The 133,445-nt window shown below is 40.1% G+C and overlaps 2 protein-coding genes and 1 long non-coding RNA gene across 8 annotated transcripts; 2 read left to right on the top strand and 1 right to left on the bottom strand.

Annotated features, from left to right (window-relative positions):
• Nucleotides 1-5,426: 5,426 nt before the first annotated feature.
• LOC122779181 lies at nt 5,427-7,337 on the bottom strand. Of its 2 annotated transcripts, none has more exons than XR_006361523.1 (3): nt 7,288-7,337; nt 6,436-6,545; nt 5,427-5,801 (listed from the first exon to the last, which is right to left on the bottom strand). It is a non-coding gene; the product is annotated as an uncharacterized LOC122779181 (long non-coding RNA). The 2 variants fall into 2 exon arrangements; XR_006361522.1 differs by having other exon boundaries at nt 5,427-5,850.
• A 14,940-nt stretch (nt 7,338-22,277) lies between these two features.
• On the top strand, nt 22,278-115,414 carry igsf9bb (immunoglobulin superfamily, member 9Bb). Of its 5 annotated transcripts, none has more exons than XM_044042662.1 (21): nt 22,278-22,847; nt 44,407-44,598; nt 53,209-53,355; nt 64,687-64,838; nt 67,414-67,531; nt 75,021-75,162; nt 81,781-81,926; nt 85,847-85,989; nt 86,751-86,891; nt 87,459-87,575; nt 87,935-88,085; nt 89,908-90,031; nt 91,820-91,995; nt 94,143-94,369; nt 95,665-95,749; nt 97,696-97,857; nt 98,955-99,000; nt 101,053-101,139; nt 104,120-105,754; nt 110,762-110,889; nt 112,048-115,414. In XM_044042662.1, exons 1-21 carry the CDS (start codon nt 22,784-22,786, stop codon nt 112,260-112,262), a joined length of 4,398 nt encoding a protein of 1,465 aa, XP_043898597.1. In that variant the 5' UTR covers nt 22,278-22,783; the 3' UTR covers nt 112,263-115,414. The 5 variants fall into 5 exon arrangements, with proteins under 5 accessions (XP_043898597.1, XP_043898598.1, XP_043898602.1 ...); XM_044042663.1 differs by having other exon boundaries at nt 89,908-90,019; XM_044042667.1 differs by lacking the exon at nt 112,048-115,414 and adding an exon at nt 106,825-106,870 and having other exon boundaries at nt 110,762-110,822.
• Nucleotides 115,415-122,609: 7,195 nt separating this feature from the next.
• Nucleotides 122,610-131,943, top strand: cfap58 (cilia and flagella associated protein 58). Its single transcript, XM_044041288.1, has 18 exons — nt 122,610-122,929; nt 124,130-124,399; nt 124,658-124,806; nt 124,902-125,052; nt 125,545-125,739; nt 125,919-126,056; nt 126,794-126,953; nt 127,507-127,589; nt 127,717-127,908; nt 127,998-128,159; nt 128,536-128,682; nt 129,346-129,486; nt 129,566-129,789; nt 129,884-129,992; nt 130,118-130,222; nt 130,626-130,745; nt 131,350-131,474; nt 131,561-131,943. Exons 1-18 carry the CDS (start codon nt 122,924-122,926, stop codon nt 131,670-131,672), a joined length of 2,589 nt encoding a protein of 862 aa, XP_043897223.1. The 5' UTR covers nt 122,610-122,923; the 3' UTR covers nt 131,673-131,943.
• Nucleotides 131,944-133,445: the final 1,502 nt, after the last annotated feature.

Below are 133,445 nucleotides of genomic sequence, written 5' to 3' on the forward strand. Positions count from 1 at the left end.
ATATAAGAAAGGAAACATGTCTTTCCACCAGTGTGAACAATGTGCCCACGATCCCGACACTTAATTTGTATATTTGAGAGCGAAACACTGTGAGACTTGACTATTTTTCTAGCAAAATCCTGTCAGCAAGGCCATGACCCCCTTCCCTTAATCCACTGTTTTCAGCCACTCGCAGCCTCAGTGCCAGACAGCAAACTGTGCCGCTATGCCACCCTCCCTCCTTCCTTCCCTCCCTCTCCAACCCCTCTGAGCTCGATACACGCTCTCCCTTTCCTGCTAAATGCTCAGATGACAGTCCCGGCCCACAGCTGCACACAGCAAACCCAGGGAAAAGAAAGTGATTTAATTGCTCTGTCAGGTCAGTGGAAGCTCATATATATACGCTACCTGTTAGTGTTAAAAAAAACCTGCCCACAGCCATATCACTGGCACTGTGTCCTGGATGAAATGAAAACTGTGGGTGAAAAGGGTCGGTGTAAATTGGCCCTGACAGCAGCAAGAATCATTGAAGAAAAGAGCCAGACTGCTGCTCATTGGCAGCCAGCATTTCACACCGTGTGCTGTAACACCCTCTGGGGTTTTTTGCCTCTCTTTTTTATTCTTCTTTATTTCTCTTGGCCCTATAAAGCCAGGTCAGGACGATGAAGCATGCAGCTAAATATATGCATGAACCATAGGTTTGCTCTTTGTGCTCACTCAGTCGCAGGTTGAGGAACGGGCGTGCAATCATTCCTGTTTACTTTTGGACGCACACGCGTGTGCACACAGCAGGTTGTATTTCAGCAGCCTGTCAATATTACACATCATAACCTCCACACAGACACTATCTACAGATCTATGGATCATTTTGTAGTGACATGCTGCTCTCTGGTGGAGAGTCCGCTCTGTACTTCTGGATTTAGTCAATAGAGACGACCAACTTAAATCTAGATCCGGGGGGGGGGATGACAACCTTTTTGAGACTGAGACTGGAACTGGAGGGGTAAGGAAAAATATAGAGGGCTACTCTATTAACCCTTAGTGCTCAAACGGCACTGACCTGCAGGTGCAGGTGTGTTTATAGGTCACATATTCATGCTTTTTTTGTCTGCTTATGTGTTATTGAGTCAAAGTTATGATTCGTTTTATATCACATGTTTAGTAGTGATACAAAGTAGCAATAATTGTGCAATAAATTACAAAATAGAGTGTCTTTCTTTTCTTTTTGTTCCTAAAAACTAGCCGAGTTTTTTCACAAATTCATTCTGATTTAAAACATTTTGTGTACTTTTTGCTTTATACAGTTGGTGAAAATTATTATTTTTTTCATCATATTGCCTCCATTGTGCTGAAAAAAAGGATGTAAGACACTCTATGTTGCATATTCTTAGCGCCTCTGTGTATACCATGTGTTTAAACATAGTCATGGAAAAAAAAAAAGCAGTCAAAATGCTCTGTATTCTAAGGGTTAAATTGTGAACACGTTAATTTCAGTGCAATTATCACAACCTTTACCAACACTATCCATATTTTTTTACTGAGTGATCTTTCATACATGCAACAAAATGTGCTCAACATCTCCCAGTAAAATCATGCAGTAACATTTTTGTCTTTGTACAGCAAACAAGTTTATCCTGTGAAATTTTAATTTGTCATTTGAAAATTTGAAAAGAAAAATAATCTAGAAACATGAGTGATGTGAAAGTCTTTGTTCTGATGGACACCTGTGAACAATTCAATCAGCCGTTATTAAGTCCCAGACACAACAGGGATTTCCTCCACTTTTGCAGAAAAATGTTTATTTTCTATCATATAATGCTCTGATTTCCCCCACTTCACAAATCATCTCTGATCCACACTTTGCCAGCATTTAAAAAAGACTCAGAGTCTCAAGAGAATCAGCGCTATAGATTCTGAACAGACATAGAAGAGAACCTGACACCTGTTGCTGTACTGTTTGTGTGTGTCATTTATAAATATGATGGTCATCATCATCACACGGTGACTGTGATTTGCTCATTGTGTTTATTTATTCAGCTCGAGTTTTCACGCGTCACACGTCGCATATTCACACTTACAAATATAGTGAGGTTAATGATGACGAGAACTGACATTTCGTGACTCCTCCTCCTCCTTCTTGGTTGGGCTTTTTTGTGGAGAATTTGCTTCACACTTCAAGTTTATGTTCTTGAGTTTACAGTTTCATTTAAGGTTTGTGTACAGTTTTGTTCTTATTCTATTTACTTCACTTTTTATTTTATTTAGCTTTATTTCTATCTTTATTTAAATTAAAACAATAATAGCATCTAAAAAATGTTATTTAAAATAAAGAAAAGAGAAAGTGTTGTTCCTTCATGTCCATTTTAACACATTCTCAGATCTTGTCTTTTCACAATATGGCTTAAATGAACAAAACAATGAGCAACAGCACCTCCCAGTGGTGGCAAACATGAATGACAGCAGAGATTTCAGCTGCATTTATAGCTGCTTGAATGGTTTGAGACTTCACCTTCGATCAGCATCATCAGAGTGCCACTCCTATAACGTCCTACCACTCTTTTCTTCAATTTTTACATGCTGCCTACTGCCCTTATTGTGTGTTCTTTATTGTTATTATAAGTAGTATTACTACTTATCTATTTCTTTTGACTTTTGTTAGTTTGGTATTCGTGTGGACAGTGGACAGCAAAGAAAGAATTACATTGCATGAGAGAAACATGTTTTTCTTACTGTACGCATGACAATAAACACTTTGAATCTTGAATTCCAGAGTTCAAGTCATGATAGAACTAGAATTAGTGTTTTTTGCACACATTAAATTCAACCTCTGTGACCTCCTTTTTACACACACAAGACAGGTACAGGAGCAGTGGAATTTCTTCATCTGGGAGCAATAGGGACTTGGTGCCTTGCCCCCCCCCCAGCACTTATTGACTTGTCCCAGGATTTGAACTGGCAACCTGCAGTTACAAGCCCAATTCCTTTCCTCTCGGCCATGTGTTGCCCACAACTAAAGTGAAGTTCAACACATATAGTGTGGATGCATTAATGTCATAAGCCTAGACCTGCTTTACTTGTGTTTAATTATTCAAATACAGAGTTACATTTGCATTTTTACTGTTTGTGTAGAAAAAAAAAATCATCATCATTGACATTTGACACACACACACACACACACACACAGAAAACCTCTTTGACTCACTTCCATCTAATATGGATTATTTAAATAAATCATCCACAGCACTGTGTTAATCATGAGACTGTCGATAGGAAACTAATGAAAAAAAAATCACTTCCCGAGCTGACTGGGTGAAATATTAATCAAAATGAAGCAGAAAGTTTAGTTTATTCATGTCGTAGGTCACACACAAAAAAATCCCCACAGGAAAGACGAAACCAAAGTCATCGGTGACGAGCAGACATTTCAAATAAAAAATAAATAATTGGTGGATTCACCTGCTCTTCTCATCATTAATTGAACAACTCGGCCGCCGTTAATTACACGCTCACCTCTGCTCCTCTGCAAACCACGTGAGACACACTTTAATGGACTCACTGCGAGAATTAGTGTTTGAACATGTGCACCCTGTGGCAACCGCGTGGCAACTGCAAGCTCTGTCATTTGCACAAATACAGCTTCTACTAGTAACATTATTTAGGGTTTCACTCCATCCCGGTTGTGCTATTGTACAAATGTAAGAGCAGGTCACAGCCTGCGAACCCAGTGTTTCTCAACCCTGGTTGTATACGATAGAGTTTCCCACTCCGACACACCTGATTTAAATGATCAGCTTGTCAACAAGCTCTGCAGAAGCCTGGTAACGACCCACTCATTTGAATCAGGCCTTGGTCGTGTTCAAGACATCTCTGACTACTAGCGTACTGCAAATCATACTTTTTTTTACTTTACTTTTACTTGTTTCAGAGAAACCCCATTTGCACCTTTTATATCGAAAAAAAAAAAACACCACCTAAAAATCTCCTCACGTTGACTCCGGTGATGTGAAGTTGTCTCACACTGGTAGGATCATCAGACCAGTTCCCTCTGAGAACTGTGAATGTGCCCTGCATCATTTGTCACCTTCACACGATCTAAGTGTGCGTAGGTAGTGACGCTGAGAACTCTCGCTGGTCCACAACCTTTACCTCGGTGTCATCACACTGACCAACGCCACCTGGCATCTGTCCTCCCAGTCTCCTCATTCCTACGGGGGCAAAAAAAAGATCCTGAGCGTGTGCTGGAGCCTGGAGCCTGGAGCCTGTTGCAGTCAGCGCCGCCAAAAAACACTTAATTAATTAATATGAGGGTCAGTCCGAGCTCAGCTGGCTTGGTTCTAAACAGCAAGATGCCCACTAAATTATACTCCGCCGTCCAATTATGCAGCAGTAAATTGCGTGAGAATGAATTGTACATTTATTCATGTAGAATAGATTGTGAATAGAGTTTACACTCGTGGTGATTCAGTCATTAACTGACACTAACTGTGTCCTCACCTGAGCTGACACTTGGCAAACATGCCTCCACTTTTTCATTTTGCATGAATTGTACAGACGGAATAATATCACTTCATTAAAAAAATCAATAATGAACACTTACCTGCAGTGCTTATTTAAATATTTGAACTAAATCGTCTTACAACGTTACCTGGTAGAGTGTTCTTACACTGCCACAGACCCAAATGCTGTAAATCCATCCATCCATCTTCTACCGCTTTATCCTCCACATGAGGGTCGCAGGGTCAATCATGGAATAACCTTTACATAGAGTAGAGAGATATTTAAAAGCACTATAGTGTGTTGTATTTATGACTACAAAAAGAAAAATCAACCACAGAACTTTGTAGATCTATTTTAAGTCCTTGTGGAAAAGCTGTTAGATGTTTCCCTGCTCCAACACACCTGATTCAAAGGAATGGCTTGTTACCAGGCTTCTGTAGAGCTTGCTGACAAGCTGACTATTTGAATCAGGTGTGTTTGAGCAGGAAAACATCTCAAACATGCAGGGCAGTAGTTCTCCAAGGACACACTGACCTTAAACAAATGTATTCATCTTCCTGGGAATCATTTGCATCTACTTCGCAAAATTCTAGCGTTATGTCATATACTTGGATTTAAATGATTATGATAATTATACATGTTTTCGTTCTTAAAGCATTTGCAGTCCCTGGTGCTCTTCAGTTTTTCAGAACATCTTAGACAAGTTGGAAACATCTGAGGCAGTCCAGAGGGGTTATTAACTCATCACCCTCTCCAGCGTCTTTAATATTTCATGACGAGTGAATCTAATATCAACAAGTAAAAACATGTTTCAGCCATCAATCAAGGCCTTCACCAGGGCAAGCAAACAAAATCACCATCCTTGGTCTGTTTTATAGTCCAGGTTTTCAATGGCTATTGATATTTATGTTCTGGCTTAAATAAAAACACAGCATAACACAACTAATAAATGACGACATTTAAAAGGTTGGGACTTTAATCATCAGTGTGCAGCATTTTTCTGATGTGGCATCGGCCTTCAGTGAACTTGAATGACTGAGTGTGTTCCTGCTCACTCAGACACAGTGGGGATCTGAACCCGGAGTATCCGATCAGTGACTCACTCGTGTTGTTAGAATGGGAAAGAGCAGATGAGGGACAACAGAAAGGTGGGTGAGTCATCCATGCGATGTGTCCCCCCCATCCCACACACACACACACACGCGAGTCACTGTGTGCGAGGCATGGGTGCGCCTGATGGGAGGCAGCGTCTTGACGATGATGATGATGATGTCTGAAGGACAACAGTGACGGGTCATTCACATGCATCAGGTGTTGGTGGGAGGCTGAGGAACAGACGATGTGAGAGGGAGTGATGCCGTAAGGTGCACGGTGCTGGCCGCACGAGAAAGGTCACCAATGTTAGTCATAATTATTCACAGTAGGAGCCCACACATGGAAATATCAACTGAGTCATGTTTAAGTTTCACAGTGGCTAAAAGTCAGACTGGAGCCTGGGTGTGTGCTCGTCTACTGGAGGTTTTTGGTAGAGTCACTGTACATACGTGAAGTAGAAGGTTTTACTGTATATGTGAGTTTTACATGTGATGTAAGTATAATGCAGTATCTGATATATAATGCAGATTTTATGTTAGCCAGTTCTGATAGTTAATAAAAACAAGCCGCAAAAGAAAACTCCTAAAAAACCTTGCTCATGAATAAACCACTCATTCATTCAGCAGCAAAGCAGAGCAGGATGACAATGAATGAGCAGTTACTTCACCGAGTAGGTGATATAAGAACAGGCCTGAATGAATGGCAGAACAGTCACAGTCATGACTCACAGTGTGTTGGATGTGTAATGGGTCAAGGTGACGTATTTCACCCACCCAGCTCGCAGAGACTCATTAACATCCACTTCAGCTACGGTCATTTGTATGCAGGGGACACAGAGGTGTTCAATAAATCAATGCTACGCACCTGAGATGTTTCTACTGCCTTTGCCGAGTCCAGGTGTCGCGTAGAAGGCCGCTCTTATCACTGAAGTGACTGTCAAACACTTGTCCTTGGCATGTGACCTTCACATCAGGCTCATAAACAAAGTTAAATGATGAGATGTTAAGCTACTGTCAAGATATACAAAATTAACATTTGACCCATTACAGTAAAGATAGTGAATGCAAAGGTTTGGTAACTGTAAAAGTATTATAATATCATATTACTCCAGTGTTATATTATTTACTATAATCAGTCATTCTTTTAATCCAACACTGTGGTCCAAACTTGACAAATCAATTATTAATGGGTTATCTTCCCTGACACTGTCATAATTGAACATAATTCCCAGAGAATTACGGTCACTGGTATGGACGACCATAAATGACATTATAAAATAAAAGAATGAATGAATCAATACAGAAATAAATTAACAAATACTGGAATAAATCAATGTATTATAGACAAAAGACTAAATAAATACATTCATAATTAAATAAATGATATTCATTAAATAATACATGAATACGTTGAAGACATGTATTCATCTATATCATTCATTTTTTATTCTAATGTCCTCTGTGGTCCTCCATACCTCCTGCATACCCCGTACAACACTAACTAGGTTGTGTTCAGGACATCTATGACTACTAGAACACTGGAATTCAACATATTTTTTTACAGTAAATTGTAAAAATCTCAACTTTGAAATGTAATAAAAAACGATATTTCGATTGAAAAGTACTAATGTGGGACATTTAACTTGGAATTTCTCTAAAACTGTACAGTAAAAGTGTCTAATTTCCTGTACACTAGGAAACATAAACTTATACTTACTAGTATTCACTTCATACAGTTGCTCAAAGTCCAGTTGTTGTTGCTCAAACACACCTGAATCAAATCAGAGGTCGTTACCAGGCTTTTGCACAGCTTGTTGATGAGCTGCTCATTAGTATCGGGTGTGTTGGAGCAGGGAAACATGTAGAACATGCAGGACAGTTGGTCTCCAAGGACCAGGATTGGGTTAAAATTCAGCATCAGGTAGTTTGACTATGGAGAAACATGTGTCAGGTATCTTGACCAATTTCCAACAGACCGCGGGCCTCTGAGAGTTGTGGCGTCTTGTTCATGTGTGTGTTCATGTGGCACTTTACATCCTCCTTTTGGAGAGTCCTCTCATGGTTGTATTTTGCTCTGTTGAACACGCAACCACTGCCCCTTTTCCTCCGATTTTTCTCCACTATTGATTTAGTAATTAACATCTTTAACCTCCTTGTTGAATACATTTTAATGAAACAAAATGACCATTCTGTTATGTCGCTTCCCATTCCTCGCCGCTTGCAAACTGAGTTGGATTTTGTTGCAGGATTTGAGCTAAATTTACATTTTACTGTGCCCCCTTTGTGCTCTGTGTTACATTTACAGCACAGCATTAGCGCATTCTTATTCCTGATATGTTCCTGTGAATTTAAGTGGCAATAATATGTGATCTGTCAGGCACAAGTGGATTTAATTTGAACTATTTCAGAGTCTGTTGTTAGTTTCGAGCTGCTGCACAGCCATGGTCCACCCCCACAGGTATTTTTCACCATATACTGCATGATTACAACTTTCTGTGTGGGAGTGCACAGACTGGGCTTTATTCAACTTAACTCTCTCTTTCTTTTTACTGCAGGTAAATGTGTACATACTGTATTTATACCCAGTGTTTGAGGGGTACTGCATTAACTCCTCCACAGCTCGGGTTTATAGGCTGGTAATAAATGTAAAAAAACCCATTTTTTTATTTAGTAAACATAGAAAATAATATAAGAACTTACCTGTGCATTGTGAAAGATTGTAGACTATAACAGACTGTCAAGAGCCTCACTGCCATAATCTTCTTTAAAACAGGGGGAGGCCCCACTGAGAAATGTCCCACTGCAGAGGAGACTTAATGTCTAATGTCTCCCTGCATGCAGTCTAGAATTGCTGGCTTACACCTAAAAAAACAAAAACACAATTCAGTGTTTGGGAAGATTATTTCGCTATTAACCAGCGGTTGTCAACTGGCTTCACTTTTTCACTGCAGCCGCTGTGTTCCGAGAGCACATTAAGCCGATGAGTGAGGTTTCGTGTAATACATCTATGAGCAAATAGGTTTTATTGTAAAAGGAGTCATTATGTTCATTAGTGCATTACAGAGTCAACGGGCCGAGTCGCTTATTCCAGTAATTACAGAGCCTATAAAAAAAATTTATTTGAAGTGAAGATTTTGTCTTTTTCACAACACAGTCTGCAGACGACATATAAAACACGGGATTTTTAATTTTCCTGAAAGTAGAGAGCTTTCATTATTCTTAAATTGGACATATATTGTTTGAAATGTAAAACTGTTGGCCTACATATGACCCTGGAGATGGGGTTCAACTGTTAAGTGCAGGCAATTGTAAACATAATGTGGAATGGAGTCATACAGATATTAACATTTTTGGATTTCAACATGATACAGTCATGTAAATAGTCTGTACAGTGTTTCTATAGAGAGCTTTTCTAGTCTTGGTGACCACTCAAAGCTGCTGCTTCTGTGAGGGGAGAAGCCACGACAGACTGTAAATGACAGCAACGTTGCATGTTGGGATGGAAAAAACATGCAACATACATGCGGGAGGTTCTTATTTCTCCTGACAGGATGTAGACGCAGCATCTATAGGAGCATCGTGAGCGCTATAAGACTGTAGCGGCAGATGGGAACAAGCACTACCTGTCACGCCAAGACCATTGAGTAGTCACGCACGGAGAACCACACAAGTCTCTATTCAGACACTGTGTACTACAGTATATAAAGGCTGATGCACTTGTAGCACAGCTGTTGTTCCTATTGTACATTTACCTTTGTTCATTTTCCACAATGATCAGAAAAGTTGTAGTTGTAAGCCCCAGGGTGACCACCTACACAACTGTGAGGAACAGTGAGAACAAAACATTTGGCACAAACAAAAAGCAAAGGTAACCAGACTGAGTATGTAATCATTCTAAGAGTGAAGGAGCTGGAGCGCTGTGTAGCTCAGCCGGGAGATTGTCCCTGAGGCTGTGGCCTTCTGCAGGATTCAAATAAAGGCAGAATGTCAGAAAAATGTATTTAAATAAAGAGTGAAGGACCTACTCATTCCATAATATAGAGTAGTAGTATAGTGTCATTTGCATCTCGTACAGCAGGGACCAATTTCTTTGTAAGCCGTTGAATATTGGGCCAACACATTGTATCGTCATCAGGCAAAAGTGCCTTAAAACGTCTTAAAATAGCATTTTTGAACCATGCCTACTCTGTGTCATAACATAATAATGTATGGCTTCTGTCAAACTGCTCTCTTAATCATATACAAATCTATTTGTGACTGCGTCTCATTTATTCATCTGTCTTCCTTGCGTGCAGCGCCGCTTTTTCTTGTAATTAATACGTTTTCTGTTTCTGGTTCCTTGAACTTGTCCATGTGCATTAGCTGCCTGAGAGGAAATCAATAAACAATTGCTCACAGACGATGTGATGAAATACTTACACTTTATATAAGATTTTAACAGGCGATTAGAAACAAAGAACATGCTTTTTTTAGTCAAGCACTGTGTGTGTCTTACATGTAGCGTGGGTACAGGCTCCAATGTGCTCAGAATTCTGCAGCATAAATTCTGAAACTGTGCTGCAGCCTGTGGCCGACCTAAACCTTTAATCACAGCTCTGATGTTCTTTCCTTTTTCCAACTAAAAGCCACAGCTACTTCATGCCCGACCCGGCACGTAATGAAGCGCCAATCCCCCACTTCCCACCGATGTTTCCAGTGGGAATGTGAGTGGGTCAACTAAACCAGTGACACCTATACTAGGTCCACAGACTGTTAAGTTCATCTCTCCTTACTCGTAAATATTTTATGATTATTTGAAGCCTAATTACAAAATAGAATATATATATAGATATATCTATCTATCTATCTATCTATCTATCTATCTATCTATCTATATAGATAGATAGATAGATAGATAGATACATATTTATTTTTACACATCCGATAGAACACTTGCAGGCACTTCTTGGCCAGTGACACTTTGGTTATTGCTGGTTCAAGAGGAAAGTGTGAGCCCAAGCAAGCGCCACATCAGTGTATAATTATATCTGAGTAAGAACGAAAATGACATTTGATCAAAGCTCATCAGAGGAAAAGGAACTGCTTTAAAAAACGGCCTTGTTAATGGTGATATTAAAACCCTCAGAATGTCCGTCTGGACTTTTTTGCTTATTTTATCCATAAAAGAGCCAGAAAATGTCCTGTGAGCAAGTGCTTTTTTGTCCATTTTTCCAGAATAACTTCCAGTATCTGGCCGTTATTTACAATTGACTGCATGTTAAAACACTGTTGTAACTAATTAAAATGAAGGAAAAACAAAAGGCTTCTTTAGAAAAACACTGCAGTTGCACATGAACAACAGATTTTGCGTATGGAATTTGAAATTGGAACAGTATAAAACGTATTTACAATAACATTAGTTTGAGTCTTTGTCTCTCAATGAGCAAAAACAGGCCAAAATATGGAAATGATATACAGGTATTCTTCACACTCTCTCCTCTCTGGTGACAAAGACGCTGATTCTCGGGCTTCCCGAAACAGCGCGAGTGAAATGACCATAATAGCCACTCGTTGACCTTGACGTGCAACTTTGCGGCTTTCAGAAACCGCTGGAATTTTTCCAGTACGGCAACAAAACGTTGCATAACTACTGTAATGCAAAGTGCGCTTGCACTAACGTGTCGTCAACTTGTCGTATTGAATATACAGTCTGTACTGTACAATTAAACTCTTCTACCCAACATGAATCCAGTGCTGCATTGAATGTTATATACAGCAGCATAAAAGCCAGATGATTTAGGTAATAACAGAAATGTTCCATGTAATCAGATGTTACACTTTCCTTTATTGAGATATTTAATATTAATGGCGCTGACATTACTTCCTCTCCATGGGCGTAAAACCGTTCACTGCCCTTGTTTAATTTTTACGGTGTAACATTGTATACTGGGCAACCTGATGTGGCCTAAACCCTTCAGACTCTCACACTCTCATTCACAACTCTCTTCATTCTCTATATCTCATTTATCAGCAAAACAGATCTTCAGAAGCCAGTTTTATGTCCATCTCGGGGCATTTGTGAAAACACGCAGCCAGGTGGTTGCGTGTTTCGCCAACTCAAAGGACAAGCTGCAGTGGAGTCCTCGTGGATTAGAAAGGCTTAGTGTGCCAAGATGGATGATAATGATGATGATGATTACTCCGACGACTAATCAACTCATTCCACAAGGAAAACACTCACCCGGGCCCTCATTGGCTCTGATATGTTTGACCTATTTTCTAAGTCTTTTGGCCACGACATGTATAATATGTCACAGCTATAGTTCTTATCAGAATGTGTTAGTCTTTGGACTGTTATATACTGCGTGTATATAGTATGTGTAAAAGCATGAAGGTATGGAAATATGTTTATGTTAAGATTATTGACCATTTCATGCATAGTGGTCACTACAGTGGACAGCCATTCAAGAGCTATTTTCTTGAATATATGTGGGTTCTCATGGTAGAATTGCACACGAGCCACCACATTTTACCGAAGCCAAAAATGCAAAAAGATGCCATGAAAAATAAGTTCAGAAATGTTTTGTCCATGGCCAAAGATGAGTAAAAACACTTAGGAAAGAAACCATGACTTAGGTTAAGTATGGAAATATAATAGAAGATCTTTATATTTAACACTGCCTGCATGATTTAATTTATTTGTGCAACTTCAAGAAAGAACAAATTCCCGATAAGTATAGTAAAGTATAGTAATGGGTTTTTTTTTTGTATAAATTACTGTAGTGTCTCATACAGACTCTCCGTGTTGAGAAGCAGCCATGGACACTGTGGCACAATCATAGTGACACACGGGTACTGAGCTTGTACCCGTGTGTCACTATGATTGTGCCACAGCAGGAGATGAGTTGATGTTCACAAAATATTATTTCGCTCCTTGACCGAGAAAGAAAATCATCACAGTGTTGTTATCAAGCACGATTTACTTGTTAGAGTACAATTGATTATTCCCGCATGCAGCACTCACAGGGAAAACATTATCATTCATTTGTAGCGGCGTTTGTGTCCACCTGATGAATGAAAGTCCATTAGTCTCTCTCTCTCTCTCTCCCTCTCTCTCTCTCTCTCTCTGTCTCTTTTTTTTTTTGCTCAGCGTTTGGTCTCTACAAACTCCTGAGGGAAATAACAGGCTCTTCGGCAGCTAAATGCTCCACTATATTCACCAGCTGCTCTCTAACTGTGTCTGTCTGCTGTTTGATGAGTGGTCTACAGTGGGGTTTTTTAGAGCCTTTCTGTTAAAACAGCTGCACAGCAAAGTCAAACCCAACATAATGTCATATTGTTGCAACTGAACAATGAGTCACAAGGATACTTGACACAAGTCTTGGTATTTTCATCTCTACACATCATTTATATTATTTAAAAGCTGACTGTTGTGACTGTGATCATATCAACATAACCTCTCGATTAGGACTGCAGCAGCTACATATTGGCTTCATTATGTCAGAATTTCCAAAATTCAGGTGATGACTCAAACCAAAATCGAATGTCCTTTGGCCCAACTGCCACCGTTTCTAAGTATCTATGATGTCCGTTTCAGAGGAGTGTGACCTCACTTCACTTTGTCTAATCTGTCAGACACAGCCAGGGCCTTTTCCTCTTGAGTCCGCTCGATTATAACACATACAGAAATATTAAACCTGGTTTAGGGTTAGGTCCTGCTTGATCAGAAACCCTTGGGGGACCAGTGTTAAATCTCAGGCTGTGAAGACCTCTACTGTTCTCATGTTAAACAGCCCTCATGGTGACAGCAGCGTCTATACTGTATAAAATCAGCCGTGCATGAGAATGCGTGTCAATTTATAGTTGCTGTATGTTTATTTTTACTGCTCCTCTGCAAGTGCAAAGAGAGATATAAGGTTCAGTGTGGGCGGCATGTGGTCCCACTGGCTGACAGGAGTGGCTCTTCCATCACGATAACACCTCATACCTTGATTGCACTGCTCTCCGGTGTCAGTCCATTCATTTCTAATGAGACAATCGTGCCTATCACTGTAGAATTAAACACTGAACAAGCATGGCGTTGTAATGAAAGTGTTAACGTGCTCCTGGTATCACTGAGTCGTCATTCACTACTAACTTGCAGTTGTTTTTTTAAAAGGTGATTTTATTTAAGTTTATATGGAAATGATATTACACTGTGAAAACAGCTATTTTACATCATAATGACAAGTTACATAAACCAGGAAGTTGCAGATGCAATAAATTCTTGTAAATCATTTCTTCAAACACATTTTCCAGACTTTCTTTATATGATGCCATCATTTCAATCTTTTTATCTTGTGTTTTATTCTTTCATTTACAACATTTACAAAAAAAGAGAGAAAGCGAGACAAGGAATAATAAAAGTAACTATAGTTATTATTATTTATCAGTGTTGGAGGTTGTTGAATATCCATTTTCCTAAACTTTTCTGGCCAACTACTATTTCCCCCCCACCAGGATTGATATGAACTGTGGCAGCCAATAAATAATACATACGTTAAATACAACTCTTACAATGGGCACGCATAGTAGTTTGAAAGATATGAAAGATGGTTGTGCTCCTGCACACGAACTCCATCCTCCTAATAAATTAATGAGATTTATGAAAAATAAAGTGGCTTTCATAAAGGCACGAAACTGGAAAAGCTATATGAAGATATGCGGATAGAAGTCCGCTCTCCGCGTGACTGGGATCTTTAGTTTTTGGCTTGAAAGCTGTAGCAGAACTGGACAAGATCTTCTCTCTCCTCCCCCCGGTGATCTTTTTTTGAGTTGTACTGAATTTTACATTTTCTGTTTCACATCTCAGGCCGAAATACATCAACAGCACATAAATGAGGTGCCAGGTGAGTCACGCAGATCCAGTCAATGCTCGGGTCAAAATAGATTTATACTCAGCTCTGCAGCTGCAACATGACTGAATGAGGTTTCAGCCTTTTATCAGCTCGACCCTCAACAAAACTGGACTGACAGAGAAGATTTTCTCTGTCGGAATGTGGTCAGGTGTGGAGTTTCCATCAGTAGAGATGTGATTTACCCTTTTCCTCTTGACACTGCCTCCTTCCAGTCCGTCAATTGATAAATAAATCAGTAAATAAAGCCCGTAAAAAGCCATTGTAAGGGGTGACAGAATGTTAGGACCACCAAAATGTCCTCACTTTCCCAAAATGTCCTCGCGACGTATGGTTTATAAGTTTTTTTTTGGTCCTCACAAGATACTCAAACTAGAACACACACACGTTTGCGCAGCATTCAAAGTGAGGACCCTCAAAGACATAATGAATTCCCTAACCTAAACCATCACAACTAAATGCCTAACCCTAACCCTTAATCTAAACCAGGGGTCTGACACCTTTACTATGAAAACCCCTCTCCACCAAAATAAAATTAATCTGGAGCTGCAAAACCCATAAAATTAAGATTATACAGATATACTATTTACGAAATAATGATAGTTTTTTGCATTAAGAGCTACAAAACTGAAGAACTGTTGACATATCAATGCTGTTCATAGCCAACTTTTTATAGTGGAGAAAAAAAAAAGTTCATGCTTCAGAAAACCTGCCCGGCATACAGTAAATATGTGGACAAGACAGGACAGGACTCTAGAGCCGCAGGTTGCACCCCCGACCTAAACCCAATTGTAACCCTAACCCTAAAACCAGGTCTTAACTCTGAAAAAGTCCAGCAAAAAAGTTCTTATCTCTGTTGTTTATGTCAAGAATAAAGCAATACAACCAGTTACAGGTTTGGATGTTTTGATGTAGCTCATTGGTGAAGAATCATAGGTGTTACAAATAACAGTTTTATTCACATCATTCAAGTTTGAAATGAGAATGAGGGTTTGTCGTTGGTACAATGGTTGAAAATTCTCACAGTCAAGTACAAGTGTAAACTAGGTCACCGAATAGTTGCTATGACCACTGTGTTGTTTTGTCTGAAAAGATGCTTCAGGTCATCGATTCAGTTTGTGCATAGTAGAAAATGAACTGTGTGAACAAATTAGGACTCAGGCTTTCCCCGGAGCACAGTTTCTATCTCGGCAGCAAATGCACTAAAAAGCAAATGTATTTATTGTTGTATTCAGTTTTTTAAATTACTGTTTTTATATTCAGTGTTATGAGCGCATTCAATCACAATGTACCCTATTTTCAATATAGACCAAAGAGTATTAGGAAATTGTAAATTCTAATTCCGCAACGCACCCTCTAATAACAAAGACATACTTCTCTCCCCCTTGTCAGACTGTCTGTCTCTCCCATATTTTAAATCATCGTTTCACAGTCAGGGACCGGCCTTAAATTAACTAGATTTTCTTTCATTCCAAAGGGGGGAAAAAAACATTATTATTATCAGAAGAATTATTTATATTTTTCCAGAGTTTGTTTTTTATTCATGCACTGTCTCACAGTCCAGATTAATTGGGCCGAGTTGGCGTCATTAAGTTTCTCACAAGAGATGTCACTCAGAGCCACTTGATTCACAGGAGTGTGAAGGAAAATCTTCTTCACTTTGAAAAGTACAGTATGTGGCGCAGAGCTATGCACGTTTGCCTCTCCCACAGTCCTCTCATTAAGGGGAAGAACAGTCACCTCTTCCCATTTCATTTTCGGAACAAAAAATAAGGATAATGAGTGCACATTACATTCTTCAATACTTCAACTAAAAATAATTAAGGAAATAGTTTGAGATAGTTTGTGAAAATGTGTGCGGAGCCGCTATGGATGTGTTTTTTTTGTTGTTGTTTTAATTATAAACTCTAAAAAAAAAAAGGCAAGTGGAGAATGTCTCTCACTCTTTTTGTCATGATTGTCATGTGGGGTCAATTGTCATGTGCAGTTATCTTTAATAATTCTAATGTGTGACTAAACACATTACACCATTTGAGTGTAAATCAGTGTGCTCTTGCTGACCTGGATATCATATTGTTTGCAGTTACGGCGGTGGTCTGAGAGGGGGAGCCGGGCTGCATGCCAGCAGCTCCCTCAGCTCTCCTGGGTTGAGAAGGCAAAAATATGCATATGTGTGAGACAGAAAAAATAGAGCAGGACTGGTGGAGGCCAACAGACAACCCTAATTGATCCCCTACAACCCAGATTTCTAGTCTATCCCTGTTAGGTGCACCGCCGACCCAGAGGACACAGACTGAGGAATGTGGCGTCCGATTAATTAACGGTGACCAAATGGAGCCTGACTGAAGTCTCATGAATCTACAGGGTGGTAGTGGAGCTCCGTTAGTCAGCGCCTTACTCACTTCACTGCAATAAAATGAAACCTTATTTTGTACATTAAAGCTCCGGTGTACAAATTCTGCTGCCAGCATGTTTGCTCATGCTCAGTGAGGAGCAGCACGGAGTGAGCAGCGCAACAAATCAAAGCCCATAAAGGTGTTTTATGATGAGTTTTTAGTGGATATGATGTAAAAGTTAAAGATGCTGGATCTTAAAACTGAGCTTCTGACACTGAGACACAGGAAGACATCTTCTCCCTTACTGCAGCTTTGTCTCTCTCTCTCACACACACACACAGTAGCTGTCTATCTGCATGAGTCAGGACTATGAGGATTAGGAGGAAACTTTTTCGTGGGTGCATCTTGGCATTTTCAACCGATGAGGCTGACAGTGACATCACATTTCTCCCACTCCTCAGGTGAGCCTGCAGAGCTTTCTGAAAGTGTGAGTCTCTGGTCGTGTTCAGCCGTCTTGCTTAACTAGTGTAGCTGTTACGATTACGGCGGATGTTGCCAGAGACGCAGACAAAACACTCCTATTCTGAGAAACACAGAAAGAGTCATGTGGGGCAGATGGATGATGTGGTCATATCAGTCCCTTTGCAAAAGGCCTGGATCAAACTGAGGCAAGATAGAGACTGGTTCTCAGTGGCTCGCTCTCAGCTTGGGGCCTCAGGACACTGCTGACTTCAATATTCCTCCTGCAAATGTTCTCCTCTCATCTCACCATAAAGGTTTTCTCTGAAATGCCTGGACAGCTATCAGAGGGACTGCCATGAAATTTGATACAGACATTTTACGCTTACATCAGGATGAAGTATAATAACATGGGTCCTCTTCCTTTTTTCTTCTAATGTCATATTAAAATTAAAATTGTCCATAATCATATAGCAGCAAAGGCTAATGGCATTTCATTTCAGTCTCTGTTCTACATTGTGTTTAAACCCAAAGAGGATATATTTTTTTGCCTCACACAGTGGTGGCTGGAATTGTCCATTAATCATCAGCTTGTGACATGAGCAAAATAGTGTTGGCTGTACCTCAGTAACCTATAATAGTATAATAATATATATGTTTACTCTTGTTTGTTCAAATGTCTTCTGAATATACTGTATGTCTAAACTGGTGTCAAACAGAATAAAGTGTAATAGACTGTAATAAAGATCTTCACTTCCTTCATACCCGAATATTACAGTAATGAATGTTGCCATCTTAAAGTGAGAATGTGGTTATGTAAGAGCATGACGACACTAATTTCTTCTTTAACTTGACTTATTTTTGCCAGCATTGACTCATTTCCTGTGCAAGGCTATTATAATGTGCATTCATTTTCCAGCTGTAAGCAAAGCTGGTAACACAGCCATGTAGTGTTAATGCTTGTTGCACAGAAGTCCGACTCCACTCCGACTAAGCGTATACATGCGGGAGTGATCAGACTATGAATCGTATTGTCCAGGTATGTTAGTCCAACTAAGACTAGCTCGATATTAGTCAGACAAATGTGTTCACATGACATTAAGAAAACCAAATTATTGTCTTACTTGGACAGAGATCAGACTTTTAACATGCATGTGAACGCACTGACTGAGAGCTCTACAGCTGTTGTTTTTTTCCTTCCTCTGGCTCATTCGGTTTATGAGGCAATGAGCCCATTTGAGTAATGGGAATTGTTTTTTATGCAACTTTGTAATTTAATTTATATCAAATGAACCTTTTGCACCACAGGGAGGAACAACAGCCAGATTGAAGTGTGCGACCGTGTAGATCACAGAGCCTGATGAGGCTGAATTTGAATGTCTATTTGCACTTCACACAGCGCTCCATGTGTGGCTGAGCATCAGTAAAAAAGGCCTTCAGCAGCATCTGGAGCCGCTGATATGTCTGTCAGAACTGTTGAGGGGAAATGTTGAGGATCCACATGTCACACTCCTGGCTGACGAGTGGAAGTGACTTAGACCTCGCAGGCGTAGTGAGACAGAGGAGAGACAGAGACGGAGTTAGCCCCAGGAAAGACAGCAGACATGGAGACAAAGAGCCGATTCTGCTCCCCGTGGATTCACATGTCTGAAAGGATAGAAGTTATTGCAATAACATTCACAAAGCTTCTTTCCTGCCCAGTTGTTATCTGATCACTTTCTTGCGGTTTTATGTTCTCAGGTTGTTCGTCTTATCCGCACTTACAGTACATACATCCCATTCCTGTGAACACAATATTTATTAATATTGCGCACAATTGATCACTTGAAATCATAGATTAGGTCAAGGTCACGGTGGCCTCACAAACCCCGTTTTTGTCATTCTTCTTTCGTCTTTCACTCCTTTTTTGTTCAAGTTAAGGACGACACCTACACTACACTTTACGGACAAAAGTATTAAATTATTGTTTTATTCATGCGTGCATGGGTATAGTTTTACTTTGTAGTTAATTGCCCCTTTCCTGTTTTACTTTGTAGTTTCTCTTCCCCCGGGTGTTTGCTCAGTTCTACTTCCTGCCCTCTCCTGATTACACCTGCTCCTAATTGTTTCCACCTGTGTCTCGTTTATCAACACTCTTCATTCATAAAAAGTCGGTTCTCGTATGTTCTCCGTCAGCTTCTCTTGTCCTCATCTCTGTGTTCTACCATTGGAACTTGTGTCACTCTGTCGTCAAGATTCAAGATACTGAAGTTTCAGATGCCTTGCATGTAAGTGCTTCAACATTTGACTTTGTAGTGTCGGCTATGTGTTCCTTTTTGTTTCACTCAAACATGCTCAGCTTCCTGATTAGTTTATTATTTTTTTTAATATTATTATTTTTGTTGCAGTTTTTTTTTATTGAAAGGGAGTTCATTTAGTGCCATTCAGTTTTTTTTTGTAAATGTAAAGAAAATGTTAGATACAAACTGAGAAGATGTTGCATTGTGTATCAAACTGAATTCTCTTAAAGTAAGCGGCCACAGATATGAATTGACCAACGTAAAAGGATAAACAGATAAATAAATGTGCTTTGAAAAAATAAAGAGTCGTGACCTTCTGCAATTGCGTTGTTGTAAATCTCAGAACTGCTGTGCTGTGATAATCTGCATTTAGAGTGCAAACGATGAAACGAGAAACTTTATTTAGTGGAGTCTGTGTTTAGCTCATCAATCAGTCGCTAAAGCTAATCAAGAAAATGTCAAAAACTTTCTTACCCCTCATGTTTAATGGAATAAAAATAGAATAGATTGCCTTCATTTTCATTGATAAGTGGTAATAAGAGTAAGAGTAATAGAAAGTGCATGTAAACATTTTATAGAAGGCTCACCTAATACCCTACTAAAACACAACGTTCAAACAACCTCCACCTAAGGTTAGGTGTGCACACTTTAAAATAATATTAGTTATATATAATGAATGTTGTCATACTAACTAATGTATGAAAGTATGAACATTCTGGGAACCTTTAGAGAACATTCTCTAAAGGTTGTATGAAGGTTGTGACAAAGTAACGTTAGGAAGAGTTACTATATCATATGTTCGCTTTGTAAACCCTCCCTCACCAATGTCCCAAAGAGAAAATAAGTGATTTTACACTCGAGTGAGCCTTTGTGACACATGTTTTCACTTGACAGCATGTCTGTAACTGCAGTTAGCACAGTGTGTAAGGGCCTAGTAAGAGCAGTTAACCATAGTTGTATACAGTTTAAAGAGCAAGTGATTAATTATGGGGAAATTGGTTGTTAAGTCTCTTTGTATGGCATACTCACACCTAATGGTGGCGTCTGTCATGTCTATTGTGTGGCTGTAGCAGATTTATTTATATACATGTAGGATGTAGAACAGTGGCATTAGAAACTTCTGATATAAGGTACATTTAGATTTGTGTGTGTATGTGTGTGGAGGAGGGTGTGTAATGAAATGGCAACAAATATAATACAAGTTGAAGAAAAACTGTGGATTTGAATGACAAATGAGGACACAAGCATGTCTGGGACAGAATGACCAGCCTTAAGTTGAAGCGAATTTGTGGGTCATCCTGCGTGAGGCTGTGGGCGGAGCCATTTACAGCCTATGAGCTCCACCACACACATGGAGGTGGAGGATATTTACATTTCTGTTATGAGTCAGTTGGATTTTCTAAACTCTCACTATAGTTGAATCACTGCATCATCAGTGGAGATGTACCGTGTTGAAGGATTAGTCAAGTGTCCTTTTAATAATGACAGGGATTTTTGTTTTTTTGAATCATACCTGGACCACCGTCACTTTATCTAGTCATAGTGAATGAGTGAGTGAGTGAGTGAGTGTCCCCACACAAAGTCCCACGCGTTTCCCCCACACGACTCCAGCGTGGATGACGGTGACACGGTGATGCTGGAGGATCCCTCTCTGTCTTATTGCGCAGGATGATACTGCAGCTCCACTACATGGTCTCACACTCCAACCCACCTTGAAACGGTCCCCCCCAGTGCTGCGTTCAAGTACCCGAAAGAAAAAATGTGAAAATAGTCAAGAGAATTTAGTCTCAAACTCTGATTCTTACAGGACTCTGATGTCATGTCCAAACACAGATCTATAATTACTGATAGTGTTACAAACTTTTCAAACCATATTTTCTTTGTACAGGTCCAAACACCTGTTGGATTGAACTTGGACCAAAATGTGGAAAAAAGGACAAATTAGTGACAATTTTAAAATAGTAAAAACAGGAGAACTTCAGGCAAATAAATGTTGTTTTACTTTTTCACTTATGATAAAACTTATGTTGTAGACTTTTTGTGGATTGTTGGATACTTACATGTCTCCCCCAAGATAAGTATTTCAGATAGGGAGTGCATTTGTTGCATGTAACCAATCCCAGTGTGGTTTTGATTTGCCAACTGTCTGCTGTGGTCAAGTGTAAACGGTAACATCTCATCCTTTAAACATCTTGATGGAACATCCTGTCGTTTTAACACAGAGACGATGTCTTTAAAATGGTTGTTATGAACTTTTTTGGTGGTGTCACCACTGTTTTATATTATAAAATGACGTAACGTGTATATATTCAGGTGATCATCACCTGAATATATACACGTTAAAAAAAAAAAAAAGTTAATATCAACCATTTTATATCATCCACCTTTGTCATATGTTAATAAAAACAGATAAATAAAGTTAAACAAATAATAACAAACTAGTAAGAGCTCAGCACAACACTGGTCTACACAATCAGCATAAACAATGATGAATTGTGATTCATAAAATATAAAGTATTGAGGCTACCGTTGAGTGTCTTTTTCACTTGCAATATAATTATTTATGTTTAACTGTATTTCTATTTTATGTATATATGGTCTATTTCTGAAATATCTTTATATTTCCTTTCATTTGGCTGGATGCATCACTGTAACAATTCAATCAGGATGAACTTCTGATTCTGGAAACTTGACATATGGGCACCATATTTTCATAAATTGTCCATTTAATGAAAAACTATTTTAAAATTGTACATTTTGTGTATCGAGATGTAAATGCTCTTAATAACGACCGCAGTACAGGAGACTTATCTTTCTGTGCGCGGTGAGTGACTACAATGAAATTTGAAGTGAAGATGAACTAAAAGTCCGATTCTTCCTGCAGGTGTTGAACGCACCACCAACGCCGGTTATAACTGACAGCGCAGTGAACCAATCAGCGGCCGCAACTCTTCCGCGTCCGCCACTGAGCCGCGCGCAGGGGCGGGACCCGCGCCGGTCTAAAGGCTCCGGCTTGGTTTCACGGCGTCGTCGTCTACTCTCGTCCCATTGGCGCAGGTGATCCGTCTCAGGATGCGAGAGGAGAGCGGAGGAGAGGGGAAGAGAGAGGGGAAAGCGCCGATGGAAAAGTGTCCAGGGCTCGGCTAACGAGAGAACAGGAGACCGGGCCGCTTCAGCTTGTCCTCCGGCCACTTCGGCGATGAGAGCTTCGCAGAAAGGGGCACTTTGAGATATGATGAGGTTTATTTCTGGCCGGCGATAGTACTATGATTTGGTATGTGGCCACTTTGATAGCAAGTGTATTCAGCACCCGAGGAACGGCCGCTCAAGGTGAGTCGAAGTGCAGAATTTTCTGTCCTCCTCCATCAACTTTCACCTCCTTTTCTTTCTTTTTTTTTTTTTTACTTTATTCTTGTTTTTTTTTCAAATCTTTTTTTCTTTCTTCGCTTGTCTTTTAAATGTAGGTGGTTTTCAAAAAAAATGTCTCACTCTTTGCGTCGTGAAGTTCATCTGTGTGTTCACACCTGAGTGGAGCCGGGTCGGCTGCTGCTGCTGATGATGATGACATCAACGCACCCTTTCCCCCCCTCCCTCAGTGAGCTTTAAACGCGATGGAAATGAATAACTCGGTATATCAAACTTGGTTTTTTACTATATACAGAAGAGGAGGAGGTGTTTTCCTCACTGTGTGCTGCATGATGGAGATGCAGGGCGGTTGTCTCGGGCTGTCTCAGGTTCACATATTGCTGGCAGGGTGTGTGTGTGTGTGTGTGTGTGTGTGTAAGCTGCAGGACATTTTGCAGTGATGGTGGAGGAGGAAGTGCAGGAGATGGTGGTGCAGCTGTGATGAGTGTGTGGTGCGTTGGTGTGGATGTCATTAAAAACGAGCCTCTTCCTGGGGGAGCTGTCCGTGCTGAAGTGCTGCCACGAGGTGCTCCGGCCGCTAGAGGGAGCACCTCCCCGAGCCGGTGCTGCATCAAACTGCATTATGTGAAGCACACCGACTCTGTTTTGTGATCATGTAACTTTGCTCGTGTGAGCTATTTCAGACAAGACATGTTGGCCTTCGTGACGTGGTGACGTCAGAGAGAGGGCGTTATCAGTGAGGTCATCCGTTGAGGAATTAAGGACATAAACTGGTATAAAAGTTAAAATGTTACAAGACTGAGCAAAAAAATTGACTTTCCCGTAATATTTTCTTAATTTTGACGCCAAAATAATAATAAAAAGGCAATCATTGGGGCTGCACAATTCATCGCAGAATCGAAATCTCAATACGATCAAGTGCGATAGAAAGTTTGCAGTGCTGCAGGAGTTGAAAACCAAACAAAAGTAGTAGTTGCATCAATTATGAATTGTATCGCAATTGCAACATCTGCCAAAATCACTTTTCTTTTAAAACTACTGATCAGCCCCAGTATCAATATCTTTCCAATACTTAGTTGGGACAGTGGTTTAAGTCTGAAGATTTGGATCCTGTTAGAATAAATACAAGCCATGCTCAATGATAACACAATTACTCTCTGATCTAAATTCTCAACTTGCGCTGGAGCAACATTGGAGGAAATAGTTTTATTTATAATACAGTTTGTCTCACATGGTCATAAGGAGACATGGTGAGTAAATAAAGCTGTGAACTGAATCCCTCTGCTGCCTCTGCACCCTGCCTCCTTCATTTTCACCACTCATATATAAGAGAGGGGTGAGATGGAGGAAACTGGGACAGTGTTTACTTTGAGCCTCAGCTCCACTGATTAGATGATGAAGAAATGATCTGGTGAGGAAATAAAACGGTGCAGTTCTATCTGAATGAACTTTGGTGACATCCCTCTGATCCGTGACAGTTCGTTACACCTGAGCATCGTCTGCCAGGACAGGACAACGAGACTTGGGGAGATGTATTTAAGTGGCTTTCTCCACCATGGCTTGCACGGCAGGTAACTTGGCAGAAATTAGCATAAACATGTGGATGTCTGAGGTGGAGCAACTGCGGCGGTGCTTATTTGTGCTCCGTTCAGCCTGTCCCTTCAAACAGGTTATGCACATGATCCTCTTCCTGGGCTTCATGGGCCCCCTCAGCACTCATGTGTGCACACAGACGCACAAACACAGACGAACACATCAGCCAACAGCAAGGCATCCTTCTGGCTGAGTGCTGCCGTCTCAAACTGGCAGCTGGCAAATGGCTCGACTTTTTTTACCAGTGAGAACTCTGGACCAAAACCAGACTGTCTCTCTTCCTGTCTGTGCTCCGCTCCTCTCTGGTTTCCTCCCTTCCTTACCTTCTCTCTTCATCATCCCTCCCTCCCGTCTCTTTTCCCATCTGACTCACAACCCCCACCTCTCCTCTCCTCTGCTCTCTTCTCCTCTCTCCCGCTCGGTCATGTCATCCTCCTCTTCTGCACACACAGATGAACTTGGTTCCCTCCAGGTTTCAACTAGCCGCTCTCAGAATGGCTGGGTAGCTGAGGGAGGGGAGCACAGTGGGTTGTGCTAATGGAAGCTCAGGACGCGCTCCACAGCAACCGTCTGTTGCCATCCACAGACACACTTGTTTCCCGTTCATATGCTCCCCCCACACACACAGACACACAACATTCATACTCACGCACACACACACACACGTCAGCACGTAGCCAGCCCCTCATGGAGCACCGTGCCTTTAACCAGGATGTGAACATATGCCCGCTAACAGGCCGTCTGCCCCAGACTTAGTTGGACTAATTATGACCAAGCTGCGAGATAAATGCCACTTGGTTGCTTTATAAATACATGTGACATAATATGCCAAAAGGGCTTAGGACTGAGGTGATATTTGCAGGGTAGTGGAAATGGGAATGTTGGGGAATATAAGCATCTTCATGTTTCAAGCTGTAAAAGTTCACATTCCATGATTTGCTGTGTTGTGATCAGTGAGTGAGAGCAAAGTGAGTTTTCACTGCATGACTAACAACTGAAAGGGGGTCACACGCTACTTGATGATTCACGTGGACTCCCTCAAAACCAGATTTGGTTACAAAAATGCAAGAAAAAGGGAATGATGGGTAAAACCAGGTGTCATGTCTTAGTCTTGTCAGGTCAGCTGCTGTATTCGTTGCAGTGCTGTGTGTGATCTTTGCATTTTATTTTTGTTTTTTTTGTCCACTTCCTGTTCTTCTCTCTGCTGGACTGTTGTTGAAATCTTGTTTGGGTTTTCTGCCAGCTTCAAATTTCCAGCAGGCTGGAAATATGATCAAGCCAGTAGGTGGGTTGTGTGTGTGTGTGTGTGTGTGTGTGTGTGTGTGTGTGTGTGTGTGTGTGTGTGTGTGTGTGTGTATCTCACAAATCCCCCCCCAGAATTGATGTCTTGAAATATGGCATGAAAAAGCAGTGAACATGGCAGATACAGCAGGGGAGGAGTGTCCACTGACCACAACATTCAGCTTCTCCGTGAAAGAAGCAAATAAAACTTCAATCATAGATGGACGCAGCAATGAAATGCCACAATATATCAACATCATCATGAAGGTGGACCCTCCTAACCTTCTGTAATCAGAGTTTTGTGCCACCTACTGCTTTAACTTGGTGAACTAAATTCCAGTATTTGCTCTACAGCAGTTGATGAATACCCTTTAACATTTCTGGAATAATTCAATGTTATTACTTAATGCATACAAGATTTCACACACGGCTAGTGGAGACTGCTGAGCAAGTTGCCATTTGATTGATCTCTCAACTAAAGTAATGGACTGACAAATCTGTAAACTGTGATTTAAGAGTGCGGTTGCTTTTTTCACATCTGAGCTGCTTCAGTAGAATTCTGACGTGGTTTTTCTAGCTTGTTTTGTTTCATGTTGGCTGGTGGGAATGTTGCGACCCCCCGACCTGAGATGTATGCTCTACTTATGCCCCTTAATCAGCTCCTTCAGCCGTGTTAGTGTATTTATAACAGCTCGTTACCAAGTGAAGCTAAACAAGCGGTGAATATCTAGCGTTGGCTGTATTAGTATTATGCAAATTCACAGAGAGGCAACTGCAGCCATTCTACCTACAGTTTGCTGACAGATCTTGGTTCCACGTAAATGTCGAGCACCACCGGATCATTTATGAGTTGAGGGCTGATGTAAATGCTCTGTGCACTCAACTGCTTGTGATCAGAGTTTGTGGTGCAGGAGAGACGCAGACCTTACGTGCGAGTGAGTGTCAATTTCATGGCATGAAGTCAAATCAATCTGTCAAGTGTCACTTTTTAAGGGATCATTAAACTGGGGAATGTATAACCTTTATCTATGCAAGGTTATTGGATACATTTTGTACATTTGTGTGTGTGTGTGTGTGTGTGTGTGAAATGTCCTTAAAGTTATGTAAGAGGTGTGTCCTCTGCTCATTGTTTTAGTCGTTCACTAACTCAGTTTTGATTCAGACTTTGACCCCGCTCACACTGTACGAATGTAAATGGAGATACATAGGTGGTGAAAGTGGAGGACAGCACGAGACAGAGCTGCATGACTGTTATCTGTTGGCAGCTGCAGACGCTCTCAGCTCTGGTGTCCGGTGCTGACAGCGCTGTCAGCATCCTGGCGTCAGAGACACTTCACTGTGTGCTAGGGTTTGAGCAACATGTCAACTTTTACTTTGGCGACACATGACGTTGAAGCACACAAACGTGGTACAATGCTGGTTTGATCTCAGGCTGTATCATTAGTGTCTGAATGTAACCTGAAAGCACCTTAATATCTGCTGTATATTGTTTTGCTCGAGTGGTTACATGCAGCAGGTAACTACTTATTACGCAGTAATTTCATCTTTCAAAATGTTTCTGGTCGTTGAGAATCTGTTACAAACAGCCCATTTAGTTTTATTCATGAGTTGAGGTTATTTGTGTTGATCTGGTCCTCTGATAGGAAGTGTAATGTGTTTGCTCTTGTGCAGGTTCTGGGCTATATTTACATTTGGATGCATTTCTGCTCAGACAGTTTGATCCCTCAGTGCAAACATCACCAAGGTTCTTTGTCTATCTGGCTGAAAATAAAAATTCATCTGGAGCCCTGGGACCCGAGAAAACCTTTAACATTTGTGATTTAGTGTTGACTTCTCCCAAGTCAGAATGTGTATTTTTGGGTAAACTGTGTGTAAATGGAGCTGCCAAGGAGCACTGGAGCCTAATAATTTTATTCCCAGAAACTTTCCTCATGTCTCTGTTTTTTGATGATCCCTACAGTATGATCACTTAATGAGTGCTCTCCCTGTAAGTGGGTGGCTGCCTGGCAAAAACAAAGCTGCTGACCAAGAAAAGGGAGACTCGCGTCTCATTAACAGCATGGATTTAAATCGTGTGGGTGTTCAGCATTTTCTCACAGTGGGTTGCCTGTTCCCCGGACCTCTCTCCAGAATTCTAGAGTTTTATTGATCTGGTGCTGATTTCAGTTGTAGTACTGCACATAAATATACTGCATTAGATTGAAAACCAGTGTCGTCATATCGAATTGGAATGCTGCCAGGCCGCCCCAAAAGTTTTCACTGCCATGCATGAAAGCCTCAGTGAACTTTTGATGTGATTTTTGGCATCATTGGAATCAGGTCTCTCACATTGAGCAACGACAACCTATAAAGTCAACCATTAAAAGGGTTTCTGTCTTCATTTGTTACTGTACAGTAATAACAATGGAGTACAAATCGGAATAATACGCTGTAGTTCTGGGATTTAGGAACTTTGGACATGGCATAGAGTCTAGAAGAAGAGTCAGTGACAATGGCACCAATCTCTCAAGCCATCAATCAAAAGTTTCTATAAAGTTGTACCGAGCCATACATCCCAGTTTTTTAGCACTCTTCTGTTGGGGTACCAAGCACAGTGGTGTGGCTTCTACGGCGATGTTTTTTTGGTGCAGCCTTTTCCCAATTACTGCGACAAATATCTCTTTGTTTACGGTGTCGCGTTCTTCTCCTCGTATGATGTCACAATATTTATGTAGCTGACTCGTATTACCTAAATAGCTACGTAATTTACGTATCCACAGTGGCGAGCTGAACTGCACTGTACTGCTTGATGGAAACGAGGCACAAAACTTCTAGAGCAGAAATACAGAGGCCATAGCACAAATAGCAAGCCATCCATCAGCAATAAGACTTAGATGTCCAGGTTGTAACTTGGGAATAAAAGAACAGAAATCAGCTGCACAATTTCATGACTGGGATGAGACCGGGATGACCAAAGTGATGGAAAGGGCCCAGTGTGCAGAAAGAAAGGATCTGCACATGATCCAAAACATACAAGCTCATCTGTGCAGCAGCTGTGTTGGCCGCTGCAGAACAAATTCAGAAAGTGACAAAACAATTTGCCTGCCAGTTTACAGAGAAATGCCTCCAAAATAATCATGCAGCAAGACGTCAGAACCAAAACACACTGCCAACACAACGAAAGGACATGATCGGATAAAAGAGAAGTGGAACCACCTAAAATGATCAGTAAAAGATTTGAAAACTAAGGCATTCGTGTTGTTGATTAGCCTTTTATAAGTATAGATAGTCCATGACACAATATACATCATACTCTAGCTTAACTTGGCGATACATGTTTTTACTGTTGGCTCATGGACAGTTACTGCTTCACCTACAGGGGAAACCTTCTCTCACTGAGGGAAACAAAAAGTGGCACCAGTGTTGCTTCAGGGCTAATGGCCCAATTCATTAAAGTCTCTGAGCTTGAGATGTCAATCAACCTGGTATTTGGGCCATGTAACAATGACTGGCAGATGAAATCAGACCCCTGAGCTGTCAGCAGCCTCCATTTTGGTTCAGTGCGGTGGCCTGTTGGAGTTGCTCGGCTGGATGAACAGATGGGGGGGGAGAAACTGAGGGGAAGGAGGTGCTTCATGTGGAGAATTTGATTGTTGTAGATCACTGTCAGTTATGCTGTACGTCCAATCTCTCTCAACTTAATTATGAAGCCCATTTAAAACAACACAGTCGACCAAAGTGCTGCACAGTAATAAAGCAAAGCATTTAAGATAAAACGCAAATGGAGCACATCTCGCGTTCAGATAAAACATAAGACGCACTCAGCAATAACGTGCACCGGAGAAGGCACAGTAAATATAACAACAGGAAGTGAGGAAGCCTACCTAATGTGCAGCAGCGGCTCATTCCACAAACTAGGAGCAGTCCACAGTGCTTTGATGTGTTTCTTTTCAGTACATCATGAAGACACAATTTCTTATTTTTTGTAATTAGTTGTTTATTGAACAATGACAAAGTTTTAGCAGCTTTTCAGACACATTCTTAAGAGTCTTTTTCTCCACTATTCACATCTTATAAAACATTTCACAACTATTTTACATGAACAAGGGATATATAGAAGAATATACATGCATAACATGATTATTATTGCTGTTATGTCGGAGTCAACATTCCTCCTTTGAGGAATGTTTCTACTTTATATTCCTTTTCTGAAGTTTGCGATCATCAATAAGGTTGGATAAGAATACCAGGCTGAAGTGACTCACATCTATAGTTGTGTCCTGACAGTATGTCGTAGCTCATGTTTATCTGATACAGTATGTGTCCATGTGACATGAATGAGAACAGACAAATCAGAATGAATCGGAGTGTTTTCTTCCGGCAATGGCAGCACGGCAAAATTAAACATCTACGGAAGAGTATCGTCCTCTCAAGCTAAAGGTCACCCTCTCATTTGCTGCAATAGCTTCCGTTTCTGAATTGAAAATAGTGTATTAACAATTTAAATGAAAAAAACACTGTAGTTGTACATGAACATCAGATTTTGCGTGTTAAATTTGAAATTTGAACAGTGTAAAACATATTTAAAATAACATTTGTTTGAGTCTTTTTTTTGTCTCAATGTCCGAAAAACAAGCCAAAAAGCAGAAACTATGTACAGGCGTTTTCCCAACTCTCTGTTGGGAAATATAGCAAAAATATAGCTGTGAAAACTACACTGACTGGATACAGGTTGAAAATAAAAAACCCAATTAATTAACATCTCATGTTTAAAGGTCTAAGTGTGCATCTGGATTTGTCTTCGCCCTCAGAGGTTTGTCTTAGTGAGGGAGGATGTTTGCTGATGATTTAGTGTTGCCTCTCTGTGTCTCTTCAGTTACCAGTTTGGGTCCACTGGTGTATTTCAGCATAAAGACATTATGTCTTGAGTTGTCTCTCGACTCAAATGAAGATAAACGCTGTATTTTACTAACGACTCTTTTACACGTGACATTTTGCACTGCAGGCGTCGCGGGTTATGTCACCTCACTTTAAAAAAAATACCATTCTCCATTTGACTTTTATCGACGCAATCAAGCTCATGAGAAATTAGGTTTTCCCTAATTAATATCATCAAACTTCAAATCACTAGACACATAAAGTTAAAGGGATTGGGGGCTAAAAAGGAACTTGGGAGATGACTGGGACATCACTGCTGTTTCTACTTTTCAATACTGAGTTCCATAAAAGATGACGTTAATGAGATTCTCAATTGAATACATTTCCATTTCTCAGTTTGCCCTTGGTCTGAAACTGTATATGTGACTAGCGTTTGTGCTCCATATATAATGGACAGGCTGAAACTTTTTAATTGGAGTTGCGGTGTTGAGTTTTATTGCTGAACACGGCGATAATGTCCTGCAGTGCAGGTGACTAGTCTTATTAGCCTTATAGTTCAAACATTACTTTGTAATCAAAATATCAAAGCGTGTAATAGAAGCTTGTGTGTGTTGAGCTACTAAATAATGAAACGCACACAATATGACTGTATGAGTTTTTTTCGCAGCTCTCTGTTGAAAGACTTCTCCATGTGATTTATTCTGTCACTTTGTAATATGAATTTTGAAATGTACTGTTTATTATACACTCTAATCATTTAGCCGTCGTTCACTTCTAGATGTAGTGTTTTGTACTGGCTTTGTCCTCCAAAGAAATACCAGTTTTGTAGTATGAAGTTGTGGGTTTATTAGGTGGAAGATCTGCTAGTAGGGCTTGTAGATCAACAATGCTATGCTTTGAAATATTTGAAGGACTTATGACTGCGTATTTCTGATTTTACCAACAGAGAAAGCTTGTGTACCGCTGGTGGTACACATACCACAGTTTACGAACCATAGATTTAGAGTAATGTAGTAAAGTAAAGTAAAAATTATGATTTTGAAAGGGCAGACTCTTTGTAAAAGATAGCAGATGGTTGTTTCTCCCACTTTGAGTCCATGACAATTCTGCTGCCATCCATGTGATGGTCTGGAGGCTCTCACGAGGCTGAAGGCAAATCCTTCTGCTTTTTACTATTATGACACACTGTGATAAACTTTCTGAAGCAATCCTGAAATTGTTTGGACAGCGGGAAACGCACTCAGCTTCTAGTCCGGGTCTGCAGCGTCACGTTAATCCAAAGTGCTCAAAGGAAAGCCTTCTCTTCTCGGAGTTGACAGCGTATTTCCGATCTCCTGTTCCGAAATCTCAGTGTCCACATTCTAGTGCGTCTTTACTTCTGTGCTTCTCACCCACAGTACCTGGCAGTGTCAGGCAGGGAGTCGGTGTGATGGATGAGTCAACAAAGTGTACTGACTTCACCAAACGGAGCAGTTTGCCTCACTTGCAGTTAGCAGTGTCAAGTTGAAATTGAAATTGCGTGTGGCCCAAATTGACCAAATAATCGTCCTGATTACAGTACAGGTTTGAAATAGTGTCGTTTTTTTTAGTGAGTCTTCCTGCTCACGCACACCTTGGTTACTCTCCCCTGAATATTGTACTCCATTACACTCCCTCCATCCTGCCCAGCCTTCCTGACCTGGCTGGCTTCCTGCCCTGTCTCATTTTACAGCCCAGCCTTCTAATCCAGCACAGTCAGCTTCCTCCACACCAACTTCTCCAGACCCATTAAACATTCATTGGATAAAGACATATGATTCCCTCAGCCGTGCTAGTTTAAATTCATCTCAAGATCTTAAGCTTTTTTACCCTGACGCTGCAAAACCGGAGGAAAAAAGCTATATACATGGTTATAAACGTAAATGCAGTAGACAGACTGATTACATTGGTGTTCAGGGCTTAGTCTGTGAATGCTACATGGTTCACTACTGAGCGTATAGCAGCAGCAGTGTTTTAGGATTTATACGAGCTGCAGTGAATGCCTGCTGTTTTCTGTGTCTGGTCCATGTGACATAAACTTCAGGCGGTGAGCACAGACTCAATGTGGTTAAACATTGTGTTGTAATGTATACTGAACCTATTCAAGAAAATGATATCACAATGCAGATTTATATTGTACGACAGCGTATTAAAAATATTTCCAGAATAAACGCGTAATATTACGAGAATAAACTCCTAATATTAAAAAAGTCATAATATTATGAGAATAAAGTCGTAACATTAAGAAAATAAAGTCGTAGTATTATGAGAATAAAGTCGTATTATTACGAAAATAAAGTCAGAATATTATGATAATAAAGTCGTAACATTAAGAAAATAAAGTCGTAATATTATGAGAATAAAGTCGTAACATTGCAAAAATAAAGTCGTAACATTGCAAAAATAAAGTCGTAACATTATGAGAATAAAGTCGTAATATTACGAGAATAAAATCATTATTACTCAAGCAAAGATGATCAGCTGCAACCTGTGACGAGACGAGAAAAGTAGAGCATTTTGTGAAGTTATATTTTAGTTTGGGCTTCACAAATAAGAAAATACTTAATCTTTTGGCACATCAGCACCACGTTATCATCAGCATCAAGACTTTGAAAAGATTGTGCAAGAAATGGAGTTTGTTTCAAAGAAAGAATCACATACACTTGGAGGAAATCATCTAGTAAAGCAAATATATGGATTTATTTTAGATGATTGCAGAGACAATTGAATAATGTTATGTGTGTGTGGCATCATGATGGTGACTTATCAAAAGGCACCATGGATAATGACATCACTCCGCTGCTCAACCAAAACCTTGTAGTTTTGTAGCAGAGGATTTTACTCAATGGTTTATTGTCAGCTTGTTCACTTGTAACTGCAGCCCAACACCGAGAAATCCACTTCTATTGGAGAAGTTGCACAATCGCGGGTGGAGGACACTTAACACATTGCAAATTAATGACGAAGAACAATGATGACACACTGAACTGGCACTGAAGTGATGCACAATCTCAGATGTATCTTCAGAACTAGTTTACTTTGAGAGGATTGTGATCAAAGGACACCAACCCAAATTAAACTCCATGATAGCCTAGTTAGCAGTTATGTAATGGCAAAGATAGAAAGAAAAATGCACTCAACAGCTCCCACTAGTCATTAGTCATTACTAGACTAAGTCATTATTCTAATTCTACAACTGTAGTGTTTTCTGTTGTGGTAATTACCCGACTTCCAATCCAGCTATCCATTATGTTTAAATTAACTTAATCATTCAAAGTAAATTTTGGTTTCGTTTAATGATGAAGCCTCAAATTAGACTTAGATTTAATCTTTACTAACATAGATTTATACAGGAAAATACAGGAAGTGCCATTTCAGTTTACATTAAATATATGGTGATTACTGTTTGGACTATCAGAGAACAGTGGGTAGGGTTGAACAATTAATCATTTCCAAATCAAAATTTAAAACAATGCAATTACAAATTCACAAAGGCTGCAATTTTTTTTGTTTAATGCCTGATTAGTACCCTCTTGATAGGTTTTTTGATAATAAAAGTGCTGCCAGTACTTCTCTCCAGTGTCTGCTATTAGACTGCCGCATGAAGGCTACTAAATAAATGCTTATCACAAACAAATCACTGTAAACCCACGGTGAGTTTCCACTGTATTGTCCCGAGATTGCAGTGAAAGGTTACAAATTAAGATCGAAGCTCAGTGTTTGACTGCATCTTCCAGACATTCTGAACATTATTGATTTTCACTGTCAAAAGATGGCGAATGTGGTGTATTTATACACATTCAGCGACTGATGTTGAGGGGTGTGATGTGACCACTTTAACCGATCTGTGTTGCCTTAATCATAAATACTATAAATACCTGGCTGCAGTGTTTTTCTGAGACTAACGGCGTCTAGATGCTGCCAGAGTGAGATAGTGTCTATTTCTATCGTTTTAACAAAAAAAACAAAAAAACGACTACTATTTCACACCAGAATGCAAAATTGATGCTGGAAGAGGTGGTGTGTTATCGTGACCTGTTCTCATTTTCTTTAGAGGGAAAAGACGCCGAGGCTTGTAATGCATGCTGCCTGCTGAACAGATGCAGAATGTGTGTGTGTGTGTGTGTGCATCATCCTTGACAAGAATACAGCGGCACATAGTTGGCCTGTAATGATTGATTTACAGAGAAACCATTTCTTGTAGCTGCAAAGGAGGACATTATTATGCTTTTTCACTATTTTCTTTCCATCTAGTTTCTTATATAGTTTATTTGTATGTATGTAAAAGGTCTGCCGTGTTCAAAAAGCCTTTCAGCGTGAAATCCTCTCTAACTTTGAGACAGCATGAGGGTCTGAGCAGGTGCTTTGCGTAGAATTTGAAAAGAGACAATGGATCAATATTCAGTTTGGATCAACTAAATATGTTCCAAATAAAAAGGATCCAAATGTTGCTTTTGTTTCAATCACAGAGTTGTATTCTTGCTCATTTGTGAGCACTCATGGACTCTCGTGTCTGCTGATCCACCCCCCCAGTCATCTGACCTTAATTCCAGCCAGTCAACAAGAGATAAGAAGCTCTGAACACTTCCTTGTCCTCAGACATGACAAAATCAGAGACGAGCAGCCTGAAACGAGTTCAAAAATTGAAGCACCACTTTAGTAAACATCTTAAACTGCCCTCTTAGTAACAGTTTATTTAGAACATTTCCATTCTTGTTGCATACTAATGTAAGAATAGCTCCATAATAATTTTATTTGTGACAATATTTTTTAAAGGTAATGCAGAAGTTGTGTTTTAAAACACCCCTGATCACCTTTACAAAGCATAAGGAGTCACACACTGCCTAACACAACTCAAAAAAGGCCATTATTGACCAATTATAGATAAATCAAATGTGCCTAGATTGACCTTCAGATGAGAAATTGAGATGTGACATTAGGTTTATACCGTATATCTGCATGATATGGTTAGCACTCCTGCCTTTGCAGCAAGAAGACCCAGTCAGAACAAGGGCATTTCTGTATGGAGTTACCATGTTCTCCCCGTGTGTGCGTGGGTTTTCTCCGGGTTCTCCGATTTCCTCCCACAATCGCCCCTTTGTCAGCTGAGATTGGCACCAGCAACCCTCATGTGGAGGATAAAGCGGTAGAAGATGGATGGACTAAAATTACAGTACTGTAGAAATAGCATAAGGTGAGAGGTATTAGTTTAACAACAATATATGATACAGTGTACTATTATGAGCAGTCAGAGTTTATTGTAATATAACAATAAAATGTAATTGCATGAATATAAATATAAATGGTCAGTGCAGTCTGGTATGAGAATATTGGCAAGTTGCCGATCCAATTTGGATTGTGAATGCTTGTGTGCATATGACATAAGAACAAAATAGGAGCCACCTGTTAAAATCATTATAGCACGACTAATCCACATCGTATTTTCAGTTATAAGAAATACATCCAAATGAATAGTGACAAATAACACATTCAAAACACACGCTAGCTCCGGTTAAATGTATGCCATGTCCGTGTGCTGGCACTGACAATTCTGAATTTCACTCTGGTAATTGTTAGGACGCTGACAATCCAGTAAAAGTGAGTGAGTGACTAAGAAGGACATGGGATTATTGAACGGCAAACTGAGTGGTCATTTGGACAGCAGCTGACCTGAAGTCAGTATCAGAGTGACACAAGACGGAGTCACCTTGACCTGTGGCTGTTTGCAATGGCTTTGTATAAAGTACCTTAAAAAGGATACTTGAGTTAAAATACAAGTATCTTACCAGACTATGACTTTGGTCGAGGTTGAAGTCACTTTTTATAATATTACTATGACATTAAGTCTTGACATTATATGACATTTGAATTGTTGTAGAACAGCTGTCTTTCAAGTGGAAGGTTGTGGGTTAAATCCCTGGCTCTGCTTGTCTATATGTGTCCTTGAGCAAGACACATGTTGCAGCATGTGAGTGGGTATGAAAGATGTGTGGCAAAACTGTGGCGTATAAGCAGCTCATCACGACTAGAATAGCGCTATGTAAATACAGACCATTACCAACTCTTCTTCTTCTGGTTTTATTTGGTAGTAACAAGTAACAAAGACAGTTCGAGGAAATGTAGTGGAGTTAAAGTATTTGTACTTTGCTACATTAAAGTTAGTTAGTTTTTATTAATCCCCTTAGGGAAAGTATTCCTCTGCATTTGACCCATCCTTGAATTAGGAGCAGTGGGCTGCCACACTGAGTGGCGCCCGGGGAGCATTGGGGGTTGGGTACCTTGCTCAGGGGTAACACAGCCCTTTTTGGCCGGGTGGGGATTTGAACTGGCAACCCTCTGGTTACAAGTCAAGTTTCCTTTCCACTTGGCCACAGGCTGCCTCAATTACAACACTGATAACATAACATTTTCCAGCTTCTCTTTTCCTCTGTCCACATGCTGCAGGGGGGGCAGCATGTTGGGAAGATCTCTTTTGAATTACAAATGATAAGCAACGCTTGTTTGAGAGAAGGAGCCAGAATTAGGTCAAGTCTTCCACCCTTTGGTGAAGTATTAGTGTTTTAAGCCACCCTGGTGGTTTGGTTACAATGAGGATCGTAGCGCGAGCACTAAAACACAAACGAGCAATTCAATTTCCCCGAGCACACCATCCAAGCAAAGTCTCTTCACTTTGTGGATGTTGTTTTTCGAGTGTTTTGCTCCTAATTTAAACACACCGCTGCTCAGTGTTTTCTCACTCTGCAAGAGTCAGTTGCAGAGTGAATACGCTGTAGATTGCAAGCGTTGCACAATGTGCTTTATTGATCTAAAAGTGTAGTGTAGTTGTTTTTGATCCCGCACTGGAAAAGAAGCTCTTCGTGGCCTATTCTAATGCCTTTTGGTTAGAAAACCATTGATGATGACAGACTTTTCTTTTGTTGTGCTCAGTCATTCAGTCTGTTTCAGCAAAACTTCATTTTAGGATCTTGTTTTTAACTTGTAGTATAGAAGCAAATGCATATTCTTTTCTTTTTTTTACTGTTCTTTTATTTATTGTGTTGCGACTGACTCCGTTCTGTGAACAGTTTTCTTTTGTAGCTTCTGCTTAACTTGGAGCCTGAAGATTTAAATCGGGAGATTTCGGTGGCAGATGGTGGAGTTAAGAAGCAGTGATGGAAAGAAACAGGATGTTATTCATTCCCTGGCACCAGGAGGTTGACATTTGTTGGATGAAATAAAATATAAAGAAACAACAAAAAAAACGCAAAACAATATGACATCTGGCTGACAAAATGCCCCTAAACAGGTAACTTATAGATTTTGAAGAACTGCATTCCTTGCACCACCAGTAGCCCTCTTTGAACTCAAACGGATGAATGAATTTAGGGCTGCAACTAACGATTATTTTGGTAATAGTTAATCTGTCAATTGTTTTCTTGGTTAATCAAGTAGTTGTTGAGTCTAAAAACTGCCAGAGATTGTTGTTAAGTGTTCATGTGACGATGATGTTCTTAAATCTATTGTTCTGTCCAACAAACCAGAATGATGATGATTTATTTTGTTATATGGAGAAAAGAAAAGAGACCAGAGTACATTCATATTTGACCAGATCAGTAGTTGGAGAGCTTGTCAAAAAGATGCTCAAATGTTTTAATCTTTTATCAAAAGAGTTGGAAATTCATTTAGTAATTGATTAGTAATCGATTTGTCATTGCAGCCTCAAAAATACTTTGGAATAATTGAATTAATAGATCTTATTTGGACAAATTAAAAGACATGAAATGCAAAAATAAATCAATGATATACACATATTAAGCTTTTGCATAAGCCCAGCCAGGGACAGGAGTTGCAAACTAGCAAATTGCTGTATTCTCTATGTGCAGATGCACTTTATGTCCACTGTGTCTCACTGAATTGTCTCAGATAAATTAAGATTAGTTAATATATATTTTTTGTTAATTAAAAGACTAACAGTGGGCACCAGGAACAATAGTAACACTGTGATCTGATCAGCCGATTACCGCATGTGTGAAAGAGTCAGTGTGTCACATGTTGTGCTAAACTACTGCTTGTATATCATATGCCTCCAATAGACTGAGCACTCTCTTGGCTTCATTTTCTGCCCAGCAACATTATTATAATGCCTCCATCCATTTCACAGGCCTGGGTGTTTAATGACCACCACAACTTGAGTTGAACTTTCAGAATAAGACACAGGAGGAGTAAGTGCAGGTGCCGGCATGCTCGGCTGTATGATAACGCTCGGGTCTCGCTATTGTCATCAATAATTGATGTATTGTGTGTAAGAAAGAAAAAAAAAATCTCATTTATTTTTCATTTTTTGGTTGGCACTTAGCAGAATGGGTCAGTTGTGGCTGCGAGACGGTGCCAGGAACGATGCAGCCCAGGGAGCCGCTGCGACGGGGACACCGAAGCTCGAGTGTACTCTTGGTTTTAAGTGCCAACACATAGTGTCAGATTAAATGCTAAGCCATGAGTGTGTTGTGCTCCAGTCATATTGTTTATTTATTGCATCGCAAAGAATCTTCATGTGCGGTTTCATTTGTCACCTCATATAAATATGGAGAAGCAGTCGTCTGTGAGGCTGTAAATTGGTGGCGAGTCTGTCTGTGCCGTCAGTGTCTCTCTGTTCTACCCGCATGTGGAATCTCTTCTACTGCTGGAACAGTTGATTCTTTCATTCCACTTTACCTCCAAGCAAATATCACTTGGAAAATCACACTGGACTTTTAATTGCGTCGTACAAGAACACAGTGAGACGAAAAAAAAGAACGTCCTAATCTCACAAATGTAACACTCTGTTCTTCTGAAAAAGAAACGAGGAAAACAAAAGGAGGAAAATGAGTGAGGGGAGAAGAATAGCTGCGTGTTTCCATTTTAGAATTTGAATTCTGAAGTTTTCTTGTCACAAGCTACTTTCGGGAGTCGTCTGTGATCAACTTGTATAAACTGAAGCTCTTTTGTCAAACAGACATTTTCTAACAGAGAACTTTTCAAACCACGCTATCTTTTTATCTCTTTGCAGTCATGGTGTACGTCTTTCTGCTCCACTGCTGTCCCATGGCTAACATGATCAAAGTCTCTTCACTTCTCTATACAACAGCTGCATTGCTGATAACACAGAACACTGCAGATCTTTTTAGATCGTTGTTTTCCCCAACCTTTCATATTTATTTTTTATTCTTTTATCCTTTATTTAGCCAGGAAGTGTCCCGTTGAGATACAAGGTCTCTTCTTCCAGGGAGTCCTGGTCAAGGTAGCAGCATTGATAGTAGAAATAGTTACAGAGATGAGACAATTTCAGATTAAACTCACAACAGAATATAAAAGTTAAAAGGGGACTATTAAAATAGAGTAGAAAGGAAAGATAGAATAAAGTAAACTACAGAAGTATACTGGCCATACCATGATTGTGGTGAGGAAGATGAGGAAAAACAAGTGAATATAAATAACACATACAGTATATACATAATAATAATCATAATACTAAGGAGAAGAATAAATAATTAAGTCAATAATGGATCCCCACTTAGCCACAGTGTAGGCTGCCTCCACACAATGGGAGTCAGCCTACACATTATATAATATATATTACAATTATTCTTACAATTGTATCTTCCAACGACACCTGGTGTTATTTTAACCAGGTCGACCTTTTCAAGAGATTTTGAGAGATTACACTTCAATATTTATTCTATGTGTGCAATAATTCTTGATTTAAGAGACTCGACATATGTATTTGGCGACCCCAAGACAAAAACTACCACCACCCAGTCTCTAGGACCGGGATTATTGAGATAAATGAAACGTAATCTTGCTATTACAAATTTGAAATCCGTCATGGATATTTGATACCCCACCCGCCACCCTACCCCCACATGAAAATCGTTTCATTCAAATAACGCCTGCATTTTCCTGTTGCATTTATCTGTTATTGCCGTACAATCTACTGATTCTGATAGTGAGTTCAATGTAGCGTGATTACACAACGCCTGGCCGAGTCTCCTCCCCTCTTTTTTCCCCTTTGCTTACATCAGTGTGTGTGTGTGTGTGCGTGTGTGTGAGAGAGCAAAAGAGAGAGAGTGTGTGTACACCTCAATGATTTTGCCTTGCAATGGTGCCATCCCCTGGGTCTTTGATTGTCAATGAGCTTAAACCCCTACGGCGGGGAGGAGTAGGTGCTGCTGTGTGTGTGTGTGTGTGTGTCTCTTCTCTGTCTCCCACTCCATCTCATCAGTTATAAACAGTGAAGTCATACCTTCCAAGGGGCTTGTGTGTTTTCTTTCTTTCTTTTTTTTTATCTGCAATGATGTCACCAGCAGCCAATCAACAAGTAGTGCTGCCTGCTTGAGGTAGTGTGTGTGTGTGTGTGTGTGTGTGTGTGTGTGGGTGGGGGGGCACCTCTGGGAAAAGCACACACTTTGCTCTGTTGTTATCTGGTTCTGTCGGCAGCATGAGAGCACACATGCACATCAAATGACATCATCACATCCTGCCTCTGATACACATCACCAATGTTTTATACATATATATATATACAGTATATATATATATATATATACACATATATGTGTGTGTATATATATATATATATATAGTCCGTACACAATCTTTCATATGTGATGTGAGACGCATGCCGTGTGAAAGTTAGATGCATGTATTAATCATGTGCTCACAGATAGTCCATTAGTGTGCATGGTATTTCACAGGGTGACTGCTGCAGTGTTCTGCTGGGTTTGTGTTTGTACACATTTGGGTCTAATCCTAAAATAAACATCTTCTGTTTACCACAGAACCTTCAACAGTTTTTTGTTTTGTTTTGTTTTGTTTTGTTTTGGGTTTTTTTAACAGTGACCTCAGTCCAAGGTGAGCAGAAACTTTTCCTGTCTTTGCTTCAGCCCTCTAAAATGCAGTGAAAAGCTCAGGCTGTTCAATCAGTTAACACTGCTGAGAATTTCCATGTGGCCTTGGAACAGATTTTTCCGTTATTACAGAAATGTAATTTGTTTGTTCTGCTCTACAGAGAGCACATTCTGGTAATTGCAAAATGGAGAAACATCAATTGTTGGGACTGAGTCAGTTTGTCATCTACAACCTTCTGTTGTTGTTGTTTTTGTTGTTGTTGTTGTTGTTGTTCTGTTACTGTTACACACAGCAAATGCTGTTTATCTGCTCTTGTTTTGGCCAATTGAATTTTAACATTACAGACAAGTCAATACAGAAGCATTTCCCTCCATATAATATTAATGAATTACAACAATCATAGTTACTCAATCCATCTTAAAGTTTGATCAGTCTGCTTTGATGCCTTTTAAGTTTGTACATTTCATTTGAAATGATGACGTTAAGTCAACATGTTTTGGCACAACTCAAATTAATCAGGCTTTTTGGAACCAACTGAGCAACCACAGTGAGAGGAAATCTCCACCAGCATTGGACTGGCCCGGATTGAACTGTCCCAGTTGCATTCTCCATGTAATATTTCTGGGAGTTGCCATAGGGATAATATGCAGTACGTGCTCTGCTGTTTATGCTAAACTCGCCGTCATGGAGAGTCATTACACTGAGACTAATTGTGTAGGTCAGCTAAGGGGAACTTGTGCGCACTACTGATGGTCGTTTTACGATCCTCAGCATGGGTCTCTACATAATTCTTTCTGTCAAAGCTGGGTGGATTAAAAACATATTCACTTGGGTGAAGAGATGAATTTAAAGGTCATTGGAATGAAAAGGACTCCAGTCTTTCAGGTCAATCTCTGACAATATTTTACCGAAGCATATTTATACTGTGCTTTGCTCCATAATAAAACAATTCACCAAAAAGGTAGTTGGAGAAATGGATTGAGGCCCGCTGGTTCCTGGTGCACGCAACTTGCACCGCTGTGCCGTCACTAATGAGAAAGGCCGGCTGGCACGAGGCTGTCATCTGTGTTCCTGCCTGGCTTCCTTACAGGCCACAGAGGGACGAGCTGTGAGTACATCTGATTAGCCGCATCGACTGGTAAAATGCTACTACAGCAGGTTTCCGCTCATAAAGCCCATCTACATAGTAATTAGCCTGGGATCGATGTGGCTGTCCGGCAGCTCGCCCACAGATGCAAAGTTTCACCGAGCTGAATGACTGGATTCTTTCAGGGAGAGGTTAAAGGGCCCTACGCTTTTTTAACATCGCCGCATTACTGTCATTCACGTTGCCTTTTTGATGGTTTTGTCTGCCCTCACTCTGTCAGATGAACTTCTACTGAGATCCATCACATTAATATGTCTGCATGTGTTCACTATGTTGTTTGCAACCCATGGGCCAAGGTGCTTTATTGGATTTGTCGCACGCTGTCTTTGCCGTCCTGATCATTGGAAATAGAGCTGCAACTATTGATTATTTTCCTGATTAATTGATTAATCGTTTGGTCCATAAAATATCAGAAAACCTTAAAAAAAATGTCGATCGGTGTTCGTCAAACCTGGAAATTATGATGTTCTCAAATGTCTTGTTTTGTCCACAAACCAAAATGATTAACTTTTAATGATTTCTTACTGTTATCCAGAGCAAAGAAATGAAGAAAATACTCACATTTAAGAAGCTTAGAAAAATCGAAAATCTTGTTTTAATCATGAAAAAAGCTTCAAACCGATTCATCAATTATCAAAATAGTTGTCGATTAACTTAGTAATCGATTAATAATCGATTAATTGTTTCAGCTCTAACGCACAAAAATCTTACTCCCTTGGTGAATTTCTATTGATATCTAAAGATTCTAATCACAGCAATCTCTAATGGGCACGCTGGGGTTTCTGTTTACTCGCGGAATCAGCTTAACAAACACCTAAGCAATTTACTTCAAACTGATGTCACTAATGATGTCACTAATGTGTAAAGAAGCAGGCTTGATGATAAGGGAGGTGAGGGACCGAGATCATTGGGCAGGGGGTGAACAGGTGGTTTCCCCCCATACCTTAAATACTACTATACTCTCAAGTAAGTGAAGTGTAGATCGTGGATACCACACTCACCATCTGTCTGTATATGCAAGACTGCATCCAGCTGCACACTGTAAACGGAAACGGCTAACCTGTCAAAAATTCACCTACACATGATAGATTCAGTAATTTCCAATGTGATTTTCATTTGTCTTACTTGTATTCATTGTGTAGTAAATTTATAACATCATCACATTACACACACTGTATTTTAATGTTACGTTTCTCAAACTGTGGTATGTGTACCTCCAGTGGTACAGGAGTGCCCTCTGGTGGTACTTGAAGGAAATTCAGTAATGCTGTACAATACCAGGGTATGTGATCAGAGTGGAGCTGAGGAATCAGAGTCACCTTATCTCCCGCTCCACCTTAATGTAAAAACCTTAATGTAGAGGCCTTTTTACACCACTGTACTTTAACGTTGGCGATGATGCTACCTCAGGAGCTCAGGATTTTCTCAGGTGGTACTTGGTATCAAAAAGGTTGAGAACCACTGTTCTGATGCAAGACTGATCATTTTAAGATCCGACGTAACATGTGCGTGTGATTTTTTTATTTGACGTAGACAATCAAAAATACAACAACAGCATTCATTCTTTTACTCAGAACTGGCAACTGGACCATCAACTTATTTTGACACATTTAAATGTAACTGTGTGGATTTTTTATGTCAATTTTCTACAACTACAACAAAATCATGTCCCATATGTGTGTTAATTGCTTCACACTGTGTACATCAAGTGTGCAGACTAAACCAGTGATGCACTGAGGCTGACCCATGCATACTGTTCCCCAGGTGCCCACGGAGTGCGAGAGGAGCCCCAGTTTGTGACGGCACGTGCAGGAGAGAACGTCATCCTGGGATGCGACGTGTCCTTCCCCCTAAATGGCCAGCCCTACGTGGTGGAGTGGTTCAAGTATGGAATGCCCATCCCGTTCTTCATCAACTTTCGTTTCTACCCTCCTCACGTGGACCCAGAGTATGCTGGTAAGAATAGTGACCTCTTTTCACAGTCAGTTCAATAAACGTCTCTGCTGCCTCGACTGAGGATTTGGGAAAAGCTTGGGAGAAAACGCCAAGAGGCACCCACCGACACTTCATCATCATAGTCCTAATTTGTGCAGACAGCCGCTATGTGTGTCACAAAGTTGCAGTAGAGGGTCTTTTTCATAGAAGTGCCTCTGTCACTCACTTCAGCAGTTCAGCAGCACTTCCTGCAGCTTGTTTTTGAGCTTTAGATCTGAGAGGCTGAGAAATATCATTAAAATACCTTTAGTGTCTTTGATTCCCACTCTTCAGTCTGCAGTGTGCTTCTTTCTTTATATACATATATACATATATACATATATATACATATATATATATATATAAAATAGTTTGGTGACATCATTGAATAGCAATTGTATCTTATTTAAATAATTGCACTGGAAAAGAAAGATTCTATTGGCCATTGCCCCAGAGACAAATTCAGCTCAGAAATTGGGGAGGTGTTTTCTGACAGCTGAATCATCATCTTCTCAGAGGCTACACACAGATCAGCATCACAATCCGTCTTTAGTGCTTCTTAAGGGCTTTTATTTATGTATTCATTTTTTTTGGTACTTTATTAATCCCTGTAGGGAATTCCCTCTTTGCATTTAATCCATCCTTTAATAGGAACCATCCTAAGATAGGAAGCAGTGGGCAACTACTGAGCAGTGCCCGGGGAGCAGGGGTGTCCTCGATTTTAAGGTCACAATTCGATTCTCAATCTTTTTTTTCTCTCTTTTAGCGCAAATGGGTCTGCCATTTTTGGTCTAGTTTAGTCTAGGATTGTTGGTTTTATGTCATGATACATTTTTTTTATTCCCATTTCAATTACATGGCGTCATAACTGATATAATGTCCATCATTTGTTTGCAATGTACCACACTAAGGCCTAATTGTCAATTGAATGTAACAATAACCAGTCAATTGGAAACTCACTGTAAAAAGAAGCAAAGTCATAGAGAGTCATGTAGCTCTGTGTTACTCTGAAGGTCCAGCAATCGGTTGTTAAGGCCACTAAATCTGACCTCTGACCTCCAAGCAGTAACACCGTTGCAGTAAGATGCGAAATCCAAGGGCTTTTAAAGGACCAAATGAGGACAGAAGAGTCCCCTGTGTTGGTTGTTTTTCGTGGTTGCGTCTACTTCCTTATGATGCACACCGAGATGTCCTGTGCTTTGCGACACGTTCATAACATAACACACCATGTTTTTCTCATGGGTAACGCAAAATATTTACACACCGGTGATTTCCGAGAAGCGGCAGGGGGTTCCAGTTTGGTGGATGTGTTGCCCAAAAGCAGTTTCGATGGTTACTATTAGTTGGCAGCAGCTTCAGGTTGGTGGGAGGGGGTAACGTGTAGTCGTGCCACAATGGCTACAACCACAACACTGTGTTTCTCCTCCTCTGGCATTCATGCAGGACGTCACACTGGGGTCGTTTCGATCAATATTCTACTGTGACACCTCTACCAGGGAGCAATGGATTTTAGGTGTCTTGCTCAGCGGTACCCCAGCCTTTAATGACCTGGTGCTAACTCTTCATTTACAAGCCTTTCCATGTGGCCATGGGCCGCCATGCATACACCTGCACTTTCATATTGTTGAGCTCTGTCTGATAGAGTCTCATCATAAACACAATTTGATACCAGGTGTAAATCAGGTCTCATTAATGCAGTATATGCTCTTCACCCTGCAGTGCCTATTATGACATCCACACAGGATGTCTCTGCTGCTCGTTGTGTATTCATTGCTATTTGTCCAGTTGTAAGACCTTTAAGGGCATCAAAGTTTTCATAAATAAGATTTGTGTTAATCCCACTATCTGACCGTATCTCAGCTAAAGCGGTGAAATTATGCTCACGAGCAAATTAAACCGAGTCTCTTGCTGTTCTTTACATCCCGCTTCACATAATCACATTATAACCACCCCTCATTTGATAAAAGAATTCAAACCAAGTCATTACACCTTCGTCATCGACACCTTTTCCACCTTTTTTCCAGTGTGTGCTTACCAGGGTAGACTGTAATAAATTTGTTGACTAATGAATGTCGACAGCTTTAATGAGATGGCATTTGGTTGCAGCAGCTCCCTCCCCACTCTCGATTATTTGTATGCACAATGTGAAGATTTAGTTTGGAGGTGAGAGAGATTTTCCCGTTGCCTGCTTTTGATTTCTCTTCCTCAGATCATTGAATTCGGTGGTTAGCCCCTGCCTTCTGGAAAACCAAAGTCCTTTTTTTTATGTCATGGCATATTAAATGTGGTTCAGGGCAACATATTTTGGATCATGTAAAGAGTGAAACTGCATTATCCTGCTCAATCTTTGACTATGTTAAAACCAATACATAGAAGCTATAAGAATGTGTCTTATATCCTTTTTTGGGCACAACCTATAGGCAATCTGATAAGAAGAAGTACTCACATTTTTTAAGATATGTCACATTTCAAAGTTTGTGTTGCTCATTTTTATGAACTAAAAATAAAAACGACTTCTAAATATGCAATTTAAAATTAATCATAACTTAACAAAGAAATGAAGATGGCACCTATAAACACACACCCCCAGGATGTCTATATAAGGAGTTATGTATTATTCCCACTGTAATTTAGCAAGGGTGCACCTGCGGCATAGATCCATGCCACGTGAACACTCGGGATTAATCTTGTTGTAAATTGATGTACCATCAAAATAATCTTGAAATCCTATGTCCTAAATCCTGAGCCTCAAAATGTAAGCACAGCAGGAACAGGAGAGAGAGAAATGTTATATACTGTAGACAGACTTTGTAGCTAGCAATTTGGAACGGGTACCAAAAACCCGTTATTAAAATGGCCCGGGAGCTGAATCTTGAAATACTGCCCTTGACATTAACGACGCTGGTAATGGTGTTGGACAAATTAAGTTCACTGTTTGTTTATGATGGATTTTTGCTGTTTCCAGTCCTGAGGATAGATCTGTGTGCTCTGACCAAGTCACAATGGAGAAAGTTCACCAGATTTGACAGTGATGATAGTTGTTTCCTCATGTGCAACAAGGCTTTTGCATGTACAGTTGTTTAATACGAACAATCATATCAAACATTTAGCTAAAGCACATCACATTCAGTTGGAAAACACATGGCGTTAGACAGCACGGTGTTGCTGGGTGTTACTAGATCTCCTCAGTTCATGGTCAGAGCTACTGAAAAACACAAAGACGTCCTGTATATTGGGCCCTCTTTTAGATGTCAAGGGTTAACGAGTCAAGCCGATCACAGTGGCACAGTCTCCTAGATTCCGCCTTGGTCACAAACAACAAGCTGTTGTTTTATGAATCATAGAGGCAGACCAATTATATAAGGACTCCATGAGAAAATGTAAAGCGGAAGTGGTTAGACACACACTGATAGACATGCATAAAGGACACCATAGAACATTTCAAATGAAATGTGGAAATGGAAGAACGACTTCTACTGTTGAATGTCCCCGAGCATCACTGAGGATCTTTTAGCTGGTCCAGAACAATGGTGACATTTGAAAACGACTCGACCTAATGATATTTTCTGAGGGGTTAAAAATCTGCTTTTTTCCTTGGGGCACAGTGACACAGAACAAGTTTAGAACGCTCGCCTCATAAAACAAGTAGAGCCAATTCAGAGGATAAATGAATATTAAATTAAAAAGTGGTCAGAGAGCACATTCTGTAACTCCATTTAAAACTAACAGGAACTATGCTGCAGAGGTGATGGTGATTTATTTTATTTTGAACATGAAACATGTACATAAAATATAAATGACAAAAAAAGGGATTAGATTAATCATTAATCGAAAATTCATCGGATCCCACCCCTTCTCCCTGCACCAATAATTTATATGGATATTTAATTTTATATATACTCAATTAAATATGTTATCATTGTCATTATAGAAGCATATAAACATATCAATATCACCATATACATCAAATCTTGATAATCATTAATAACAATAGTAATATTGATATATCACCATATACACAATAATCCTGATAATCATTAGTCACAATAATAATACTCATAGTACTTATATAATATTGGTAATATCATCATTATCACTATATTATCATTATTATTATTGTTTTTATAATAAGAATTTGAAAATAGTCTACCACCACTAACAACAACAACAACACCAATATAAATGACATAATACCCTCAATATTGTGACATGAAAACCATGTCTTCATACATTGATTTAAATGTGTAAGTATTTGGACATTACTTGTGTTTTATCCCCCAATCCATTCCACAGAATTTCCTCTATGTAGTCCCTTAAATGGATCTTCTCCAGAGTCTGATCCTGCTCCACCATTCCCAGCAGAATTTCGAAAAAAACATAAGCAGCGGGCAACAACAGACAGTCCAGAAGACAACTCTTCCTGGCAGAGGCAACAACAGAATTGGAGCAAGAAGTGCCTTCACCACATCAGTGGCATTGCTTTAGACGTGCCAACCCCACAGCAGAACCAAAGTCCTCTTATGATATCACAGTAAATGCCAGTCATGAGAACTGGAGCTGTGTGACAGTCTGCCATGTGTCCACTGCAGGAACCTGATAGCCGAGAGAAGACGTGGGGTTACACTGACTGAACAAAACAAGGGCAAAGGAACAGCTGGCCTTGTGTTGTAATTACTATAATGAGCAAAAGTCCTGCAAAGTGTTGCCAAGTTTGCTGCCTTATGGTCGTTTGACTGGTTTGAGTATCACTGTGCGGACACACTTCTGTCCGGACAGTTGTGTGGTGTATAATCCAGCTGTGTGCAAGAAGCACTGATGTGGAATAGGATTCCGCACACTCTAGGTTTCCACATCCGGTTGCAGCAGTTTTAAAACACAATCTGTAAAGTCTGGGTTACATACTCATGGCATCATCTCTGCCTGTGTTTTAAAAGGCTGACACAGTGCAACTATCTGTGTCACGGGTTCATTTGTCATGTAACATTAAATCTTACGAGCGTTCATATCTTTACTGCTTTGCCAGGGCATCTTGTTCATAAATTTGTCATTAAACAGCAAATTAAATAAAACAATAAGGGGATGGATGGTGATAAGGATGAAATGGGAGGGGCGTAAAATTTGTACCTTTGTCACAGAGGTTGTATTTTTGCTGTCGTTATTGGCAGAAGACCCAGGCTCGCAACCCGGTGTCTACGTGTGAGTGGGTTTTCTCCCGGTTTCCCCCCCACAGTCGAAAAACTTACATATTTGCAAAATAGGTAAATTGGATACTCTAAATTGAATATACGTGTGAGTGTGAGAGTGGATGGTTATTTGTCTCTCTGTGTCTCTGTGATGGACCTGCGACCTGTCCAGGATGTACTCCGTCTTTCGCACATGTCGGCTGGATTTGGCACCAGCGCCCCTCGTAGCCCTCATGTGGAGGATGAAGTGGTAGAAGATGGATTGAATATCCATCAATCCAACATATTACATACATAATTATATTATGTATATTATGTATGTTAAGTGTATAATCACTATATTGGTGTCTAATCATTGTGAAATTCCCTAAAAAATAAAAATAGACAATAAATAAAAAATCATGTTTATATTTACTTTACCAAAGAGTGTGCTTCATATTTTGTGAATGAAGAAGAACACCATCCTTTCTGGCAAGTGAAGGCCACCGTAGTTCCCAGAGATGCTTGCGAAGAGAGCTGAAGAATTTTCAGTTTGTTACAATCTGCAGTCTCACCAACACGCTGGACCTTTAAACTTCTTTATGTAAAGTTAACAGCAAACATTTGTCAAACAGAGAAACATTTGTGTAAACGTGTTGTATCTCAAAGTGTTTATGCAGTGCATACACATGGTGATATATGGTATATTAAACTTCTGTTACATTCCCATAGAAGAAAATTGCATTGTAGCAATTATAGTCATTGCATCATCACACAGCTGCGTGCATTTGGCATTTACACTGCGTTAAGTGAAGAGAGCGCAGTGCTGGCGTTTGCACTCGAAACAGATTTTGTGTAATAATTGAGCCGAATGTGACCTCAGACATCAAAGAGTATGAAGTTCATGTCAGCGTCTGTCACTGTTATCACTGCTGTGCCTTATTATGATTGTGTTTGACATGGCAGTTTGTATCTCTGTTTCTGAAATGAATATAGATGTAAAGAGAAGACAGGATATAAATAGCATCTTTTTTTTGCATCACGTTTGCCTCATTTATATTCTAACTTTGGATGAAAAGACCCCGCAGTTTGAAGCCAGAAATACTTTGTATCGACTCGAGCGTACCTCGGCTTATCTGGAGTTTAATATATTCCCAATCTGTTATCTTCTCTTTCTCTTTTTTTGAATGTGTTATTATTTTGTTTCCATGCTTATCCTGAAGTGACAGTTTGTCAACGGTTCAGTTGGCAGGATGAATCTCCATTTTGTACTCGTATAAAGAAACAGAGGCAATTTTTACCTGAGGTAATGTTCCCGAAGATTGTACACGAAATACCTGGAAGGTGTTTTGTATGAAAGCTCTCCTGCACTTTGTTTGGATTGTTCAAAATAAGACTTTTGCATTTTTATCCATATTCAGTAATCATTTCTTTAGAATACACTGCAACAGATTTGTTAAATGTATCTTGCTATATGTACATAAACATTCATACAGGGTATGACTGGGATTATAGCAGGTAGATTAAGCATAAACATTTGCAGGAGTGTACTTTTATACCGTAAAAACATTCATGTTTACACTCGCACATAATTATATTCCACTATTAACTTTAATACTTGCATCAAATCCAAAATGGAGCCGTCAATCAGTAAAGTAAGGGGAGAATATTCTCCAATCTAGGGCTATTTCAAATTTTAGGGAATCTTTAATAGAGTCATACTAAATGTTTTAACTAACATTTGCAAAGCGATGGCTGAAGCTGTTTATCTGTAACCATGTGTCAGATTTTACGTGGTACTGATGATGATGATGACGTTGATGATTATCAAGGTGAAGGAACGTTTGTGTTGGATCACTGATGAGTTTACGAGGAAGGAATTTGCTGGCTCAGAAAATCATGCGTGGATCCACAAAGATTTGAAGATTTGTTTGGACAAAAGCAGCTGTAACGTTACAATTGGAGAGAATCAAGGACTTTTTGGTTCAGTGTTTTAGTTCCTGCCAAGTGTGTTGTTTGTTATAAATTTACAGATCAAATATTCCCAACCCCTACACAAGTCATTAGGAAAGATAATTTAAAGTGTAGTCAGAGCACATGGTATTATATACCATGTGCTCTACAAGTGACTACAAGTGAACAGAGACAGATTCATGTACTTTATAGTACTGTGTATATAAATCAGTGTAGTCCTCACTCATAAATGTAGTTTTTTTTCACAGCTACATTTACTCAACCGTGAGACTAGAGAGACGTGGTTGAATACTGATTATGCATAATCTGATATATGTCCCCTTTGGAAAAACCAATGAATATTTATTCAAGATAACTAGCTATCCAGTGTTGGCGCTTTTCCACTATACAGTTCTAGCTTAGAGTTGTGCCAGAACTGCGTCGTAGAAAAGTGCCAATTGACTGTAATAACTGCAGCCACAGTTCATGAGAATAAAAGTATTTAAACTGTACATTATCAGTATATGTTTAGGCACAGTTTAGACATAGAAATACCTTTGCAATACATGTACGTGGAGTCATCCGTAAGATTTATTCGTCCCTCGTCTGTAGGACGCACAACACACACAGAACACTGCTTTGAATGGCAGTGAGTCAGCCAACAGCTGCTCCTGTATTAACGTGGTGTGTCCTGATAAAGAGCAGATTTTTAAAGGCCACAAAAGGAATACGGGGAATACCCAGGGAGTGGAGCGGGTGGGAGAGAGAGTGAGGGGTTAATGAGGGACAGCCAGGCTTTGATAATGCTGATGTTTTTTGAGCAGACAATGCGCCCTGAAAGCACTTTGTTTACCCGTAATTCCAATTTGCCATCTGTTATGATCTAGTTGCCAGATTGCCCGGGGGTGACATCATCAATCCCACTCTTTCGGCTTTTGATCTGTGAAAGTAAACTGCAGCTCTCCATGACACCAATTCACCAAGTCAGGAACCCCATCGCTGTTGAGATCGACTGTGACTCCTGTGTTACCGTGAGCGCTCGCTGTTGTCACGTTGCTCACTTTCACTCCCCTCAAAGGGAGTGAAGCCCTGCCCTTGCCTCAGCACATGTCTAAAATAAGCTGACATGCACGGAGACGATGTCTTGGATGCAGTGAAGCTTAAGTGGCAGGTGTCACTGTGCAGTTACAACTGCATTTGGTTTCCTACTTTTGATGTTCTGTGCCTCAAACACAGGTCTTATGTGCTGTGAGGCACCCACACTGTGATACCTGTGTATATTTATATCTGACATGTTCAAAGGTTGGTTCTCTTTAACATTCATCCGGTGTCTCTCTCTCTCTCCCTCCTTTCTTCTCTTTGTTTATTCGCCTCTCACCTGTGTCTTCCCTTCCCCTCATTAAATTCAATCCATCTGTCCTTCTCACCTCCTTTGTCCCTTTCCTGCTGACTCCATGTCTCCGTCTCGCTCGGCCAGGCCGCGCCAGTCTGCACGGCAAGTCCTCCCTGCGGATAGAGAATGTGCGTTCAGACGATCAGGGCTGGTACGAGTGTAAGGTGCTGATGCTGGAACAGCAGTACGACACCTTCCACAATGGTAGCTGGGTGCATCTGACCGTCAATGGTAAGGACCATCTTCTTACGTCATATCAGTGAACTGTGTGTATGGATGTGGTGTATATCTGGACTTATATGCTGTTACAGAGGTTACGCCTTTGAAATTATACACCTGAGTAAGACTGCAATTAAGGATAAATGTCTTTTTTTTTTTGGTTAATAGAATCTGTTGATTAATGATCTCGATGAATAAATTAGCTATTTTCTTTATTAAATTCCTGTGATCATTTTTAATAGAACCTCAAATAACCTATTTGAAGATGCAACACAGAGCTAATTTAGCATTCGGTAACGCGTCAATTAATCGGTGATTAATTGTTGCAGTATGAGGAGACAGAAGTTCACATGCACAGCAGAGATGTGGTAGCAGGGTCAGGGATCCACAACTCTGGGGAGAACCTGCTGCTTTACTGATTAGCTTTTTAGTTGGGAAGAAAAAATGTTCTGCTTGTCTAGCTGTAAGAAGCAGACCAGGAAGGATACCTGGTCTTTAACCATTGTGGTGGTGTGTTCTGTACTGTGGCATATGTACTTTTACAAGTTAGGGTCTGTCTGTCAGAGCCACACAGGCAGGTATGAACAAAAAAAAAAGAGATGCATCAGGGTCTATTATTCATTAAATGAAGATTCACTGTGAAGATTTGTCAACATTTACTTTTAACCCACTGAAAAGACCTTTGGGCCTTAAGTGCACCTGTGTGAACTCTTTATTTTTCATGCGTTCCCAGCGAAAATAGACAGAGAGAAGATCTGTTCATGATGATATTGACATTGTACCGGCAATATGTCATAAAACGGACACATTTGACAGTTAGTTTTAGTCAAATGAAACACATGAAAAGTATCAGTTTTTCATTTTAAAACTAAAGTGGAGGCTACAACTACAGGAAAACCAGGTGTAGGTTATAATAATTATATCAGGTGAACGACAGGTTCTCTCCATCTCTTAAGCAAAAAGGCAGTAGATGAGGCTGAGGTTACAGGCGGACCAATGATCATACTTAATTAACAAAGGACAACAACCTAATTATGTTTATACCCAACTGTCATCTGAAATGATATGTGTTCATTTACAATCAACAGGGAAGAGCTGAGAAAGTTTGCATTGCAGACACACTCTCTCTCTCGCAATCAAAATCAAAACATACTTGTGTTCACAAAGAACCTTTTAAACCAAGCAGGAGAATTTAAGAAAACAAACTCATGATTTTTAAGTCCAGGAGAATCTGCATTGGCATACATAAACACACACACACAGATGACAACAGACAATTTGAGAATATACAGTCCTAACGTATTGGTGGAGCCAAACACAGCCAGTGTGAACTAGGCGTAATAATCCATACATCATATATCTGTGCCTCTTATACTTTTGAGCCAATCCCAGCAGACATCGGGTGAGTCTTCAATGAACCTAACCCCAGTCTTTTTCTTTGGACTGTAAGTTCCAAACCTAGCTTCCAGCCAGAAACACTCTCGTTGTAACTCGACAGTACCAACCACCTCTCCACTGTGACGCCTTTGATTAAGCCTTATCTCAGTCTGTCTGTACAATACTTCACAGCATACCAGGGTGTTCAGTCTGGTGTTTGTGGCCACATTCTTATACTCAACAAAAATTGGGTTGGCCAGAACTGAAAGAAGAACAGACACTAAATAAGAAAAGCGATGTGCATCATCTGTGGCATTACTGTCATGAGTGTGTTGAATGCATAACTAGGCGTTTGAAGTGTGGCTTGTGTTGTGGAGGAGTTGCACTTCCAGACTGATTTGTGCTCAGGGCCCTGCTCCATAAAGCTCTGCAGTGCAGTACTTTATTCATATCCCACGTCTCTTTATCATTGTCAAACAGCAGTCACTGAGTATTACTTTTAGCATTCAGCTTTCACTCTTGTTATTTCTGTAAATGCAGTGTATGCATGTACATACTTAGAAAATATGCACACAGCCCGTGGGTGAGATGTGCTTTCTCACTCATGCCTTTCCGCTACAAATTAACACTTGTGTCTCATTCCTGTGAACTCGCATCACCTGCAAACTCCTTCCACAATGTGTGCGGAGGGTTACTCAGTTTGTGAGGATGCAGTAATTGTTGTGCAAGCCGTGTACTTCGATCTCTGTGAGATTTTAGCTTCAAGAAATACAAGACCTAAAGTAGTCTAGATTCAAGGAGGGAAACACTAGTTAACCTTCAGCTGTACTTTTTGAATTACTTTCTGTCACTATAGATGCCTTGTCTCACTGTATCAATGTATCTATTGTCGCTTTAAGGGGAACTTTAAATGCGTAACCAGTCTTGTATAAAGTAACTAAAATGGATACTTAAAGTATAACACATTTACTGTACTTAAATATTAAAAGTATTTATGATATAAAATGTACTTAACATAAAAGTATTAAAAAAAGTGAGGAGTTAAGTGGAAGGACGAGTCGTCTTTCAAATGTAAGGTTGTAGGTTCAATTCCTGCCTTAAATGCTAGCTCAAATACAGACATTACCAACTCTTCTTCTTCGGATTTAATTTGGTAGTAACTAGTAACTGTAGGGATATGTAGTGCAGCAAAAGTACAAGGTGCTATAAATACAAGTTGAATCATGAATTTCGTACAAATGCACTGTAACAAAGTATTTGTACTTTGTTACATTACAACACTGTGCGTAACATGAACATGATGGGGAAGTGTTAGGTTCGAGTAGGATCTAATGTTTCCTATGCTATTCAAATTCAATATTAAACCCAATGCATCCAATGACACTTTAAAAACTGTTCAGATAAGCCTATGTTGTTGGATTAATATGTGGTGGTCTATAGTATCGAATGCTAAGGTGAGATCAAATAATATAGAAAAGACTGAGGCTCTCATATTATACAAGATTTATGACAGATGTTTCAGTACTTTGATTAGCTCGAAATCCTGATCGATTTGCAGTAAGATGTCAAGTATTCATCCAGCTGATTATATACAATTTTTTTCTTTTAAAGGATTTTGCTAAGCATTGGGGAATTAGAAATAGGGCTGCACTGGGTACAGATGGATCCAAGTTTTTTTTTCAGCATTGAACAGCACATTTGAGAGAAGCTGGGGAAATGCCAGTTCAAAGAGAGTTATTAATAATATTCTCCAAGTTGCTCATAAAGCAGTGGCAAACCGATTTAAACAGTTTAGTTGGATCGAGATGGTGGGGTTTGAAACTCTGAATGGGCTTTTCTTTATCTCTGGAGTTCACAGGTGTGAGAGATGCTGTATATGTGGTAGCTACAGCATATTAGCCACTATATGGCTAGAGATGTTACTCTGAGGAATCATATTTTGTATATTGAGAACTTATTAACAAATGAAACAGCAGTACTATCATTAATATACCAATGTTGTTAGTTATTCTGTCAAGGCTTGATGGCACTAAGCATAACCAAACATCAGATAATATCCAAACATCAGATAATATCCAAGTTACAAGTTCTGTTAAACTGGGAAATATAAAACCCTTGTTATTGAGACACCAAGGCCTGTGTGGGGACCTGGTGTAGGTTATTGACACTTGGTCGGTTGTATGTGGTGGTTGGCCTTTGGAGTTTGTAGTTGCTGTTGGCTGCTCCATCCCCAGTTAAAAAAACAAACCAGGCAGCAGCTCTGGGGTACCAGACAGTCAGTGTGGAAAAGTCTTGTAGTAATGACCACGAGACTCAGAAGGACTCAGAACAACATAACAAATAACAATAGGTGTGAGTGAATGGAAGACCAGCAACCAGCAGACACATGCACAGACTCTCTATATGAAGATCAACAGCATCTTTCACTCATTAACCACTTCATCTTTAAGTTGCTGCAGCTGTCAGATGAATTCTGTTAAACAGATTAGAAAATGGATGGCTCGTGAGGATCAGTTTCATACTGTCCAGTGGGAAGTATCCCACTTTCCATCTTCTTGGAAACTTGACTTTGTCTACTTTGTTCTTCTAAGATGATTTAGACTCCCACTGTTACCTCATCGACTCCCACAGCGCAGGCCCCAATCCAGAGTGAGGTGATGCCAAAAAAGCAAGGTCTTCAACCACTTCTCCTAAAATAGCTTCAGCTCAACCCCCCCGCCTGCCATTTCTGTATTCTGCTGCAGAACTCTGCAGTGCCTGTTTGCTGCACAACAGCCCCACTCTCTCTCTCTCTCTCTCTCTCTCCCTCTCTCTCTCCTTCCACTGTGTCTTTCTGTCTTTCCCTCTCTGACACATGCACAAACACAGGGATTTACTCATGTCCTCTGGTATCTCCTTGTCTCACACAATAAACCAACAACTCTGGAGTGCTCAAACATAATACAAGACAAATACTGCATGAAACACCATCCTCTTAAAAATATAAACACAGTACTTAACTGTATGCTCCCAGTAAAACTGCATTGTTTCTTTTCTTTCAGAAGTTAGTGCAGAATTCATGGTGTGTAGTGAATCATTGATACCTTCTGTTGGACTTTTTGCCACGCCTGCACTTGAGAGGTGTTTGTGTCACCACAGTCGGCATCACATCAGACCACACAGGGATGCACTGTGTGATACTGTATCAGCATAGGGGAAACAGATGCTCCTAGAAGAGTGCACTCTCCCCTTCATTTCAAACCAGAATAGCTCTTATCATCGTCGTGCCACTTACAGTGTTGTTCACTACTTTCCTTCTATTTTAAGCTCTGCAGGTGGATACTGTCAGCCAGTGAGTGATAATTATTATGATGCCGTCTGTCTGCACGTTTACACGGCGGTGCAGTGGCTAGCATAGTTGTCTCACAGCAAGGTCACTGCTGGAGTGGTGGTGGAGTTTGCATGTTCTCCCTGGTTCTCCTCCATCCTCCTCCCACAGTCCTAAAACATGCAGATCTGGGACCAGGTAAATTAGACAGTCTAAATCTGGCCCGGCGATGGATTGGTGACCTTTTCAGGACGTATCCTGCCTCTATAAATGGTAATTTTTCATTCAAGTATACCACAATACAGCTTTCCAGAGTACCTCACAACAGCATTATGATTAAATTCTGCATTGCTTCAAAATTCAAATTCTGATTTTTTTTTATTGTTTACAGACAGTTAAGATACAAAAATAAGTCATATTGTGGAGCTCTAAATGTTAAATCACATTAGTTCTGTTTTTCACATCAGTGCAATATCATTGGAAGAAATTAATAAATGCGTTATCCATTTGGAAGACGTGTGTTCAGGGTCAGGCCCCAGTTAGACCTCCTGTGGAACTGCCCGCTTTGTCTTTGCTTGAGAATAGACTTTGGCCTTGCTTAGACTGCAGCCCAAAAAGCACAGATTTCTTTCGTTCACTTTGTTTATTTTGTTTATACTACTTTTTCTGGGGACATGGCCTGTAACTATAGAAATCCATGTGGAAAACTAAACTAGAGTATGTCAATATGGACACACTCAGATCGCATCTGATCACTTGTGATGTAATGTGAACAAGAAGATAAGATTCTGATCAGATATGTTTACAAATCCAATTTGGTCTGCAGTCTAAAACAAGGCCTAAAAGCTTTTACTGTTTCCACTCGGTACTTATTGATATCAGCCCTTTTTTTTTACTGTTTCCTGATCTTTTTATTTTGAAATGTTTATTGTGAGGCAGCTATACGCAATTAATTACCCACCAGCAATATTTAGTCAGTGGATTGGTTTTTACATAATTACAGAGAGACATAGTCCAAACAGACCTGTTTTGTTTCTTTTCTATCTTTTGCCCACCATACTCTGCTGCTGGGATCATATCAGACCCACTCAGACAGTCGTGCTTACTCACAGCACAGCTGAGCGTGAAGATTTCTAGCTCAAGAAAATACCAACATCTGTTTCCCTGTGTTTGTCAGTAAAAAGTAGGGCTAATTTCTGGTTCACTGGACAAGAACAACAACAAGCTCACAGAGTAGGGGAAGCTCATGAAGTCGGAAGTTATTTAGTCGAAGTCGAGATACAGACACGTACTGACTGCTCTTTCTGCTTTTATAGCATCATCAGAAACATGTGTCTGTAAAAAACACCTCCTTTACAATCTCTTATCCAGGAGACTCAGGTCATTAGAAATGCAAAAAAACAGCTAATTTTACTCAGCCAAGATAGTCAAGATTCCTGTATTGCTTTCTTATGTCGTGGAGGAAAATAAGCACTGTGGCAATTTGTTTTCCTGTTGTACCAATTTACCTGGATTTGTGCTGTAGATATAATATAATCCATTTATCTTATGGTGACTGGAATTGTCCTCATCTTTAGAATAAGCCAAATCTGAGTAAGTGACACAACTCAACATTCTAAAATGGGACAATCTCTAAAGACTCTAGGGCATATGTAAGTGTTACAATATTGGCCGTTGGCATTTTTGTTTGGAGCTTTTAAGTACAATCAAATACCGAAATAAAATAATTTGGTGAGCTTATGACCATGAATTTAAATTGACATTTAAATTTAAAGTAATAGCATAATAACCCATAAACAACAAGAACTAATATGCAAGCTTTACCCTTTACACATGAGATTCATCATTCATCCGTATTGGAGCCTCTGGTGGGCCGATTCTGGCCCTCAGGCAGTATGTTTGACACCCCCGGTCTATAGTTATACACACTACTAAAACTAAACTCTTCAATAAGGAGTTAAATTTGTTCTGTAAGTTAGGGTTGATCATTGAGTTTCATCTGTAGGCAGGGTGGCATACATCGTTTTTGAATAATACCAATATACTTTCAAATGCAGTCTAGAATTAAACAATAAATAATAAAAATACAGGGATGTAAAATGTATATTCTGTTGTTCTGCTAAAACATACAAGCATCTGCCACCCGTAATGTTAAAATACTAACAGTATTGGATTGTGGCCATGGGTCCTGAGCTCTTCATCAGACACGCACAGACAGATCCACTCGTTTCACACGTGATAGAGTACCCAGCAAACTATCCATCTCTGAAACTCTCTGCCCATATTGAGACGCAGTTAATGGTGTATATTTTCCAACTCTCTTTTCCACTCTTTTTCATTTTTATCGGTTGCCTTGATTTTTATTGGTTGATTTACCCAAGGTTGTTAATGGAGCCTCGAGGAGGTGCGAACCTCTTGATTTACATCATGGTGAAATTATAATGTGGAATTATTGATCAGTAATGACAAAAAACATCCTGCTTCCTGTACCTTTTTTATTTCTTTTTTTTTAAAGAAGGAAGAGGACAAGGAAAACACCGTCAACCAATAGGAATCATTCGTTTTGGATCACTCTCAACTTTTGAGAGTGATTTAAATAAACTCCAAACACCTCTGTTTTTCTTTCATAATTCAACCGGCACCATCACCGTTGACTACAAAGCTGTGTGGAAGCCGACGATCAGTAACTGGGAGTAAAGTGTGAACACGACACTAAGGAGAGTTATAAAAAGTAGTACCTGCTCACAAGTGCAGTTCTCATGACAACACTGATTTTAGAAAAGGTGGAGGTGTGAGCAAGCTTACTTTTTCAGAGCACCCTGAAATAATTGATCTCTCAGTATCAAAGCTTAACTGTCATCATAGTGCGCAAGGAGGTGAAATGTGGTTTAGTTTAGTGTATGTAGTGTGGAGTTCATGGAGTCCGACTGCTGTCATCATTGAAAACAATACACACTTTTAAAATATCTCAATATTACACTAACAATAATTCCAGATAAATATTGTATTATTATGTGAATATATATGTATGAACAGTAAAACATTACCAAACCTTAAAATTCTTCATCCACAAATCAAAGATAGTTAATAAAAAAAAAACCACACTCATCTTTTTTTGCAATCTAATAACATTTTTAATCAAACATTAATATTTGCATACGCTACATTTTCATATCTTTACAGCTCAGGCTTTTATACCCTTAACCTATTGTTAATTCAAAACTATGATTTTAGGTAGTTCAGCATAAAATGAAAGATAAACAGCTTAGCGAGACCTAAGATGATGATGGTGATTCTCAAGGTTGGAGCTTTTTTTTCAATGTGAAACAAACTAAAATAGTATGTCGGTGTAAGAAGCCGCACGGACCGAGTGCTTACACAGTCAATGCTTGTAGTGAGGCAAATGTTGTGTAGAATTAGCACAATATTGTCTGGCTTATGGCTGCAGATGGAATGACATGTTAGCGACTGAGAGGGTGAAGGATTAACATGTAAGCAGATCAGTCTCAGACCTAAAGTGATTAGGATGAGAATATTAAAACAGGATTTATGAACAAAACCAAAAAAAAAAAAAAAATTCTGTATAGAATCATTGACGCTTCCTCAGCACGTTTGTGTGCGCGTAAATAGAATGGATACAGTGGGTTAAATGGAGATTGGGAAACCTGAATACACAGCTTAAGTGTGTTTTGGTAGGAAGACGTGCCAATTGTCTTGTGTGATCATCCTTCTCCATAATCTAGACAGTCTCTGAGCTAAAGAGGATTTCAATGTTTTTTGTTGTTTTTTTAAATGCAGCATGTCTGGCACATTATTGCTACTTTTACAGTCATTTAAAGTGGTAAAAGTGTGAGATAGAAATTTCGAGGATGAGTGATGAGATAATTTATTTACCCTTGGTAAAGATCTGTAAACAACTCCTGGGGGATGGGAGGTCGGGGGTGGCGGTGTTTATAGGTCACGTCATCGTCAGGCTACAAAATATATTTTTTGAGTCAAAGTTATGATACATTTTTTATCACATATTTTTCTTTTTAGAAAACAGGAATAGCAATAATTGTGTAGAAGTCACAAAATAGACCGTTTTCCTTTTGTTAGCCAAGCCAACTTTGAACTGTAACATATTTCCAAATTTCACAAATCAATCCCAATTTTAAAGATTTTTGAGTACTTTATGCTCAGGTGTGTTTTTGTAGTTGTTGAAAATGGGAAGGGAAAAAAAACAAGATAATAGACATTCTAGATTGCACGTTCTTAGAGCCACTGTATACAGGTTTTAACAATGAAATACGTGGATTAACTATTATTATATGGCTTGGTTGAATATTTGATTGGTCCATTATGAGATTCTCTTATGTCTGCATAGAAGACTGCTCTCAATCAATCTAAGGTGTGATCATGAAGAATACAGAATCCCAGCTTGTACTTCAACAGCATCCTGTGTGTGTGTGTGTGTGTGTGTGTGTGTGTGTGTCTTTGCACCAACAGCTCCAGCAGTAAAATCCATCTGTGTCTTATCTTCCAGAACTTCTTCCTGTTGTGAGAAGAAGCACATACACTTTCTGTGACGCATCCAAAAATACCTTCAATCGTCAAGCATTTTCCTCCATAACTTGTTTGATTAGTCAAGCTTCCCTGGAATGGCATTCGTACCTACTGCATGAGAACATGCATTGGAAGGTTTAAATGTCCTCCATAATACTTTATTCATTTTTACTCATTTAATGAGTTGGTGTGTTAATTAATTTATTTGAATTCCAGTAATGTGCTGGATAAAAATGTCAGCTCATGGCAAAAAAAAATCAACCATTTTCTATAAATGGTTCTGTTCATCCATTAATTATAATGGTTATCCTTTTGATGGTCACATAGGGCAAGACGCCACATTAACTAACTTGACTTATTTGGTTTATAATCAAAATTGTGCAAGGTTTTCTGTGACTTCTCTTTAACTTTAAAGCAAGAATATTAATTTCCCTCTTCACAAATAGAAATGCCGGATCCCAGAATCCCAATCTATGAGACTGGTTTTCCTGGTCTATACGACAAACTTGCATCATGTCTGGTGCTAAGATTCTATGCTCACCATGCTGTGCTGTGTGTATTATGGAAACACAGGCACACACACACACACTGCAGTCCATGCGCATCAAGTGCCAAATATACAACAATAGTCCCTTAGCGCTCTCATCGTCTCCTGGCAACCACAACATACTAGTATATGATGTAATGTAATTAAATGTATGCCATGCATGTAAATGTAGCTACATTAGGCAACAAGAGCAGTTATGTGTGTGTGTGTTTCAGCTTTAGAGCTACTCACTTTGCAGTGTGGTGGTCAGTCAACACTCAACACTACACCAAATATGCGTCAGTTAAGCAGCTGTACAGTGTGAAAGTATATAAGTGTATCGTTTAAAATATATCTTATTTCAAACCATCTGGTTCCTGCAAAGAACAAGCCTGTCAGAATACCGGTGTTAAATATAAGTTGATATAAGTTTCCCTAAGATCTATTTCAGTCAGATATTTTGGAGCAGAAGTCTGTAGTCACACTTCTTTCCCCCGTTTGGTGTGGACGTCTTCGCGGTGAGTCACACCTCCTCACTCGAGTGCACCGTGGGATAAATCAAACACAGAACAAGTGAGCGTAGTGCAAATAAATTCACCGGTTAAAGCTGCAGTAGACGGGATCACTGGAGAATCCACAATAGTTCCATTTGTGAGCTCCACTCTTCTTCTCAGATACAGATACAGAATGCTTTATTAATTCCCAACGGGCAAATAGAGTGTCTACACTCCACCGACCACATATACATAGTCATCCAACCTGTAGCTGTTAACACACAGAGAAGAGCCCGTGGATGAGTCTGGACAGACTTAGTGCTTTTTATACATGACACATGACGACATACAGTACGACACACATGACCCAAGGCAGTCTCTCCAATTCTGAAACTCTTTTATTTTTATTTTTAGATTCAGGTAGTCTGCTGTTGCTGCTGGGTTACTGATCTTTGTAGAACACCTAATCGACGTCCTCTCTTTCTTTCTGAACTGCCCTGTTTGTCTTCTGTCTGCTGTGACAAGCCAGATATTGCAAAGGCTGTAAGGCTGCCTCTCCATCAGATCACAATTTACATGATGCTCCAAAGTTATTATAGAATTATTGATCAATTACTCTACTATACTATTATAGCTACAGTACATGTGCTACAATGTATTTCTGAGGGTCTATTCTATGACTGTGAGTGTTGCATAGTCTGTTAACGAAACTGGAAAAAGAAAACGGTTTGAAAAACTACTTCAGCTAAATTAATTAAGCTCTGTCAAACTAAAGTAAGCAGAATGTCTGAATATACCTTGGTAAATGAGTTTGAATTAACTTCATTAATTTAGCTTTTTAAAGTTTGTCAGCCATTTTCTTTTTACAGTGTACAATGTTTGGTTTAAACTTTATTGCCAAAAATATATTCCTCCAAGCTAAAAGAGCCTGTGTTGTTTTTAGTTACTGTTATCATGTCAGGTGAGCAGTTGTGAGCAGTTACAGCTCATTTTTCTTCATTCTATCTGTGTTTGATCCGAGTGAAGTATTACTAACATTTCTCTGTTCCATCTCTCGCTCTCCCGTCTCCTCCCTGCCCTGTGACCCTCCTCAGCTCCCCCCACATTCACAGACGTGCCACCTCAGTACGTAGAGGCCAAGGAGGCGGGGAGCATCACTTTGACCTGCACGGCTTTTGGCAACCCCAAGCCCTCTGTCAGATGGGTGCGGGACGGCACCGTCATGGTCAGCAATGCCAAGTACAAGGTCAGCCATGTTTCGACTGATAATGACACTGTGGTGACAAGTTTACTTCACGATAGAGGGGCTGTAATCATTTCATGAACTATTCTGTTCAGAACTTATCATATATGGTTCCTCTGATTGGCTCTGAGGACACATTCAGGACAGACTGAGACCTGCACTATCTGATCACTGAGGACAGATGTTAATACCAGGTCTGAACGCCGTCCTTATTTAACGTTTAAGCTACGGTTCTTGGAGACTATATTTCTGAGGCATGGCTGCAATGCACAACTCAGAGACACTGTGTAAATGTTAAAAATGTTAAAAAGTGTTCTTCCCCTTTATTGGAAAGGTAGTGCAGGCGGGGAAACAAGGCAAAACAAAGAAAAGCAGAAAAGTAGCTTAATGAGGCTGAATACAGAGGCGTCTCAGGGTATAGAGGCAGATCCTTTTTTTGACACAGCAGATGATTGTGAGGCCCTGCAGTACGATTCTGCTCGGTGCACCCACCAGGTGTCTGCGATGATTGGGGCAACAACTGTGTGACAGAGGCAGACAGGACTGAGATGGCCCAGCTGCAATAAACTTCTCTTTTATCCGATTATTTCTTATTTTTTTCTGTGTGTTTTGGGGATTAAAAAAAGTAAGAAACGAAGGATAAAGGAGCACAGAACAAAATGTGTGTTTCCACATGGCTGAGGTTGTTGTAATTAAAATGTTTAAAGCCCAATGGTGTTCTGATGGAACACATTTTGTAGTTTACCTTTATGAAGATTCCTCTATTGATCCCAATGAGGGGAAATTCAGCAGTTACTGTAGCCATGTACAAAAACATAAGTAATATCAATGATTAAATACAAAAAAATAGACAGAGACATAAAGTTTTTACATATACATACTAATACAATACACACATAGTATGAATTCATAATTCCGTAATAATAAAATAAGTATATGCCATAATAAAAGTACTATACTATACTTATAATGAAAAAGGAATATGATAATGTAAATACATTTAAAAATATGAATTGCTGCTACTAGTATTCCATTCCACTGACAGATACTGTGATTTTATTGAGGAAAAACATGAGCTCAATTTCAATAGATCTAAAATGGGATCAAGCTGGGATTGATTCTACCATTGTATATTCTAATGTAAGGAAGAGAATTTAACAAAATGAATTACCCTCACTGAAACAAAAAAAACAGTGAAGAACAAAAACCCCTGGATTTGAGGAGCTTGTCTTCCCGGCGGATCCTCTCAAGCTCCGTCAGACTGGATGTGAAGCGCCTTTAAAGCTGCCGTCTTTCGATCTCAACATGTTAAGTTCTGGGCTTTAACGCTCAGCTGAGGCTGGACCACACGGCGCCACTCTTGATGTTACACTTTGGGTTGTGCATCGTTCCCTGTCTTAAATCACATGTTTAAAGACATCTGAGAGGCCTTTAGTGACAAGGACATGTCTTCATGGAGTCAATGATGGATATTAAACTTCCGAGTCTCAGAGACACACAAAGTCAACGCATCCTTTTAATATTTAGTCACTAAATATCACTTGGCCCCGTGATTGTCAAGACTAATTGTGACATTATAAGCTGCGAGAGGCAGCTTTTAACTCTGCCCCACGCCTAATGTCAGGTTAATTAAGAGGTTCATTTTTGTTTTATGAGACCAGACTGATGTGTTTGCATCTTGTGCCATGTCCTGCGAGGTCCTGGTACGTCGAGTCTTGCTGACGAGCAAACACATCCACCTACGTCCTGGAGAGCGCTGATCCAATTTGTGCTGTCTTTCTTTAGCATGCAAACCATTTTCTGCTCGTCCTGCAGGCTCCTAAATGTTCCCCAGTAAGGCTGCGATGGTGATTTTATTGGCAAATGATCCGTCAAATATTTTGACTTTTTCTTAATTGGTTGTTTTGACCAGAAAGTGTCAGAAAATGGTGAAAAATGTCAATGTATTTGTCCACAAAACAAGGAACAAAACAAGTACCTGGCGATTATTTTTGACAAATCAGTCCAATCCAATTTATTTATAAAGCACATTTAAAAAACAACATTGTTGACCAAATAAATCATCAAAGAATTTTCATGTCTCTTTATAGATTTTTGCTATATGAGCCCCAGATTATCCTGTCCAAAACCTTAGAAACCCACCCATACAATTTGGACTGTAGAGTCTGTTTAAATGTTCATAACAATTCTTTCCACTAATATTAAAGCTGAGACTTTGAAATATTAGTTTGAATATGCTTATGCCCAAGAGCTGTCAAAGTACAAAGAGTCAGGACCATAGATAATGAAGGGTGAGTTTTCACCCAACATTTATTCAAGACAAAAGATGATTGTGACTGTGCTTCACTGCATCGGGTTTACAGTGATTTTTCTCTTGTGCCGATCATTAAATGGTTTAATTTAACACATCAAATGTTTGACTTTTTTGCTCTCTTATCTTACCACAGTGTTTTATACTATTTACAACTCTTTTTTTTCTTTTAAAAACAGCATCAAATTTGCCTTCTTGTCTGCGGTGAAAGAGGATAATGTTGCAGGCGTTGTTTCTCATAGTAAAAATGTTTGTGTATGCGTTCAGGTGTCTGATGGGAGTTTGACGGTGCTATCCATCACCCGGGAGGATCGAGGGGCCTATACATGTCGAGCCTTCAGTCCCCAGGGCGAGGCCATTCACACCACACGGCTGCTAGTACAAGGTAAGCTCTTAATGTGTTGCTGCAGAAGAACCTCGACTGAAGAACCATATATAGATTTATGAAGAAGACACTATATCAGGGCGAGTCAGTTAAAATTCCAAGAGGTGCAGATAAAGAAAATGTGGCATTTATTTGTCCGATCATACTGTATATAAAAAATTAAGGAGAGAGGAAATTTGTGTTTGGTCAGTTATTTCTTTGTTTTTACAATGCTTCAATGCTGATTGAAGTCTGAAGAAGGGGCCTCAGTAGCATGTGGAAGAACCATACACAGCCACATCACCTGGCACCTGGGACCTCTTCCTCCTCATGCTGGTCACCAGCTTGGTCACCAGTGTTGTGGGTACAGAGTAACACATTTTTTTTTAGGTTTTTCTATCATATTGACATAACATAAATAGTTCCCACTGAATATAGTTTCTTATTTCCTGGCCACCAATAAAAAAAAACAAGTTTGAATACTTATCTTATTTATTCAGACAAACTCTGCCTGTTTGTTAGTCTGAAGTAGTTGTCCAGGACAGGCGTTATCGAGATGGCTGCCGAGTGGCAAGACTTTCCATGAAGGACTTTGACTATTTACACAGAAAATTCTCATTATGCGATAGGAGCGCACACACGTAACTTCAGAAGGATTTCACTGAAAGCTGGTTTTCTAGACTGTGAAGAACACGATCAGCAAACCAGGAGTATGTGGGGAAAGCTGGAATTTAAAAGCAAGAAAAAAAAGTACATTAACTATATGTTATTCTTAGTTATTCTAAGTCAATGTGTGTATGGAGGATATACGTGCCTGCGCTTAACAGCATTTATGTATATGCAGTTAAAAGGACCTGATAGATGTTATGTCTGCCTACTAGATAATAACACATGAGCTGAAACCTGCTTGGAAATAATCTTAACTTAACTTGGCACTAGAAGTTAGCCACATCATCCCAACAACTGACCATAACAAGGCTGGTGGTGATAGGCCACACAAAAAGCATGAAACAGTAGGCTTTTAACAAATGCAAACAGTATTAGTATTATTATTATTATAATAATTATTGTTGTTTTTGTTATAAGCCAACATTGCACCCATACAAACACATTTATTGTACCAAGAAACTCCGTTGTCTGACTGAGGTAACATTAAAAATAGTGTCAGTGCTGTCCATGGTGCTGAACCCGTCCTCAGTCACTTTGATCACAGCTGAAAAATAACAGCAACACAATGGGAGTGAAATGAACCATTTTCCACTCGTTAGCACCCGATGACTATTTGACAGACTGGTACACATTAATCAAGTGAGCACACATTCACACACACGCACACACATACACACACACACACAACCCAAAATACATAAATAAATGCTTCAGTAAATAAACAGCAGCAGTGCTATTGGAAAGTGTTACTACTGTATTAATAATTACAAACACATCTTACCTTGGCTTAACATGCACCAAACGTGGCCTTGCGCTCAGGTGTGTTGCTAATGAAACTTTCATGACTTTTCTATCCAGAATGTCGCCGTGGACATGCATTGAAGCCAGGTACCGCGACTAATGCTCGCTTCAGCATTACCTGTTTTTTTAGATGTTCATGAGAAGATTTTAGATGTTAACTACATTAATACATTCTAACTCATTCTGTGCACAACTACAGTTCATATATGATAATTATACATTATATGACCCCAGCTGTGTGAATTTACTCTTTGTATTAAGTATTGCATTTGTTATTTTAGAGATTAGAGTCCAAAAGAAAACCCCCAGAACTTTAAGTTCACAATTCAGCACCGAATAACACAGGACTGATGCTGATGCTGCTGTACAAAAGCTGAAGCCTCAGTGTAATGTGTTAACCCTGAGAGATGAAGCAGGATGACTGCATCGTGGGGATGTGGCAGCAAAGCAGCATCAGCAAGTGGAGCAGGACAGGCTTCAGTAATAACCAATCACATCAGCACTGTCTTCCCCTTTTAAAAGGTAGCAGACTGTGTAATGAGCCAGGAGGACAATCAACTACCCTGAGGAAGGCTGTCCCTCATCCCAAAGGTGCAGAGATGCTGGACAAATAAGCAGCGCACCAAGTATTACATATGAAAGGCGACCACTTATTATTGGTGTGAAACAAATATAAAAAGACAACATTTGCATTCGGCTGCTGCAGTCTCTGAGCAAAACATGTTTCCATTATTACTGCCTGAAGTTCATTTGCATTCAGCGATCATTTGTATATGCAGTGTCATTTGACTACTACTGCTGGAAAGAGTAGTAAAGGCGTATTGGAGAGTAACAAGAGTGAGGAGTATCTGTTAAGCACGGCCGTGTCTGTAATTAAGAAGAATGGATCTAGTTTCTGCAGGTTTCTGCTGTTTATTATTGGATTTTTTTATTTTTTCCAACCCTAACCCGCCCTCAAGAAAGTAAACCTCAGCTCACAAATGCAATCATATATACAGGGAAGCCGCTCAGGTATTACAAGGACTTATACAGGCTTCACACAGATTCTGTTTTACATAAATCCTCTGGTAACAATAGCAGAGATATCCATTCCTATATCAGACGCCAAAGGCTCCCGTGTTCTACGAAATACGTCGTCTTTAGCGTGAAGCATACATGTCAAGTATGACTTCATGCCACTGTGTTTTTTTAATTAGATCTTATGTTATCCAATTCAAAATGTCAGCAATTTGTAAAGATTCCTTGGAATTGTTGTTTAAAAGAAGTCAATCCAACGTCAATCCAACATTTAACAGCAAAGTGAACCAGCTGACAAATGCTAACATTGTCATCACTTGATCCCATGCTGCTATTATGACTAAAATATTCAATATTTAGATTAATCAATAATTAAATACTAACGATTCAGCCTAATCTAAATCTAATGGGAGACTTTGACCAGTTACACAGCAGAGTAACAGATGCTGCACCCTTATTATCTAAGCACCCGTGCGTCCATATCCCTTCAGTGGAAAGATTTCTATTGCAGGTAAAAACTGCTTACACCACGAAACAACCTTGTAAATAATGGAATGTATCGTGTCAACATAAGCACGTGCGTCTGTGCATGCTCATCTGGTGGGAGGGGCTTAGCACAGAGGGCCTCGTTTTCCAAATCCACGACCAGTGGATGAGAAAAAAAATAAAAATTTCATAAGTGATCCTGCCTACTGCAGCTTTAAATGAAACAATGTACGTTTTAAAAAGTTCTAATAGTTACAGTTTATATCTCCCTAGTGGTGTGAAGCAGTCACACTAAGTGTTCCCTCAAGCACGATATTACTACCATGTGACTTCAACAAGCTCACTAGAATGTTAATAGTGTATGATGCACACAGGGAGCCATTAAAACTGCATTTAACGTCCGTAACATTTAAGACAAGGTGGATCTTGTATTAATACAACAAGCAGTTTATTAGTTATAAAAGTCCAAAGAGGAAAACAAAGACTACAAAGTTTTGGGGAGCTTTTCGCCTCCAGCTCTAAATGAAGTGTCAGCCTCTGTAAGTAAAACAATCTCTCTGTGTCAGTCTACACACTGCTCCAAAATCTGGACTTGTTTAGCAAATTAATCATCTACAATGTGGAAGGCGCTTAGTATCTCCCAGCTTATGTGATTTATCCAACCCCATAAACATGGCTATGTTTGAATTAGTCATTTTTTTGCACACACCAATTAGTGATAGTGAATTTGACCTCTGCATTTAACCCCAACTGTGAACACACAAAAGCCACACAAAAGAGCAATGCAGGGGATTTGAACTGGTGTTCAATTCTTTTCCTCCTGGACACGGGCTGCCCTTAAGCGGCTGTGACCTTGTAAACTAAGTGAGCTGAGGCTCGAGCATGAATGGAAGAGTTTTCACCTGACGGATTTGCATCACCGCTTTAAACTCACCGCCAACACTCCCTTTTCCCCTCTTCTGGCCATGTGCATTGGTTTTCAAATACAAACTCTGGAGTCAAGTCTATGCCGATCGACATTTGTTTTGCACGCTTCTGTGTTTTTCAATTTTCGCCATTTGAAAAAAGCCGGTGCAATGTTAACTCCTATTTGGCTCCTCCCTCTGTCAGAAAGTGGTTTACTCTTCCTCCGTTTATGGTTTTCTCTGCTTCTTTCCCGCCGGATTTGCCATGATGAACAGCATAAATAATGTTATCACTGCCTTGGTCTTATAGCTGGTACCTGCCTAGGGTGTATATCTAGTGTTGTGAAGCAATTTGTTTTTCGCAAAAGACCTCCTGATTCTGAGGACTCCAGATCGGCTACCCAGATCAGGATGGACCCACCTGTGGATCCTGACCCACTCTCTGGAAATATGAATGCTACGTAGCACTAAAATATGGCCTTTCAGATAATGACCTACAAGTAGTCGCTTCACAGCAGCTGAATTACTTCCCGAAATTTTAGCCCCTTGCGTGATGATTTTTGTGATTTTTTTTTTTGGCGACCTGTTAACTCACTGCTACATAAAAGATGTTTCTGTGGAGCAAATGGTTGCCTTCATTACTCACAGTAGAGACAGTGAAAATGCTCGCCGAGATCACAGATTTCTTTCTGGGGCTCGGTACAAAGGCAGCGCTGAGCCACTGAGTGCTTGTTTAACCCGTCCTGTATAATTTACGAGCGGGACGGATTAATAAAGGCCCTCCTGGAAAGCCACTGAGCAGCAGATCAGCTAAGAGACTACTGTGCCAACAAATCTCCAGCACTCAGCTGGTCCCAAATAGGGCGGCTTGGCACACATACAAACACACACACACACACAGACACTCAAACACAGTCATCCAGCACCAGCCTAGTGGTTGTTGTCCTGCTAAGGGGCTGGCAGATGGAAATGCTCTGCCTGTTAAAGGATCAGGCCATGGGCTACAGATCAGGACAAACATATGGAACTAACAGTTTGTATCTGCAACAGTGGCTCAGCTCAGCTATACTTGCGTCTTGATTGTGGGCTTTTTTGTGTTTTACAGACTTATGTTTTTTCTGTGAAAGAAATGTGAGGATATGTGCATGTGTATCTGTATAGATATAAATATATAGTGTGTAAACTTGAGCAGTTATGAAGAAACAGCCTCTTGTAAGCGTCTCACAGCTGGATGTTGATGCATGGTGTTTATATCTTGGTTAGTGAAATATTCAGTAGCTGGTGTTCAGATGACAGGGAAGCTAAAAAAGAGGAGTTCAGTTACTGTCTCTTCACATCTGTGCTGTTATATTACAACACTAATCCTACAAGTGGAAGAAGTATTATGTAGTGATGTAAAAAAATGTCGGATTGATGAGAGATGAAACGCATCGTATTTTTTTAACACTGCAACCAATTTTTTGATTTGTCAGTGGATTTGGTTGTTCAAAAAAGTACAGAAAGAAATTTTGCTTTCATCAGATCAGTGCTCGATGAAGGACGTCTCTGAAGCCCCTAAATGAATAATTTCTCATGTTTCAAAAACTGGGGAATGAAACTAGTGATTGAGACCATTAACGCCTCAGGGAAATGTTTACCAACATCATAAAACGGCTAATAGAGTTCTTTAAAGCAACCAGTGTAGCTAATGTACAATTAGATATATTGTCCAATGAGGTCACACAATGTTGATTAAGCTCCTATGTTTAACTCCACGCAACTCTGTGTTTATCAGTATAGCAGTGGTGAGAGCTCATGTTTCCCAGTGATATGCCCCTGCTGCACACAGGAAGTGATTTGTTAAATGTCAAGACAGATGAAGGCAATGGCAACAGCAAGATGACGGCAAACATGTTACGACAGTTGTAACAAACAATACCATTTACCAACTGTAGGGGGGACCCCGAGAGCAAATCCTACTTTGTGTTACTTTGTATTCTCTTCAAACTTTCTTCATTGTTGGCTGCCAGTGTCTGCAGTCCAAACATTAATCTCCATCTGTAAACGAATCCTGGAACAATTTGGCCCTGGAAGGATTCACCCATTATTATTTTATTTTTTTTGTTAGGCAAAGAAATTACATATTTGTAATCCATATTTGGATGAGTCCTCAATATGGATGGGCCAAAACATGACGCTGTGATACAATCAGCCTTCAAATGCAATTTTTGTTTGCACACACAACTGCTCTGCTATATCTTTGTCATACTGTAGGTGCCACTGACGTGGAATATGTTCTATTTTAGGTGCGTTTCTTTTCTTTTTTTGCATACTCTGACATTAGGTGTCGAAGGGTGCTTTCATATTAATCCAGTAACTATGTTATGCTAATATAGCTGAAAGCAGAGGACGGAAAGGAGGCTGTATTTTAGCTTCCCAGACCAAACTTTGTTGCCTTGTTACAGATATCATGGTCATGGTCAGAGGTAGGAAATGACTACGAATCAAGGATCATCGTATAAATGTATCTATGTGTGCAAGGAGGATTATCCATCTGGCACAGCAAGGATCGCATAAATTCCCCGTAATCCTTTATTGAGTGGGGTATGACTCTGGGGCTTGCAAACATTCAGAGACAGAATTCCGGGTGAAATGGTTTTAATCCTTACCCAGTGTAAACACTTTGTGTGCATGGCCATAAATAGTCCACATGACAATTGTCCACCGTAGTAACTCATTATTTTTGTTGTGAGTGATGTGATGTTTTCTCTAAATCCACAATATTAGGTCACTTAATTTTAAACAAATTAGTTTCCTTCTTGTATGGGGTTGAGCCTGGGTCAACCAAGTGACAATTTACCCTGATGTCACCCATTGGTTTGTGAGCTTCCATTTTGAGCTCCAAACGTTTGATATTTTGTCCAAGGCTATTCGACTGTACTAGCTGTCAATCTTACAGTGTCTCTGTCAAAAACAAAGGCTGTTTTATGGTCTGTTTGACTCTAAATGGAACTGAAATTTACACAATTGGCAACATGTTGCTCAATTGTTCATATGAAGAACAAGTTAAACTAGTGATTGAGACCATAAATACCCTTAGGAGAATGTTTACTGAAGTCAAATTTTCTCATAGACTTCACTCACTCACTCCCTCCCTAATGGCCATTCAAGAGAATACATTGAAGAGATTTCAAACACATTCATGTTCTGCTTCAGTCTGTGGGGTCAGACTCACTTTACCCTTTGAGCCACAATCACAGTGTCACTGCATAAAATGCATTCATTCATTCTCTACCACTTTATCCTCCACATGAGGGTTGCGGGGCCACTGGAGCAAAGGGTGAAAGGTGGAGCCAGTCTATCAGACGAGACACCTACAGTCACTTTCTGTCCAATTAACCCTCTGCATGATTTTGATCTGTGGAAGGAAACCAGAGTACCTGGAGAAAGCCTATCCACACATGTAACCTACATTTTGTTATGTTTTAATTCTAATTTGAAATAAAAGGTAGCTGCAGATTTCATGAAAATTTAAACTAACAATTCCTGCTTTTTCAGTTTTTCATATATAATATAAATCTGGCATCATGCATTCCTAATCTCATAATGATTATTCTGATGATGTTTTTTTTTTTCTTCTTCTTCCCCTCCAGGTCCTCCTTTCATTGTAACACCACCAGTGAACATCACAGTGAATATCTCGCAGGACGCCTTCTTCACCTGCCAGGCGGAGGCTTACCCTCGCAACCTGACCTACACATGGTTCTGGGAGGAGGACAACGTCTTCTTCAAGAAGTAAAGTTATGCTCGGGTTCATCATCATCTGCCATATCACAGTGTCTGCTATGATTCAGTGTCAAGTGTTGTGTTGTGTTGCTGTTTATGGTTTGGTACCTCACTTATGCTTCATAAAAAGGTTAATTTGTCAATAGCTGAATCACTTCAGAGTTTTAGTGTACAACTAAAACTGGATTTACTAAGACCTAAATATTCATGTTAAATGTGAACAAAGGTATAGAAAAAAGTCAGAACTTAGTTTTCAAATATCTGACATGTATATGTAGACATGCACTGCAACTAACGATTATTTTCATCATTGATTAATCTGTCGATTGTTTTCTCGATTAATCGTTTGGTCCATAAAATATCAGAAAGCCTAAAAAAGCTTGATCGGTGTTCGTTAAACCTGGAAATAATGATTTCTTTGTTATCCAGAGCAAAGAAATGAAGAAAATACTCACATTTAAGAAGCTTAAACAACAATGGAAATCTTGATTTAATCATGAAAAAAGCTTTGAACTGATTAATCAATTATCTAAATAGTTGTTGATTAATTTAGTAATTGATTAATAATCGATCAATTGTTTCAGCTCTAATGCACATATTCTGTAAATAAATGCAGTGACCAATTTTTTGTCTTCAGCCATCTAGTGGCACTTTGGGGGCGATCGTAGCTCTGTGGTAGAGCGAGTCGTCTTTCAACTCAAAGGTTGTGGGTTCTGACGTGTCCTTGAGCAAGACACTTAACCCCACGTTGCTCCTGACGGCTGTGCCGGCAGCGTGTGAATGGGTATGAAAGATGAGTGATAGAAAATGTGCTGCTGTATGCACGTGGGAGTGAACGGGTGAATGGCATTGTAAAGCAGCTTTGAGTGGCAGCATTCAACCTGTTGGGAGATGTCACCTCAGTAACGGTGGCTTTTTATTGACATGTAGAATCAAACAAGCATTCATACCTTTGGCCATTCCACCCGAATGTGTTTGGACAGGCACAGTGAGGCAACAGTGCTGATCACTGCACCACTGTTCCTCACCGATATCCATCCATCCATCTTCATTTATACCACTTATCCTTTGAGGATCACAGAAGGAGCCAATACAAGCTGACATTAGAGAGGCAGGATGCACCTGACAGGTCAACCGTCTGTCTCAAGGCTGACAAAAGCCCTGTTTTCTACCTAGAGAAAAAGAACTCTTTTTGGCGTCCTTCTGTTGAGCTGCCAAGAACAGTAGTAGTAGTCTGGCTCCTACAAGGTGGAGCCAGACACTCTGCTGTCAGTTGACTGGTTGACAGGGAATCATCACCTACATACAAGGGTAGGTAAAAACAGCAGCGCTGTCCATGCAGCCTTCAGCCATCTCTCAAACAAAAGGTCGTCTACATTTTGTCCTCCAGCGTTACCCTTTATATACCTTTTTTTGTGTGGAATGTATTCGCAAGCTACACTGTGTCACGCTGGTATGACGTCATACTACTTATGCAGTAGCTGTTACACAAGCCAGATCAGGGTGTACCGTTCCAAACAGTACCAGAACCGTGGTTAGCTGAACTACACTATAGCCACGACCACCTTTTTTGTGTTTCCGATGAACCCACACAGGCACAGGGAGGCAAAACTTTCACAAAGAGCCCTAGCTTTAAGCCCATAACCTTCTTGCTATGAGTCAACATTTCGCACCACCATGCTGCCCGAGGTTGTATTTTATTTTAAGAAAAAAAAAAATACAAATCTTTCATGATGGACTTGCAGAAATGTCAGGTACATCTCGCTGCCCACAGTGATGACATTTCCACTGCCAATGCTTTGAAGCTATTTCGACAGAGGGAACGCACTTGTCCATTTCACTTAAGTCACCAACGCTTGAAGTTAACTCTGGTTTATGATGCAAAGTCGCATCAACATCAGTGAGTGTAGTTCTCACCCAGAGAAAGGTTATTAAGGGATTATTGATCAATAACACCCAAAAACATGTTGTCTACCAGCTTTATTAAGGTCACTTCTAATGAAAAACTTTGTATTTATTGAAAAACAATGTATTTGCCAAGTTTAATCCGTGTATCAACAGACAGGAAAACACATGCATGCCTCCTCATCGTCTCTCGGGTCTGCAGCATCATCAGCTGCAGCGGTGAGGTTCAGTGACATTCTTTTAGAAACCACTGTAAATCCAGTTCCAGATCGTAACCTTTTAAATCCCCAACACTGAAACTTGATGGGGGGAGTGGCAACGTCTCACCGCATGTTGTTTTTATGTCTTGTGCTGAAACCACTGAGATCCTAATGTGCTGAAAGGCTGTGAGGCTTTATTTAATCACTGCTCTGCGACATGTGTCCTGACGCTGCCTTTGCTCCTCGCTGACGGGGGCCATGATTCAGCTGCAGAAGTGAAATCAAACATATGTGAATCCTCATGTGTGATTCAGACATTCAGCTGCTGTAAATAAGGCGCAGGATGGATTTGCTGCATGCGTGATGTACCTAACATGAGCTGAAGGTGGCTATGTTGTAACTGACACAGTGGTCACACAGAGTAACAATGACGGGATGTTCTTACTTTAACGTGATGTTACAGCTTAAGGAGAAAACATTGTTGTGTTTTATTGATTCATATTTATTTATTCCAGTGTGAAAAATCAGAAAAGAACATGAATAACTTATGAGTGGTAAACCTTGAAGGGTGAAGGTGAAGCTCAAGCTTATTTACACCTTCCCCTCTATATTTATGTAGTCTCTGAAAGTGAGTCCCACCAGATGCATATTTTAGGTGCTGGATAATTAATTTCTTAATGCTTATCAGCTTAGTCTTGTGGTATTTGACTGGAGAATGCAGTGTTTTGAGTTAACCGGTTATAAAAAGTATGTTTCCTAAAATTTAAATATAATTTCCAAAAGTTTGAAATGTTTCTCTTGCCTGCAGTGATGTTAATTATGAAATGTTTTGTGTCAGACCCGCGCTGTCAGGAGATGTCACACCTATAAACTCAACGCAGGGTTTCTGTCACAGTGTGTGTGTGTGTGTGTGTGTGTGTACTGGGCTGTGCAGCGCACTTTCAGTCCGCTCCATCAGACCCGAGGCAAACACTGTCACCGCTGTTCGCTGCAATAACTGATAACATTGTCAGCGCAAGTGTTGCTTTAAAGGAGTAACTTCAATGAACCGGCCATCCGTCATCTGTTGATATTGTTACAGATAAAAAAAGTACATTTATCTGCTTAGTAAATGATTGTAGGCCTTATTTTCCATCCTTCTTTTAACACATAAAACGTGTTTACACACATTTAATTTCAAACTGTGGTTTGTCACGTTTAAATATAAATTAATCTCTGTGACATTCAAACCGCTGCCGAATGAGTTCACACAATGACTCTGTGTGTTACTCACTATAGCAATTTCTTTTTGTTTGTTTTCAGCCTTCAAACACCAAGAAGTTTCCCATGAACAGTTTCAGAAGTGGATGTCACTGCTAAAAATAAACTTCTAAAATTTAAAACGTATGCGCCTCTAACAGCAGTATAGTGCTTTCAATCATAGCTGCTGCTGTTTCCTACTCCATGCAGCTCCAATTAAGTTTTCTGAATGTGGATGAGAAAAGCTACGTTAAAAGACAGATAACCAACACCTAAGTACAATGAAAACATCAGGTGACACCACTTGGACCACTGTTGTGTGTGTGTGCTTGTGTAAGAGCGGGTATGGACAGGGGAGGGAAAAAAAATGCAGAGTTATAGAGACTCAGAGATCCACTTTAATTCTTTGAACAGTGGCAGTCTCCATTTTTTTGTAATGATTGTACTGTCTGAGGCCTAAGTGGTGTAATTTGATGAAAGATTGCCTCTGCCAACAGATCTCTTAAACTTGACATCTGTTTTCTCCGCATGGTTCAGTTACAGAAACATTAGCAGCAAATCTGAATTTTTATTTTTTCTCTCAGTCCCCCAAAGTCACTTTATTTCAGTCGAGAAGCCACATTTGTGATTGTCTGGTGACAAATTACAAATGTTCTGCAGTTTTCAGTAAGCAGAGATACTGATTTGCATAACATATCGTGTTATGGAAAAGAAAGAATGATTACCCAAATGTTAGTCTTTGTTTTGGAGGGTGTCATTTTTCATTGCACATGTTCACATTATTGTGATGTGTAGTGGACAGCAGCGAGAGCTGAGCAAAAGAATGCAAAAAAAAAAATATCTGTTGCCTTGACTACTACGAGTGGCCGGTCACCAATCAGCAGGCCCAAATCTCCGGAGTGGCTCACAACTCATTCCAGCTCCCGCTCTCCAAATCAAAACATACGTCTGAAGTAGAAAGATGAAAACATCACCTTGTGATGTTGTGCAGTTACCACTCATATGTGAACTGCTGTACAGTAGGCAGAGCGATGTCTTCTGAAATACAGAGTGGCAGCTCTAACAGACAGTGTGCCATTTTGTTTTAGGATGTTTATACTTTTTTATTTGTAGTACTTTCCTAATCATTTCTGCTTAGATTTGTTTTTTCTTATATATCTTCTACTGCTTTCATTCTCCACATGATGGTTGCAGGGGACACTGGTGCAGTCGCAGCTGACATGAAAAGCGGGGTACACCCTGGACACGATTAGATTAAAAAACGATTATGGATGCGTCTCGATGCATCTTGAATTGATGCGTCTTGATGCACTTTGTCCATTTGGCTTTGGCTATTTTTAACAGCAGTGCATTTGTAATGAGAAACAAGAGTTTAACTCATTTCCGTTATCATTATCAAACTAAATGAAATGTGTAATGTGGAAAGTGGAAAGTTACGACTGCACTCCAAAGAAGTAACATCTTGAATCAACAATTCACATATTTAAGACCAAATGTAAACTGATTCGTGCTTTTATGTACAATATGTTTGACAACTCAGCATCATTAGCACCTTGTTTGGAGCACATGTGACATTCGTCTCCAGTCATCGGTGTGCAGTTATAGTGACGTACGATACGGTGGCAACAGATATACAAGCATCACATGTAATTTATATTCTACCGTCTTTCACCCGTGAGGCCGTGACTTCTGTTTAGTTGTTGAGTGTCACGATGGTCGTGTCAGTGAAATAGCGCCACTGTATCTCGGTGTGCTCCCCATAAAGTGTCCGGGTGATGGCGCTCTGCAGTTCAGCTTTTTTGCACCGTCTATTTTATGGTATTTAACATTTAAATAATCACAATTTGGACATTTGTGAATCGATTCAGAATCGTCCACGTCTGAATCGCGATGCATCTGAGAATCAGTGTTTTTCCCCACCCCTAATCCACTCTCACTCACACACCTACAGTCAATTTAGAGTCTCCAATTTCCCTTATCCCCAAATCTGCATGTTTTGGACTGTGGGAGGAAACCGGAGAAGCCAGAGAAAAACCACACACACACACAAGGAGGATACAACATTTTGAGCTGAAGTATCAGATCTTCAAATCCGAAGTTTGACCTTGTTTTCTGAAATGTAGCCCTCTATATCTTCAGCTGTAAAATAAATATACAGCATATAACAGCCTTCAGACATCAGAATGTATTTAGGTCCAGGCAAATCCCTGTAATTGTCTGGAGGTGGTGTGTGTGTGTTCAGTTGTGTACAGTATTTTAGTAAGCGTAGTCATTTAGAACCAGTAAAAATAAGGGAAAAAGCACCAAAAACATGTTGATGACTCAGTGGATCCTCTTTCATGCCCATCTGCACCTGCGCCTCAGTCCTTGCTCTCTGTGAATTTGGCGAGTGGGATGGAAGTGTGTAACTTAATGACTGAGTCTTACTCAAACTGCCAGAACCAGGCTCTGCAAGTTAAAGAGTCACGCTGAGCTGAGGTCGTTTATAACAACCTGGAAGTCATTAAGCAACATTTCATCACGGTGTGTCCGCTACAGTGACGGCACCTTGAGTGCAATCGACAACCACCTATGTTTACATCAACAACGTCAAATTTATACCTTATCAAAGCCTAGAAAATGTCTCACAAATATGCATACAGCTGATAAACTGAAAAAGTTCTTACAGGATTGTTCTCTAATTCTACTAAAAATGAGCATGGCACTAAAACCAAACATGATCCTCTCCCACATGCTGCATGAGCCACCAAGTCTGTAATCCCTGCACCTGGCAAAGACGTGATTTGTACTGGTATCACTAAATGGACCAACGACACACATGATTTGTGCCGCGCTGCTACATGACCGTAACTAATAAGCAGGGGGATATACATGTGCCTGTAAGTTTCAGCTGCTTTATAAGTCTGCAGACTCTGCAACCGACCGCTCTGCTCTGAATCATGAATCAAGCTCTGTGTGGAACATCATTTATGGGAGAGTCAATGCTACCTGTCCACTGGGATGTGAGCAAAAAAAAAGTAAAAAGAAAGAGCAAGAAACTGGCTGAATACCTGTCATCATCACCTTCTCAGGAGTATTACATCATGCAGCGGTGACAGTTTACAGGACATCGTTCATTATTAATCCATGAGATGACAAGAAAAAATGTGCTGAATTAAGAAGTTTCCAAAGTATGAACTTGTCGTTGTTACACGTTACGTGTGAACTTTATTTTGGAAAGACTGCAGGAATTTCACAGAACTTGACGCCAACACTAATGTTTCACTTGTTTTCATTTTCACAGCGACCTAAAGCGCAGAGTCAGTATTCTCATCGACGGTTCCCTGATCATCGCCCAAATCAAGCCAGAGGATGCTGGGAAATACACCTGTGCTCCGAGCAACAGCCTGGGTCAACCACCGACTGCCTCTGCCTACCTGACAGTGCAATGTGAGTGTGCTGTCTTTCTGTCTTCTAAAAGAGATAGTTAAGAGGAAAGAAACCTGACAGAAATAATATATCTGATCTGAGGGATTTTTACTCATATTTTCTTCTTCTTTTCCTCATTCAACACTTACTCACACAGAGCACTTGCACATCACGATAAAAGTATGTAAAATAAACAAGATATTTAAGTTAGTTGTTGTTGGAGTCTGTAACAATGCTGGGGTTTGCATCTAGATACACAACTTTCTGGTCAGCAGTTAAGGGTTAAACTTCAAGGAAAACTTAACTTACAATGATCATATCCCATAGTTACTTTGTCATATAAAATAAAAGTGTTATTGATGTCATTGTGTGTCTCAAAATGCTGTAAGGCTTTACAAATACAGTATTTATGCACTTTAACATCAGTAAGAAGTGTAAAAACATGACGATCGTTGTCAAGTTTTCCTTAAGTTTAACCCAAACTGCTGACAGGGCAGCCGTGAATCTTAGCGCCATGATTAACGACAGTCCCGGATATGAAGTGATTACTCTACAAACAGAGTCCGTCGTCAGTGTGTTCCTATCAGTCCGCGTTCAACTGTACGCTCGCTTTGAGTGTGTTTTATGGCAGTGATCCGCCTCTGCCGTCCTCCCCGGGATCTCAGATGATTGATTCAAATGCTCTCCAGTTAGTCAGCCCCCGACTGCTCCTGGCATCCTGGCACACATCAATCCACCATCTTCACTTTTTATGAAAGAGACGGGTTGCCTGATATATTACCAGGTATATACTGCCACTTATATTATCTATGGTCTATGGACGTGAACAGCGACGCTGCCTGCAAAAAAATGGTCCAACCTTGGTTGCGTTGACGTCAGCTACCGGAGCTTGTGTCTGCAGATAAGATTGTGTTTTCTATTTGAAAATATGAATTCAAGTGTGATAGTTGTACATGCATTTGGGGCTTTAAGGGTTTTAAAACAAATATGAGAAATACTATACAGTATATGTATAGTATATATAGTATACACATACAGTGTCACTCACACACACTTATATCTAGTCTTTTCCTCCCCTCTCACGAAACCACTCTCTCTCTCTCCCCATCAGTCTCTCCCAGCTGTGGAAACACGAGGCTTGATGAATTTGTCACAGATGGGCAGGAGCTGCACGACCAGCTCTGAGATTCCTGCCTTGTCAGCCGGTAACCGGCCACTGGCAGTAGTCAAGGCAACAGACATTTTGCATTCCCTCGGTCTCCTGCCTCCTTCAGCGGCTGTATATTAGCTTGTGCGGCGTGCGTGTGTGTGTGTGTGTGAGTGAGTAAGTCTTTGACAAGCACAGGCAGGCCATACCAGTGGTGAGGGGGAGGGAGACGTGAGAGAGAGAGGATTACATCATCGCTGTAAGAGCGGGGACTTTTCTCTGTCAGTCTGCAGAGGGCTCTCTCTGCTTTATCCTTCCCCTCGTACTCTTCCCTCCTCTCGACATCCACTGTTTCATGCCCTCTCATCCTGTTTTAAATTTATTCCTCTCTCTGCGTCCCTTCCCTATATTTCTCCCTCAAATCCTCGCCCATTGAATAAGTTCCCCCAGAAGCATTTTACAGGGGGGGGAACCGCCGCGCTGTGAGCGATAGCTTTGTCTGAGGACTATATTTAGAAACTTGGCTGATACTCTCGTCTGTGGTGCGAGTGGCACTGCTCCTCTGGGCTGTTTGTGGCAGAGCGCCGGCACACCGGCGGTTAGGACAGCAGATGTAGTTTTAAGTTGTTTCAGCAACAGCCAGGTCAATCGATATCTCTCCCTCTCCCTCCCTCTGTCTTTTTTTTTTCCAATCACTTCATCTCACCGTGTCACAAAATCAGTGTCTCACTCTCTCATTTCTCCTTTGTATTGTAAAATGATTACCTTCTGCTCAAGTCACCGCATTCACACTCGCACCACCTCACTCTCTCTCTCTCTCTCTCTCTCTCTCTCTCTCTTCCACCAGCACCTCTCAGCCTTACGTCATCCAGTCACATCTCTCTCTCGATCTCTCTCTCTCTCACCTGTCCTCTTTCCCACACTAATGCTCAGCCTCGCTCATCCTTCCTCTCTTGCTCCACTGATATCGTGCTCCACTGCTCCTCTCACTCTCATGCCCTTTTTTCCCCCCTTAATCATTCAGTGTCTGCTTTGAAGCTCTCCTCCTTGACCTCATTTAGGCTCCATGCTGTTCTCACCCCTCCTATTAAATTCAAGATTTAACAAGGAGAAGTTTTAGCCTCTGCTTTTTCCTCCTCTCAGCTGAATTCTTTATTCTCAGGTGGATGGATGGATGGACTTTCTCTCATGTGCCATGTTTGCCCAGAGGGTGCAGCTTGGCCGTGTCAAATTCCAATTATTTAAGACTTAAGGGAAAAAGGATGGACAGTAATGTGACGCAAAGACAATCCAAACAAAGAGTGGATGTGTTTAGCTTTATTTTGAGGGGACAAAGTTCAGGTGTGCAGTAATGTAATACTGTTTATAAATGAGAGTAGTTCATGTGGTTTGAATGTGAAAAACATCGACAGACATAATATTTATGACAAGGTCATACATGGAGACATATCTAAGGGAATTTTTTCTTTAAGGAAATTAAAAGCAACCCACTTTGAAATAAATATTTGGATTTTATGTAGTTCATACTTGAAAAAACCTGCCCGGCATAAATAAGTATGTGGAAAGAGAAAAAAGCATCCAAGTGGTATCATCTGGTGTTTCCATTGTACATAGGTGTTGGATATCTGTCTTTTAACATAGCATTAGTTGTCCACTGCATTCAGAAAACTTAATTGGAGCTGCATGGAGTAGGAAACAGCAGCAGCTGTGATTGGCAGCGCTTGACTTTTTTGTAGGGACGTATGCAGCCAGCTGTTCAAGGAGCACTTGAACAACACGTGGCTCTAGAGCCACTGGTTGCAGACCCCTGGTCTAATCCAAAGCTCTGCAATTTTAGTTGTGTTTTGTTTTATCTGCGTAAGATTTAATAGCTCTTTATTTTACCGACAGATGTGAAAATCAAAACTCAAAAAGTCACTAAAGTGTCATATTCCTTTAACCTTTGGAAACAATGTTGTGTAGGTGTTTCATTAGTGTGGATTCATTGCGGTACAGGAGTCCAACATTTCCATAACGTGAGTTGAAGCTGAAGTTGAAGATGCACCTTTAGTTAATAATATCTTTTGTATTCACAGGTTGCCTCTGATGTCACCTGAAACCATGTGCATGTAATAATTATCCACCTGCCGCCCGCACCAATTATTTTCTTCAATTTCGAGACGTGCACTTCTGCTCCTACTCCACCGGTGGATTATGTAAACACCAAATATTAGCTGCAGCCCGTGTGTCTCAGTCATACACCTTATTTCATTACTTGCAGGAAGTGAATTCAAATAGGTTTAAGGTTCCTTATAATATAAATTCAAAGTACATGCAACTTACCTTTTTTTTCTTTTAATACGTTTTATTTCACCACTCCTCTTTTGCGTGTTAGAGGATGGAGTGAAGGAAATGGAGTGAACAGTATGACATTAAAGAGAGTTTATCACAGAGTCATGAGAGCTGCTTGTAGAGACACTGGATCCTTGTTTAAATCTTGTTTGCTTTCCCAGGTGTGCTGTCATGTTCACTCCGCTTCCCATTTAGTTTCAGCTGAAAAATAAGCCTAATGTGCTGGGATGTGCTGTTCTTCTACAAGCACACACACACACACGAATGAATGCTGCTCTGAGACCAGCTGTGCGGCACATAAATCCATTTATCATTTTATGATGAGTCCACTTCCCATAAACTGTGTGGATTCCCAGACTTTACTAAACAGCTGTTATAAGCTCAAAGCACTGGACTTCCCCCTGCTGCGAAAAAAAACACCCCGTTATTTACCGTTCACGTTTCTCTGTGTGTTTTCCACCAGATCCTGCCCGTGTGGTAAACATGCCATCCGTCATCTATGTGGCCATCGGTTTGCCTGGCTTCATCCGCTGTCCTGTAGATGCCAACCCCGCGGTAACGCTGGTGAAGTGGAAGAAAGATGGCCTCCCTCTCCGGATAGATAAGGTGAGTCAAATGTGTATTTGTACTGCACATTTAACAGATGCAAAATCACAGAGTGCTTCACATTATAAGAAAAGACAAAACATTGAAAGTACACCTTTAACAGCTTAGCCTTTCTTGATTATTTTAACCACAAAAGGGCCAGAAAATGTAAGTGTTTTTGCCCATTTTTCCAAAATAACTCTCAATATCTGGCAGTTATTTCAATTAAATGCATATTAAATTTAAAATGAAAAAAAAAAAGGTTTTGTGCATAAACTCTGAAATATGAACAGTATAAAACATATTTAAAACAGCATTGTTTGAGTTTTTGTCTCAATGTCAGGCGAAAAAAGTACAGGTGGTGACAAAGACACTGATTTGCCGGCTTCCTGCAACAGTGTGAGTGAAATTACCGTAATAATCACATCGTAATTACATCGTACATCGTCTGCAATACACTTGGCATTCAAGGGTTAAAATCAGGTACAAAGATAAGTCAATTTCAGCAAGTAGAACTAAAATAAATAAAGTACTTAATTATAGAGTAAAAGTAATAAAAACAAAACACAACACATAACATATGGAGGTAAACCAGAAAAGCCAATGTTTAAGTAAAAAACATTTTAGTGTGGACTTTTTGTTTGGGTTTCAATGTTTTAAAAGCTTTTCATGAACTTAAAAATATGAATTACTTATGAGTTACTTAACTTATTAACAAGAGCAACTGATCACAATTTGCCACAATTACATCTCCTCACACACTCTGCAATCTACTTCTAAAGTACCCTGGTTGGAGCCAAACGGACGATGGAAGCATCCGTGTGACAGAGGTGACAGAAGACTCTCTCGGCACCTACTCCTGCATGCCTTACAATGCCCTGGGTTCCATGGGATGGTCCCCTCCTGCTCCCCTGGTGCTAAAGGTACGTGCATCGTCTCTGTGCATGACCTGGTTCACGTCTGCCCTGGCCCCTGAGAGATCGGATCACAAGGTGTGACCATTCACATCCAGCATTAAAATGCATCCCTGGATGTGTCTCCTGGGATCACGTTCTCCCATTTAATGCAGACACACACACACACATAAGCCTGAGCCTTTTAAGTTCTTGTGGATAAAACTATTGTCTGCCACCAATGCTCTCCGTCACTCGCTTCAGGTCTTCTTCAATAGAACGTCATGTCAATTTTGTAAGTTATTTTCCCATTTATAGGAATATGGATTGACAGCTTGCTCCATCCAGTCAACGTCTAGTTTCAAAAACAGACGTGGCACCGGTCAAATTGTGAATCTTTTGTCTTGCAACTGGGGGAGAGTATGTCCATCTTTTATGTAAAGTCTATGGTGGCACAGAATAGGCACCTGGGAAGAGGGGCATTGGATGTGTTTCAGACCTGTACTTGGCACCGTCCACAGCACACAGTCTCTGGTGCAATCGTCACCTTTTGATTCACTAACTCTGACCCTGTTTTGGCCGTTTTCCTCTGGGCAGGACCCTCCCAAATTCTCAGTGGTTCCTGGAGGGGAGTACAGGCAGGAGGTTGGGAGAGAACTAGTGATCCCCTGTGCGGCGGAGGGAGACCCTTTTCCCAACATCACGTGGCGGAAGGTAAGACACATTCATCCATCAGTGTTTCACATTGTTTTATGTTCAGTGCTCTGTTGAGAGGCTTAGTTTCTATATCTGTACCGGTACACATATAGAAACTCAAATGATAATTTCTCAAACTTGTTTGTGTCATTGTAAATTACATTTTAACGATGTCTGTAAAACATATTAGATTCTGTCATTTGTTTGCTTGCTTTTGACGACGATGCTTTTGACGACCATGCGATGAGTTATTGTTCTCAGTAACGATGATGAAATGTATCATTCATCATTCCGTGCAATGTGACGACGAGACTGACTGAGCCTTTTCTTCACAGTGATTTTATTGTCGCGTGTGCAAATACTGTGCTATTTCGCAGGTCGGGAAGCCCAGCAAAAGCAAGCACAATGTTCTGCCCCGTGGCAGCTTACAGTTCAAGTCACTCACAAAGGAGGACCACGGGGAGTGGGAGTGTGTCGCCACCAACGTTGCCACGAGCATCACTGCCAGCACGCACGTCCAAGTCATAGGTACCCGACATTTACATGCATGCACACGCACATACTGTATATACAGTATACCATAGAAGCTTGTATAAAAAAAGCAACTACGTGGGGACTCTCCTTATTGAGCCGACTAAGCTCCACCCCTCTAAACAGCTTGTGCCAAGTCTGTGCCGATCTGGTATTAACATCTCTCTTATGTACGAGTCAGTTCAAAAACCATTGTCCCCAGGGAGCAATTCAAGGGCTCATAGAGCAGTTATAAACACAACACTTAAACAGTTACGAAGAGCACAGAGAATAGCAACACACAGGTGCAAGATAAAGGTGCAAATTCAGGTAAGGTAAACAAAAGAATACACTCCCTCGCTCTCTTGCAAGGTTAATATATATTTTTTTTTTTAAATCCTGAATCTGTACGACTTCTTCTTGGGCTATAACTTACATCCCCAGAAAATATCATGTCGTGCTGACAAACACGGCCCAAAAACACAAACTCCACCACAACAGAGGTAATAAATAAATAAAGAGCTGAATGACAAAGAGAAGTACACTAAGTGTTGTGAGTGTGTGTAAATTATGCTCGGCGAGCTGTGACGATATGACACGGTGACGCACGGAGGCCGCACGTGCAAAGGTAACAAAGGGTCATGTATGAAACACTGGACACGCTTCTTCAAGACAGGACAAGGAAGGTCAGATGTTGTTTTGGAACGAGGGGCCAGCAGGAAATTAAATGCTCAACACCTTCTCAATTAAATTACAGGGAAGGTGTAGACTGAGTGTTAAAGACTCTGTCCTGTTCCATTACAGCTCCTTATCCCTCTTACTTCTACGAACAAGCCAGTAAATCAGCCTCTAAAGTTCTTTTAAAACCCAGTTCTCTGTTTGTTTGAAGTTGTAAAATACAACTTTTTTGCTCATTCTCATGTCAAAATCCATTCAAAGGTGTAATGGTGATAGAAAACTGACATAAACCGTGTTCTAAATGCTCCAGTCTGTTCTATTCTGCACTGCTGTCAGTATTTATTCTTATTTCATACTTTTTCTGGATGTGAGCCACTAAATATTTCCCGTTGCTTTGCTCAGGCACAGTCCCTGGTACAGTCCCTTTTGGTGGTTGACGGTCAAGGTCTTAGTGACCTCATGTTTTTACTAACGTGATACTGTACATTAAGAACACCTGTCATTTCAAATGCTTTATCTTAAAAACACCCTCAGAGAATTAATTCATGTTCACTTCAACTCAGGGATTCAAGGGATGAAATCGGTCAGTATTGGTATTGGTCAATACTGACCAATACTGGTCAAAATCACTGGACCGGATATCGGACAGATAAAAATGTAGAAACCGATACAATCCAAAAATCCTATACATGGCATGCTTCATTATGCACAGACTGCAAATATTTGAATAAAAATCAGCAAAACCATTTTAGCTGAGTCATTTGGGCTGTTTATTTCTACTTTTTGGGAGAAGAATATTTGAGAATTGTGTCTTTGAAAATGACTGTATCGGACTAGTATCTGTATTGGTAGATACTCAGTTTTTTGATATCGGTATCGGACACAAAAAGTGCTATCGTCCCATCCCCAGTTTAGATTTTGGTGGCCAACCACTGGGCGGCAATTCTCGTTTTCAAAATGACTTTCTGCAGATAAAGTCTCTATGCTTACTTTTTTTCTTTCCAGTAAACCAAGGGGTTGCTGGCTGCTGAAAAAAAAACAAAAACATTATGAGTCAAGCTCACAGTAAATTTTGTTGACAAGGAAAATGAATGTACTGTTTCACAGCAGGGCCATATAGTGACTAATGTGCCCTTTTAACTACATCTTTTCCTCCCTGCAGGCACAAGCCCCCACGCCCCCACCCATGTACATGTGGTGGCATCCTCCACCTGGGCCAATGTGTCCTGGGAGGCAGGCTATGATGGAGGCTTCCAACAGACATTCTCAGTCTGGTATGGCCATGTGTGAGTCATCCCAGCATGCTTTGCTTCCTGCTTCTTTTTTTTTTTTTATCCTTTCATCCAACACTTCCTCTGTGGATTTGTAAAGAGAAATGTCATTTCCATGGATGTGTTCAGAGCAGTTGTGCAAACATAGGGATGGAACCACACGGCGGTCCAGTGTGAGTGACTTTTCATCTCTTTATCTTGCACACATTTCTGGAGGAATGTTTAGAAACAGAGCTGCAACTAAACTGAACATGACCCAAAGCTCTGTCCTGCTGCTGCTGCTGCTGCTGCTGCTGCTGCTGCTGCTGCTTTGCTGCTGCTGACTCAATTTTAAATGAATTTTAAAATGTATTTCCTTACTTCGGATTTTAACCATGACTGACAAAGATTCATTTTGAACACACTAAAATTACTCCAATGTATTTTGGTAGATTTGTGAAAGGTTTGGTGGATATAAGCTTGGAAAGATGTATCACCCTCACAATGTATACATAGGCTGATGGGACGCTGCCATGCCATACAACTAAATGCGCAATAAATAGTTGCTGTCTTTAAATTGCTGCCAACTTCCGCATTTCTAGTCCAGGCGTGTTCAATTTAGAATCACCTGAAGACTCAGCTCTTATAGTAATCTCATTATCACGCATAAACGCATTCCATTTTATCACAATAGCGGCTGCCAATAAACACACGTTTCAGATTGTGTAAAAGTGTGTTTATTAGTCGGTTCTTTAGAACAGAGGTTAGGTGCAATATTTCCTCTCGTTGAAAGAATATTGTCTCATCTCCTTGAGTGTAGTTCACTCACACTCAATCGACAAAGGATGGCTCGATACCACTTTGTCCCATTACAGCTTAACTGGCTCCCACCAGAGGACTGTGTACAGTGGAGACTACAGCTGAGTTTTCAACACATTTCAGCCTACTCGTCACTTCGTTATGTTCCCGAAAAAAATAGTATCTGTTCTCATGTAAAAAAGTTAAATATATAAAGAAAAGAGGACATCATACTTGTTGTCATGCCCTCTTTGTACTAAATTAAGAGGCAACAGTGTAGAAGTGTCACTGCAGAACAGTAGTACTGCTCACAGTAATGAATAATCATTTTAGATGACACAGTCACTCAGACACTAACATGCTTGACCCTGTCGAGACCATTTTACCACAAACGGCTGATTGTATCGTCCTACGTGATGCAACTTGGCAAAACATCAGAAATGTGATCTTACACTCTGTGAAACTCTAACAGTACTGAAGGTGTGAGGTTCAGACTCATGTCCTCATACAGTGTGACATTATGTCGAAAGGGTCTAACACTGCAAACTTTCCTAATCCCCCAAATCTGAAACTGGAGAACCTTGCTGTTGTACATATTTCCATATATCACCTTTAAACGATCTTGAACAATCACTTCTTTAATTGTGTGGCATGATGCAGGTACACGCATGTTTCTGACATCCCAGCTTACGCTCATTTGAAATTAAGCCATGACGTTATTCCGTGCATTCATTATAGGCTATTTGCAGCTTTTACATGGCGCAGTAGATGAATGTAAGCCACCAGCAAACTGCAAGCTGAGCGCAGCATGTGCCTATCACCATCAAGAGAATGTGTGAAAATTGATGGGAGAAATTATATCACATCATCTAATGCCAGATCAGTGATGTAACAAGAACCGCTGTAAACGTTATGTAACACGTGCATTAACATTAAGGCCGTTTTTACCTGAATTGATTGATTTATTTGTCATTTCCTGTGTGTGTGTGTATGTGTGTGTGCCCACTCCTCCTGAATCCTGTGCAGGCTGAAGAGGGAACAGTTAGGTCCACACGACTGGTTGTCCATACCTGTGCCTGGAGGCCATGACTGGATGCTGGTACCGGGTTTGGAGCCGGAGACGACGTACCAGTTCAGTGTCCTGGCCCAAAACAAACTTGGCACAGGCCCGTTCAGCGAGGTTGTCACTGTGAACACACTAGGTGAGTACACGAAACTGCTGCCTGAATCTGCACAGAGAGATCCACTATTAACAGCCATTGAAGACAAGAAGGATGAGAAAGTCTGTAATTTGGAATAACTAAAGAAAACATACAGTACAGTATGAGACTCATTCTTATCCCTACTAAAGTGGCATCACCCTGATGTGGTTTTGAAAGAGAGTAAATTCTTGTGCTAAATTCTTATTATTCTAATTTTGCATCATATCAATACTTTCAACAAATCATTAAAGATCCACTTCCACGTTCCGGATAAGAATTGTGTGAAAGTAACAGAGGAGTAATTTTACCGGAAAAAAGGAGTCTTGTGCCCCTCTGGAAACTCCAAATAACATCAGACTAAATTATGCAGCTGCATCTCCAGGAGAGAGGAACACAGAGCACTGTGCAGACGTTCTCAATACTTAATGTTTGCAAAGGCCTCGTCAGAAAATAACAGCAGAAACAGGGTGTTCTCACGGAGGAGACAGCGAGTTATTAAATGTTCTTGTTCACTGTTAGTGAACACTTTCTGGGCATAATTAAAGATGCTTCATCTAAACCAGGGGCCCAAGAAAACTGGCCCAAACTGACCAAGCTTGAACAACAATAATACATTAATCTTAATCATATTTAATCATTTAAAAGTTTGTCTAGTGTTTTAATTAATATTGTCTACATGTTATTTTGATTCTATTTTTATTTCTGTATGTTGTTGTTGTTTACAGATGCATTTTACATCATAAATGTGTTGTTTTTGTTCTGAACTGTATATAAAAGCAAACACTTTTAGTTGGACTTTTGACCAGCCTAGAAGTTCACTGTCCCCCAGGTCTTTTTGAGTTTGAAGCCCATGATCTAAATAAAATCATACATTTGGGGGGCTAAAGACATTTCACGAAATCACTTATTAATACAGGCCAGTGTTTTCACACATTTATTTATTTACTCATTTATTTAAAGTTCAGGAGAATTGTTTTCTTTGGAAGTCAAACCTGAGGGTTTGCTCAGGAACACCCCAGCCCTTCTGCCCTGGGATTTGAACCAGCTGCCCTCTGGTCACATGGCCAAATTCCTTTCCTCTTATCCGCGGGGCTGCCCCATTAACCAGTGACAACAGTTAATGAACCAGTGACACTGTCCATGAAATGAACAGTCCACTTGTTAAACTGCTGCAGATCATTCATTCAGTCACGGGCGTCACATTACGACCACAGATAAGCCCGAGACGCCGACTACCTTTACTGGTGATTACCAGAAACCCTGATGTAAGAGCTCTGCTGTAAACGCTTTAAATGGCCTATAGGTGAATCATTAAGCATTACATCATTCCTTACAGCAGGCGAGGGGGAAGCTGCATTTATGAAGTGCAAATGAAGCTGTCACAGAATATTACTTGAAGATAAGTGATGCGCTGAGAATTTGGATAACTATCTGTAGTCACCTTGTGTGTCAGGCACAGCAGAAAGTAGAGGATGACACATTCGGCACAGAGGCTCCCTGTTGTCACTTTCTCTATTATTAATACAAAAAACTATTTTACAACTGAGTGTTCCACCATCTGCAAGTCAGATCACCTGACACCTTCTCTATGGCTGAGGTAATGTTACTCATACGTGGAGAGTGATATGTGGATAGAAAATCAGGAGAATTGGTTAACATTCAAGGAATTTGCATTGGTGTTTTTTGGTGTGTAGTAAAAAATAAGAAAAAAAAAAAGGTACAAAGGCCTCAGGAAAACACATTTTCAAAGAAGTACTTTTCAAGGCTGGTAGTGGAGTGAAAATTAAAAATGTTCCTGTGGCATCAGGTTTTTGTGCTGATCGACTGCAACCTTCTGCTAGAGGGAGGCTGGTCTTCATGAAACCAGCCTCCAGATAAACTAGGGAGATCTAAGAGCTTATGAACCAGAACTGTGAGCACAAGGATGCAGAGAAGAAGTGGTTAAATGGGAGTTTTACATATGTCAGAGACGCATTTGCGATCAAGCTTAATCACATTTCTACTCGTGACCTAGTTTAGAAATACTCGCTGGTGTCATGTTGTCAGTGTAATGAGGGGCTGAATCATTTCCCCCCCTCATGCAGGTGCAGCTACTCACTAAATAATGTCAGTCAACACCTCTTCTTAACCTTAACATGCTTTTTCAGTATTTCCTATAAGTACCCCTGAACCATTGGTGCTGCTTACCCCACCACGGTGCCTCACAGCCAATCGCACGCAGCAGGGAGTCCTGCTCACCTGGATCCCGCCTGCCAATCACACAGCACCTATCCAGCATTATGTCATGGAGTTCCGTCTGGGGGAGAGATGGGAGGTCCTGGACGACAGCATTCCTGCCGGGGAGACAGAGCTGCTGGCCCGAGACCTCATCCAGGTACAGGATGGGACACAGACTATAGTCTTTTGTGTATGTCCACCAACACAAAACACTGAATTTTAAACAGAGAGATTTTATGAAATATTGAAAATGTGAAGAGCTGTATTCAGACCAAAAAAAAAAAAATTCAAATCCATTATTTAAATCCAAAAGAATTCTGTGTCAGAAATCCAAGCGCTCAAATACTGCCTTTAACTATCAACAACGGTGGGCAAAAAAAAGGAAACTTTTAAATTTAAAGGCGCTCCGACACTGTGCACACAAAGTAGACTCTTCTCTGTTCATGATCTAAATTACCCAGATCAGATTATGCATATGTATAATGAATAATGTGCTGCCACCCCTCCTTGGTTGTCATAGTAACAGTGTAGGTCCTCACAGAGTGACTCTAATCACTGTCTGACCATCTCACTGCTTTAGTTACAGAGATGAACCTCTCTTTGCTTCCACCTCTAAAGGCACGCAAGTCACATGTGCTGAGCCCTCAGCTCAAATATGACATTAAATATGACGTGCAGTTTATGGGACAATACATGTCCTGCTTCAATTGCATGTGTTTTAGTGTCCATGTCTGTCTTAGTGTCTTAATTCTCCTGCCGTGACATGTCGGGACTTCACTCTTTCATCTAACCACCACTTCCAGCTCCATGCAGATGCTTTTATCTCTTGCTCTCTCCCTCTCCTGCCACTGCACTGCAAACACCCACTCACTCTTCCACACACTACACTTCACACACACACACTTGTGCTTGTGTAACTTCACACACACACGTGCGCGCGCTTGTGTAACTTTTCTGCCGCACATTTTCTCCCTGCATCTGTTGAGGTCACTTCACCAGGAGGCGCTGTCTGTTTAGCTGTCACCGTATGTGACTGTGTGCGAGTGAACGTGGGCTTCTGGTGTGATGTGTGCCGTGACACACTTCTCAATATTACACTCTCACAGTCTTTGCTGAAACACTGAGCTCAGTCCATGACTTATAATACCAATAACCTTTAGGATCTTCTCGGTGACCTTGTCTGCTCAACTCCCAGGTTTTCTGTCATGAATTCCAAAGATAATCCTGATTCCATTGTGCCGTCCGTTTGTCATTTTTGAGCTGTTAAGCCTTTCAAATTCCATAAATTGTGCTTGTAAGACTGAATGGTAAGTGTCAGACTGAGCTGCACTGTTTCTTGCCAAATCCTTGGAGGCTTAGCGGGTGGATCTTCGGGGAATCCTGCACCCTGATCGAATGGTTCTGACACCAGACATTTTTTTTAACGCTTTATCTCTGCTCTACTGCTCACAGGAAGCGTGGTACGAGTTCCGTGTCATGGCCGTCATGGATGACATGATCAGCGAGCCCAGTAACGTAGTGGGAGTGTCCAGCACAGGTAAGTTAATATATATTATGTATAAAGTCAAAACTATCTTGGTATTAATGAACGGAAAAACGCACCAGAGGCTGTGATAATACTAATCGACACCCTGCTCTTCGCTTTGAATACAGAGGAGCTTTTAAAACTCAGTGTTTTGGGATTCAACCCAACAACTTCAGGCTCCATAACCTCTGGCTGTCTTAACAATAATATGTAGAGTGGGAGGTGCACAACGTATTGCACACTCAGCGTCTTAGACTTAACATTTTTTCCCACTCAGCACAATTAAAGTTTGCTTTTACACACACACACACACGCGCACGTGCGCACACACACACTCCCCTTTGTAGCATCCTGAAAAGTATGAAATCATCATTTTGCCTGTCTCCCACATGTTCACTGCACCGGGCTGCTTTGTGTTAAATAAGAAATTAAAAGAACAGAAGAAGTCATTAAAGTCTTCAGCCCCCTTTTGCTCGTGACACTGAAAGACTCTTTTGAATCTGAAATGAAACCTCTTTAAAATAAGATTCTGCTCCCACTGCAGAGGTCACTGGGTACACACAAGCTGTTTTTGGAAGTGTTTATAGAGGCTTGATCAGGCCTCTGCTGCCCCCCAGTGGTAAAGATGGACACATGTGCCATTGTGTTACTCAGAAGGCTCCTACTCTCTCTCTCTCTTGCTCTCTTCAGTTGATTGCTATGAGTTTGACTGCTTTTCATTTAGAGCTTATCAGTGAATGCTGTGCTAAAGAAACAATGTGGATTCACTCTTTCCTTTCAAACATGATAAAGCTTTTGTTTTTTGGCTGATCATTTGTTTTACCTGTTTATCCAATATTGACAATAGTGCGTTTTTTGCTGTGTCATGCCACTAATACTGAAGTAGCTCCAAGTTCTCAATGATTGATTCATGAAACAAAGCCAAATAAAAAGCATTCTATTTTCATTGGACAGTTGGAAACAGAAGTGGAGCAAGTAGTCTGTAAAGTTTGTGTGCATGCTTGTTTTTTACTTATCATGGTGTGTTCCACTGAAGTCAGGAAGGAAGTTTGTCAGTGCTCACCTCAAATCGTTGATGACTGTCAGGAGTTACAAACATTTACACACCTGTTTAGCTTCCTACATTTCTATATTGTGCACATGTAGCACAAGAGTAATTGTTAGGAGTAAACGTGTCAAATATTATTTGCCCTTCTGCCGTTATTTTTCCATAGTAGGACAGAGTTGTCCTTGTTTCTTTGTGGGGGGAAAACAAAGTTTCTACATTCTGCTTAGTCATCATGGCACACAGACTACACCCTGCAGAAATCTCTATTCCAGTGACACTCGCATTAGTAAAGGTCAGCTGTGGCATATTTGAATCTGTTTGGATACAGGAAAAGTCCACTTACAGAAAAATATGAATGATAGGATGGGGCTTGACCCTGAACCTTGAGCTTTGATTGATTTCTCTGGCTTTTGTTTGTTTGTTTTCATCTTACTACTATTTTTTGGTGTTCTAGTTTGTCGATTCTGTTCACCTGTGTTATATCCGATGGTCCTTGTTCTCTCACCTCGCACCTTCCTGTCACTCCCTGTCACACTGTTTATGTCTTGTGTTCCCTTTGTGATGTTTGTGTCTTTGTTTTTTAACTTTACCCTTGTGCCCTCTGTGTTGGATTGTTTCGCCTTTTGGATTTTTACTTGCACTCTCTCATGAGTTGTTGTCCTGCACTGGGGTCAAACATTGTTACTTTACAATTGAGGAAATGACAAAAGGAAAGAAAATCAGAAAAAACTGGTTCCTGGTCAATGTAAATTTAAAAAAACTGAGAGTAAATATCACCCCAGACTCAGTGGCAGAAAATAAATATTGACTTTCATTAGTCTAGAAGAAAGTAATATCAGACATTGAGAGAGCAAACTGAACTTTAGCATTTGTTTTTCTACTGTCTGACTCTTTCCTCCTTCCCTCGCAGACTTCTTCCCGCCAGAGTTGGTGGAGGAGCGTGGACTGGCGCGGCCCGTGGTGGCGGGCATCGTGGCCACCATCTGTTTTTTAGCGGCGGCGGTGCTGTTCAGTACGATGGCCGCCTGCTTCGTGAACAAACAGCGCCGGCGAAAGCTCAAGAGGAAAAGAGGTGAGGGGGAGTCGGAACATATTTTCATATTAGCAAATATTTTTTAAATAATCACAGACATATACGGAGAGGTTTTACAGTTGCATTCATTATTTTCTTTATCTGCGTATTAAGTGAAATTTCTAGGATAATCTGAAACTGTTTGGGCCCATTTCCACATTGCCTCGCAGGCACCACTGTGACTCCCAACTCCCCTCTCCAAAGAAAGCCAGAAGTCAACAATGTGTAGCAGTTTTTATTGACTTTGGAGACGAGCAATGCCTAAATTACAAACTAAACTCCTTAAATGAACCTAATCTTACCTACCTCCAGTATAGAAAAAAGATAAATGACCAAAAACATATCTATCTATACCTAAATTAACCCATAGAACGTTTTCCATTACTATGTTAAACGTACAGTTTATACAGAGGCTATAAGAATGTGCAATATAGAGTTTCTTATATCCTTTTTTCAGTTCATCCTAGGCAATCTGATGAAAAATGTATTTAATTTTCACAACATACAGTATATAAACACACCTGAGCAAAAAGTACTCAAAATGTTTAAAACTGGATTGAATTAGTCAAATTTGGAAATATGTCACAGTTCACTTGACTCGTTTTGTGACCTCTGCACAATTATTGCTACTTTATATCACAACTAAAAATGCGATATAAAGTGAAAGCCTGAATATGTGACCTATAAACACACACACACACACACACACAGGATGTCCATATAAGGAGTTGTGTATTATTCCCACAGCAATTTACCATGGATTCAAAAAAAGGAGACAAGAAATGTGATACAAAAATGGCTTCGCTCTCCTACTAATGCTACCTTTTACATTAACACAAAAATTAACAATTTAGTCAAAACACTACAGCAAATTATCATTTACATGGAGCTGAAAACAACCAGAGTGAATGGTTGTTTGTCTCTATGTGTTGGTCCTGTGATGGTCTGTGAAAGCTGGGATTTCTTCTATTCCTTCTATCAACCTTCTATTGAACCCTTATTGTTTATTATGTACACTCCCTGTAAATCTAGCGTTTGTGCGGTTTTAAAAAGAATATTGGCCTTAAATGCCTTCTACTCCCTTTCTTGTCTTCCAGACCCGCCTCTCTCAATAACCCATTGCAGAAAAAGCGTGGAAACTCCGTAAGTAACCCTCACTGCACTCCATGACATACCATGATTTACAGTTACTCTGTCTGTACCCAGAGCAGCACAGCGCAGTGCTCGACAACAGGTATAAACGTAGTAAACAGGCCACAACAGAAAGGATTTATTCAACTCAGTGGTCAGCTCACAGACCCTCACACATCACATTTTCCTCTCGTTCAAATAGAGATGTATTTGTCAGAGCAAAGCAAATACCCTAAAAGAAAGCAGATGAATGGATAAACGTCAGTCTCGTCATTTAGATTCAAAGCTCTCAGCTCATTCCTCCTCTCCCTGCTTGAATGATCATGGGAGCACAGTGTGATGATAAATAAGGATTCACTGATGATGTCTCCAACTAAATCAATGAGGCATTAATAATGAACCCCTCAAAGAGGAGAGATTCATTTGACACATGTCTGTTAGTCCATCAGAGAAATGAGGAAACATGAAACCAAACAAACAGTACTCCAGTATCACCTCACCAAAGTTGTAGTTCAGCGCACTGTCCATCGTGGACTCAGTGCTGACCACTTCACCTACATCTGCCCAGCAAGGTGGAGCTCCCAGGGATTGGAGCAGATTATTTTATAGCAGTAAAAGTGGTTACAATCTTTGTTAAAAAGCTCTATATTCTGATTCAGATATCGCTCTATAAGTAACTCTGTGGGAAAACTTGGCTGTGAGGCTGTTGGATAGTGAATAAAAACATCCTCTCACTCAGAGAGTGTGAGTGTGACAGAGGAAGTGAGTGTGGAGAAGCACCCTTATGAAATAGATTACAGTTCAGTGATATATTTCATTCTGTGGAGGAAAGTCTCTGTCCTGTGTCTTGTCGGCACTTTCGGTGTCCTCTCACAGGGATGCACGGTCAGGTCATAAAGTGACTTCACATCCCCCTGTTCATTTTGTTGTTGTGTGAGAACATCAGCCTCCCGGGGCTGGAGGAAAAAAGGTTCCACATCTGTTCAACGAAACCTTTATTTAAGAGGTGAGAAGTTCACCCGACACATCCTGGGTATGTGAGGAGTTCTATTCTCGAAACCCACAGTTTATCTGTCTCCTTGTGTAATTCAATAAACTTGTCATTTTCACATTTATCGACATTTCTGCAGGTTGAGGAGGTCGTTTTTTTTCCCGGGGTGCAATCCTTAACTCAACTCGTCTGCACGCCAATTTGTTTCAAAGCAAGACACAAACCTTAAATTACCAGCTGTGCTGGTAGCTTGTGAATGAATATAATGGATGTGTGATAGAAAAAGTGCTGCATATACAGTAGATTTATGCTTTATGGATGTGTGTTTGAGAACGGGTATGAATGAGTGAATGGCAAAACTGTAGTATAAAGTACTTTGGGTGGTTATCAGGACCAGAAAAGTGCCATAAAATTTATTTTTTCCTCAATGCGATAACTGTGATAATCTACATTCAATTTAAACAGTGTATACTGTGTGCAACACTGACTTTGTTTCTTTGTTATTTTCTTTCATATTTAATTGTTCTTATCATACAAGATGGTGAAGAAACATTTCCTGCTCCGGCTGGACAATAACATTTTTAATTAACTCTATTCAAACCTGCGGACGACAACAGTTCCATCCCATTACTTCTCATTCCTCTGTCCTTGTGTGACCCTGACATCGATCTAGTTGCCATCACAGAGGACATTTCAGGTCCCTTACTGGACATTTTTCACAGCAGACATTTGTACGTGTCATAGCGAGAGGAGCACGGTTGGGAACTGACGCCATTAATCATGCCGGTGTGTAGTCGCGTGGAGCCGAGAGCCTTAACTCTAAACGTATCCATCATAATGGTCCGAATGCTCGCCGCGACGACAGCTCTGCTCCGAAGAAAGAAAATGATCGTCATACTGTTGGTGAAAGACTTTTCAGAACAACCAACACGTGTTATTTTGTTGTTCATTTGGGCCTGAGTGAGTAGGATTGTGGCCATAGAACCTGATACCCCATTTTCTGTTTGCTTTTCTAAACAACCTTTCTTTGACAGAAGTCTTTTTCACCTCCATTATTCTTCGCACTTTTACAGGAGTCCACTTAGCTTCATTCCCAGCATTGGGCCCTACTGGGAGGGGCTGGATGCAAGCAGGTACAGGCTGCAACCCTCCAGTCCTCAGTGAGTGTGCCAACCCCCATTGCCCTTGTTCTTGCACACTGTAAATCCCCCCCCGCACTTGGGTTCCACCCCTGCTCCTCAGTCTGATATCCTGTCTGCATGCTCTGGGACAAATGTCCCCACCAGGCAACAACAACAACAACAACAATACATGAAAACCTTTGAAGAATAACTTTCTTGATGAGAGCTTACAAACCAGATACAACACATTCATAATGGGCTTTTTAGCTTCTGTGGACCAATGCTTCTTCTCTTAAAGTTAAGCAAATTATACTGTATCATCCACACTTAGTAAGAGAATGTGTGATTATAAAAAGCTGAACATTTCCTTTAAATCAGGGGTCCAACTCAAATCACCTGGGGGGGTCACACAAGCTTCAAGTCTGGTAAGGAAGTGGAAAAAAAACCAACTGTTCAGTCAGCATATCTTGGTATAATTCAAAGCTAATATCGGCCAACCCGTCATGATTCAGCAATAACAACATTTGTGATACAAAATCATTCTATTCTACGTATCAAAAACAAACATAATCAGAGACCTCTGCTTTAAATTGTTAGAATATTGGACACTAACATTTGATTGGTCAACATCACATGGACTATTGAGACTTCACTGTATGGCAATGATGAATTGTTATTTAAAATGTCAGTGATTACAAGGCAAGTTAGACGCTGCAGAACAACATGTAAGGCATATACTAGCTAAGACTGTTCCTTAAAATTGAGACACATTTTCAGAGCAGTGAAAATATTTCAAAATTATATTTAAAATTTGTTTATTCAATGGAAATACTGTCATGTGTTTACAGTTTGCATAAACTCTATATAGTTATAACATGCTGGGAAATGCACTTATGTCAGTGTTAAATAGTTAGAAGTGAGAGCCAGCAGTCTGTTTGCAGAGCTCAGCACACATAGTTGAAACAGGGAAACACTTAACCTCACATCTCCCTATTACACTGCTGCTTTTGAATTAAAAATATATATATATATCTATATATTGACAAGTATAAAGGTGTTTGGTGTCTAGTCTTTAAATAGTCAGCAAACTGGCATATACTGATGTCAAACACAGTGATGTGAGAGCAAAATGCTAACCAACAAAGTATATAAGAACACCCTTATCTTGTCCTTTTCTGCACAGCTTATGCTTTGTGACTATTTTTGTGATCTGAGCTGTTTGTGACTGTGTCCTCACTATTCCCCCGTCCACTTGACCTGAAACACTCCCCAGATGATCGACTTCACCAGCTGCCCTTTCCCCCGTACACCCGATGCTCTGACTTGTTCTTCACTCTGTTTATATGATAAGTCACAAGTGTTTTTAATCGTTATTCTGCAATTGTAGCTTGTCACAACCACACAGTAGCTCATTGGCAACATTCAGGATATTATCTTGTTGTATAATGATAGAGTAAATGTAAGAACCATAGTAATAATCATATTAATCATTAATGATTATTTAATCTTTATTCAATAGACAGTTATGTATTTGCTGCATTTCCGTAATGTGTGGAGCAGCAGTAGATTTGTCTGTGTTTTGTCCTTTTGGCCATTATTCTTATATTCTTATATTATTTTACCAATAACATGATCTTTTCACATAAAAGAACAAGGCTTGAGCAGTCGTTGTAGCTTCTAAAAGTAGCTGAAACAGCAGAGGACTCTGTAAACAGTCATCACTGTGCTCATTCTGCTGAGAGTTGTCATGTATGTTTCACTTTACCGCAAAATAAAGTGACTGTGGCTTCAATGCAAGTCTTGGATTCTTTTCTTTCATATGTCAACTTGTTGTCGTCATTTTAACAACAATGTTACGTCTTTCACTGTATAATTGCAAAGTTATTTGATAATAATGAGGACGGACATGAAGGATGGACACAACATTCATTACTCTTCACTAAAGCTGCCCAGGAAAAAGTCAGTTTCCCTAACCATATCGTTTCACATTATTGGTACAACAGGTGCCATCACTTGAAGTAATGGCTAGAAATACTCTCACTGTTGTAAATGTTTTCGAGCAGTTATATTGGATGTGATCAACCCTAATGCCGCAGGGAGTTGTTCAAATCTAATAAAACCCCCAGTCCTGTAAATTACTGCCATTGCTATAGACAGTTACCTTTTCACACTGAAATGGACATGGTTTATCAGCATTAATCTTGTTTCCCAGATAAACCTACATTGTTACCATCCAGGCATATTGACCCAGAGCATCTGCTTCAACAAAGGCTTTATCACCATGTAACTTTCTTTATAGTATCTTTACACAGATACTTGATTAGAATATATCCTGAAATAATTTTGAAAAAATTAAATAGGGTGTTTCAAAATAAACACATGAGCATTTTTTACATTTTTAGTGTTTCAGTTGGGTGATAGACAAATGAAAATGACATAAATATGTTGAATAATCATCGACGGCAAACTTCCCGTAATTGTTGTGTCAAAGAGCCCAGAGGCAACAGTGTGTTGGTGCAATTAACTACAATTTCTTGTTTTCTTACGTCTTTATGTGATTTTGCATCCCCCAGAATAATTAAAAAGGTAAATAGGTTGAGTTACAAAGTAGGTCCTGAAAACAGAGACTGCTAATTGAATTGAATTCAATTTGATTCTATTTTATTTTATTGTATAGCGCCAAATCCTAACATACATTATCTCAAGGCACTGTACATAAAACAATGGTCATTACTCCTAGTAATTTATTTACCATTCATAATTACATGTTTATTATTATTATTATTATTAAGGCTATGATTCATGGCAGTTATATTTTCATATACAGTATTTTATTGAACTTGAAAAAGAGGCATCTAATTTTGATGTTCAGTTTTGTCAATAAGTCATGATTAAACAGGTGTTTTGAACGCCTATACTTATGTGCTTGGGTGAGGTGATTTGTTTTGTTTGGGATTTTTGGATTGTGTTTTCTTTTTTAAAACGTAATCATCTGTTTGTATGTGTGTTGTTTTAACAGGTCTTCTTCTGGAAAGGTGAGCCCAGAGAGCATTCGTTCCAAGGCATCCCTGTCCGAAACATCAGAGGACAGTCATGACCAGCGTGGGAAGAAACCACCCCCAAGTCCAGGGAAGAGGGAAGAATTGTCTTTGTACAAGAAGACAAAAAGAGCAATAACAAGCAAGAAGTATGGCATGAAGCATGAGGCTGAACCAACGACACCCATTGAACTCATTAGCCGAGGCCCAGACGGACGCTTTGTCATTGATCCCGCTGATGTCGAAATGTCTGTTAGGTCACGGCGAATTGAAGGCTTCCCCTTTGTGGAGGAATCAGACCTCTATCCTGAATTCCGGCAGTCAGATGAAGAGAATGATGATCCCAGGCCTCTGCCACCAGTTATGGCCCCCCTTCGGCCACACCAGATTTCCCCTATCTCCAGTCAGGAATCATATCTGCAACCTCCAGCCTACAGCCCTCGTTTCCACAGGCCATTTGAAGGTATGACCATCATGGAGAGCAGTCGGCTCCAGGCCACAGGGCAGATCCGAGGCTCTCTCCACCACAGGGCTTTCTATGGCTACCTAGGCCACCCGGGGGATCATGATCCCCCGCCTCCGTTTTACATGCCTGATACCAGCCCACTCAGCTCTGTTATGTCCTCCCCTCCATACCTTGCCGAAGGTCCTTTTGGTCACCCTATGATTCCTGAAGAAATAGGGGAGGGTGATTTCCCACACTATGCTGTCTCTGGTTTTCCACTTCCTCTGACACTCGCCTCTTCCTCTCGTTCACCGGAAATTTGGCAAGGGGTGGATTTCACCTTCACAAGTCTGGAGGGACCCCAATTCATTTTCCCCCCCCATCACCCTTTGCAGCTACGCCATGATTCCCCCTACCCTCCTCCACCTCATGTTCTTCCCCTTAGTGCTTTCCAGCCCTCCTCCCTTCCAATGCCTACTTACCCAACTGTCCTGCCACTGGAGGCTCCAAAGAGCCACTCACGCAAATCTCCCAGCAAGGCCAAGCCTCATGGCTCCCCAGCCAAGCATTTAGCTATGCAAGAGGCACATTTAGGGCAGCTAAGACACACAAGTCACAGTATGGGTGTGCCGGTTTTGCCTTACACCGATCCAATGGCCCATATTGTCCCTAGCACATTCAGTAGCCTGGACACACGATGGTTTGAAACCGCCCCTCGTTTCAGTCCCAGACAGGCTCGTAGGATGGATCCTGGCATGCATCAGGTGGTTCTTCAGCCCTCTCGACTTTCACCTCTCACACAAAGCCCCTTTAGTTCTCATGAGGGCTCCCCAGAGATTGTAGTGCGTCCCAGGCCACGTCCCAGCATTGTCCAACCTCCCATACCCCCAGAGATGTCTGAGATTACCCTCCTCCCTCCTTCCACAGCCAGCTTCTCCAGGAGATCCTCCCCTTCCTCCTCACCTGCCCAAGGCCAGGGTAGCAGGAGAGCAAGTCCCAGCTACCGTTCCCACATGGCCTTTGCCTCCTCTGCAACCAGCTACCCAGCTTCCCAGTCCCCATCACCCCCCATGGAAAGCAGCAACATATTTGGGCAGATGCCATCTCAAAGGAGGACTGAAGAGGGGATCCTTCCGTCTGAGCCCTCTCCACCCCACTTGTCAGCTTCAGGGTAGGTGAATTAGGCATGCAGTGAGGGACCATTTGAGTCATCTGCCCCAACCCATAATGCTTTGATATGTGAATTTGCTCCTGCATTTTGGTTCCTGGAGTGCTCTTTTATATCCATCAGTTCTTTTAATCACTTCTGTGGCAATTTAGTTTGATATTTCAGTTTATGCTTTAACCCTTTTTTCATTTGTTTGTAATTTAGTTTGAAAAATGAAAACTGTGTGTTGAAGGAAACTCATTTTGTTGTGATGATTCATCTGATAAGTTGTGGAAGTGACTTTAGTTCAGTTTAGTTTAATTTGATCAGTGCTGCTTTTCATGTCAGACATCAAGTTACAGGTGCCACCCACTGCATCTGTGAAGCACTGTTCCATAATTGTCTCTTTAAAAAAGCAAAGCATTTTTCTAAGTGAATAGACCTAAAATGATCAATTGTGCAACAAATTTTTGCTGACAGGAAAATACATTTGCTTCACAGATGTTATTTAAGACCTTTTGGGGCTACAGTAAAGCAGAAAAATGAAAAATGCCTTTTTCAGTTCCGTGTAATTTGTTTGACATAAGCCCCTAAAAGCCTGTGAATCTGCAAATATCCCCACAGGGTCCTTGTTTTGCCATCTGTATCATGTGTTACCTCGCTTTCACCTAACAGGAGGGATCCCATGATATTCATCCAACTGATTCCCCAGAAAATACAAACACCCATTGTTATGTCTAGCTCCAAGCCTTTGAAGATGCCTTTATCATGCAGAGGGATGCTTTAAGAAGAATTCATCTCGGCAGGCCCTGCGGCCCATCCTCGGCCTAAGTAACCTGACTGCATGACCAATTCTCCCTTTCCTCCAGATTTCTCCCTAACCTACTTCCCCTTCCCAACCCCTCAACACCTTTAATAGTCCCCAGGACCCCCCCAGGTCTGACTACCAAGGAAAGGTTGTTGGGCAAAGTGTGTCACAGGGCCTGTCCGCTTGTCATGTACTGCAATGTTTCCATCATTATAAAATTAGGGGCAGTATGGTGGTTCTTGATGGCTCCTGGAGTCTTACCTGCTTTGTTTTTGATTGATCTCAGCTATCTGGGCAGCGTTGTTGTGACCAGGTCCTCTACACCGCAATAGGTAAGGGTTGGATCCATGTCTGAAAGGGGGGGGTTAGCAGGTGGGACTTTTTTGATCACCTCGTCCTTTAAAGGGGAATACAAGACCTTGAGTCTTTGTTTGATTTGTTCCTTCCTTCAATCGACAAGTAGTTCATTTCAGTTCTTTCCTTTTTTCCTTTTCTCAAAGTGGCTATATGCATTTTTTAAGTTCTGCAGTCTTTAGTACATTATGCATTCTGACGGATATGCATATGCCATCTGTTAGTTAGTAGATTTGGTCAGAGATGTATCACCAACATGTTTTCATGCTTGAGTGGTTTGCTAACTGACCATATTCACATGCAACCTTTAAATCCATGAACAGTAAAACCTCACCACAGATAACGGTACATCCAGTTTAGATATAGATTCAAAGGTCACTCCTGGTATATTATCTATTTCAGGATAGTACTGATGCAAAAACAATTGTTTAAGGCCAAATTGCTCCATTGTCTAGCTGAATGCTATGAAACTCGGATATGTCTCTAAGCACAAACACCTTCAATCCCTTTCAGACTTGCTATCAGATTGTGTCCTCAAACCTCAGCTGAAGGCTTCTAACAAACGTCTGTATTGATACTCTATTTACCCTAATGAGGCTCTCTGCCTTGCCATCCTGTGACAGAACAATTAACTCAATGCCCAGTGAGGCGATTATGGCTGCCATTCACTAAGTGTATCCCCCCTTCCATCACACTCACACAACACAATTGCCAAAAGTACCACTTTTTTCTATGGCTTACCACTACCAACTCAAATATGCTCCAAACTGCTACTGTGAAATAGTGATCCTTCTTCCTCCTCATTCATCTCAATATCAGTGATTAATGACTTAATTACTATTTTCACGGCGAGGCCAACTCACTGGCCTATTGGTCAAGGTCTGACAGTCAGACTTAAGAACTGTCCACAAATTGATTAAGTAAGCTATCTCTAGGATTCTTCCATTTTCCTCTGGACATAATCAAATGCTGTTCAGTCCTAGACCCGTCCAACGTCATCTTCTGAAGTTCAGGGTGCAGCTCCCTCTCTTTATTAGCTACTCCAAGTACTACCGACTTCATGCTCTCTCTTAGTCTGAAGATGTAACTAGCTTGGAGCAGCAGTTCTTACCTGCTCTTTCACCACTGCCTGGTCACGGTGGCATGAGTGTTAGCATTGTTGCCTCACAGTAAGAAGGTAATTATTTTGTTGTTAGACTAAAACAAAAATCGATACCCACACCTTATCACCTGTATGTGGCCTTTCTGTGTGGAGTTAGCATGTTCTCCCTATGTGCGCTTGGGTACTTTGTGGGTAGTTCGGCTTCTGCCCACTGTCCAAAAACATGCTAGGTCTAGATCTCACTTGAGAAAGAGATCCTAATCTCAATGTGACTTCCTCTTACTGTTCCTTTAGGTGGCCAGACGTAGTCACATCACTTAAGTTAAATCACCGTAATGTTTGGTTTTTCATGTTATAAAAAGATCACAACTTAATTCTTCTGTGTCACTATTGTTCCTGGTAGATTGCAAACAAAGTGCGGCATCTATATTTCTTAGTCTCTTCCACGTAGACGAGTAGTTTCTGATGACGACTTTGCACTTAGCATTCTCCTCAAGCGTGACACACTCTGCCACTCACAGATGCTTAATGTACAGCAATATGACACCAACTGAAAATATTTTGGACTCTAAATCTCCAAGAAATATTTTTGTACGATTGGCGTTACCCTAAGCTGTGTGTCCACTGGGAGCCATCATTCACAGCTCTTTGTTATTTTTCTTATTTTTTTGCATTTAAGTTCAGCTAAAATGCTGTTGCATGCTCCTGGCAGTGACGAAAGCTTAGCATGTGTTAGCAACGGTTTCAGCAAACCCATTTAAAGATATATATATTATATTTACATCTCAGCTTTTACCAGACATGCACCAAATTTCTTACAGGTTCCAAATAGCTGACAAGCAAATGCAGGAGTCATGATTAGCGCTTCCAAGTATCTGTTTAGCCCAAATAACCTCAAATTTCCTGGTGGACACATGGCCTTAATCCCCTGTTATAAAGCATCTGTAATAAGAATAAAGCCATCTTGAAATAAACATTTGCACTTGCAAGTTTGGACTGCAGAACAGTTCTAACCATATAAAGCAAGTGTCCTGCCAAAGAAGTGTATACACTTATTTTTTTTTTATCCTCAGTAACAAATACAGTGTTTTGTCAAGAGCTTGCAGGTGGGGGACACGGGGGCAGGGATGGGGTTTGGGGGTGAGAACCCCTTATCTTTGAGTAAACTGCCCAATGAAGTGCTTTTGAATGTATTCCCCTTTAAAGTCGTGTTCCATGTGCAAAGTGCCATGCATGCCATCGCTAAATATTGCTCTTCCGTTTCAAAAAAAAGAAAAGAAAAGAAAAAAAGAGAAACAATTATATGGATAAATTCTTGTTACATTTGTTGTCCTAGTGCTTCGCTTTTCTTTGGCTTATTTTTCATTATGTGACTGTTCCCGAGTAGTCATTTTCCCCTCCCGCCATCTCTCCCCCTGTCAGCATGGTGAAGCCCATTGTAGACAGTATCCATGTCTATGAATACACATTGATGATGCTTTGTTGCTCAGCTGTGATTCTTCCCCTCTACTAATGAACTTCGGTTTCTCTCTGCAGCCACGGTGGGATGATGGCCTCTCTGTAATGCTAATTGTTTTCTGTGCTTTGAGAGAAGCGAGTGTGTTTTTGTGGCAGAAATCTGTGGGCTGCCGATTCATAAGAACCTCCGTGATTGGGAGGGAGGTCTTTAGATGCAATCACAAGCAGCTGAGGACTATACTCTCCACACCAAAGAAACATTTGCAGCTGTTATTTTCAGAGTGTTGATTTGAGGAAAAAATAATATATGCAAACGTCAAAATATGTCAATGATTGAGAAGTCTTACCTACATTTTGTTGAAAATAACAGTTTGCATTGTTTTTGCACAACTTTCCTCTGAAACCAACAGTGCAAGTCTTTTTGAATGTTGTTCCTTCTTTCAAACTCAACACACTGTCCTCATCTATCACCATGACATAGATAAATGGTTTTATAAATCATATAACTAAAATTGTTTGGTTCAATTTGGGCAAAAAACACCTTAGATATTGTATTTAATCTATAATTTATATAATTGTATCGACCCCTCTGGATTTTTTGTTTTAACCCTTTAACACAATTTTTCAATATCTGGCAATTTTTTACAGCGTATTAATTTAAAATGAAGGAAAACAAAAGGTTTTATTTAGAAAAAACACTGTTGTTGTACACGAACACCAACTTTGCGTGTTAAATTTGAAATTTGAACAGTATAAAACATTGAAAATTTGTTTTAAATTTTTTGAGTTTTTGTCTCAATGTCCAAAAGCATGCCAAAGAAATAGAAACTATCAAAATCTCTCCTCTCTTGTGCCAAATACGCTGATTCACCAACGTCCTGCAGCAGCACAAGTGAAATTTAATAAGACCTGTGACTTCTCAGCTTTCGTTGGAATTTTTCCGATAGCACAAACCGTTGCATAATTACAGTAATGCAAAGTGCACTTGCACAAACATGTGGTCTGTGATATGATCTGTGTTAAAGGGTTAATTTTTTAAAAAGACAATTATGACCTGAATGTTGGTATATCTCGGCGATGTAAAAGGTTATGTCCATAGTAGAACTCTAGTCCCATTGTTCCTTCTCCTTTGGTGTCTCTCGTTGATCCTTTGAGAATGTGCCGTACCCGTGGCGTAACACGAGCGGTGCCGTTCTGAGACTGTGCAGGTTTCTGGTTGTTTTTTGCACTCGTAGTGCAGCAGCACAGCACAGCTGACTGTCTTTGGCCTGGAGTTACCTGTTTGCCCCTCTCTCTCTTCTTCATCCAGAAAACGTCGAGGTGCGCTGAGTGCCCTTTCGGGGTCTGAGAGGATCGATGCACTGAGGTACCAACGTATTAGAAAGACCAAGAAGATGACAATTAACAACAATAACTCCAAGTCCAGAAAGAAAGCAGGTGTGAAACCTGTTCTCTTTGATCATGTGTGCCACAGACAAAATGTTATTTTGTTGTTGTTTTTTAACATAACGTGTAAATGGCAGCTAAAAAACACTGGCAACAGCCATGTGTGTACTGGTCTGTATCTAGTAACATAGTAAACTGCACTATACTGAGTATTATGCTAGAGAAATTGACTTCGCTGCTCATGCAACCTTGAGATAATATAGTTTCTCCACTGGAAAATGCCACAAAAAATCCTTCAATTCCTTCAATTTTATTCACATTTTTCCTTTCTTTTTTTACTTTTATGCTGTCACAGTGGTGGTGTCATGTGACACGTCCCCATGAATGTGAATGTGTGTTTCCATCTCTCATAAATTTAAAGTACTGTACGTGGGATGACCCATTCAGGAACCTGACTTTAAACTGAGCCTTACACTTAGGTGAGTTTCCATCATCTTTGCAAGCACTTTTGATTCGTGCAGGCGGAAAAGTTGGTGTGTTGATAAAAGGCAAATGTGAAGAAGTGCAATGGAAACAGATTAAGTGAATAAAAGAGGACATTTAGAAAATCGTGATGTTTGTCTCTGCAGACAAAAATCACATTTTGTTAATGTGTTGTAGAGATGTGGACCGGTGGATTAGAACTGGATAGATTATTTTCCCTCTACTTCTACTCTTTATTCTCCCCTGGCTCTTGAACAAATATGTGAACAACGTGAAGAAACATGGAATCAGTCTCAAAGACAACTTACAACTCAAATAAAGCATATGACAAGGAGAAAAAGAACGATTTACAGTCAGAAACTTTGCTTTTCACACACAGGCTGCACTTCAGCAGCAGATACACTTAACACAACACTTAAACACTGTAAAACAGCCATTTATACTTGTTTTAACAATGGCTCTGTTCAGTTTTCCTCATTGAGGACAGAGTGATAGTGAAACTAATTGGGATGCAGCCTCTATTAATTACCATTGTTACTGAGGTTACTGTGCAGTCAATTTCCTTTTTAATTTTGATAGATCTTGATGACAATTCAATGATGCCATTACATAGCATAATTAGAAGGAAATCAATTATAAGTAGATGGTGTTGTTGTGTTGAATCTCCTGCAAACGCCTCCGTGAGTTCTGGTAGCAATGACTTGTCGTTCCTCTCCCCTCCTCCAGGTGTCTCCACCTCTCAGACCCAGCAGGCATACACCTCTCAGGTACTCCAGCCCGAAGAAGCGCTCTACCTCCGCAAGAAGAGGAAACGGCCCATCCTCCATGATCCATACACTCGCTTTTCTGCTCTGTTGTACCGTCGCCCACCTCGGGAGGACCAGAAGGCTATTCTGGCAAGCATGGACAGCATAGACCTTGACCATGCCACTCTTCTCTGAACGTCCTTGAGGACAAAGTCACAACCTCGCAATATTGCCCCCATTTCAAAAGTAGCTCTAGTGAACGATACCAACGATACCATTTGGGAAGATAAAAACAAAAGAAACAAGAATATCAGACATTGTGTGTCCTCTTTGAAGGGGGAATATCACTCAATTTCAGCATTCAGTATATTCTGACTTTGCCCTTGGTCAATTCAGTCTGTAGTTAGTAGGCGGTTCACTGAGTAAGCTGGGATGTAATCCAACTGTATTTGGAGTGCAGATAAAAGCTGAAGTACGCAGAATCACGAGAATCTTGGGGTCATCAAATGAAAACGTTCCGGGATGGAGTCTCTCTGTTCTTAGCCCCTCCCATAGAACGGCCATGGTTCATGCTTGATAGATCTCTGAAAACCCATATTGACATTTTTATTGTGTTTATTGTCTCTCTAATGTTTATGGGATTGCTTTGCAGCCTAGGCAGTGGCAGCAAATGCTGAAACAGCCACCATTAGATCACTTGATTGACAGAATGCCGACACATATCCTGCCTACCCCAGCTTTAATGATGGATTATCACAGATTAAAGTTCTGATTCTGAGGCTCTCTCTCTGAAGGGTGGAGATTATTTTCACTCTCTTGAATGCCCAAAGGCACACAACTGTTCTGTGCTGTGTGCTCAAATTGAGTCTTATTTCCCCTTTAGATAAAAAAGGACTACTAACACTTCACATCAAAAATAATAGCTGACACAATTTTCAAAGTTTTACTCCAGTGCAAAGGAATAATTCAAAAAAAGAGTCCATACTCGATCACCAACTCTATTTTTTATTTAAACCTCAAGTGTTAACTGTTTTTAAATTGAATATCATTTCTCCAGACTCGGGTCATCCTCATTACATGCGCTGAGCCCAATCCCTGACAAGGTCTCCGTTTACAGCACCTTCCACCAGGATCCCCAACCCCTTTCCCCCCTCCGCCTCCACCTCCGCCAGCAACATTTCTTATCTCCCCGAGAAACTCGCCTCACACAAGTATGGGTGTTCTCACTTCCTACCAAGTATACCTCAGAGCACAGGACACGAGACCACACAACCACCAGGATCAGCCAGCAGAACAAACTATAGCTTCTTTCATCTCTATATAGTCCTTAGGGTTCTATATTTGCTTCTTTTTTCTTTTTTTTTTCACTTTATATATGCTTCTACTAATTTGTTAGACGTGCCCACACTTAGATTATTTATCTTATATTTTTTTGCCACAAAAGTGAAGAAAACCACCTCATGTTTTCTCGGCTTCACTTTTTGAACACTCGTTATTGAATAGATGTCATTCGCATATCGGGGGTTCCATTTGCATTCCACAAAACAGTGTAAAGTGCTATTTATTTTTTTAAAGTTTCAGTTACATTATAAGGCTAAGGGACACGGAGAACCCCATCGTATCAATGTAACATTAGTTTAATAGCTTCATTTGCACTTAAGCTGTGTCTTTAGCTTCTTCTGTGTTAGAGCAGTTTGCACTGGAGCAAAATCTTGTCCATTTTAATAGATTGCGTTTGTTCCTTTACACCTCCTCCTGTAGTCTGTAGGTCATTAGAGGGCTCCGAATCCTATTCACAACTATATTCATGCCAAAAACAATCCAGTGAAAGAAAAGAAAAAAACCTAACAAAAAAAACAACAACGTACTTATTGGAGGATAGGATTTTGTGCCATAGTATATAATAGTATTTTTGAACATATTAGAGAGTATAAAAAAAAGAAAAAAACAATGGTTTGGCCTTAATGGAGCTTCTGGTTGTTTGCCTGCTTCACTTGTGTCTAATTTTTAATTTCATTTACACTTTTTTTGTTTGTGTGTTTGTGCACAATTTGCCATTTTCTACTCATAGCCTTTGTTTCATTCAAAATAGAAATGCTGAGAGTACATTATGTGGCACTGAAGGCGCGGCCCAAAGGTTTTGTTGCGTATTTGTTTCGCTTTATATGGAGAGTTTTCCCGTGGATGCTTATGATCTAAAAATAACTCATTTTTATTTGTCATGGAAGTGCCATACCATCAGAAACCCGACTAAGTCACACATTACACGTGCTGTGAATGGGAGCATGTTTTTTTAAACACCTCAAGCTTTTCGCTGTTGGCTGTTTTTTTCCCTAATTCTGTTACAAAAGTTCTCAAATTCATTTATAGATGTTAAGTTACCCAATACCACAAAAAAAGCAGCGTCAGTCGTACTCTGCTGAAGTGTGTTAGAGTTGTATTGCACCCGATGATGTACAGATTCTATGTATTTATGGATTTCTTTTTGTGTACTTATTTGATTTTATCCGTGATTTTGACAGAGCTGCAACTCCAACGTAGTCTTTGTGAAACTGGAATTTGCAAGAGACTAAATGTGGCTGCTTAAAGCCGCAGTAGGCAGGATCTCAAGAAAAAAAAAAATTGGATTGTTGAGTCTCATCCCCAGCTTGTCAACATTTTGGGATATGTTTCTCTGTTGTGAGCATGGAAAGGCAAACGTTCTGCTAAGGCTGAGAAAATGAATTGCTTTTATTGTCTGACTTTTAGGTTGCTTTGCAGTGTAGGCAGTATTTACCAGTGCTTGAATTGCGACCGAGGGGCATGTGCCGCACATAGCTGCACAAACTTAGTTAAAGTTAAAAGAGAGCCTTGAGAAGGTGCAGAGTTCTCTCCCGGATCACTAAAATTTACACTGAAAGTATTTCATGGAATTGTTGAATCGATAACGACAGACACATCCTGCCTACACTTTGCTTTAATACTTTCACCTGACCTCGCTACTCCATATTTTTAAATTAGTTTGAAAGTGAAGAGATGTACTTTTTTATTTATAGATATATAAAAATCTAAATCTAAAGAGAATCATAAATCCTTGAGAGAAATTTACTATATACACTATACTAAGATACTATATATAAATGTACCAATATACTATAAAGTATTTGGAAAGAGTGATGTGGCTTGCAGGCGTTTCCAGTGACACTAATGCATTACACAGGTGCATCAGTGTCAAAACAAACAACCAGTTTAGTAAAGACACTAGTGCCTTTATTTACGATGTGGCAGTGAGGTCAGAGCAAGTTGCGTCAGTGTCATTCTAATGCGCTTAATGTGATTATAAACCTTTGAAATACAATTTATTTATTAAAAGGTTAACATTGGTAGCATAAGTGAAGCCACGGTATCTCTACTTCCAAAGATTACAAAAGTCGGCATGAATAATTTCTGTGGGAATGAAAAAGTGGCATCAAGCATTCCTTGAATCAGCGATCGTGCGTGTGTGTCACTGCCGCGGTGACTCAGTTTGTCACGATACTGGGACTGAGGTGCAAAAACCATGTAAAACCAACATTATTTTTGTAAAGCACTTCCACTTTGTGAAGAGTGGAGAGTGTCGGCAAAGCCGCCATTAATCATCATCGGTGCTTTAGAAGTGGTGTCAAACAGCCCAAGGTGCTAAGCAAACAATGAAGTGAAGTGAAAAGTGATGAGTGATTCTTCTTTCTTGAAATTATTACAAATTCCCCCATAGATTTTATTTTAATATACAGTATAAATCAAAGCTCATCCTCTGTAAAAGAATCTGTAGTTGTTTTCAAAATCACCCTGGAAGAGGAAAAAGGGAGCTCTTCTTCTTTGTATATAAATGCCTTTATTATGGTATACAACAGGCACTATAATTCATGAGTCAAATGTATTTTAATTATAAGTCATATTTAAAAGGTATTTATATACAAAGTTTGCATAAGAGGATTTCCTTTGGTTAATTGAATGTTTCATAGCAAACCGCCAGATCTTTGTGTCATTGTGGCTCCTTCTGTTGAAGGCATTGAAGGCTCGACATGCTCGAGGTTACGTTACACTGAAGAGGCAGTGCACTCACTCAGCACACTGTCCCTCACTTCTCCACCATTAGGAAATAAAAATATGACATTAAAGTTCAAAAATTGTATTCCAAATCACAGCTCCTAATGTACTGTATACTGTATACCGTATCCACACATTGCCCCAGTATGCACAAATACAATTAGATTTTTGTTAGGGAAGCAGTTATTACTATAACATAACATACATTGTACCTGCAAAAACACAACGTTGCACTTTGCCAGTTTTACACTCAACATATTGTTTAATATTTGTAATTACCCCACGTTTAAAATAAAAATATACCAAAATTATAATGAATAATATCATAATAATAATATAAAAGATTCTTTATTTAAATGTGTAGATATTACATTACATTACATTACATGTCATTTAGCAGACGCTTTTATCCAAAGCGACTTACAAAAGTTATAGATATACAAAAATAAATCTTATATATTGTAAAATAGGAAAGTGCATATTTTATTATAATTGGATAATAATATGCATGCGGAATTCAGTATGGATATTATTTTTATGTAAATGCTGCTGTGACTGTGTTCAGCATCCGACCCTGACTGAAATGTCAAACTAACTGAACTAAGGCACTGTAATATGTTTGCGTATGAATTTTTCTTTCACTTTTTTACTTTGTATTGGTTGACGCTTAAAAAGAGAATCATGAAAACATCACGACACTTAGAGAATGTGCTTGACAATTCAATGTCATAAGACAGACAAAGTAGACGCTTTGTTTCCCGCCGCGCCGTCATTTCATCAACGCCAGCTATGAAGTGAGGACAGTGTGAGCTGAAGGGATCAGCGAACTAAGTACTGTACGCCTCTAAATGTGCCACAGGAAAAAAAACGTGTCTATGTACATACTGTACATAGTCAATATTGAAAGCCGCTATTTGCATGGTATGAACACTTGAATGCTACAATATCAAACCAGACCAGAGAACAACAAAAAATGTATAAAGAAAAGTAAATTTTCTCATTTGAAAAGTCTGTACCACTTAACAATATGATCGCCCTTGCAAGGTATTTATAAATGGTTTATAAATGGTTCATTAATTACGTTTTTACCCCAAAGAAAAAAAAAATGAAATAGGCAATAGGGATTTGTTACCTGCCAAATGGCAAAGCATCAGATTTTTACAAATATTTAACCACCGTCAGCAGAAGTTTAACATATCAAATTAAATAATTTGTTCATTAAGGCTTTGGCCCTATTATTTACTTGTTGCCAAGTAAATTGGGCCTTCCACATTATTATCTCAGGAGAGAAATACACTATCTCACCAATTGGTGAGGTAGACACCACAGTGTTTTCTTAACCAGTGATAAACTGTAGAAACTCAACGTTAGTCAATGGTTGTTTGTTTACACCTTTAATGTCAAACTAATTTTAGTTCAGGGGCCACATGCAGCTCACTTAGAGCTCAAGTGGGCCAGACTGGTAAAATAATTAACATTTAATGAAGTGTGTTTTTACAAAACATGATGAACGACCTGAAATTTCAACAATGTTATGCCTAAATTGTATGGTATTTGGAAATAAAAAATGTCCTATTTCACATTATGATTAGATTTTAATCGTAATTAGAAAATCAAATTAGTCCTGCGAGCCAGATTGGACCCTTGGCCCTATGTTTGCAACACCTGGTTTACACAATGAGGCCCCCCTTTTTGCCAAAACAAAATTAGTAACTGTATGAATGTGACATCTTTGAATTTATGAATAATAGTTTAATTATAAACCTTTTAAAAATTCCCTGAAAAAGAGCAGCTGTACTGTAAAGTGGTACCCACATGTCAAAGGACAAAAAAGTGAAATTGGCAATAAAAATAATATTCCAGCAGTGCAATGGCATGGAACCACCACTGAACTCCTCTTTTCTTCTATGATGTCTATGGATTATAATTAATTACATGTTGTTTGAACGTACCTTACAAACACTTGTGTGGAGTGAAAAAGGAAAAATGCCAAATTTAATGCTATGTCCTACTCTTAGTTCAGTTCCACAGCTTAAGAACGTGATGGATTCAGCTCAGAGTCACAGTGAATTCATTATCACTATAGGAATAACAGCGCATTGGATTTGCACGTGCAGAGTAGAATCATAATAGTCGTCTCACATTTTACTTCATTCATTCATTAAATGACCATGAACAAATCTCAGTACTGTATCACACTTGGCTCTTGATCTGAGAACAACTCGACTCAGACTTTGGTGTCATTCCACTCGGGATTAGCTTATTTTGACACTTATCCTTGCGCTGCTGTTAACATTTTTAACATATTTAACAGACTTTTTTTATGATCCTACAAAGTGGAGAATATCTGGTGCTAACACCTAACCCACAACCTGTCATCTTATTTTTTTTGTCTCCTTAAAAAGAATAAAGACTAATCATTTCAGCCCAGATTAGTTAAATCATATTAAAGAAATAATTTCTCTTTGTGTAAATATATATTTGAATGTTTTTGCACTGACATACTGCTCACAATATTATCCTAATGTTTGGTTCGGATAATATCTCATGCCTCTCTCACAGGCCAGTAAAAATTTTTAGATTAACCTTCCTTTTTACTTTGAGTGGATTCCCATGAATTATTTGCACAATAATATTTTAATCTGTCAAACTTTCCATTTGACTCCTTCGGGGCAGCTTCATTCACAGGAACATTAATTTCCATCACACATCCCCGCAGGCGCATCTTAGCCTGAACAGCAGCAAAAACAGAGACCAGAGCTGAAGGAGGACGTCCTGCTGAAAGATTCATCTTTAATCTAAACTAAACTCGTTTAATTGCCATAATTGATACATCAACATGTCTGAACTCTGTCTGAGTGTGGAAAGAGGCACTGCGTATAAGATTGAAAAGTAAAAAACATTACTTACATGGTGTAAATAATATCTCAAATAAGCATACCTTGTCATATCTATCTATCTATATATATATATATATATACACATATATATATATATATTTATTTTTTGTAGGGATAAAAAATATGAGGCATATTATCTATATTGAAGATTGAGTGGGAAATGAGTAGCGTAGGGTCGGTCTGCTTCAGTGACACATTATAACATGGCGGAAACAGACCGACGTGTATAACTGTATGTGTTCATAATGGAAATCTAAATGCTAGAAATTAGTTTAAGAAATAATAAATATAGAGAAAGACCATATATATGTATATATACATATATACATATATATACTTGTTTTGAAGAATGTATAAGTCTATATTCTATTATTTTTATATTCATTTGTTGCTTTATACAGTAGCACTGCAGAGTCTAACAAAAACAAAGTAGAGAACTATTAACGTCCGCGCGAGGTTTTCATCCGTGTACAAAACAAAAAGAGCAACAGCGAGCCCCAAAATGGCTGCCACTGTACCGTACTGTAGTATAATCTCACTTGTCTTATTTCACACAGACTCTCAGAGAAGGATACAGCAAAGTTTTAGTTTGAATAGCAACCTCCATTTGGTGTGAATGGCAAGAAAACAAAAAAGAAGAAAAAAAAGTGTAGTAATTCTCGGATTATTATGTGCGTATGTGGGCCGTCATCTTATAACACTGGTCATTTGTACTTTTGGAGACGTGTTTGGATATAGTTTGGGCTGGCTTCTGCGGTCATCATTTTTCTATATGTGTTGGGTGTGAAAGAGTGACTCTTTATTTGTCCCCCTACTATGGTGCTCCCTTGCAATCTGTACTACAGCAGAGCACAGAAATATACATATATACATATGTATATATAGACATATATATATATATATATATATATATATATATATATATATATATATATATATATGTATATGTACATATATATATTCATCCATTTTATAAGCTGTGCAGACATAGATGTTTAAGGGGCGTGTGCAGTATGCGTGTGACAGACGGCGTGAACCGACATAAGGGTGGGACTCAAATGTTTGATTTTTTCGGTTCATTTTTACGGATTTAAGTTCACAGTGGAGGTTGAGCATCGCGTGGCTGCTTGACAATGGCGACGTTCAATTCAGTGCTGTACATTGCCAAAAACACACGTCATAAACATTCTGACAACTGGTGCTATTTAATAACATGTGTGGTGCTTTGTTTTTGTTTGTTTTTTTAAATTTAAGTTCACGATTTCCTTGCTTCAGACAAAAATGTAGCTACACAATCATGTACTGTACCGTGGGTTGCTGTTTTGACCAGTAAGTCACCTCATGTGCTGCAGGTGGTTTTCTTTTGACTGTGGGTGTTTCAGGGAACACACAGATCAGATAAGACTTACATATTGAGTGGCAGATTTTAAAGCAAGGAAATTTTGACGGGACATTAATTTCAAATACATGTGTTGATGATTTTCTTGAGTTTACACCGTTTTTTTTTCTTATCCATTTTAAGTTGACTTTCACAGTGCTTCAAAGTCTAATGTATTGGTGGTTGCAAATACTATCCACACGTTGTTTTTGGTGCTGAGTAATGGGATATATTCACTTTGAATTTTGATGTGGTATTCATCAGAGGCTTTCTCCCGGGTCGAGTAAACATACTAACTCCCCCTTGCAGGTACTCTTGTATTGTAGGGAATGAGATGAAGTCTTTGGCCCAATCCCAAAATGCCCCTCTGAACGCTTAAGCCCCAAACCGACAACAACACCTGATTTTTTATTCCTAGACTGCTTTATGTATGGATTGTTATCCTGATATGAAGATAATTTCTGCAACAGATCTGCAATTTAATTGAGTTTGGGACTTAATATTGTTTATTTCTGAGGGATTATTATAAAAAGACAATGCATTAATTGGCCCTCAGGTGCTCAAAATTCCCAAACTTAACAATTTTACAGACTTACCATAGACGTGTCATTCTCAGAGGTTGGACTCTGGGACTGGGCCTTACACTCACCGCCATTCACACGTATGCTTCACCTTAACCTTTGACAGTGGGCATGCCTGACAATTGGTGCTATATTCGATGTCTGCCATGGCCAAAGTTGCTATGGTTTATGTTTTGCAGATGCTTAGAAGGAAGGAACATGGGGAAATAAATCTTCTATTAGATTAGCACATACTGGGTTCACCAACTGCCTCCCACACCTCTCTCCAAGCTTGGTTTCCCTGGTTTGTGCCCAGGTTACCTGCCAAAATAATCCTTCTTCCCATTTTGAGGTCTGGTGTTAGGAAGGGACCCGCTTTGCATCTATAGACGTGATTTGATTGGCTGATCTCTGCACTGCAACCAAAATGAAGCAATGGAACCAGAATGCAGATAATCAACACATTACATTACATCACGCCAGTCAAAGTGAATGAATGCTTTCTTAAGGGGCCTGTGGAGTTACTATGTTTAAAAACCAGAGAAAGCGTCTGAATATTAATAATAAAGTTGCTTTTTTTAAATTAGGTACAAAATGTCTGCCGCAAACACTCAACCTCTTACAGCCTTGATAAACGAAAAAACAAAGTTCTTGCAACATGAAGCTTATTATGTGTCTTTTTTTAAAAATCACAAAAATGCAATACAAGTGGAAGAAGAACAAAGTGAACTCACTATCTCCTCTTAATTGTTCGGTCTTCCTGAGATGTGTAGAACATGTTTGAGTGACTGATTTTTATGGGTTTTTGTCATTTTGACCTCCTGGGAAACAGCAAACAAGAGTGTTCACTGTTAGTTACAGGTGTAGACAACTCAGTACCTCAAAATGTCTCTTCATGGAAATCTTTAGCCCTGAAATGTAATGTCTATTAAGTTTTACATAATGTCGATCATCTCTGAGAAGTCAGTACTCATGATGCTTTCTATATTTGTTGGCACAATCTCACACAAGAATGTATGGCTATTGTAATTCCTGCTCACTCCTACCCTTCCTAAAAACTGAGGCTTTTAAAGCAAGTAAATTGAACTGTTGTTTTTTGTATTTCAAATGTCTTGGTATGCTTGTTGTAGTTCATAATGGTGTATATTACATCAGTTTTTATTTATTAAAATGTTTAAATTTTCCAAACATGACTTTTCATGTTATTGATCAAAATGATTCCTGTCATCTGATGCAAAACTCGTACAACCTTTTATGACACCAAATCTCAATTAGAACACATTATAATGCCAAAATCTGCATTTCATACATGAAAAAATGCCCCCAAATGAATAAATTAAGTCATTTTGAGGCCGGTTTGAGCTGCAACCACTTTTTGATAATTAAATTAAGAAAACTGGTTCTACTTGGCTCTTTAAAATGTACTAATATATAATGAGGTAAAATGATGCCGAGTTATAATAGTAATAATATTAAGTTTTGTTGAGGAAAATGCTCTACATTTCCATTGTATTCTGTTCATGTTGATCAGGAACTACTTAATGTGAGGACTTGGCGGAGTGATTTTTGTGACGGACATTTGACAGGAGTTTGGCTCTACACGCAATTTTATCTCCTGCTGGGCGCGTAACTAGTTTTATGTTGTGATAACTAAGTTAGTAATTAATTCTACAAAATAGCAGGATATATTAATTAAAGAATGTGCGATTTGGGACTGCAACGGTGGAAAGCAACTATTGACGGCTTTAATTGGCCGTACGAGGTACTTTTACTCGCGACACCCATGGCACCACAGACGTCACGTGTCCATGACGATACCGGCCAGCTACCTTTCTCGCGAGATCACCGGTTGCTTAGCCACCGCTGTCAACATCTCTATTCATTATACAAACACCAGAGCTCCGCTGCTTGTACGGATTCACAAGGAAAAGTGACGTTTTGACACATACCATGGAGGTAAGTGCACCCACTAAGACCCTTTTACAACAGAACTTAACAGAGCATTATTGTTTTTGTTGGAAAAATAAAAAGTTATTGCAAAGTTATGGCAAATGTGACAGGAAGTGAAAATGCTGACCAGATGTAATTAAATGTATGTGGTGTTTGTTCCATTTTCAGCAAAAATATAGGTCACAGATTGTCAATGTCAAACGTCAATGTCAAAAAATTACATTAGAATGTGTGATAGGTTTGACATACATCACAGTTTAGCCACAACAGTACAAGTTCAAATGTTATGGCAGAGCCATATTTTAACAGTAGTTCAATTTCAATCTGTTGTGTTAAATTTCAATAATTCTCCAGGGCTTATTTCAGAGCTTGAGAAAGAGTAAGAAGGTGATTAAATAATGAATGATTCAATTTAAAAAAAGATTTATTTCGGTAAGGCTGCACAATATTAGGAAAACATTCAGTGTGCAACAACGTTGAATATTGTGATGACAATACTATGTGTGATAAAAACATGGTGTACCAAACAAACTTAACATCTTTGTGACCATCTTAAAACATGATCTATCACTCGAAACAAAAACATCCTTTACTACCTGTATTGATGAAATAAATAAATAAAACTTGAAACCAGGTTAAAGTTTAAATAAATGTGAATATAATTATTCAAATCCATCACCTAATGTCTCTAATTGCAGTTCTTTAATCAATTATCTTCTCAATTCTCTGCCAACCAATTAGTTGCGGCATGAGGGTGTTGCAGTATGAGGGGTAATTTATTTCATTGTGCAAGAATTAGTGACATCTAATGGTGAGACTGAATATTACAACAAACAGAGGGCTCCTCCGCTTTCCCCTTTCTTTCCCAGTCGTGTCAGAAAACTACAGTGGCCTTCACATACCTGGAAGGATGTTGTTATTCTTTGTTTGCGTAATAAGCCTCTGCTTCCAAATGCAAAAAAACGCAGGCTTGTCTGTTCAGGCTGGTGTAGAAACATTACAGCAACGTTGGCAGCCCCAAAATCTTTGCCTAAAGAACATATAAAAGGCCTTTTTTGTCCTACAAAACTACATTTATAGCAATTTAAGCAATCTTTGTTGTTTGATATGCACATCTACTGCTAATGATATTGTGCTTTACAATATACTGTGCAATTTAATCCATCACTGTGATGTGAGCAACTCTGGCTCTGCCTTTTCCTCCAGGACACAGGGCGAGAGGCAGAGGACCATGCCGAGTGTTTGGAGGAATTCCAGCTGGTGCTCAGCGAGCTGGCTGGTGATCAGAGCATGGACAAGATCCGGGTGGAGTATGAGAAGCTCATACACGCTCTGCAGAAGTCCCGGGAAAATGAAAGGAGGCTGATGTCCAAATGCAGGGAGCTGAATGCTGAGATTGTGTCCACCTCAACTAAAGTTGCAGCTGCTCTCAAACTGTCTCAAGAAGATGAGACCACAATAGCTTCACTGAAGAGGGTGAGTCTGCAATGGCATGACATGTCACATGCACAGACAAGTTACATGCAGTGAAAGGTGTCTGTACATACAAAAAGTAAATAAGAAATCAGACTAAAACAAATAAAATCATAAAAATATGATTAGACTTGTAGTTCAAAGTGCACTAGCTGCAAAAATGCAGAAATAAAGGTGTAGGAGGATCATTTTACCCTCTTGACCCTTGACTCAGATTATGTTCATTCATTTTCCTAAACCTTCCCTCTGCCTATACTCTAGGAGCTGGATAAGGCTTGGAAAATGGTTGATGTGGCTCATGATAAAGAGAAGAAGGACAGAGATACCATCAAGAGTTTAAAAGAAGAGGTTGCCAACCTGACAAAGATTGCTGAACAACAGACATACTCCTCAATGGACCAGGAGCAGAGGTATGCCTTTGGTCCTCCTCCCTGCACTTTTATGCAATCCATTGCATGGTTACTGTGGGTAAAAAAGAAAGAAATATATGCTGGGTTTTTTTCAGTGAAATACTAAAAATGACCGAACAGTTGACGAAGGAGCGGGATCAGCTGCAGGCAACTGTGGAGGGTCTGAGAGAGCAGCTGAACAAGGCAAATGTCACCCAGCAGGAGACGGAGGCGAAGAGACAGAGTGCCTTAGACAACATTTCTATGGTAAGAATGGAGCCTGGAGACTGATTTCTAATGTCATTGTAAATCAATGGTAAAGAGCATCCTCTTCTTTTTTACAACCTTTATTTGTACAGGTAATCTCAGACACACACAGATTGAATAGTAACGTATGGTCAGTTAAAGTGCCAAGTAGAGGCATATATACACTACATACCAAAAAGAGAAACTAGTTTCTAGAGTCTCTCTCGAGTGCTCTTAAAAGAAGTTTCAATTTCTCTCATGGGATTAAGATGGACATCTTAAAATCCTGTTGTAGCATAGTCAGAGTTAATTAAAGGAGCAGAGTAGGAGAACATCCTTTTATTGAGCTTGGTGCATACTGAGGGAACACTGAAGGTAATGAGGACCTGGGAGTTCCTTGTGGTACCAGCACATTAATTGTAACATTGATATGGCTGAAGCCAGTGGAGATCTAAGTTCTTCACAAAGAAAATGATCCTTACACTCCCCGGTTCTCGCTTTGTCTCAACCCAGCTTCAGCAGGAGCTCCAGGTACAGCAGAACGAGATTTCCCGGGAAATGAGGCTGAAGGAGAAACTGGACAAGGAGGTGAAGCAGCTGCATGTCGACATGGAGGCCAAGACGGGTGACATTAAAGCTCTGAATCAACAGGGCCAACGGGCCAAAGAGGAGCAGCTGAGGCTGGAGCAGCAGCTAAAAGAGCTAAAGGTGAAAAACAGAGTGGGATTAGTACTCTTTCCAGTGTATGAAGCCATACATTTCATAATGTTGTTTTGTGTACATGCCTCATGTAAATAGTTCACCCTCACCAAATATGTCAAAACAAAATGTTTACTGCACTGCAGAATATAATACGTAGTGTTTTTTTACCCCGCTCACTGTGACAGGTCCTGAACGAGAGAACTACCAAGGAGCTGGAGCAGACGCAGGTGAAGAACACCAAGCTGCAGCAGGAGTGTGAGCAGCTCTCCTCACTCAAAGAGCACCTGTCACTGGAGAATCAGCAGAGAGCAAATGAGCTCAAGGTAGGAAGTTCAGACTCACAGTATATATTTGTCAAAGCAAGAGGAAGTAAGGTTTGACTCAAGGCCACAGTAGTGGAGGATGTTCAGTCATGGATGATGGGAATGAGCCCTCATGAGCCAAAAGGGGGTGCTGCACTGTCACATAATCAGCAAGTCAGAAGCAGGTCCATTGTGTTTTGTCTTGAGTTGTTTTACCCCCATATTTTGCTGAAATGTGACATAACATTTGAGACATAACCTCAATATGATGAGTGAGAGGACAAAATTAACAAAGGAGTGAAACATTGACTGTACAGAAACACCATGGGAGGGATGCATAAGGATTTGGAAAAGAGACAAAGTGGAGGACCGAGGCTAAAATAGAGACAAACATTTATACAAACAAAATAGACAAACATTTGCCCCTTTTAGAAAAACAAAACCAAAAAACACAGAAGAATCCTGGCAAAGTGTATTTGAGCTGTTAGTCTCATTGGACAATAATCACATGGCACCAGTGGAGAGAAAAAACTTTTAACAGAAGAAATCTATGTTCTCAAAGGTGTGCAGCATCTGCCTCAGCTGGTTGGGGTGAAAGGAAAAATGTGGGACAGAGAAGAGGCGGGTAACAAAAGGGGTCTCAGGATATTTCTAAAGACAGCCATATTATTTTTATTGTATTATATAAATACATGATTGTGTTATAATGTGTTGTAATAATAATAATTATTATTATATACGACTCATTTACATAACAGGTGAGGGACGAGGAGGTGACTCAGATGCGACAGGAGATTGCCAAACAGACAAAGATGAGAGAAGCCATCCAGAAGAAGCTCCACCATATGGAGGATCAGAAAGCTGATGTGGACGTGCAGCGGGAGACACTGAAGGCTCAGATCGTTGGTCTAGAGAAAGGTAAGGGAGCTGCTCATGTCAAAACTTCTTCTCAGTGCCTGTCAGTGTGTCAGCTTCTTTAAACCTTAATGAATAAAGGTGCAAAATGAGAGCATATGACCAAAAAGCCAATAAAGAATAAAGAAATTAATTGTTAAATTACTTAATGTTCCAAACCCTATTCTTTGGGATTTTGCACACAATTTCTAATGTTACAATGTATATAGCCTGTATTATATTGCTAAATAAATCTGTCTTTTTTTTTCTACTTGTATTTTTGCACTTTATTCTGTTTTTTTGAGCTGCTTTAACCAGTGAATCTCCCCACTGTGGGATCAGTCAAGTTTAATCTAATCTAATGATTTATCATCATCTCACAGAACAATGTTTGTTTGTTATTTGCTTTAAGGATGGATCGGAGACTGCATCATTTAAGACTATATTATAGAACAAGGATATAATAAAACATAGTAAGCATACAGTATACAAGTATGTCTTTTGTTCAGTGTAATGTTATTCAACCTCCACTTACAAGCTAATACCAAACCAAACCTCTCCATTTATGATCCCGCAGATCTGGAATCCTCTCAAAAGCAGAGTGAAGCTGACAAGAAAGCGATAGACGAGCTCATCCGAGAGCGAGACATCCTCAACAAGGTACATCCTCTACCCACGGGGTGGTGACAAGACATCCCATTCCGTATTAATGCTACTCGGGCTTCACTTATATCGACTCCTGTCCACAACTTGTGCGTGTGCTCGTGTCCCCACCCCCCATCAACAGAACACGATCAAAGCGGCACTGTCGACTGAGAAACAGCAGAACCTCGTGAAGCTCCTCGAGCAGGACAAGAAGACGTTGGAGCACGAGATCAACGGATACCGGCAGGAGGCGCAGAAGCAGCGCAAGATCATCCAACAGCTGGAAAAAGAACGAGACCGTTACATCAACGAGACCAGCAGCCTCATGCAGAAGGCATGCTACGCAGAAGAACCAGCATAGTGGATTTCATTATTTGATAAAAGCTATGATTACTTTATGTTGTTTTTTTGTTTTTTTTACAGGTGCAACAAAAAATGGGCGACGTTGAAGTTCGAGAGATGGAGATATTTGACTGGAAGAAGAAAGTCACCGAGGCGGAGTGCAAACTCAAACAGCAGGAGAACCTGCTGGAGACTGTTGTGGCTGAACGGAACCTCTACAGCAAAAACCTCATCGAGGCTCAGGTAACAGTGATTCTGTTGTTTTCCGTCCCCTACAGCTGATCCTCGAATGTACCCGCTAATTATGAAGCATGTACACAAATAGTTTTTGTCCTAAATGTCATCGCTTTAACTTTTGTGGATTACTTTTAGGCTGTTGACAAAGGAGCTTATGTGTGTTTTCAGTGACATTTGTTGGTTTGTTTGTGTTTCTCTGTAAGCAGAATTATGCAAAACATTTTTTTGTAAATACCTCAAGAAATAATCCAGAAAAAATCAAGCAGCTGCACAATTTTTATACAATCAGATCAAATTTGCTCATTTTATTTGATTTAATTTGATTTCATTTCATCTTATTTTATTCTATTTTATTTTATTTTTCTGTCTCCCTCTGTTCCAGGAAGAGATTGCAGAGATGAAGAGGAAGATGAAGACTATGAACAACCAGGTCACACGGCTCAGAGATGAAATCACAGGGAAGGAGATGGCCCTCGCCAAAGATCAGCAGGAGTTCAAGCGCTTAGAAAAGGACAACGAGTCACTCAAGGTATGGTTCTTAATGGGGTGTGGTCTCCAAACCCCTCATCATTACTGTGGATCTTTATGATATAGTATCCTCCTGAGCAACTTTACTCTGAAGGAAACATCACATCCTTCCCGGGTGTATTAACTTCATATTAATTTCATTTGTTGGACATTGTCGTCAAGCCACGATCAGCAAGGAAAAGTCGTTTACCTGTACATCACATTAAGCTGCTTACTTTTTTGACAAAGTGGTTGTTGGCAGGAATGTAAGAAAAGTAGGTCAGTAAATACAAAATTTTTGGTTATTCTCTATTCTAAGCTCCTCCAAACAGTTGAGCATGGACACACGACAGATGGTTCAACTCCTCCATTTCTGAAACACGCAGATCTTTTTTCATCAGAGGAATATGTACATGCATCTCCTCAGTAGAACGGCCAATAGAAACTCACTCATTCTCTGAACTGACCTGTGATTGGTCAAGGTCTTCAGTCATGGGAGAGACTTCCCCCAAGGCAAGAAACACAACCGAGAGGAGGTGTAGAAGTCTGGTTTTCTCATAGATCACTTCATTTACATTGTACTTCAAGGCTATTGTGAAATGATTGATCCGTAATTACAAAAACATGTTGCCTGCCTACACCAGCCTTAGATTCTGTGACATCCATCGTTGTGCTCTGTTCACAGGGGGAGCTGCAGTCCATGAAGCTCCAGCTGGAGGAATCAAAGCAGCGTGTTGAAAGCCAAAAAGCAGAGCAGCAGAAACTGCAGAAAATTATAGCCGACGCCGACGCAGAGCAGATCCAGCAGAACAAACAACTGGAACAGGTAAATGGAATAGAAGGAGGTAAAAAAAAAAGAGTTAAAGAAACTGTTTTGACTATTTGTTGTTGAAATTTCTGGTCAGGTGGCCAGAGAGCGAGACAGTCTGGGAAAACAGCTGCTACGCCGCAACGACGAGCGCGCCCTTCTCTATGAGAAGATCAGGATCCAGCAGTCGATCCTCAGCAAGGGGGACTTCCACTACAACCTGAGGATGGAAGACGTGCGTCTGCTCAAGTTGGAAGTTAAGAGGCTGCAGCGCAAGAAGAGCATCCTGGACAAGACTGTACCCAACACAGAGGACCTGAGGTAAAAGAGAAGTGGAAGTGGTCGTTTCCTCAAATGACTGATTGTTGTATGTGACGTAAGAGTTGTCAAACACCACAAAGTTGTTGCGTTGCAGGCGGGAGCTCTTCCACCTGCAGAGGGAGCTGCTCAGAGAAAGGATGAGAAACAGTGTCCTTGAGGAACAGCTGAAGCCCATAAATATTCACAGATGGAGGCGACTGGAGGTGATGAACGTTGAATGTGTCCGTCTGTGTGTTCCAGCTGAAAGCCATAGCAGCTATGGCTTGTTCCTGTTGTTCTCTATAGCAGAGTAAGACACTAACAGCTCATAAATGACTCACTCTTACAGGGCAGCGACCCCGACAAATACGAACTCATCCAGAAGATTCAGTCTCTACAGAAGAGGCTTATTACGAAGACTCAGGAGCTTGAGGAACATGAACTGCTGCTACAGGTAAACAGTTGACACTCCTCCTTCTCTGGTGCTTAAACATTTGGGTTATAAAAATTATCTGCAGAGAGTTTCAGAGATGGAGAGAATGCTTTGGGGAAACGAGTTTTTCTGTCCGTGCTCGTCTGATGAGAGGAGCTGTGATCCCGGTAATTAACTGTTTTACTGCAGGTTGTTTTTCATGGGATTTGTTGACAATAAGAATTTGAATAAATCCAACAGTATGCACTGCCAAATAAACAAATAACAGTTACTAGATTGACAGTAGCATACAACATGGGTCAGACCCCAGGGTACTGACAGGTGACACCAGGAACATGATATATGTTGTTGTACCTGTTCTAATCACAATAGTTTTTTATTTAGTTTTATTTCACTTTTAATTCTTTACTGCTTCCTCACCCAGGAGAAGGAGAAGCTGTACGTGGAGCTGAAGCACATTCTGGCCCGGCAGCCTGGTCCAGAGGCAGCCGAGCAGCTGCAGCAGTGCCAGTGGGCCCTCAGAGAGAGAACTAAAAAACTCAAGGTGTAATGTAACATCATCATCTCACTGTCCTAGCCTGTCTCTTCCCCATTTATTTTTTTATTTTCCTGCTGTATTCCACTTTTTTGTGTCAGCTTCCATGATGCTCTGGTTTTCATCAAGTCAGCACACAAACATCGCATTAACCTCCTAATGACTATTTAACTATTTAAATATTAACTATTTAAATAATATTATATTAAATATAATGACTTTTTAACAACTATTTAAGTTTTAACCCCTGAATATAGACACAACAATATAATTCCCACATCACTGATTTCAGGAAACCTTGTCAATTTTATTTATGCAGTGCAGTAAACCCCAAATATCACACACCTGCTTAAATTAGCACAGGCTACAAAGAGATGTGTCAGACATGTTTATAACACATCATGTCAGCTGTGCAATTTTATCTGTGGGGGGAAAAAATGTACTAAAAAAAACATGTGAAAACCACAGGTGTAAATTATCAAATGAATGATGGCTGAGTTCCATTTAGCTTCCTAGCTTTAGAGTGTGCAATAGTTCATTGTTACACTGTCCTGACTTATGTGAACTGAACATGAGTCATTTCTAATGTGATCGTACCTTCTGAATTTCACAGGCGCTGATAGCAGAGCTGAGGATGCTGGATTCAAAGATGAACGAGCACAAAAGTGAGAATCAGAGATTGGCCAACGAGCTCGCGAACATCAAGAAGAAGTACCTCAGTCAGAAGAAGCTGCACAGGTGAGTGTTTTACCTCACATTTCTGCCAGTTAATAGTGGGAAATACAGTACGTGGTGTGTATTGTATGTGTTGTGTGTTTCCTCAGTGAACACATGACAAGGTCCAAAGTGGAGCAGCTGGAACCTCTGCCCCAGCTGAGCAGCAAACCTCACTTCACTGGAGGAGGCTTCAGGATCGACAACCCTGTGAGAAGATGATAGATGAGGATAGAGATGAATATGTACTACACCATTTGAAGTGGACAGTATAACAGTGGAAGCTGTTCACTTCGGCTCAAACAGTTGTATTGTGTGGCTTTTCACAGCAGTACAAGTAAATATAAGCATTACAGAAATGGATGCTAAGTCTGGAATCAGTGCAGGAATATGTTTTCTGAGTGCACACCAAATCGCCATGGTAAGCATGTGCACCTCAGATATCAGTCAATGATGTTGTATATTTTCTTAAATTAAAACATTATACATATCATAGCCTGGTTGTGTAACTTTTTAACGAAATGCACAGTGTGTTGAAAGTCAAAAACAGAGATCAGACAGTGGATTGTGTTCCAGGCCAGCTTCCTTACCTCTAATTGTTTTTAATGACTATGGTGGATCACTGGTAGTGCAAGTCATCTTTCATTTGGAATGTCAAGAGTTCGATTCCCAGCTTGCGGCTCTACGTGCCGATGGGCAAGAGACTTAATGCCACGTCTTGACAAATGTGTAAAAGCATGTGAATGGGAATGAAAGATGTTGGAAAATATGGAACAAATGGAATTGACTTATTATTTTTTGGAAACACGACCACTTTTTTAAATGTTCTGAACGATTTAGACATGAGAGAAGTATTAATTATTTATCACACATCCTCGGGGTAAAGCATCAGTCACGGCTTTACTCTTGCTGTGTCGACAGTGAGCCGTGAAGTGAGACTTCTCTGCTCCTTTTTCCACCCTGTTGCTTCCTTTCCCACCACATTTACAGCATAACCATGGCAACCAGCAGCTATCCATCTATGCAATGCTGGGCTGTGTGAGTGATGTTGCTGTAGTCATGGGGGCCAGCATGTCTTTCCTTTCTCTCTGTGTGTGTAAAGAAGTAGCAGAGGTTACGTATTGTGTGCTCACAAACACTAGTCAATGCTTGTTTGTGTTGTCTGGTTCTTTAGTCAGTGCAGTTTGTGCGGTGATTTGTGATGTTAGTCTTCACAGAGTGCAACTTAGCAGGTGGAAGCAGCTCTTCTTGCACGTGTGTCTCTAATGTATTGCACCTAACTTTTTTACTGTACTATGTGAGTACCACACAAGTCCAGGGTTTAAAACCTGCCTCTGCCTTTGTTCTAGGTAGTTACATCAATTATTTTACTTCCTATGACATATACATGTGTTGTTGTCACATTGAGTTATCACCACTCCTTCTCCCAGCTCCATGTGTTGTGGTAAACAAACAATACGGTCACTGTATAAGAAGGAATATGGTAATAAAGCTGACCCTCGGTGAGCAGCAGCACTACATCACACTCATTTATGTCATGAAGTCAATGTGTTTCAATCATTGTTTGATTTATTTGACTAACCTCTGCTGCTGCACCTGATCAAAGAAAGATAAAGCATTCTTTCAATTTCCCCACAGGGAGGACATGGATTATATGATGTAGCCGGTGTGTGTGTAAGAAGGGATTGTTCTCACCGGGTCAAACCCCACTTTTATAAGAATAAGAAAGAACATACTATTCCCTCAAAGATTCCTACATACATTCCTACAGTAGTTTGTTTGGTTTGATTGCATTGTTGCTTCTTTTCTATTCTGTTAAAGGCACTTTTGAGATGTTTTTGTTTTGTTATGTTCACCTTATTTCAAAGAGAGCAAAACAAATGCTAGTATTGTGCACCTTTTTGATTTCATGCACTTTGAGATGCACCCAAGAGGAAATGGAGTTGTGCCTTTGTATAGAGTTCAAATGTTGAATACACATCATGTGTTAAATGT

Source organism: Solea senegalensis, linkage group LG13, assembly GCF_019176455.1.
Source record: "Solea senegalensis isolate Sse05_10M linkage group LG13, IFAPA_SoseM_1, whole genome shotgun sequence".
In the NCBI taxonomy this organism is placed as follows: domain Eukaryota; kingdom Metazoa; phylum Chordata; class Actinopteri; order Pleuronectiformes; family Soleidae; genus Solea; species Solea senegalensis.

Coding starts and splice junctions, on each gene's coding strand:
- igsf9bb (XM_044042662.1), top strand. CDS start 22,784: ATGATTTGGTATGTGGCCACTTTGATAGCAAGTGTATTCAGCACCCGA. Junction 22,848..44,406: donor CCGAGGAACGGCCGCTCAAG/GTGAGTCGAAGT, acceptor ACTGTTCCCCAG/GTGCCCACGGAGTGCGAGAG. Junction 110,890..112,047: donor CAAGTCCAGAAAGAAAGCAG/GTGTGAAACCTG, acceptor CCCCTCCTCCAG/GTGTCTCCACCTCTCAGACC.
- cfap58 (XM_044041288.1), top strand. Junction 126,057..126,793: donor AGAGAGCAAATGAGCTCAAG/GTAGGAAGTTCA, acceptor TTTACATAACAG/GTGAGGGACGAGGAGGTGAC. Junction 126,954..127,506: donor GATCGTTGGTCTAGAGAAAG/GTAAGGGAGCTG, acceptor ATGATCCCGCAG/ATCTGGAATCCTCTCAAAAG.